General features: G+C 40.9%; 1 protein-coding gene across 1 annotated transcript; it reads right to left on the bottom strand.

Annotated features, from left to right (window-relative positions):
• Window positions 1-4,794: 4,794 nt before the first annotated feature.
• RHOJ (ras homolog family member J) lies at window positions 4,795-98,262 on the bottom strand. Its single transcript, NM_001083498.1, has 5 exons — window positions 98,067-98,262; window positions 30,013-30,071; window positions 18,198-18,362; window positions 15,909-16,004; window positions 4,795-7,081 (listed from the first exon to the last, which is right to left on the bottom strand). The coding sequence occupies exons 1-5, from the start codon at window positions 98,242-98,244 to the stop codon at window positions 6,935-6,937; spliced, it is 645 nt and encodes a 214-aa protein (NP_001076967.1). The 5' UTR covers window positions 98,245-98,262; the 3' UTR covers window positions 4,795-6,934.
• Between the last annotated feature and the right edge of the window lie 7,988 nt (window positions 98,263-106,250).

The raw sequence follows: 106,250 nt of genomic DNA, 5'->3' as shown, positions 1-106,250 counted from the left end.
ACTGCGCTTCTATAGTCCTAACTAGCTCACAGGTTGTGCCCATTCTGTTAGTCCCTGGACCACACTTTGAGTACCAAATTTCCCATTCTAACAGAGGCTAGAGAAGGCAGTTTTCTTGAGTGGCTGACGAGGTCACCCTCAGATAACCCAGAAATGAGAGTAGGAAAAAAGACTGAATAATGAATTAAAGTCAAAATACAGCACAAGATAAACTTCAAGGTTATAGTACAGGAAATGGCATTTTGTTAATTACCAAAAGTGTACACAGGATAGCCATTACAAAGAAGCAGATGGTAAGAAAGCCAGTCTGCAAGCAGCTCAGCCATGCTTCCCGTGTCTATCATTTTCTCTGTTGAGATTACCTGAGGAGGAATGTGGACTGTTTCCATCGGGATAAAATGCTCCTGAGATGTACTTACACAGCAATTACTGTGTACTCAGAGCAAACAAAACAATTTAAGCCAGGTAATGAGAAGAATGCAGAATTCATTAACCGTCTGCCCACAGCCCCTCTGTGAGAAAAAAATCCGATTGCTTACAAAAATTGATTTAAAAAAATAGCAGGTGGTGGCACTTTCGGGTGTGTCCCAAACATACCACCTGCTATGAAAGAGTTTCTGTTTTTTCTTTAAAGAATTAACATGTTGATGTAGGGCAAAACCAATACAATATTGTAAAGTAATTAACCTCCAATTAAAATAAATAAATTTATATTAAAAAAATAAAGAAGGCTTCTGGAAAAAAAACATAAAATATTGAGCAGGATATTACTTTTAAATAAACAAATCTTTTAAAAGTTTTTTTAAAAAAAGAATTAACATAAAATAAAAAAGACTGATTTGTTCAGGGTCTCTGGGAGGCGAAACATGCTTCCAGGCGAGACTTCGCTCTGGGTCTTAGGGACCCTCTCCTCAAATTACTCTGGACATCACATCCCTAAAACACTGATCAGCCCCTGTTCATCCATGATAACTGCATATACCGAGAGTCTTGGAGGACATGGCTGAAAATACAGCAAAATTATACCAGCTACATATCATAAAGTTTTTGAGTCACTGCAGAACTCAGAACAAAATGAAATTTCCATGGTAGAACATGTTTAAAACACGCACAAAATGACTCTAGATTTTAACAGAATATTCCCTAAGGAGGGAAAAAAACAACATAGATTGTGACTGAGATTAATCATGCAGCTTTTCCTCTAATTTCTTGTAGTGGAAGTTAAAAGCCAAGAACTTTTACTGAACTTGCATCCCACAAATTCACAGATGAACCAATCCCAAGGAGGAAAAAAAAAAAGCATAGATTGTGACCAAGATTAATCATGCAGCTTTTCCTCTAATTTCTTGTAGTGGAAGTTAAAAGCCAAGAACTGTTACTGAACTTGCATCCCACAGATTCACAGATGAACACATCCCTCCTTGACTCATTCCTGTCCTAACCCCAAGAGATCTCCCAAGAGCAGCGCTGAGCCTCTAATGCTCAATGAGCTTGTGTGTAGAGCTTGATGCTTTAATTTCCTTTTTGCTCTTTGTTGACCATGGAAGCACCATGAATTGTTGCCTTGCCTCATATTTTTGTACTCTGTCATTGCTGTTGTGCATTTTATTTTTTAATTTTGGAGTTTAGAAATGTTTTATTTTAGAAAGGTAACACCATTGTCCATTTTAAATGCATTCTTTCTATTTAGAGTTATTCCCGCCAAGATAAATAAATATTCTTCATACAAGTAACTGTCTTTCCAGATATCCCACAGTCATCCTTTTCAGGTTTTAAGTCGTGTTCATTTTCAACGAAACTTTCAAACTGATTTATTCACTCATATTTCTTGGTAAGTTTCCTTTGCCTGCCCGCTCCATGTTAGAAGGTTTGAGGAGGATGAATAAGAAGGTTTGAAGGGAAATGACCTCAGAGGAGGTTTGAGAGAGATGACCTGCTTGGCTAGTAAAGACCCAGAGAGCGCTGTCCAGCACTTCATCCATTTTTAATGAATCACGAGGTGGTATTATCTAGGATTATTACACAATTAATTCTGTTGGCTGATTCTGCTTTGAGACCCAGAAACATAGAATGCTCTTGATGAGAATGGCCCTGCTTTCTTCCCCATGGCTCTGGAGACCAGGCAGAAGTTGGTGATTCTCCAGGAGGATTGTCAGATATGTGTTTTTGCCTCGTGTTTGGTTTTAGGTTTTCCTCCCTTCTCTAAATGTTTCCTTTTTAAGAGTACCTAACTTTCTTCGCAAGAAGTTTGGTTTCCCTGACCTCTCTCACTCTCTCTTTTTCTGTTTCTAATGGTCCTTGAAATGAAATGTTTTCTTGAGTTTTCCTTTGTACTTGGGCAGCCTACGCAATGACTCTTAAGAGAATAGCTAGTGACCTGTGGTTTTCTCTGCAGAAGAGAATGCACATTTTGTATTCTGGCCTCTAAACATAGGGGTAGATTTAAAAATGAAGACATAAGATCATCTCCAGCACGGTGTCAAACATTCCTTTAAAGCTAAACCTTGATTTTTAATCTTCCATCACTTTGGTCTTATGGATGAATCTGCGTTTATGAAAGCAATCAGTTCAGTCAGTTCAGTTGCTCGGTCGTGTCCGACTCTTTGCGACCCCATGAATCACAGCATGCCAGGCCTCCCTGTCCATCACCAACTCCCGGAACACTGCCTCTTTAAAGGCTGACCTCAAGTTATATTGGAGAAGGAAATGGCAATCCACTCCAGTATTCTTGCCTGGAAAACCCCATGGATGGAAGAGCCTGGCAGGCTACAGTCCATAGGGTCACAAAGAGTTGGACACAACTGAGCGACTTCACTCAGGTTATATATTTCTTCTTGAAGACCCTCTACTTCGTGAGGTTATAGGAACCAGCACTCTTAATGATGATATTTATGTTATTTTCACATTCTGGGTTTTATGAAAGCTGTGTGTATGGCTACATGCACTTCATCTGGTACTTCTCTTCTCTTACAGACCAGAAATCTTCCAAAAGGTTCTTTGTATGTCATGATCAGACATATTGAAATCTCAGTACCAAATCTCTCTTCCTGTCATATGTGTGTGACAATTTTTGATTTCCCAGTTTAGTGCTTTCTTGTTGAAAGTGCTGCAGTTACTGCATTCAGCAATTGCTCTTTGGGTATAAATTTTCTTGGCAGAAAGCAGCCCAGAGTTCTACTGTTAACATGGTTCTGACTTGGGTCTTCCAAATAAGTCCATTAATTCTACCAAACAACCAACCATCTGATTGAAAAAAAAAATCTGTCAAACTAGCTACCTGATCAAGCCATGAAATTGAGATTATATTACACTGTACATATATATCTTATTATAGTGGCCCACGTCATATATTTGAAATATGGTTAGGATCTATAGGATAAACAGATGCAACTCAGGTAATATACCTACAAAACTCCAACTTAATATGTTGATAATGAGTAGATTCTAGTATGAAAGTGAAGTGTTAGTCACTTAGTGGTATCCAACTCTGCAACCCCAGGGACTGTAGCCCGCCAGACTCATCTGTCCATGGAATTCTCCAGGCAAGAATACTGAAATGGGGGACTTCCCTGCTGGTCCAGTGGTTAAGACTCTCAGCTCCCAATGCAGGGGGCCCAGGTTTGTTTCCTGGTCCAGGAACTAGATCCCACATCTGCAACTAAGGCTTGGTGCAGCCAAATAAGTGAATAAATATTAAAAAAAAAAAAAAAGAATACTGAAATGGGTTGCCATTCCTTTTTCTAGGGGATCTTCCTGACCCAGGGATTGAACCCAGATCTCCCGCATTGCAGGCAGATTCTTTACCATCTGAGCCACCAGTATAGATTACAGTATGGAGATGAAAGGCACTGGATGGGAAGCAGAACAGCTGAGATCTGTCCAGCTTTGTCACAACATATCTCTTTTAACTCATCTGGGCTTGTATTTTCTCATCTGTACAATGAGGAAATTGGATTATAGCTTCTTCTATCTCAGAAAAGTCAAGACTACACCTTCAATAGCGATCTGTTGCCCCTTCTTGACTTTGAAGATGGTGTAGACCTTTAAAGGGTCCTTGTTGAGATTTCTATGTCTTTCAATCTTTGGTTTCAGAATATAGTTTTATTCAATTTTATGGCAGAAAACTTTTTTTTTTTTTAGAGACATAAACTACCTATTGCCATGAAACAGGGAATACGTGATTAATTTGGTGGAATGACATGAACTCTTTTAGATTGCTTTGTTCTTCATTATTTTATTCAACAAGTAGCTCCTAAAATCTCTAAGCGCCTGGGCTCCACACAGACACTGTCTCTCCAGGTTCTGGTTCTAGGCAAGAGAGAGATCTCCCACTATGAACAAGTTAATCTCTGTGGCCCATTAGGGAGGTGATGACCTGGGGAACCATTTGCCTGTTGAGTGCACACATCTGGAAAATTCTCCTTGGCAGAGCAAACACACTGTTCTCAATTTTTCATCCACATCAGTGAGGAGTGGCTCTTTAGCAAGATATAAGGAGAAGGCAATGGCACCCCACTCCAGTACTCTTGCCTGGAAAATCCCATGGACGGAGGAGCCTGGTAGGCTGCAGTCCATGGGGTCACTAAGAGTCAGACACGACTGAGCGACTTCACTTTCACTTTTCACTTTCATACATTGGAGAAGGAAATGGCAACTGGCTCCAGTGTTCTTGCCTGGAGAATCCCAGGGACAGGGGAGCCTGATGGGCTGCTGTCTATGGGGTCGCACAGAGTTGGACATGACTGAAGCGACTTAGCAGCAGCAGCAACCACACAATAATGTAACAAAACCAGGTAACGGCACTTCATTTATTATAGGGCTAAATGCTCATTATTGTTTGTAAAGGATGAACTCAAAGTCTGCAGAGTTACAGTTTATACATGGTTGATTTCCATTTACAAAGAGAGAATGTCCTTGTTTTCTCTAAACGTCAAGCTTTGACTTACAAAACTCCCGTTTTCTTTTAGGTGGGGTGTGTGTGTATTCAAGAAAATGTTCAGCAACTAGACGGGGGAGAAGAGAAATAAAACTTGAAATATAGAAGAGAGGAAAGCACATTTCAAAAATTTCAAACAAACAAAACCCAAAAAACTAGGGGGGGTGTCACGGAAGGTCTTCACAGAAAAGACCAATACTGTATGCTCCTTTTTAAATGTGCTTCCTCCAGGAGCATAAAGAACTAGAAAGACAGGATTTTTCCAACAGGAGTGTGAATCTAGAAATTCTTAAACTAAAATTCGTGTAATTTCATGCTGCAAAGAGGCACTTTGCTTATGCAGTTGAAATAAAAATAAAGTGCCTACCTGGGTGTTTCCAGGATAACTGTAAGCAAATAAGACTAATTAGAAGCCTTCACAGTCTCTAATTAAAAGCTAGGAAATAAATCACTCTGAGATACAAGAATCCCTGGATGTTTGGAAGAGTCTCTTCCCCAGGGCCAAAGTCCCTGTTCCATAGAGCACATCATTTTGGAAGCAGGGCATAGATGGATCCAGAGCTTGGTATTCATGGATATAGACCAAAATACACATTTGGGACAATGAATACAGGAAATAGGGAGGGGCAATATTTTAGTACCAGTTATACTTGGAAAATATCCTTTAAAGAGAATGAATGAGAACTCCCATGGGACAAGCTGAGAAGCACTTTCAGTTGAAGTGAGAGGGAAAATTGAGGCACTTTGGCTTAACCTTTGCAACTTTTTTACATCCTATGATCAGATCCTTCTTTGGAATCAAGTTATTATTGGGCATGGGAAAGAGTGTGAAATCAAGAGAGCAAAGAGGCATACAGTGGGGAAGGGAGGGAGCAGGAAATTTCACTTTAACGAATAATAATTTTTTAAAAAGATAGGTCTGCCATATTCTCTTCCTAATCAGTTTGATTGAAAAGCAGAAATTCTACTTTCTTAAAAGCACAGTTCATTTGTAATTTTAAAGAGCCAACTCATTGGAAAAGACCCTGATGCTGGGAAAGATTGAAGGCAAGAGGAGAAGGGGGAGACAGAGGATGCAACGGTTGAATGACATCACTGACTCAATGGACGTGAGTTTGAGGAAACTCTGGGAGATAATGAAGGACAGGGAAGTCTGGTGTGCTGCAGTCCAAAGAATTGCAAAGAGTCAGACCTGACTTATCAACTAAACGACAACAATGACAATATAACGTGGAAAAAATAAAGTGACCAGTCAACGTAAGCATTTCTGGGGGTGAATTTTAGGCAACAAACGCAGACCTGCAACAGTTCAGGTGGTGTCTCTTTCAATCAGGTTCAGAAATTATGGCTTCACGTATTTCCAAAAGTTTCAACATTTCCTTGTATCTTCTTACAGTCAGGCATTCAGAGGTACATGTTGGTTTTAATAGCTTTGGTAGAAACATGCTGAAAATAGGAATGAACATCAAAACCTTTTTCTTTAAGATAGTTTGGCATGGTTTTATAAGGCCTGAGTAAACTGGTAAATTAGTAATTTCTTAAAATAATACAAATTAAGGTAAGACACATAGGAGAACAGCAGATTCAAGAAAAAAAGGTTAGTATCATATTCCCATGTTTTGTAAAAGACAAGAACCAAGTTCTTTTTTTTTTTGGTTTTCCTATGATGATTTCCTATCAGCTTCATGCCCTTGGAGGGGATGATGGAAAACTCAAGATGGCCTTGACTTTGTTTCCCACGTGGTCAGCGGTGGCACTGGCTGGGATCTGGGCTCAGCATTCTCGTGGAGTGTGCAACGTGGATGCTTCTGGCTGGTATGGAGGATGTGGCAGTTGGCTGATAGTGTGCTGTGCTTGGGAGGGCTCACAGGGCGGAGGGGCCAGCCTCTGGGTCAGGGACTTCCTCTCTGGTCATGCCCTTCTTTTGGCTTGAGCTGGGTCACAGAGATTGGCTGCCATTCTTACCCTTTGTGGGGTGGAGGTGGGTCTCAAGCCACCTCAGATAATTGAACAGCAGCTGTGACACTGGGAGCAGTGTTTCTTCTTTTTCTTGGGATGGAAAATGGTGAGGATTGCTTCATCAAAAACTGCTTTGAGACCTTTCTGGGTCAGGGCCGAGCATTCCAGGTAGCACTGTGCTCCGATCTAAAACACAAAGAGAGGCGTGAGAGGAGGAGAGAGAGAAAAGCACAGTGGTGTCTGCCCTCTGCCCAGCCAAGAGCTACTGCTGCTTATCTCACAAACAGCCCAGGGATAGTTTGGATCACGTCTTTTCCTTCTGTGTTTCAACTCGCATCTGCTTTTCTTTTTGGTATTTTTACATATTTTGCTTTCTGACATTAACATTAAATGACTGTGGATTGCTTCTGATGAACAACAAATTTATTATAAGTATAAGAATATAAAACATAAAAATTAAGAGAGGATTCAAAACCAGTGATATGGTTTAAGTATTTTTTGTGAACACCAGGGTATGTGATGTTGTTTTTAGTGCCTTCTCATTTGTATGCAGAACATGTGAATGTGGTACAAGTGAAATGAATTCCCTTCTGTGCATAGTAGGGCAGGGTGTCAACTTTCTTAATAAAGCTCATAGAAAGAGAGTGGTTTTATAGAGAGTGATATGGTTTTATAGGTCATTTTTGATTAAAATGCACTTCCGACAAGGTATCTCTCGGCAAAGTAATATCTGATTGGTTATATTATTCAGTTTTAAGATACATTAAAAGGCATATTTTAAGCAGTTAAAAAACTCCCAAAACACAGAAAAATAAAGGTCATAAACCCTCTTTGTCAATATACAGTCTACGTGTATTTAAATGACAAAATATCTTGTGCTTGCCTAGGGCTTTATTTCAAAGCTTTTGATGATTTCATATTATGACATATTTGATAATCACAGATCCCTATGAGAAATATAAAAATTCAGGCCAGAGCTACAGATTCTCATTTTTAAAAAATTGCAGGTAGAGCAGACCATGTTTGGCAGTCAAGTTCATGAGAGAATTCATGTGAGCAAGACCTGGGGTTTTAATTGCTCCCAAGCTCAGTTCAGTTCAGTTCAGTTCAGTCGATCAGTCGTGTCTGACTCTTTGAGACCCCATGAATCGCAGCATGCCAGGCCTCCCTTTCCATCACCAACTCCCGGAGGTCACTCAGACTCATGTCCAGTATGAGCTAACAATTTAATGTGGACGTTTTAATATTAAGGACATCTGGAGAAATGCTTCTATTATATGCTTCACATTATAAGAATAACTGAAAAATTAAAGTGTATCCAGGAGAGGGTGGATGGATGGAGGGCTCCCAGAAACCAACAGATAAATGACTAAAACAGGGTAGCAAAATCACATGCTGATTAGAGCCAGTAGCTTAGGTAATTAAGTAAAGCAGAGCTGGTGCCAGACAACAGGGAGAGGTGGAGACTGCGGCGTCCTGGGGGTGCACACCTCTCTAAGGCTGTCGGTCTACTTGGCTTTGGACAACCGTTGTCATGCAGGAATGTTGGTTCGTTGTTGCCATCTTTGTGTTTTTGAAGAGGACGTGGGCATTTTGATTTTAATTAATATTTACCAATTAAAAAACATTCTATTGGCCAAGCAAGACATGAATGTGGGGTGTCTTGGGCAGCAACCAGCCAATTTGTATTGCTTAAGGACATCCAGCTAGAAAGTGAACGAGCTAGACCTAGAATCTGGGTCACTTGATGACTGTTCTTTCCCTGGTTTCATGATGGAAATTCTGACCCTCATCACTCAACTCTGGTCAAGTTGACAATGAAATGAAGCTGCCCACTTGTTTGAAAGTCCACAGATAAGAAAACTAAGCATGAGGTAAAATTGTTCTGGTGGGGTCCAGATATGCACTTTTTTCCTATATGGTTATTGGTTACTGTATGAGCCAAAAAAATTCTCAAAGGAAGGATGTTACATATTGAAAATTTATTTTATGGTTTCACTTTGACCATGGTCTGGATTAGAAAATAGCTTTTTGTATAATTAAAAACAATTGAATTTAAGAGAGGGATAGTGAAGTGAAGAAAGCTGAGCGTGGAAGAATTGATGCTTTTGAACTGTGGTGTTGCAGAAGACTCTTGAGAGTCCCTTGGACTGCAAGGAGATCCAATCAGTCCATTCTAAAGGAGATCTGCCCTGGGTGTTCTTTGGAAGGAATGATGCTAAAGCTGAAACTCCAGTACTTTGGCTACCTCATGCGAAGAGTTGACTCCTTGGAAAAGACTCTGATGCTGGGAGGAATTAGGGGCAGGAGGAGAAGAGGACGACAGAGGATGAGATGGCTGGATGGCATTACCGACTCGATGGACGTGAGTTTGAGTGAACTCTGGGAGTTGATGATGGACAGGGAGGCCTGGCGTGCTGCGATTCATGGGGTTGCAAAGAGTCAGACACGACTGAGCGACTGAACTGAACTGAATGAAGTGAAAGTCACTCAGTTGTGTCCGACTCGTTGCGAACCCATGGACTATACAGTCCATGGAATTCTCCAGGCCAGAATACTGGAGTGGGTAGCCTTTCCCTTCTCCAGGGGATCTTTCCAACCCAGGGATTGAACCCAGGTCTCCCACATTGCAGGTGGATTCTTTACCAGCTGAGCCACAAGGGAAGTGAGGGATAAGGATTATAAGGATAAGGATCAGAAAAATTTTTCCTAATAATATCCTGAAATGTCATCTCTTACAGTTTGGGATTGTATTCAGGACTCAATATTAACACATGTGAAAGGCACACTGATTTTTAATGAATGTGTCTACTGAATGGTTCTTGTCAGTCATCCTGAAAAAAAGACCCAGAACATGCCATGGGCTGTTGTATCTAGAATACCTCCCCACTAAGATCACAAGCCTCGACTGACTCTGGAAATTACAGGACAGCTGGACGGATCTGGGTTCACACGTGGAATTCTGGACCATCTGGTCCTGCAAGATGGGAGACTGCACATTTCCTCCTTCTCTTGTCTCTACCCACCCCCGCCACAGTGCTGCTGACAACTTATTAGAGTTTGCCTTTTGATGGTGCAAGAGGAGTCCAAACTTGTCGTTCCCAATTCAGACATTTCTGAAGATAATCAAACAGTAGATCAAGGCATTATTGTGTAACTGGGTTAATATAGCATTATTTTGTACTGATAGTTACAGGAAAAGTAGCAAACAGATTTTGGGTGTGATCTGGGAGATATGTGTGAGAACCAGAACCTAGTTGTGAGGTCAGTATTACTAACCAAGGATCAGGTGCTCTAATGATCAGAGGAAAGAATTCATCCTGATGCAGCCAAGACTTATTCCCTAAAACACAGCCATGTTATAGGGACTGCTGGAAAAAAAAAGTGTGCCCTCCAAGATGCAAAATGCAAAACCATCCCAGGGAAATATAGCCTCTTTTACAGCAGCAACTTCATCTGCCTCTTGGAGCAAAGGGACCTACACTGTCAAATATTTAGAATCCATCTGCAAGTGCTCAGGATTCACAGATCTTTATTTAGATACACATGTTAGCAATCTGGGACATGCTTTACCAAAATGATGTGTTTTCAGGAACAAAATAGAGACTGAGGAATGTAAACTGAGAGAACATTTTCCTGATAACTTGATAATGGCTGTAACATTGTTTCAGAAGCTGGGAAATTTATCAGAGGTATACAGAACATAAAAGAGTCTGACAAGAAGGAAAAACCAGGCAAACAAACTCAGTGACCGATCAAGTGAAAGAAAACCTAGTGTTTCTTCCAGGTGGTCCTTGTGGAGGTGGGACATGTTCTAGAATAAGATAAGGCATAACTGGAAGGAATGAAACGGAAGGTCTGCCCAGCTGCAGACGTATCTGAGAGGACACAGTGTCTACAACAATGCTAGCTAGGTGAGCTAGACCCTGCGGTAGGTACACTGGCTCACTTAGTTGAGAGGTATGTATCTCACCATTCTCCATCAGCTTAGAAAACTGATGTCCAGAGAGGTAAGGTAACCTCCCCAAAGCCATACAACTAAGAAAATGGCAGAGATTTGAATGTGTCTGTCTCCTGAGCCTGAGTCTTAATCATTCTGTTGAGGTCTCTCTAGCAAATGTAAAGAAATGTGATGAAAGAGCAAAACAAAGAGATGGAGATTTTGTTATGACTGAGTGACGATGAGAGAAGAAGGGAAGGAAAAGGAAGCTTGGTACTGTATGTAAATAGGAAGAAGAGATTTAGTGCAATAAACAGAATAAGCTGGTAGCTAAAGAAATGGCTAGTAGCGGAAAAGCTCCTTATTCCTTATTTAAAATTTAGGAAAGTTATGCAGAGAGAAAGTTCAACTTGAGAGCCATATGACAGAAAGAGAACCAAAGGACTTATGAGAGAGATTCCATCTCAGTAAATTAGCATGATGACCAAACTGCTGAAAGAGGAAGTGTTTCTAGGCTGGATGCATTGGCTGCTGATTTTTTTTTCAAGAATTGGTAGAAACTGCCAACTCAAGGATGGATAATGTGAGTGCACTGCTTGAGTGTAGGTTATTATGAGGTGGTGGGGATTGTGGCTTACTGAACAGTATATATTGGTTCAGGTTTTTCTGTACCATCTTATGGGAAAACCTGAATGAACTTTCAGGCCAACCCAATACCTTATTTAAAAAACTGTTTAAAAGTTTCAACTGATGAGGAAATGCTGGATTGTGCTGCCAGATGTACTGATTTTTTTTTTAAAGAAATTAGAAATGTGTATATTTACATGAAGTTTCCAAATTGATCAATGTTGGCCACTAAATCACATCAAAAATACCCATGTTGGTTGATCAAAACATTTGTGGGTGAAATTTGGGCCATTACTTGCACGTATTAGTCTCCCTATTTGGAATTTGATCTCCCCAGTCTTCTAATTTTGTCCACCTGACAAACTTATTATCCTGGCTCAGTTGTTGGCTGCTCCAAGAACTGGCTCTGAGCCCTTCTCCCCACACGTGTCCATCACTGTCTCCTCTCTGCTACTCCAGTCTGTGCACGTATCTGTTCTATTTGTTCAGTTGGTATGCTTTAGCTTGCCTGTCTCTCTCGTCTTCTGGGCTGTGGGTCTCCTGAGGGCAGGGCTGTCTCACTCTGATCTCTGTAGCCCAGCTCCCAGCAGTGAAGTGACTGATTTCCCATGACCACAGGACTAAGTGGAAATGGCCGGCACACAAAACAAGGAGGGTAACCGTGACCCTCACAGTCAGCGGGAGGGTATTAAGGACTCCATGAACATTGATGACAGGGTTTTTGCTGCAGTCTTGCTGCTTTAAACCCCACTGGTGCAAGTTAAAAACCCAAGAAACGGGTGCTAAGATAAAGAGTGAGAGTAGCAATAAAAAATGCACAGGGTGAAGAAGATGACAGGCGAGGCCAAAGATTGAAAAAAGGAAAATGGTCCAGTGTTTTATTCAGAAATACCTTAGGAAGACTGAGCTTAGAAAACCATGTTTAGATTGTATTCAGTGGACTTGGGAAAGAGAATGCACAAAGCATCATCATCTTAGAGCTAACGTGGCACAGATTAGGTATTCGTTATTGCCAAATAAGTCCAGTTGCAGTACAGACATACACAAATGAGGAAGGGTAAAGCAAGGGATAACAATAACTATTTATTATAAATTGATATAAAACATTTACACAAATGTAGTTGACTCTAGAGTGTAAATAATAGGAAATACGTACGACATGAAAATGTCTCATAAATAAAATGTCCTCTCAGATGAAAAACATTTTGGAAATTGACAAGTACTGAACAAAAGAATATAAAAAATCTGAACTTGCAAAGCATCTAAGTCATGGGGACAGTATACACATTACAATAGGGGCCTTCAGGGGCTTCCCTGGTGGTCCAGCGGCTGAGACTTCACCCTGCAGGGGGTGCAGGTTCGATCCCTCGCTGGGGAGCTGACATCCAACATGTCTCACGGCCAAAAAACCAAAACATTAAACAGAAACAATATTGTAACATATTCAATCAAGACTTTAAAAATGATCCACATCAAAAAAAGTCTTTAAAAAAGATACGGGGCTTCAGTCTATAAACAAAGAAGCCCCAAACCTAAGGGTTTCTTTTCAGATTAGAGGGGGGAAGTAGAAGAGCATGGTGGTTAAGCGCAGTTTTCATATCCTGGCCCTGCCACTTTCTAGGGGGGGTGATCTTAGCTTCTCTGAGCCTCAGTTTCCACTAGGAGAGTGGAGGTAATGATATGTACACCTTGGGGGGTAGCTGGGAGGATTAATTAAGACAAGGTGTGTAAAGCGCTTGGCATGAAGCCCAGTGCATTGCAAACACTCCATAAATGTTAGCTGTTATTATAAACTACTTGACAGGAAAGTCAGGGTGCAGAGAAACCTAAAGCATCTCTATAATTACATGAATTGTGATGAAACAAGTTAAACTCTTGCTTGGTTTTCTTCTAAATTGGATTTTGTAAGCTAAACATGATTTTCGCTGTATCTGAGAGCAGTTGCTAGGAGAAACTGGCAAAAGGCAATGAAGTGGTGAACTCAGCCATTGTTCCTAAAATAAGTATGAAATGAGATGGGAGGCTTTGGAACGACTTCGTCTCAGAGGGAAAAAACAACTTCCCAAATGAGAAGTCAGCCTAGGACGTTGACAGGATGGTGGTGGGAGAGACTCCAGAAGCAAGAGACACAGGAAACAAGTTTCTGTGCAGAGCTGGTGCTGAGCCTTTGGAGCCTCCTCACTGTGAAAGGTATCTAGCTGGGAATTGCATACAATCATTTGTGGAACTGTACGTTTAAGTACCGGAGAAGGCAATGGCACCCCACTCCAGTACTCTTGCCTGGAAAATCCCATGGATGGAGGAGCCTGGTAGGCTGCAGTCCATGGGGTCACGAAGAGTCGGACACGACTGAGCAACTTCACTTTCACTTTTCACTTTCATGCATTGGAGAAGGAAATGGCAACCCACTCCAGTGTTCTTGCCTGGAGAATCCCAGGGACGGGGGAGCCTGGTGGGCTGCCTTCTATGGGGTCGCACAGAGTCAGACATGACTGAAGTGACTTCGCATAGCATAGCATGTTTAAGTACTTTAGGGAGAGAATGGAAACTGGATGTTTGAGGAAAAGGAAGAAGAACCTGTAGAAATGTGCCCATTTCTTAAAAAAAATTTTGGCTGTGTCACATGGCATATGAAATCGTAGTTCCCAAACGAGAAATTGAACCTGTGTCCTCTGTGTGGAAGTGCAGAGTCTTAATCGTTGGACCACCAGGGAAGTCTGACATGTGCCCATTTTATAGGTGGGAAAAGAAATGGTTTGAGGAGATGGTTTACAAAAGGTCAGGTGCATGGGGGTGGGGAGGTCAGAAAGATCCTCTGGAGTAGGAAATGGCAGCCCACTCCAGTATTCTTGCCTGGAAAATTTCATGGACAGAGGAGCCTGGCAGGTTACAGTCCAAAGGGTTGCAAAGAGTCAGACATAACTGAGCAATTGAACACACACACACCCCTATTATCAGCTGTGTGAATCAAACCTGTTCATCTCCCTAAGACTCTGGGTCCTCAACTGTAAGAGAAGACCACTGCTCTCTACCTAAGAGGGGAGCAAGAGGCTGAAATGAGATGGAGCTTATAAAGTGCTTAGTGAGAACAGGATGGGTGGCTCCCACCGTTGGTTCTAACATTACCATCCCTAGAAGCATAGTGCTAAGTTGCTTCAGTCGTGTCCGACTCTTTGTGACCCCCCTGGACTGTAGCCCGCCAGGCTCCTCGTCCATGGGATTTTCAGGGCAAGAATACTGGAGTGTGTTGCCATTTCCTTCTCCAGAGTATGTTCCCAACCTAGGGATTGAACCTGCGTCTTCTACATTGGCGGGCAGGTTCTTTACCACTAACGCCACCTGGGAAGCTCCCTAGAAGCATTCAGTTTCTCAATATTTGTGAGATGTTCTCATGTATTAATCCACAGAAACAGAATTTTATTTAATTCATTTCTATTCAAATGCATCACTTAATTTTGTTGCCTATAAGAAAGGTTTAATAAGAGAAATGCATGCATTTTTATTTACCAAAAATTGGTAATTAATGTGACTCTTGACCTATTTAAAAGCAGGGGACCCCTAACTCTGCCCTAGGGCATGCGTTTGCACAGTTAGTTAAATAAAGTAAAAGAGAAATTTCTGAGACCTTTGGCTTGGCTTGATGGGTTTGGGACTAAACCAACGAGGAGGTTATGGAATATGATTTATAAACCTCCTTTTGTATCTGGTACCTCATTCTCTCATGGACATGTTAGTGTCTGCTTTTGTGCACATCTTGGCAGTAAATGGGAGACAGATTTGGTCTAAATTGTTTCCCCAACAAAATCATTCTTTAGCTCTTAAGAATGAAGAAAGGACCATGGAAAGGATCATGGAAACTGTTCCAGCTGTGAGCAAGTAGTTATTATCTGTGAATAGCCCCTTGGATTCTTCAGCTAGTTACCTTTCAGTCCATGTTACTCTTTTAAGATGCTGTTGGTGACATAATCCAGCTCCTCTAAGTGGCTACTCATTATAGGGTGAGAAAGACTAAACAAATACAACCCTGCCAGATGCAAATCTAAGTTTCTCTCAGGAAAATCACAAAATGCCTTTTATGGAGTCATTTAAACGAGTTACATGGATAATAAGCAGTGAGGTTTACAAATATCTATCTAATGATTCCCTTTATTCATACTCAATATGGCAAATGGATAGTCTAAAGGTTGCTAAATCAAATGATAAGTGCTTCAGCTGTTTAAATTCATCAAGTTTCTTTCTTAATGAAAACCAGACAGTGCTGGCTGACAAGAATGCCAACCACATGGTCCCTTCCAGCCTGACTTGAACAGAGGAAATGAATAAAGCAGAGAGATGATTTTGAACACTTTGCATTTTAAAGCAAAAGCCTATGTAGCTCTTCCATTCTAAAGCATACAGCAAACTTGTCTCTCAGAAACCATTGAAAATGAAATTCAAAATCGGTACCGCTTTTGCAAGCTTCACACCATGCTCATAAGTGAGAGGTTTCTCCTTCATATACAGCAAACGGGCCAAGGTTTTGGGGTCATCTCGGAGATCAATCTGGCAAAAAACACACATGTGATACATTTATTCATTTTTTCAGGCCTTACCAGATATTTCAAACTGTGACATAATAGAGTTGTTTTCCCACTTGACACCCGTGAAATTGCTGAATTTTCTTTAAGGAAGTACATACACATGGCCATATTATGTATAGAATTAAAGTGAGTTCTTTGTATATGTATACCCCAGGCTTTCCTTATAGTTTAGCCTTCAAAACTTATCCTGGGAAAGTGAAAGTGAAAGTTGTTCAGTCTTGTCCAACTCTTTGCAACCCCATGGACTATCAGTCCATGGAATTCTCTAGGCCAGAATACTGGAGTGGGTAGCCTTTCCTTCTCCAGTGGATCTTCCCAACCCAGAGATGGAACCCAGGTCCTCCACATTGCAGGTGGATTCTTTACCAGCTGAGCCACAAAGGAAGCCCAAGAATACTGGAGTGGGTAGCCTATCCCTTCTCCAGCAGATCTTCCTGACCCAGGAATCGAACTGGGGTCTCCTGCATTGCAGGAGGATTTTTTACCAACTGAGCTATCAGGGAAATTTCACTACTACCCTGGGAGCTGAGGACTTATTCAAATGATTCTGTGGCTGTTTCAAATGCTTTTGAAGTTTCCTACACTACTTATAGGATATGCAAAATAATCAGTCTTATTACTGTGCAGTGACACCTCATTTGGTCTCTAGTTATATTACCAATTCTCTAATAGTTTATTTCCTGGCTCTGATTATATGTATATTATATACATAGACTTTTCCAAACCAAATCTTCATACTCAAAGGGATGAAGATTTGTCACTTGTGAGGATATTCTAAAGAATGTGCTGTAGGCTCTGAAGGCAAGTTCTAAAGAGGAATTTCCAAGGGGCTTGCTCAAGGAATAAACATTAATCTTTTCAAACATAGAACTACTTCAAAAATAGCGTCCATGTGTAGATGAGGGTTGAAAATTTAAATATTTAAGTTGCTTTAATCTCTCTGTGTGTGAACCCATGCATACATGCATGCGTGTCAATATGGGCACATCAAAGCTTGTGTTTTAAAGAAAAAATGACTTTAGGGCTCCCTTCGAAAGCCCATTTCTCAGCTTTACTACTTTGTGGGTGGGTTTTATTTTTTTGCCTTAATTGTTTAACTTAGTGCCCACGGGTTATAAAAAGGATTTGGATCATACAAAGATGTTGGCATGTCCCATCATATATTTCCTTACCAAATCATCAAACGTTATCATCTAGAGTTGAGGCAGAAGATTTTATTTAAACAAACAAATAATTATCTTTCAGAGCAGAAGTGTTAATTATATTTATGGATCTGTTAGTCCACATATTCTCTTGGAAATATTTTCCTTTCTCTTACTTGAAAATTTCTCTTGGTCAAGCAGAATGTAAAATGAGAAGTAGAAAGCAGCTGCATATGAAACAGACAACAATAAAGCTCTTCAGTATCATTATATTTCTGTGTCTTTGGGATAGTAATTTGGGTTTTAACATAGCAAAGAACAATCTATTTAAAACTATAAAGAGCTAGAACAATCTCTAATGTGTTTGGGAACTGGCTTACTGTTGGAAATTCAAACTATGGAAATTTATTAGCTTTCAAAACACTTTAAAGTCTTTTACAATTGCAGCTTTGTCTTATATATATCTGTTTTAATATCATTTCTAAGATCTGAAAGACCGGGGGCCTTCAAGGGAATAGGGAACAGTGACTTTCTGTCTTCCTTTTCAAGGACTGTTATTGAGGAGTTTCTGTCATAATGAGCCTATTCTGATTGCTGCGGTCATTTTGACATTCACACCTATTTTGTGACTTTCAAACAATCGTGGATTTTAGATATTAAAAAAATTAGGTAATAAGTGTAATTGACATCTACACCTCATTCCTCTGACTCAGAACTGGAGAAGGGTGTCTGTTTAAAAAATGACTTTGTTTTTTAAAGACAAAAAGTGGAGAGAAGAATTTTTAAAGGCCCTACGGAAACTTCCTGTTACATATGCAACAGTTCTATTGTCTTTTCAACCCTGGGCTGAATAACCACGTGGTTCATGATAAAGGCTGTTCATAGGACTGTTGTACCTGAGACCCTCTATTCACCAGTGTTTGGTAGAACAGGATGTCCAGGAGACGCCCACAGGGTCTTTCCATTTTGATAAGCCCCCACTGCCGCCCTCCCCGGCCACGCCGCCTTCTAACCTGGGTCCCTATGAGGACGTAAGGCACGTGAGGCATGCAGCCCTTCAGCTCCGGGACCCACTCCTCCTGGACGTTGTGATACGAGGCAGGGTTTACGACAGAGAAGCAGATCAAAAACACATCCGTGTTGGGGTAGGAGAGCGGCCTCAGCTGGTTGTAATCCTCCTGTGGGAAGAGCAAAGAGTCTGTGTGTTTGTATTGATGCAACAGGGTGAGGTGTGGCCCGGGTGGTTCCAGGAGTGACGCAGACTTCAGGTTCCCCCGCAGCGCCCTCTGACGCCGTTCCTTCCCCGACCCTGGAATCTGGTGATTCCCTGTATGACCAGAAGGAAAGGAGCCATTGGCCAGGAAAACACTTTGTTGTGTACAGAGCAATTATGAATTGCCCTCTTTTAAGATGAACTAAAAAAACAAGACAAAATGAAACAAAACCCTTAAAAACATTTAAAAATAGCTTTAGTGGGATAATTTACATACTATAAGGTTCATCCTTTTAATGACTATAACTCAAGAAGAATTAATGCGATTCTTGTGTCTATGGGAATTGTGTTGTATTGAATATGGATTTAAAGTAGTAGGCCAATGGCCAAAGCACAGAAATTCTCTCCTTATGTAATTTTAAAAAAATTTGCATTGAAATTCAATTTAGAATAAGCTAACTAAAATGCAAAGCAACGAGTTGTTGCCAAAGCATACACCACAATATGTGAAGAAATATATTGTGTGAGGGGTTAGAGCTAAGAATTTGGGATTTATTTCTAAATCTACCTAAAAGCCATATTGTGACCTAATAAATAAGATACCAGATTAATGATTTTTCCCCAAAGACTTTTCAGACCAGAATATGCTTTGGTTGAAGAGCTTGTGGTTGCATAAGATGTTTATGTATATGCTATTTTAGTGGGAGATGATAGAGACAAAGAAAAACGTTGAATCATCTCAACTGAATCATCTCAAAAGTCAGCAAGTACCTTTTAGTGTATATAAAATATTTTGGGAGGTTCCAAGGTAAAATCTGCTATTTTATTAGGTTTTATCTTTTTTCATAGAATTTGGTAACAAGTGCACAGTAACTTTATGTGTGTGTGTATATTTTATTTGTATATACTATATACACATATTAATAATACATGTTCTCACATACCACAGTATGACACCAGTGTTCATACACACTACAGTATACTTCATATACATATACATACTACATACAAGCACACATTATATATACATAGGTGCAACCAAATCTGTATGTTCACACTTACACATATATACATAGAAATGGACAATGTATCAGTTCATTTATTAGGGTCTGTCCTTACCACTCTTTCTAACATTAAAAAAATTATAAAACATATATGCTCACTGTAAATATTCAAACATTATGTAAGGACATAGAATTAGAAGTAAAAGTTCGTTTCTATCCAGCGCTTTATCTCTAATAGTTTTTCCTTTCTTCCCAGATGGAGCCATTTTGTAACAGTATCCTTCTAAACTTTTAACATTTATTTACATGTATAACATATACATGTTTATTTAAAAATTATTTGATTATATAGCTTAAATTGTATGATTCTTGCTTTTTTAAAAAAAATTATTTATTTGGCTGTATCAGGTCTTAGGGAGGCATGCAGGATCTTTATTGCATCATGTGAAAACTTTCATTGCAGTGTGTGGACTCTCTAGTTGTGGCCTAGTTACTTGCTCCACAGCATGTGGGATCTTAGTTCCCCGACCAGGGACTGAACCCACATCCCCTGCATTGCAGAATAGATTCTTAACCACTGGATTACCAGGAAAGTCCTGATACTTGCTATTTTAAACTTAATATGTACGGATATTTAAAAATATCGACCTCACTTTCTATTGACTCTAATTACATCTTTATTAAAAGGGGGCGCACATGGCCATGTACACATATGCCTGGGAGGAAACCCTTTGGAATGTCAGGCATGGTCATCTCTGGTTGGTCAGTATGCGTGTATCTCATTTAGTGCCCAGCACGTGGGCTCAGTACACTATTACTGCTTCTAATTCTATCACAGCCTAAGCAAAATGCAATGCAGGCTGGCAAGGATGCTGAATAATCCTAAAATCCTAAAAAAAGTGAACTAGAAACACAAGAAGTCAGTTATTGTGGCTCATTTACCACATTTCTATTAAAGCAGTTAATTGGGAGTTGAATATGTTGCTTAAAAACTGATTGGGGCCAGGCCTACGACTGCATCTCAGTCAAGTTGTGCCCATGTCTGTGTGTGTATCTGCATGCTGAGGCTGGTAGTGGTGGGAGGGCACAACATCTTTTATAAGTACCGCCTCCTCTGTACACAACTAGCCCTAAAAGCCAAACCTCTCCCAGGGTCTCTCTTCCCTCTCCCTTGTCTCTCACAGTAGCTGTGAAGTCCACAAGCTAAGAACTCTCCTTCCCAGCCCATAATCTATAGCTGTTCCTGACACCACCTGCTTCTTGTCACTTCATCCTCTCATCTGCATTGTCATAAATGGAGTAGGGGCTGTGTTGTTTTTTTCTCGTGCCCCACTTATATTCCGTCCATAGCAAATATTCCATAAGTGCTATTGACTGACTGGATGACACGGGGTCTGCTGTGACCTGCAAATGAATACGTGGCTTTTCTATGGATCATTTATTGTAGTTTTCATAAGAATCACCTGGGGAGATTTAAAAACCTCCCGATGCCCTGCTAGCCAACTACCTACCTCTTCCTTCTCTACCCTGGGATCAGTGAAATCAGAATCTCTTGAGAGTGGGTTTGGGTATCTGGGTATTCTAATTTCACTGGCCTGAGGTTGGCATGGAGTTGAGAACAACTGAGTTACATCTCCTTGACTACCAACTGAAGACATATCAAGGGCTTATTACTAAGGGCCAGGCACTGTTTCAAGCTTTCATGCATGATCTAGTTGAATCCTCTCACTAGCCCTGAAAACATGGTACATCAACGTCTGAATTTCATAGAAGAGGAAATTAAGGGGTAGAGAAATTCAGCACTGGACCAAAATTGCAGAGCTTAAACACCAGGATAGTGTATTTGGCCTGAATCCAGCTCTAGCTCTTAATTGTGAACATGTAATTTGTTTCAGCCCAGAATTTTAAGTGACAGATTAAGCATTTTCTTTAAAATTCACTTCTCTAGGAATCTTAATATGGATTGATGCTTTACCCAAGGATCTAGGAAAAGAAATGTTAGACTATGATGTGGGTGTAGTATCTATAGATCTAAAGAAAGGCCTGTCTCTAGGTCTGCATCTACCAGAAAGTACCACCAGATGGCAGCAGATACTGTATATTTAAAACCTCAAAGCCTAAAAAAACAACAGAATTGGGAGAAATGTCACAACTGGACAAATCGGGTCACAACTAGATAAGCAAATAACTGGTAGTCTGAAAGGATCATGTTTACTTGATTCTTTACCCAGAAACTCTCAAAGGAATTCTATTTACATTATGGGAAAGTTAGGAAGACCCTGGGTTGCTGATAGGTGGGAAGGTGACAGGAGTTTGGTTTTTTGATAATTTTCTCTCCTAGTAGGTCCAACTGGGTGACTTCTGACTGTGTCCTTCATTGGGCTTTATCCTGCTCTGTATTCTGGATCTCTCTTCTGTGGAAATTTTAGTGCTGCTGTATGTCCTGTGCTGTGCTTAGTTGCTTGGTGGTGCCCGACTCTTTGCGACCCCATGTACTATAGCCCACCAGGCTCCTCTGTCCATGAGGATTCTCAGGCAAGGATACCGGCGTAGGTTGCCGTGCCCTCCTCCAGGGGATCTTCCCCACCCAGGCATTGAACACAGGTGTCCTGCATTGCAGGCGAACTCTTTACCACCTGAGCCACCAGGGAAGCTCAGTCCTGCTGTATAATTCCAATTAAAAAGATTAATTAATTTCCTACTGAATGCCTAGCATATAGCATTAAGGATGCTATAAAAACTATATAAGGTAAATGAGAACTGGAAATCTGGTGGGGGAAAAAATGAAAATATGGGAAACAATTCGATTTATGTGAAAGTGAGAGGTGAAATTTTTCTTGTCTTGTGTTAATTTCTCAGTCATGTCCAACTCTTGTGACCCCATGGACTGTAGCCTACCAGGCTCCTCTGTCCATGGGATCCTCCAGGCAAGAATGCTGGAGTGGGGAGCTATTCCCTTCTCCAGGGGATCTTCCCAACCCAGGGATCAAACCCAGGTCTCCTGCATGGCAGGCAGATTCTTTACCACTGAGCCACCAGGGAAGCCTTGCTTTTAGTTAACTCTCTGATAATAGAATACTATAGAATAGTTTTTGACGGAATTGGGAAAATACAATTCCAAGGCTGGAAGAGGGCTTAGAGATCATTAGTGCAGTGGCTCCCAAAGGAGCATGGGCATCACCTGGGAGCTCGTGAGGGATGCACATTTCCAGGTGCTGGCCAGCCTTCTGACGCTGAGGTTCTGGGAGCAGGGCTGCCTGCTCTGTGACCTAACGGGTCCTCTAGGTGACTCCATTGTAGACACTGAATGATTGAATCGGGGCCACAGAACAAGCGTACCATTACAGAAGGCTCACACCTGGGCTGGCCTGACCCATTTCAGCTCCTCTTCCCCACGGACTGCAGCTATAAAACACAGCAGGGGATTCAGGCTTAATATAAGTAAGTGTTCCCTCAGACTGAGGGCTGGGGACTGGGAGGTTGGGGGACTTAAATTTGTACAGCTGATAATTTGATTCCTTTTTTTTTTTTTTGCAATGGAGCACGTTTTGAGTGGGAATCCTTGGTGGCTCAGCAGTAAAGAATCTGCCTACTGGTGCAGGAGATGCAGGTTCAATCCCTGAGTCAGGAAGATTCCCTGGAGAAGAAAATGGCAGCCCACTCCAGTATTCTTGCCTGGAGAATCCCATGGACATAGGAACCTGGTGGGCTATAGTCCCTGGGGTCACAGAGTCAGACACGATTGAGCGACTAAACCACCACGACCACGTTTTGAGTCTTGGTTGGATGCACACATGTTGAGATGATATAAAGGGTCAGTGGTCTATCTGGTATTTGAGTCCCCTTCCAATGTTGAAACTGAGAATGGAAGACTGCAACAGTGACTTGAATGGGGCTTCAAGGGCTAAAGTAGACAAAGAGGCTGGGGTTGGGGTAGAGAGAAGGGTGGGATGTTGTAAAGGTAGGCTTTTGAGTGCTTTTTACCCAACTTCATTCTGAGGGCAGGAGAGTGTTTGCTTTGAAGGCAAATCTCGTGTTCTGGGGGTAACTATGGGTGATTATCAAACAAGAAAAGCTCAGGAACAGCCTCAGCCTCAGCCTTTAGACAGCCTTTAGACAGCCTTTAGACAGACGGACTAAACACTTGTGTTTGAAATGTGTCTGCATCAGCCACACTGTGATGGCACAGATGGTGAGTAAGTGAAACCATTAGGCCAGCTCTCTTCAGACTTCGCATGTGTTTAAATTACCTGGGGATCTTGTCAGGATGCAGATTCTTATTCAGCAGCAGGTCTGGGATGAAGTCTGAAAAGTTGCATTTCTAATGGGTTTCCTGGTGGTGCTGGTCCTGGGACCACACTTTGGGGAGGAGAGGAGAGTTGCACTGAGCAGTCCCTTCACCCCTCCTCACCCCCATACCCACGTCAAATTGGAAATAGAAATTTGCTTCCAAGTCCTCTTGGTTTAATGACATTTACCCCAGATTTTCAGCATGGTCTCTCTTTTATATTCTCCCATAAGTACATTTGGATCTGTCAGGCTTGGTTTGGAAAATGTGGGCGGCACACATTGGGCAGGAGTGCAGTTCAGTGCTTAAGAACGCGGGCTAGACAGACCTATTCACAGGGTTCAAATTCCAGCCCTGCCTGTGGCTACTGTGGGACCTTGGGTAAGTTCTCTCTGCCTCAGTTTTCGTATCTGTAAAATAGGTTGATAATAGTATTGGCCTTAGAGGGTTGCTCTGAGAATAGAATGTGTCAGTGTTTGTAGACTGCAGACCTGTGTCTTAAACACAGCAGATTCTTTAGTGGTTGGGAGGTCATCCTCCCTGCTGCTGCTGCTGCTAAGTCGCTTCAGTCGTGTCCGACTCTGTGCGACCCCAGAGACGGCAGCCCACCAGGCTTCCCCGTCCCGGGGATTCTCCAGGCAAGAACACTGGAGTGGGTTGCCATTTCCTTCTCCAATGCATGAAAGTGAAAAGTGAAAGTGAAGTCGCTCAGTCGTGTCCGACTCTAGCGACCCCATGGACTGCAGCCTACCAGGCTCCTCTGTCCATGGGATTTTCTAGGCAAAAGTACTGGAGTGGGGTGCCATTGCCTTCTCCATCATCCTCCCTACAGCTCCATTTTTCATGATGAGAAAAATATGATTGTGTCCTAGGATTATTCTTAAGCAATAACTTGTCACATGGGTCAACTTCCTCACCCCCTGCCCCCGAGTTTGAACACTTCTAAAACCATATTAAGAGGCACATGAGCAAGAAAGTTTGAGTCGCTCATTGAGGAAGAACATTTGTTCTGAGGTTTTAGGCAGACAACATAGAGAGTTGAAGTTGGATTCTGGGCTCCAGAGGGCCCTTGGGTCAGCTAATAACAAACGGGAAGGCTCCTGTCCTTTCAAGTGGGCCCTGGGTTGCTGCCATTAATGAACCCCTGGTGTACTTGCCTCCCTACCTGGTCATATGTCTCCCTTTCCAGCCCCTGTGGAGGTATGGGCGGTATGGGGATTCAGGGAGAGGGTAGGAGAAGGGTTTCAGGATTTAGGGCATTGAAGATGTGCCCTGACTGAGTGAGTGGTGTGACTGATGGCTTTCCTACTCTCATATAGTAATGGTCACTGGGGACAGCTGAGCTGCTGTGGTTTCTCCGTGACAGACACCAATCTGTACTTGCCCACAAGAGGACAGCCCTAATCCAGTGGTACTCATGTGCTGAGAACTCAGGGGTTTATCCTGCTGAGAAGCCAGGCTCCTGACACCAGGAGAGTCTCATTTCTCCCTGCAGCACAGCTAACTGCCACTTTTGCAAATGCTGTCTTTGAGATACGTCTGTCCTGGAGTTTGCCCTAAGAGGCTGCAATTGCAGCAGGGTTTTACTCACGTTGTTCCTGCAGGCCAGGGCCCATGAGAGGCAGAGATGAGGTGACTTAGTACCAGGACTGGTCCCACTCTAGGGGGCCGGGTTGGGGTGGGGCGGGGGTTGCCTGGTTCTGGGCCGTGACCTGGGAGAGACCCCTCTCCCATTTCGGCCTTTCTCAGCTAGCAAATGTCCAGGCTTGCGGCAGCATCCCCCACCCTGCTTCCTCTCTCCCCTAGTCTCTCATGCAGTTGTTTAGTCACCAAATTGTGTTGGACTTTTTTGCGACCCTCTGGACTGTAGCCTGCCAGGCTCATCCATCCATGGGATTTCCCAGGCAAGAATACTGGAGAGGGTTGCCATTCCCTTCTCCAGGGGATCTCCCTGATCCAGGGGTTGAACCCTCATCTCCTGCATTGCAGGTGGATTCTTTACCACTGAGCCACTGGGGAAGCCCAAGTCTCTCATGAACATGCTTTAAAATTGGCCTGTAAGCATGTTGTGAAAAAGTCAGCTCCAGACTCTGTAGTCAAGCGAAAGACCTGGGCTCTAGAAATCCCTCTCAGAAAGCCTCTCAGCCACACGCTACTGGGACATGTGTTGTGCAGGCTGGGTGAAAGTGAAAGTGAAGTTGCTCAGTCGTGTCCGACTCTTTGCGACCCTGTAGACTGTAGCCTACCAGGCTTCTCTGTCCATGGGATTCTCCAGGCAAGAATACTGTAGTGGGTTACGATTTCCTTCTCCAGGGGACTTTCCCGACCCAGGGATGGAACCCAGGTCTCCCTCATTGGAGGCAGACGCTTTAACCTCTGGGCTACCAGGGAAGCCCTGGTGGGTAGGCAGGACCTAAATAGATTCGGCTTATATACCTGGGCCTTATCAGCCTCCCTGGTGTGAGCTGGGGCGTAACATGTAGAGTGACCCTGTGAAAAAGCCCCTCACTTCATTTCCTAACTGAATGTTTGGAATTCTGTGGAACAGATGAACCAGAGTTCTGAAGACTCTTTGTCTACAAAGAGCTCCACTCACAGCTCAAGTATCCATTTGTTTCAGGGGTTTGGGAAGAGAGCTAATGTTTGCCAGTAGCTGCCTCATGCTGGCAGTGTATGCATGCAGTTTGTTACAAACTGTCTTGAGCAGATGCTGGGCTGGCTGTGCAGTGCCGGAAGGTGTCTCAGGCAAGTCTAGTGGGACTGCGGTGGTGCCCGAGGTGACGAGGTGTGGCAAAGTGGAGGGAACCAGGTCAGATGGTTTTGTCCAGGGCTGACTTTGAGGGTAGAGGTAATATTTTCTTGCACTTTATCTTTCTGAACACGTGTGCTTCCTGAGGTTGTTTTTAACTGTTAGCCCTGGTTAACTCAAGACAAAGATGAGGGGGCCCTGTTCCTAAGTTTGTTCGTGTATGAAAATCTAATTATTCACAGCCAGATGGAACCCTATAGCCAGGTTCGGAGGCTTGTTTCTTTTTTTGCAGCTCAGGGAACAATCAATTGGTTCTGAGATTACCTTTCTTTCTTGTTAGTAACTCTGATCAAATGAGTAATTTTGAATTAGTTCTAGATCTTCCTTAGTCATGTGACCTCAGCAACATTTGTGAGAATATAACTGAGGAGGTTATCTTCCCTGAAGCTGGGAATGGAAATTTTGGGACAATGCTTCTAAATTAAATTTGTCACAAAGCCTTACTGGCAGAGTTGTGAAGCCATGGGAATCAACTTGGGTAATGGTTATTTTCCACTGCATCCTCCTAACATTAGGAACAATGTTTCAACCAACAAAGACTCTAGTTTTAATGTGTGTATGAATCACCAGGAGATCTTCTTAAAATGCATTTTCAGATTCAGTAGGTGGGGGATGGGGCCTGAGATTCTGCCTTTCTAATAAGGTCCCTGGTGATGCTGCTGGTTGGCTGTCCAGACTCTGAGTCCCAAGGTTCTAGAACAGTGGTTCTCAAAGTTATCTGTCAGAAATTTATTCACAATCTTTTCTTTTTACTAAATGCCACTGAATTGTATACTTTTAACATGGTTAATTGTATGTTATGTGAATTTCACCTCAATTTTTAAAGTATCAGTAAAAAAAAAAAAAAAAAAAAGAAATTTAAGTGTGTGGGCACCATCCCAGAACCGTAGAGTCAGCAGCTCTGAGAGGGGGCGCCCAGGGACTGGGTTTTAACCAGCCCTATATGTGATTCTCATTTCTCTGCTCAAGTTGGAGAACCACTGTTCCACGTAATGAATTAAGTGAATCCTTCAGTGGAATGCATTCCGACACTTCACAGCCCTTTACTGCTCAAAGGTCTCCCTTAGGTCTAGCCTGCAATTGTTTTGCTTAATTACTCTGGTTCTTTACGGCACTATTTAAATCATTTTCAAAGGTCCTAATCTTGGAATTTCAGTTCTATAACCGACTTTAAGATATGTTCTGATTTCTTTTCCCCACATTTTATGTTCCCCCACCTTGTCTACCTCTAGGCTTTCAAAGCAGCTGGTGGAAAGCATTAAAGTGAAAGTTAAGTTGAAGAATTATCTGTAACCCATTTGTTGTTATATTCTATCAGCAATTATCACTTTCTCCTGTGTCAGAATTTTGGGTCAGTTTGGAGTCTAAACATGTCTTTTCCACTGCTTTAGAGTCTCTACTCCGATATTAGTATTATTTTAAAATTTTTCTAAAAAGATGGAGCAGTGGGAAAGAATACCTAAACTGCTTTTATGCAGTTTTGTTGGATTTGAAATTAAATAGAAGCCAGGGAGAGGCTGTTCTGAGGACAGTTAATGCACAGAAGCTGACAATTGTAGTGGATTGCTATAGAATTAGGGAGAACTGGCTGGGCACAGGGCAGGGGGCATAGGGAGCTTTTTTAGAAGGCAAGGGAAACAGGTTTCAGAGTCAGGCAATAATCCTTGCTGTGTTGAACTCTTCAAACTGGATTATATTCATAAGATATGATTATGTATGAGAAGGGTGTACACTTTCTTTTTCAGGCTGTGAGTCCTGATGAATGGGGGTACCCCAGTGACTGTGTGATTGAATGAGAATAGGCAACTCCAGCCCAAAGAGCAGCCTCCTTCCATTGCTGGAATGCTTTCTGGTGGAGGGGAGTCAAGCAGGAGCTGCACTGAAGTCTGGTACCTTAGCACAGAGGAGCCACTCACTATTCCAATCTGCGTGTCTGTGGGCATCCTTTCCTAGTTGTGTGTCTTGGTATTGATGTGAGAGGTCTCTTCCACTTTCTGGTTCCTGAGGGTGGCTAAAGCACCCATCTGCCAGTGAGGGGAAACTAGATGCTTTTAGAAGCTTTGAGTCTGCTGCTAGATTTTTCAAGTTCTCCACTGCCTGGTTCTGCCTGTCTGTGGAACACCTGCTTTTGATGTTCCATAGACATTTATATTGTCTGAGCCACCATCATCTGATGTGAACAGCCAACTCATTGGAAAAGTCCCTGATGCTGGGAAAGATTGAGGGCAGAAGGAGAAGAGGGCATCAGAGGATGAGATGGCTAGATGGCATCACTGATGCAATGGACATGAACTTGGGCAAACTTTGGGAGATGGTGAGGGACAGAGAGGCCTGGCGTGCTGCAGTCCATGGGGTCACAAAGAGTCAGACATGACTGGGCGACTGAACAACAACAGCAAGACATTTATACAGTGGTTCTTGCCAATGCATACAGAAATCCCAAGGAGAATTTTATTTATTATGACTTTTTTTTGTTTTTGTTTCCAAGTTGAGCAAAAAGACGTATCTCTGGATAATTGTGAAAAAAATCTAGATAAATGCATAACTACATATAACAATTACCAGGAGACTCACAGTGGGAATAAGCAGGGTCAAATGTTTACTCCAAAGGACTTAAGATGTATGAATTTGGACAGACTGAACAACCCACTGTTTTTGACTTAAATAAATGAAACAGGATGTATGGTAACAAAAGCTCTGTCAAAGAAATTGGGTCATAGCCATCAATTACTTAACCACTGCCCCTCTGGCCCATGAACTTATAACTAGAAACTTTTTGTAATGACATGTGAGATACAAGGGAAAAAAAGATAAGGTGACATTTTCACCCTAGCAGAGAATGTGTTAACTGGTTTAAGAATTGAGGGTTCTATTGCTTTACATATTGGTTGGCCAAGATCTCTGACTTGAAGAAATATTTCTGACAGAATGAGCATATTTCAAGAATAGAGAATTTAGATTCAACTCCAGTTGTTCAGGGGTTGACCCTCACTTTGGGAAACCATCCAGGATCCTGATTTTTTCTCCTTCTGATACTAAATCCATCTTTTTTCTATTCCCTGACCCCCATTCCCTATCTCTTTTTGTACCTTTCCACAGCTCATTAGGCTTTTTAAATAAAGAGTGGGTAAAGAATACAACATGGAAAAAAGATAGTGGATGAAACTAAAATTTATGAAATTGACTCAGTAACCCTGAATCTGGAATTGGCATGGGTTAGAAGAAATTGGAACTCTTCACGAAATATGTGATTTTGATTAGGGATAGTCATCAATCAATAAATGAATGGGTATTTGCTTATTAATACCTTGAATCTCATAATGATTTAGTTTCCTGTTATTACAGATATTTTTAAGATATTAAAAATATTTTGGTTGTCATTTGGGTATATGATAAATTCGCCCCAGGTCATCAGAGGAGGTAATGTCTACACCATCAGTCCCCATAAACTTAGTCAAATGGATCATTCTCTGCCCTCCCAAACCCTTCATGAATCAAGATAAGAAAAACGTACCTGTCCTGCGGTGTCATACAGTCCGAGCAAGTGTTGCTTGCCTCCCACTGTCACAGTAACTAGGGGAGAAGAGAAAAGGAGAGTCTGTAAATGTGAGCTTCAATCAGGATCCTTCACATTTCTCTATGCCAGCATCTCCCTGGGCAGCAAGGCCAAGCATATGCCTCACCCATGTATATTCTAAACCAAGTTGACAGCATGATCAGCAAATGAAAGCCAACCTTGGGCTGCAGTGAGAGCAGATGGGCTGAGTCAAGTCCAAATTTCTCAACCAAGGCAAATACTGTTGGTGCCACTAGGGCACTTTGCAGGCTGTTCATTAATCCTGATTAGGCCCTATAATATCAAGCCCCTAAAGGAAAAGGATGCTGGACTCGTTCTCAGGTTATTTTCTTCTTTCGTTTGGTTTGAGCCACCTTTCAGGATATAGACTCATGTAACCAAAAATCTCGGCTTTTATTTGTTGTCAAAATGCTAAGAAGCCCTGAAAACAAAGGATGTTAACCCACCTGCCTATTTCATAATTTATAGCAAAGCTGGGGCTTCCCAGGTGGCGCAGTGGTAAAGAATCCACCTGCCAGTGCAGGAGATATAAGAGTCACAGTTTCGATCCAGGGGTTGGGAAGAGCCCCTGCAATAGGAAATGGCAACCCACTTCAGTGTTCTTGCCTGAAAAATTCCATGGAAAGAGGAGCCTGGTGGGCTACCATCCATGGGAATCGCAGAGTCGGACATGACTAATCACAGCAGGATCAGCAGGAAACCAAAGCTAATAGTGAAATGAGAAGGGCTTAACATTAATTGCAAAAAGTGTTTTCGTTCAATATCTCTCTGCTTTCGCTCAACTGATTCGTGACAGTTTGAAACTTAGTTGCAGAAGGAAGTGTTGTATATGGGTTTCTTCTAACATAACTGAAGCATATGTATAGAGTGAAAAGTAGAGAGTTTGATTTACCCAGTAGGCTTATTGCCTCACCAAGCAATTATGTCCAAAAGTAAGAGGTAATAGAGGAATACCAGCCACTCTTTACATGGCTGGAAATGAAATAAAGTCTCAACTTGAAACTAAACTGAGATAGAACAGATTGAAAACAAGAGTAATACCATTTTCTTGGTAAATGGAAGGAACAAATTTAAATTTCCACAAAAACTTAATTCCTTTTTGGAAAAGGAAAGTAAAATATGAAGGAGAATGTGATTTTTTCCCTAGTTGATTAGGAAGAATGTACAAATGCTACAAATGCAGGATTTATATTCAATATACTGTAATAATCTATAGTGGAATATAATCAGAAAAAAATAAATGAATTGCTATATGGTACACCTAAAACTAACACAATACTGTAAATCAACTATATTTTAATAAAAAATGTGCAGGTCCAACATAAAAATGATTTTTGATTCCCCCGTCATTAAGTGTTCAGGAAATGAAAAATAAATGGAATAGCAACCTTTTATAATGGCATCTCTAAAATAAGCCAGCCAGATTCTCTAGTCTACTGCTCAGAGTTACTGATTGGGTACTGATGTGAGTTTTATTTGTTTTCAGGTTCAGGGGCTACATGTGTGCCAAGTGCTTCTTAATGGCTTATTCTTTGAAAAGCACTTGTTTAAAAGCACTGCCTCCCCAGACACTGGGAACAATTTTTCTAATCTTCTCAGATCAACATGTGTTCAGCTTGATAACATGGTGGCAGCCACTCAGATGAGCTTTTAAATGTGTGTTTTTAAGTGGTGAACTCAGCTCCATCCAGTGCTAGTGACAACACAGAAGACAGGCGTTTAAACATTTTCCCTTCAAAAGCCAGGCTAGCGATGGAAATGAAGGCGAGATGGCGCAGCCCCCAGCTCTTTGTCCTGTTATATTTTCCTCTTCCTGCAGACTTGGAGCCTAGTCAGATGTTCCTAAAATCTGGCTAAATGATTTCTTTAATGGCTCATCCGCCACCTAGTCATGGATCAGGAATGAAAGGAAGAAAGCCAGCCATTACAACATGGAATTTCCTGCCTCTAGTGAGCCCGGTACACACAGGTTAGGGCAGCTGCTCGGAGACCCCCTGGGATAGCCCCCCAACCTACAGACCCAGGGCCATCTGTGGAGTGAGCACTGGAAGTTGCCTCATCCTCCTGGCCCCCCTGGGCACTGCAGATGTTCCAAAGTGATGGCTCCGACCTTCCTCACTGGAGCCCTGAGGATCATGCTTGAGTTTTCTCAGGGAACAAACGTTCCTTCCAGCCTGCTTTTCCTCAGACCTCACCCTCTTCTCCCTTGGCAGCTCTGACCGCAGGGAACTGTACCAGGCCCGAGGCAAGGGCCAGCCTGGGAAGGAAGCCTTTGGGCTGAGAGTCTGAGCCCAGTCTTTCCTTTCCTCTGTCCTTCCCTTCCTCTAGGGTTTATTGGGCTCCAGGACTGTGCTCAAGAGTTGGGAGTGTTTATGCTCCTGGGAGATACATCGTCTGCTGTCACAGAGCGTGGAGAGGAGGGTCCAAGGCAGTGTGGTGGACACTCTGCGGGGGCAGTAGAGATGAGTGTGGGAGCAGGCAGAAGGAGCACTACCACATGTGCACACACACACAGCTGAAGTGTGGTTCAAGAAAGCTTTCTGGTCTGAGCTGGGTCCCAAGATTGTCGAGAGTTACCCATGGTGCCCTGGGAGTGCTTCAGGAGCTACCCAGCATGCACTGGAGGAGATGGGGCTGAGGAGGTGAGCATGTGGGCTCAGGCCCTCCTAAGTCACTAATACAGGTTTTATGCTGAAGGCATTGTTAAGCTGTGAAAGTCCTGACTTCTTCTCTTCCCCAAAGGCAGTGAAAGAGAAGGAATTAAAATAGTTTTCTTGGGTTTAGGCAAAACGGCAAGAGGAGGGAAGATGAAGTTTTTGGGATGGAAGCCAGGTTGGTTCTGAGCTTGCTGTGCAGTGGCTGGCTGCTCTGTTGGGTCAGCTCTGCTGGAGGAATCCTGAGGGGACAGGGCGGTGCTTGTGCCCCCATCTCTGGAAACCACATTTATCTCTCTTCTCTGCCCTTTGATTCTTCCATTTTATCAGAAGGGAGATGAGGGGATCACAGGGTTGATGATGGCAGACATCACGGGACAGACAGCCAGAGACAGAGCCAAGCAGTACTCAGACATTGTGGGATATGCAGATGGCTTTGTGAGTCCTTATCTTGGATTAGCAATGGATGCCTTATCGCTTGTCAACCTGGCTCTGTGATGCTCCTCAACTTGGAAATGAATTAGATCAGCACAGAAGGAAGGTGTGCTCTAAAATGATCAGAGGAAATGCAGAGAGGTTGAGACAGCAGGATCTTGTAAGTCAGATGGTTCTGCTTTTGAATCCTATCTTTCTATTCACCATCTACGTGACTCTGGGAAAGTGACCTAACATCTCTGAGCCCCTCTTTCCCTATTTGTTAAGAGAGAGCATCACCCATCGAAGAGAATACTTGTGAGGAGGAAGTTAAAGGAGAAGATGCCTGGCACATAGCCTGGCCCATAGTACGTGCTGAACAACTGTTGCTTTCTCTCCTTGAACAATGGAGAAGGGAGTGACAACCCACTCCAGTATTCTTGCCTGGGAAATCCCATGGACAGAGGACACTGGTGAGTTATAGTTCATGGGTTACAAAGAGTCAGACATGACTGAATGACTAACATTCCTTCAAAAATGCTTATTGAATCTCTTCTAAGTCCAGGGCCAGTCTGACTTTCCCCTCCCTGTGTATGTGTACTCAATGCACATATATACGCAATGTACATGACATGGCACAACAACTTTATAATATGTATGAACTGCCAGTCACTTTCTACCCTAAATGGTTGCTATTTAGATCAGTGTCTTGTGTTTCTGATCGGACAGGAAGACCCTTGAGGAGACAGTCTCCATAACCCATGCCCTACACAGTACAGAGCACAGTTTCTGACATTTGTAGTAGATGCTGAGTCCACAGAATGGAAGTGAAGCCTCAGGGGCAACACAGGCAGGAGGAGGCCCTTCAAAACCAGCAGAGCTGCAGCTTTGCAGCCTCAAGCTCCCTGGCAAGACACTAACTGCTGGGAATTGCCTGTAGCCGGTAAACCTGCCTGGCAGACAGTGGTCAGGCTAAAATCCCAGACCACCTTCTATTCTCAGAGCTTTTAGAATTGCCTTTTTTTTTTTTTTTTTAGAGCTTAGAGAGGTTTTAAAGAGAGTGGGTCATGTGACCTGCTAATGGCTCAGATGATTGTCTCAATGAAGTGTGAAAAACTGTCAGTGACCTGTTAAGTATGTAAAATGAAGGCCTTCCTCTCCAAATCCATTAAGTTCTTTGATTCCTTGTGTTTGCTCTTGGTGCAGCTTGGATGGTTAAATTTCTGAGTTGGAGTGAGTGAGGTGCTGATGAAGTTGAAGTCACGTTTGCTCTCCTGAGGGTTAGTTGGTTTCCCCCAGAGAGTAAATGTCCTGGCAGGATGTAAGCCCACCCCTGCCCCTCAGCCATTTCTGTCTCCTCATGAAACCGCATGTCATTTGCAAACCTAGATGAGGAAGGGTTGGTCATTCCCTGCAAGCCAGCTCTGACCATCAGTCCAGCTCATCAGCAGTGCTAGGAACCTGGTTCATAGCCCCTGCCCTGTTGGGTGGTGGACTAGTCATCTCATCTGCCAGAGAAATCTTTCGGGGTCAATGTGATGAATATATGATGAATCTGAGAACTGGCACAATGGAAATGCCAGATCAGTCATGAGAAAATCTCCCAGTGCCCTTCCATTCCTATCACAAGGCCAGCTGTCTGCATCAATCAGGTCGAATGTACTCTATTTGGTGGGTAAGATAAGGCAGACCTGACTAGGTGTGTGGACATAATTCCATAGAGGTCCTAGGACTTCCTTGGTAGTTCAGATGGTAAATAATCCACTTGCAATTCAGGAGATCCAGGTTTGATCTCTGGGTCAGGAAGATCCCCTGGAGGAGGGCATGGCAACCCACCCCATTATTCCTACCTGGAGAATCCTATGGACAGAGGAGCCTGGGGGGCTACAGTTCACAGGGTCACAAAGTGTTGAACACGACTGAAGTGACTAACATTTTCCCTTTCATTTTCACTATTTTGGAGGAAGAAACCCTCAATTTATAAACATAGCAGTAAACAGAATTTTAAGAAAGCTTGAAATATGCCCTCATGCAAATATAGACTGATACTATATCAAAGATTTATTAACTCTTTATGAGAGAATTAGATAAGAAATCTTGCTTGAAGAGCATTTTGAAGAACTGGGCATTTATAGGTACTAAAAAGCAAAACGTAATAATAAAATGGCTAGGTTCAATGGAAAACTGGTTGTTATCCTATGGAAAGATAACCTTTGTGTTCTGTTCTCTTACTAAATGAATTATTTGCATCTTGACCCAACAAGATTTACAAGGTAACATGCAACTTTAGAAAATCTAAACTTTTAGTTAGTAGCAGCATCAGACAAAGGTGAATTCCCCTAGATTGCCAAGCCTTGAGGGAAGGGTGTTGAACAGTGCCCCAGCATGATGTTGAGAGGAGAGGTGCAGGCTCTTGGCTTTATGTCCAAGTTTCTGATAATTTTTCTTTATGTCTGAATTCAAGTCCATACTTAGCCTTCCACTCATTTGGTGAGATGTCAGGCAGGTCAGTAGGTTTCTCCCTCACCTGGAAAATAAACACATTGCCTTTACCCTAAAAGGGTCTGTGTGTGCTAAGTCACTTAGGTCATGTCTGACTCTATTGTCTGCAGCCTGCCAGGCTCCTCTGTCCATGGAATTCTCCAGGCAAGAATACTGGAGTGGGTTGCTGCGCTCCCCTCCAGGGGATCTTCCCGACTCAGGGATCGAACCTGCATCTCTTACGTCTACCTACACTGGCAGGCAGGTTCTTTACCTCTAGTGTCACCTGGGAAGCTAACGGGGTGTAGAAATCTTTATAAGCTGTTCCAAAGTCAGGGGTAATCATCACTATAATTTCTCTACCTCTGGCGGCTGCAAAAAACAGAGTTTAAATGAAAAATCTCAATTCTGACCCTTGTCATGCTTGCTGACAGGATATTTTCACTGAGGTTTTCCCTCTCTGACCTGACTGTTGCCTCTTGTGCTTCCTCCTTTCTAGAAGATCCCATCTGGGACTGTGACTCACCTAACCCCAGGGTCTGCTCTGAGGAGTTGCTTGTCTGTATGTGTTACGTGGTGTCCGCCTCACAAATGAACATGTTCATTCTTTAAGGAAGAAACTCAGAGGCATCTGGGATGAAATTCCCCTCAAATTAAAATAAGTTAGAAAATAGAATGAAACTAGAAACAGACGCTATGTTTTTATGAATATGAATGGTGGTGAATTTCTCCCTGGTGGGGTTTTATCCTTCCAACTTATGTGTTCCTCTTAAGGTGGCTTGAAAACCTTCTCATCTGCCTGCCAGCAGAGAATGCCTCTTGTTTCCTGAGGAGCAGCCTGTGTGTGAGTGCGCATGCATGTGTGTGTATGTGTATATGTGAGAAATGAAAGTTGTTCAGGCAAGTCTCTTATTTGCTGTGTTGGCGTGAGTTCCTGTTTCTGAAGAAGACTGAGGAGAAAACCAAACAGGTTCCCTGAGAATCCAGTAGGATTCTGAGCTGAGGATTTTCTTTGGTTAGGTCCTTATATTTGTCCTACAGTAATGAAAGTTCCATTTGTAAAGGGTAAAATACATCTGCTGTGCATCTTCCATCACTAGTCATGTTTCCTTTTTCCCTTAGACACACCTATGTGACAGGGGATTTGGTTTGTAGTCATTTGGGATGGTAATCACCCCAGAGTTTAAGGGAGAAGAACAGGTTGGAGGCCTGAACTCACTGTGAACAAACTGGGACCCTGAGCAAGTTTCCACTTCCATAAGTCTCAATTTTCTTGCTGGAAGTTTGAGGAGAAAAGGAGATCGTGAGCATAAACACGGTGTACAAGAAAGCTACTACAGATATAAAGTGGCGTCACTAAGCAGATGGCTTCTTAACAATACTTTGGGAAACAGAACTTGCTGGAATGAAGCTGGGTGTGGGCTGGGTGTTCAGGAAAGGTCTGCCCTTCTCAGTCCTTATTTGATGATGGATGAGGAGGCAGATGAAAGGCAAGAGGAAGGGGAGGAGCTTGTGCAGTTCCAGGGCTCTTGGAACTGACTGGGGATGAGGCCAAACCAAAGACAGAGCTATGATTCCATGACATCCACATCCTGGGATTTTAGAGTCTTAGTACTTGGCCTCGCCCTTCCTCAGTATTCATTTGGTGTCTCCATCCTGCCGGTTCTCCCTGCTAAGTATCTCGAGACTCAACTCTTCTTTACCATCCATGTAGCTATCTCCACGCAGCCCCTTACCCGCAACCTTGTCAGTTGCAAAAGGCTCCTAATCTACATTCATTTCTTCAGGCTCCATCTCCTGTTCTCCTTTTCCTCACTGCCACCAGAGTAAATGCAACTATGGCTCCCAGTCATTTCAGATAAAATTCAAATACTTTTCTTGAGTGTGCAACCTCCTTGTAATCTGGCTTGTGGTTTACCTTTCCAGATCTTTTATTTTTTATCCTCCTGCAACCCAAACATTCTGCAATCGGTTATACTCACAATGCCTTTGCTTAAGTTGTTCCCCCTGGAGATCTGGAAAAGAAATTTTGGAATGCTTTCTCCACACCCATCAACCTGGAAAGCTTCCATAAGCTGGAAAACTCACTTCCATAACTCCTCCTTGATGCCCCTCCTCCCCCCAAGTACCTTAAGCATCTTTCCATGTTTACTTGCCCATTGGCCTTAAAGTGCTCTGTGCTATTTATCCTCATGCACCAACATCTAGCATGGGCCTGGCATGTGATGCCGTAAATATTGGTTGAGTAACCGTGAGTTAAACTCCAACCAAAATGGGCATTATCTCTGAGGCATTTATTTTCTCTAGATGAGTCCTTGGCCTTTCCCCAAGCGTCATCATAAGCTTTCCTAGACATGAAGTGGCAGGATGGGGTCAACAGCAGTGGTGGTCTGTCCTAGAGTTGGCCTACCTGTTAGGAGGGGATGCCATGGAAATGTGGTTCCGCTGGGTGGGATCAGTGCTGGGGGCCCTCTGTCACTTTTCCAGGCAACTTTCACCATCTACAGGGCTGCTGGACTCCACCTGTGGGGCAGGACCACTGCCAACATAACACTGTGGCCATGTAAACCACTGTAGCCAGTCTCCCTGGCATCAGCAACAGAGTACAGGGGCGCTGTCTTTTGAGTAAGGCTTTGGTGAGAAGTGACTGAATGATAAATGAAGCCTGCATATGGAGATGTGTGGTCTGCAAATCAGGCTGTGCTTTGTGCAGGACCCCTGTTCAAAGAGATACTTAAAAAAAGAAAGCCAGCTCTTTCAGTCACATTCATACATCACTGCTGCTGCTGCTACTGCTAAGTTGCTTCAGTCATGTCCGACCCTGTGCGACCCCATAGACGGCAGCCCACCAGTCTCCCCTGTCCCTGGGATTCTCTAGGTGAGAATACTGGAGTGGGTTGCCATTTCCTTTTCCAATGCATGAAAGTGAAAAGTCAAAGTGAAGTCGCTCAGTCATGTCCAACTCTTAGCGACCCCATGGACTGCAGCCTACCAGGCTCCTCGTCCATGGGATTTTCCAGGCAACAGTACTGGAGTGGGGTTCCATTGCCCTCTCTAGACTACATCACTAGAAATTTATAATAATTAAGCTGACATCGAGGTATGGTAGAATAAATACCTAACTTAGAGGCAGAACCTTTCAGCCTTCATCTTGACTTGGTTGAAATCAATGTTTCATGGCAGCCACCAAGGGAAGCTGGTTTAAAAACACACATTCTCTGGTTTCACACCCCATACCTAAGATTCCAGGAAGTAGGGCTGGGATGGGGCCCAGAAGTCTGCATTTTTATCAAACTCTCTGAGTGACTAAAGTCTGAACCTCAGTTTTCTCATCTTTAAGATGAGAATAATAATAAGTGTTACCCTAGAGCATCCGGTCCACTTTAGACAGTTTTGTGAATATCAGATGTATGGAAAGGAAACAAGTTACAGTTTATAAAATGCTACATGGATATTCTCTTTTTTGATCCTATCTGACACACAATACAGGCGCAAGGTGGTATGTTTGTAGCAGTCCTCTCCCCTCCTTGTCTAGAAGTAGTCACTAAGGAAATTCAAACACCTAGGTGAGGATAAAATAGAATAATGTGTTCCTGTGAGGAGTGTTCAAAGAATTATTAGGTTCATAAAAATTCTATCAGGTGCCAGCTATAACTACTTAGAAAATATGATGGAAAATATCCTTCTCACAATAACAACAAAAACTATAAAATGTCTCATAATGGGAAGACCTTTATGAAAAAAAGCATAAAAAACACTTTGCTGAGATACGTAAAAGAATAAAAATGGGGGAAGAGCTCATGGTCTCGGGTGGAAAGCACTGTATTGTAAAGATGTTAGATCTCCTCAGTTTAATATGTTTATAGTAATTCCAATAGAATTTTTGAATTGGGCACATGGCAGGGTAATTATAGCAGTTATATTCAAAATTTAGTTGGGGAGAATACCTAATAACTTAAAAAGAATGACAGGTTAATTGTGCTAATATGTTAACATGTAATATGAAGTTATTAAAGCAGAATAGTATCAGCATAAGAATCAATGAACCAGAACAAGAATCTCAGCCACTGAACCTATGCTACATGGTGTGTGAGGATTTCGTATGTGATAAGTGGCAATGGGGAAAGATGAAGTAGTCAATATATGGCATTTAGAAAATTGGTTACTATTTGGAAATAAAAAAAGGACTCTGAAAATATAAAAACAAATGAAGAAAACCATAAAGAAAATGATTGATATGTTGACCTAAAAAAAGTCACGTATGATATAGCACCGGGAACTCTACTTAATGCTCTGTGGGGGCCTGGTGGGAAGGAAGTCCAAAAGGGAGGGGATCTGTGTGTATGTGTGGCTGATTCATTGTTGCACAGTAGAAACGAACACAACATTGTAAAGCAACTAAATTAAATATTAATTTAAAAAGTCACATATGTTCACAGGTATTGTGAAAAATGGTCACAGTGTACGAGGGTCAAGAAGTTTATTATCTTTGGTGCATAAGGGTGCTCTCTGATTAATAAGAATAATAATCCAAAAGAAAATATATAAAGAATATGGAAAATTTACAAATAAATAAAGGGCCAATGAATATTGGAGTAAAAAAAAAAAAATCAAACCAGGTGCAACTTTTGGCTTGTCAAATTGGCAAAGATGAGGAGAATGACACCAGGACTGGTGAGGATGTGGCACCTACATGCCACTGGGGTGTGAAATGCAAATTGGTTCATGTTTTCTGTTTTCTGGTTCATGTTCATGTTTTCTGGCAACATGGATCTAAAAAAAGTCTAACCAGGGGTCTACCTTTGACTCCTATTTCTGCAGTGTACCCCCAGGAATAATCATTCAAGTGCACAAGAATATATATGTATAAGACTATCAACAAAAGGTTTATAATAGTAAAAGTTGGACACAACATACACTTTCAATAATTGGGGGTTGGCCCTCAACAGTTAATGAGCAACCATACAATGGAAACTTTAAAGAACAGGTAAAATAACTAGGATATAAAGTCTAGGGTGGAGAGGGCAATGGCACCCCACTCCAGTACTCTTGCCTGGAAAATCCCAGGGATGGGGGAGCCTGGTGGGCTGCCGTCTATGGGGTCACACAGGGCTGGACACGACTGAAGCGACTTAGCAGCAACAGCAAAGTCTAGGGAGTAAGAGATAAAATTCTATATTGAACACGCAAAAATACTTATGGAAAACACTTTTTATTTTTCCATACTTGGTTACCATGAACATGTAACTCAGAAAAAAAGGTATTTGGGTGCTCAACAGTTGTAGTTACTTTGTCATTGTTATTGCTGTTATATGTAGATTGGATTCAATGTTAACTAAGTTGTCTCCCATCATGTAAGTTCTACCACTTCTTCTTGGTTCCCTCTGTAATTCTGTTTCAGGCTTACCCAGATTTATTTTAGGCTGTAGGACCAAGTTTATGTTTTTACAAGGAGGACCACGTGATGAATCGGTCTACCGCAGTGAAGGTTTATGAACTGTGTATTGCAGAGCAACTCATCTTTTTCAGAGAATTATGAGGAACCACTAATGCTCTACCTGTATTTGCATTTCCAAGGTACCAAGAAAATATTGTGCATTTGAGGATGGTGGAATCTGCTAAATGTATTAGTTGTAAACCAAAAGGAGTATATGAACGGTAAAGACAACAGCAGTAAATTGGTTTTAAATATAGAACAATGTCTAGGCAGAGTGAAATAAATTAGCCATGTAAATATTTACAGTGTGCATTTCTGCTCTCAATAATTTCTTTTCCTAAGTGTTACAAGATAATTTGGAGAAAATTAAGTGATTTTTCTGTTGTCTGCTTTTGTGCATGGTTGTTGTTCTGCATTATATTTACTCATCTGCCTCTTTGTTATTCAGGGTCTTTGTTATGTATTTGTAGTTTTCTCCCTTTATTTATTTCATTTACTTTAGTCTAATATAGGGTTCTTTTCAGGTAGCAACTTTATTTTCTAGTTCTTAAGAACTGTCAAGAAATATTAATAGTTGCTGGTTAATTTATGATCAAAGGAGGATGTGTGACAATTTGAGATAAAACAGTCCTTGGATCTTTTCTGCAATGAATATCTAAGAGACTGTCTTGTATAACTTTATTATTTTCTCAGAATTTCTGTAAGGTAACATCTACCATTTCTATATCCTTATTCACCTATTTTTTCCCCAGTTGTTTTTCTTCAAACCATCCGAAAAGAAAAGTATAATTTTGGGGATGCTTATCATCAATGTGAAGTTCATTGCTAGCCAGTCCTATTAAGGAGAGGCTCATAGCCAGTAAAGGAATGCTCTGAATGACAGCTACTCTCACAGCCTGTGGTATGCATTCATTGTCACCCAAAGCTGGAGGAAGGTTTCATGAAATGCTTGGTATCTGAGTTCAACTGGGTCAGAGGATTAACAATATGAGGCTTTGAATTCTTGTTCATGGTTTTGCTGATACTCTTTTGTCAGGTTTTAGATGAGAGACCATTAATTTAGTAGAGTTTCTGTACATTTTCAAGTATTTAAAAAATGTAGCAAAAGTGGAGAACCATGTGGTATGGTGTCAGTGTGGTTTCACGTTCAAGGACACATGACACTAACCCCCCAAAGTCCTCATAAACCATTCTGACCTTAAGTAAAAGATAAAGGGACCAAAGGGGGATTCAAACCGTCAACCACAGCATGCATGCATACTCAGTCATGTCCAACTCTTTTGCAACCCCATGGACTGTAGCACGCCAGGCTCCTCTGTCCGTGGAGTTTTCCAGGCAAGGATACTGGAGTAGGTTGCCATTTCCTCCTCCAGGGGATCTTTGCCACCCAGGGATCCAACTTGTGTTTCCTGTATTGGCAGGCTGATCCTTTACCACTGAGCCATCTGAGAAGCCCATAAACCACAGCACTGCCTCTTAAAAATTATTGTTTTGTCAGTATTTTTCCTAGTCTACCACAGCCGTGAAGTTTTGCCCCTCCCCTTCATTCATCACCAGCACACCTTCCTAAATAGATGGCTCCTTTGGCCAACGCAGGAAAGCCAAGGCTTGATTGGTGCTCTCCTTTGGGCTTTGGAGGAGAGGAAATCAGTACCCAAAGGCACTTTCCCTCCTCAGGAGAAGGGGGCAGGGAGTGAGGACTAGGGGAAAGGGAAGGATAATAAACATTTATAATTTAACTTTTGCATCCTGATGCATTTATAATGCAGGTATTTGTTTTATAAGTTAAGGGGTTGTTTGCCAAACTCTTAGGATAATAACACCATGTCTTTCTGCTGGAACCCACAATCAGCAGTTTAAACAACCACATGGTCATAAACACCATAGGAAGATGGAACTGCAGACTCTGCTAGACAAGAAGGTGAAAGGCTGAAGGGTAAAAAGGGGATACAGATTAGACGATGGTCCTCTTGAATCATCACTAATTTGTTGGAAGCAAGGCGGTTGTGCCAGGGGCAGCCACGTGGACATGGGGTCAGGGCTGTATGTGTGAAGGGGTGTGAATACTGTAGTACTGTGTCCTAGAGAATGTGAAGTTAGGCATTAAGGACCTGGTAAAACAGTGGAGCTGGGGAGGCTTTGCCATTAAACACAAAGAAATAATATCAAAGAAGGAAAAAGGAAGTCATATTTGCTGGGGACAAAAATTGGAGGTGGGAGTGAGAGATAAGATGGAAAGGGTAGAAAGAAGACTTGGGAAAGGGGTGAAAGTGGAACTATTAGTTGCTCAGTCATGTCTGACTCTTTACAACCCCATGGATGATAGCCCACCAGACTTCTGTGTCCATGGGATTTTTTTCCAGGCAAGAATACTGGAGTGGTTAGCCCTTCCCTTCTCTAGAGGATTGTCCCGACCCAGGGATCAAACCCAGGTCTCCTGAATTGCAGGCAGATTCTTTACTGTCTGAGCCAGCAGGGAAGCCCAATATATGGAGTATTTGAAGACCGGACATTTAGTTTGGCATTAGTGTCTCATAGTTCATGTTACAAAAGGATGAGAAATAGTGGCTGAAACCCGGGATTGAACCAGGGCCCTTTAGCTCTTCAGTCTACATTCTCTGAACTATTTCAGCCACCTGTAGGGAAGGGGGTGGATTATTCTAGTTGGCATCAATCTTCAGAAGTCCAGTGTGGGCACCATCCCAGCCACCCCAGGGCAATTCAGTATCTCGACTGAGCTGGTTCAGTCGAGATACTTAGGCAGAAGTTCAGATTCTCCAGAGTTGCTCTAAACTGATCTGGTCACCCAGGGAGCTCTCTGACTTGTGGCTTCTCTGTCCTGCCGATGGTCTTGACCTGTGACTCTCCCACTGGGAAAACCCAAGCCTATTCTGAAGGATTAGCAAACTCCTGATTTGAGCTGGCTGTGTCAGGAGTGGCATATGGACTTGGGCTCGGTTCTTGAGTGGCTAGCTGTCAGCATGCCTGTGACTGGGGGGAGAGAGGGCAGGTAAAGAAACCCCTGTGACTTCTGTCTGGCCTGTTCTCTTCTGGATGGAATCACATGCTACTGAGTCCTGACTTCACGAGGGCACTGATAAATGGACAAAGGCAGATGAAGGATGTTGTAGAAGACTAGAGTGTTGGTGTGGTCAGGAAAGCCATACCCACTCATGTCATGACCCTTGCTGCAGTTTTGCTGTCCCAACTTGTGATGCTTGAGCTTCTCCCTCTCCTCTTATTATGAATTCCTAATAAGGGCTTCAATGATTAATTTTATGTGTCAAATTGGCTGGGGCTTTCCCAGATGGCTCAGTGGTAAAGAATCTGCCTGCTGATGCAGGAGACACAGGAAACACAGATTCAATCCCTGGGTTGGGAAGATCCCTTGGAGAAGGAAGTGGCAACCCACTCTAGTATTCTTGCCTGGAAAACCCCATGGACAGGGGAGCTTGGTGGGTTGTGGCCCATGGGGTTGCAGAGTTCAAAGAGTTGGACATGATTGAACGACTGAGCATGCACACAACTTGGCTGGGCCGTATTTTGTGTGTTTCTGTGGGGATATTTTTGAATAAGTTTAATGTTTTAATCAGTAAAACAAGTTGTCCTCCACAATGTGGGTGGGCCTCATCTAATCACTTGAAAGCCTGAATAGAAAAGACCAACCCTCCTTGAGTCATAATGACTTCTCCTAGACTGCCTTTGGACTCCATCTGTACCACTGGCTCTCCTGGGTCTTAAACCTACTTGTCCACACTGTAGATCTTCTCCCAGCTTCTATAATCACCTGAGCCAATCCCTAATAATACATCTCTTTGTCTATATATCCACATCTTATTGTTTCTGTTTCTCTGGAGAACTCTGACTAATACAAGGGCTCTTGTAGGACTGCACAGTCTGATCTACAAGCTCTCAGCTAGAGGACGAGTATATAGTATAATGTTTGGACTAACACAGAGATTCAACAAGTGGATATAAATAAAAGGATATTTTTCATGACAGAGTTGGTTAGGTGAGGACTGATACCAGTGCCAGTTGGCGTATAGTAGAGCAAGTAAGGGACCCAGGGCATGAGGTTGGTAAATAAAGGTGCCGACTTGCAGATGGCTTGGTCACCAGTGACCCAGAGCATCCTTGTCTGAATGGTGCAGGAGGCATCCTCAGTAAAGTCAAGGCGAGAGCTCCTTCTTTAGGCTCCAAGAAATGTGGCTCCAAAATGGAGATAGAAAAGGCAGTGCATGTAGGAGGTGGCCCTCATCGGAATGTGAGATGGGGAGAGACCAAAGTGGGAGCTGTCTTTATCCCCTGCTATTATCAAGAGGCACACCTGAATGATGAGGATGTTGAGGGAAGGATGGGGAGGCAGGGTTGCGTGGTAATGGTTGTTATTAATGTGCAGATTCTGAATCAGTTGGTCTGGGTGAGGCTTGAGAATTTACATTTCTAATAAGCTTCTGGCTGGTACCATTGCTACTGCTCTGCAGGCCACACTTCAAGTGACAAGGTTCTTATTCTCCCCTTAAATATGGCATATATGCATTGTAGGCGGATTCTTTACCTACTGAGCCACCAGGGAAGCCTATATATATATAAAAATATATATGTAGACACACCACAAAGGCATGTAGAAAGGAAACTGGATCTGGTCTGCAACTGGCGTACACATTCTTACCTACTCCCTCACTGGGCTTCAGAAATTAAAAAGGTGTTGCATGGTCACCTTGGTGGTTTAGTTGCTAAGTCGTGTCTGATTCTTGTGACCCATGGACTGTAGCCTGCCAGGGTCCTCTGTCCATGGGATTCTCCAGGCAAGACTACTTCTCCAGGGGATCTTCCTGACCCAGGAATTAAACCCAGGTCTCCTGCATTACGGGCAGATTCTTTACAAACTGAGCTACCAGGAAAGCCCCAAAGTGAAGGTCTTTCAGTTGTATCGGACTCTATGCGACCCATGGACTGTCACCTTATCAGTCCTACAAAAAGCCAAAGCACCTGCCATGAGGGAAGCCTCCTGATGGGGCTGCCAGTTTCTGTGGTGGGGATCTGAGGCATGGAAGGGACTGCAGCCAAAAAAGAGGACTGTGAAAAATGGAATTATAAACAAGTAATCTTGAGGCTTGGAAAATTTTGTCTCACTCCCCTGGGTCATTACTGAGGGGAAATTGACCTCAAAATGTGAGAGGCAAGCGATTTGGGCAAATTGAGACCATGAAAAGGCCCGATTTTCTCAGTCATTTATTTCAATATTTCAGTAGATTATACCCAGCAGCTTGGAGTATAATAAAAACCAAATGTGCTTGCTTCTATGTGGGGGATTTCTGAATGTCTTTTTGAAGTTCTGTGACCTAATTTACAAAAGTGTGTTTCTGGACCTGTTTGTGGAAGTACCTACTATTGCTATCTGTCTACTCTAAGGGTCTTTGTGGACAAGGCTAAAGCCCCATTTGGGGGCAGTTGGTGAAGTCAGACAACTTATCTTCTCTGGTGAGCTCCCTTCACCCCACTTCCTCTTCCCTGGCCTAGTAATTGGTATCTTTCTTTCCTCTTCTTATCAAAATCTATCCTATTTTCTCTCCTCCCCCCAACACACTGAGGTTCTACAAATGATTAATAACTGAATAGACTGTGAACTCCTTACATAGTGTCTTGAAAGTAATGGGTGTTAAATAAATGCATTTGTTGAATAAATGGATAACTTCGCATCTGCCCCCTCCCCAACAAGAGCATATACGTTTTAGAGGGGATCCCGTCAAACTGATACCTCTCTAATAGGGATGTCAGGAGCATCTGGTGTAGAGGGCAGGGGAGTTTGTATGAGACTTGTAGCTTTTCTAGCACTCGGGAAATCACAACAGGAGGTCCTGGGAATACTTTCTGGTGTGGGTGACAGAGACACAGTTGTTGAATTGAAACTGATCAATTCTAGGAAACAAGGAACCTATTGAACCCATGGCTTGGGCACACTCCAAGATAGACAGTGATCAAGTGTTTGGCTAGCTCCCAGCACTGACAGTTGAAACAACCCCGATCCAGGCTTGTGTGACATAAGGCAGCCTTTGAGGTTGTCAATTTCATAGTCTTGGGGGAGCAGCCCAAACCTTTGACCCTGATCTCTGCTGGGACTGGTTCTACGATCACTCTAAGCACCATGCTTCCCAGGGGCACTGTGGGGGGTGGTGCTAGAGTGGCAAATTCTGCTCCCAAATCTGACTTCCAGTTAGGAGGTGGAGAGAAAAATGGCCAAGCACACTTGCTAAATACGTTACAGATTTTTTAAAAATATAGAATTAATGACAGTAAATGAACATTAGCTTTCATTAATTATACCTCCTGGGATAAATTCAAACGGTTGAAAAAAATCATCACAATGGCTGATCCTTCAACTGTCTGCAAAATGTTTTCTCTTATAGACATTGTCTAAGGATCAGTTCTTCTGGCTGTCTGTGAGGTATAGCATTTGTAACTAATTGTTTTTATATACAATCTCAAGAAGGTTGAGAAGGGAACAGCCTTACCAATCAATAAATGCTGACTTGCCTAAAACTAGAAATGCCTGGAGGAAAACAAAGATAGGCAAGAGGGCAGCAGTAGCTTAGACCTGTGAAAGAAAATGATTAAAAGTATTATTGGAAACCTACATACTTTTGAAGGAATTAGGAACTGGCACTCATAGGCATCTATTAACAAATATGTATCTGTTGAATGTCCCTTAGCGTGGTACTACCTTGGCTTCTAAAGGGATTTCACCTTGAGAATTACAGATCTATTGATCTTTTGGGGCTTATAAGTAAGTATAAGTGTAAGAGAGTAAGGAAAGGCAAGAAAAATAAAAATATGTATGTATGTATGTATATAACCTAGACTTAGCAGTCGGGCTAGAAAAATTGTATAAACATATAGGCAAATTCTTCTTGAACAATTATGGAGAATTTCCTTATTTCTCTGTTAAATATCATTTCATCTTCACATTACGGTTCTTAAGAGATGCTTCTCTTCCCATCTTTATGACACTGTTGCATTTCTGGGAGTGAAAGGAGGTTGGGTGATTCTAGGGGGTGGAGGGGACAGGGAGGGTTTGGGAATGGTGAATTCCAGGAAGGAGGACTAACAGAATAGCTTCTTTCATCACAGTTGCATACTAGAGAGCTATTAATTGGGAAGGAGTGATGCTTTTCTTAGAGTTTAGGAATATCCTTGAACTACTTTTCCATAGTGAAAAAACATTTTATGAACTGTTGGACTACATGAACTGATTTGAATGGATGGTACCAGATATTGGAGACAGTCCATTGATATGGTTTTAAGCAAACTCTGGATTCATACCTTGGGGCACCCATAGGTATCTAACTATTTAGTATAGCAATTGTAGGCAGAATAATGGTCCCCCAAAGGTGCCTACCTCCACATTCCCAAAATCTGTGAATATGTTACCTTATGATGAATGCAAAAGGGACTTTGCTGATGTGATTAAGTTCAGGATTTTGAGTTGCGGAGACTATCCTGGATTACCTGGTGGATTCCATGTAATCACAAGGATCCTTAGGAGGGAGGGAAGGAGAGAGGGAGGGAGAGAGAGAGACAAAGAGAGCGAGCGAGCAGGAGAGTCAGTCTGAGATGAGAGGATGGAAGCAGTAGTTGGAACCCTGAGTCAAGAAATGAGGGCGACCTCTAGAGGCCGGAAGAGGTAAGGAACGGATTGTTCATGTAGCCTGCAGAAATGCAGTTCTGCTGAGACCTTGATTGTAGCTTGTTGTGTGCGTGCTATGTTGCTTCAGTAGTGTTTGACTCTTTGCAACCCTGTGGACTGTAGCCCTCCAGGCTCCTCTGTCCATGGGATTCTCCAGGCAAGAATACTGGAATGGGTTGTCCATGTCCTCCTCCAGGGGATGGAACCCACGTCTGTTATGTCTCCCGCATTGGCAGGTGGGTTCTTTACCACTAGCGCCCCCTGGGAAGCCCCGATTGCAACGTTATTTCCGGAGATCAGAAAGAAGATAATAAGATGATGAGCATTTGATAATTTATTACAGCAGCAATAGGAATCTAATACAGTAACTTTATGTTATAAAATATCTACTAGCCGAAATAAATGTTATAAAGTCAATAATGTTTGTGGAGAGGGAGCACCCTTTCCATTGGCTTAATGCTTTCACGTGAAGGCATCACTCAGTATTAACATTTTTGGCTTGACTGCGCCCATGACAGTGGAGACAATGGTTTGGCTGGCAAATCTGAGAACAGTATCTGGGCATGCACCACTCAGCCATTCTTTCTCTCTGAGATCTGTCTGCCACAGGCGTAAAAGCTCTGTTTCTTTTCTCTCTCTCTTCCTCCCCCCACCCTTCCCTTCATAAGCCTTTATTTTCCAATACCGTTTGTGATGGTTATGTGCTTAAAGCCATTCTGTTCTTTTTCTGTTTGACTCTTTTTCTCTTTCTCTAAAGCAGGGGAAAGAGGTGTTATTTATCTGAATCCCTGAAACACAATTCATCACATAACTATTTTTCTCTTTTAATTGAATAAGTTATTCTTTGTTATTTAATTTATTTACTATTTCTTGCTTAGTTCCAGTGGAGAAGGCAATGGCACCCCACTCCAGTACTCTTGCCTGGAAAATCCCATGGACGGAGGAGCCTGGTGGGCTGCAGTCCACGGGGTCGCTAAGAGTCGGACACGACTGAGCGACTTCATTTTCACTTTCATGCATTGGAGAAGGAAATGGCAACCCACTCTAGTGTTCTTGCCTGGAGAATCCCAGGGACGGGGGAGCCTGGTGGGCTGCCGTCTATGGGGTCGCACAGAGTCGGACACGACTGAAGCGACTTAGCAGTAGCAGCCTGACTAATCACCTTTAGAGAAAAATAAGTTTTCTGAAAAAAGGGTCTTAAAATGTTAACAGGCCTCCAGGCCAGAAGATGATGCAAATCACCTAAACTTTTGCATATGATAAGTTTGCAGGAAGAAAGCCTGGCTTACTGCATGACTCTACCCCTTCCCCCATTATCCTCTATGCATAACTTAAGGTATAAAAACTACTTTGGAAAATAAAGTGTGGGCCTTGTTCACCAAAACTTGGTCTCCCCATGTCGTTCTTTCTCTCACCTTCTGGCTGAATATTCAGCCTCTTTTCTCCACTGGATTTCCTCACTGAGCTATCCTTATTTAACCACTCTTTGTATCCTTAATTAACGTTTAATTAAGCAATTGTTTCCTGATCCTCGCTGTCGCTGTCCCCGCTTTGAATTCCCTTGATCCACTGGGGCTGGACCCCGGCATAAAACATTTCTTTCTTTTACACTGAATATTTATTGGGTATCTACTCAATGAGTTGGGGTGATGCTTAGTACTGGGACATGCATGGGAGAGCAAAACAGAACCACCCTTGTTCAGGCAGCTTACAGAACAGAACAGGCTCTAGAAGAAGAGCCAGATATTATACAAGTAACCCCATTCTAGGAAGATAGAAAATCGGGAACTCAGAGAATATAAAACAGAGGAGTCACTTTATATTAGGGATCAGGGACAACCTCTTTGAGGAAGTGACACATAAGCTGAGACTTTAACTATAAGTAAAACAAAGAATGTGGGTGTAGTGGGAAGAGATCAGGTATGTGTGTGTGTGTGTGTGTGTGTGTGTGTGTGTAGAGCATTCTAGGCAGAACAATAACACAGAAGCCCCAAGATGGAAAAGATAAGGAAGAAATGGAAGGTTAATGTGGCCATTGTATAATGAATGAGGGGGGTTAGCAGACAATGGTCTGGAGAACTTGTGTATTTTTTAGCTTAAGCAATGGGAATCCTTTGAAGGTTTTTGAGGAAGGAAGTGACATGTTCTAGTTTATATTTTAAGAAGCTCACTCTGGCTGCCATGTGACAGCAGGCAAGAAAGAATGGGGAGCCTCCTGCAGTGGCCCCGGAAGATGCTGGTGGCTGAGACCAGGGGTGGCAGTATAGAGGTGGAGATGTGTCTATGGTGATGGGGGCAAAAGCAGGCGCAGATAGGAGCTTTGCTGTTGATCAAGGGAACGCTTCTCCCTATTTCTGATTTGATTTAATCCAAAATCAACTTCAACTCTTTCTTAACTGATTGGCTCTAGCATCTAAATTAGTTGCATATGCAAATTGGGCAGATTTCCTAGGAGACATATTATCATCCCTAACAAGATTCTACTTAGAGCCATGGTTCTTAACCTTGGCCACACCCTGGACCAATGATCAAAGAATTTCTGGGGCTGAGACTTAGGCACAGACATATTCTAAAGTCCTCCAACTGCTTCCATTGTGTGGCTAAGATTAAGAACCTCTATTATAGAACGTAAGATTAATGATGAGATGTAACATGAAATTAGAATTAAGTCCAATACTTAAGGTTGTAAACAAGGTAGAGAAGGAATTTTTTTTGCTAATATGAGATTTGAATGGAGCCAGCTATGTGGTTTTCTTTAACCAGCACTACATGTAGAAAATTAAATCATGATGAACTGAGGAAAAAAAATCCTCATAAATAGTTTAAATTATAGCATCTCTTGTCAAATTCATCTGAAACCTTGAACTTTATAAATAAAGATAAATTCTTAGGCATTGCAGGAACCAAAGTATAGGCTAATTGGACGTGAAACTTTTCACCTCTAAATCAGTGTCAGAGGCCAGCAGTTCTGAGCATATGGTGGCTGCTTTGTGGGGGTTTTTAACAGAACAACGGCCTGCATCCTGTTGCTATGGGAAAATTCCCAGGCTACATACTTGTTAGTCCTCAGGTATGAGAAATGATTCATGAACACACTGAGTTGGTGAGTTCATCCTGCTGCTTCTGCAGAGGCCATCAGCTCTGTAAGGACCAAGAATGCAGTGAATGTATCTAGTTCCTTCCAGCATCCATTTCATACCTTCCTCTGTCTTCTGAAAGTGCTCTGAGCTTCTCAGCATCACACAAGGAACTCTGACTGGTTCTAAGAGTGAGCTGTGATTACCATAAGCATGTCATAGATCCCATATAACAGATCACTTTGTTTGGTTGGGAGTTGGCACATGACCCAGGTCAGACCAACTGGGACCAATGAGATTCACTTCCAGGTTCTTTATTTGAGGTATAAGGGAATGGACCCTCTTTCTGATTGAAAGTGAAAGGATAAGGAGGTAGCTGCTGTAGCTCATTTTGGAACTGTGGAAAGAAATCTCTTTGAGAATCAAGCCAATCCTAAGAAAGCAGGGCTGACAGATGTTGTGTAAGTCATGGATAAAGCTTCATCCGAAGCCAGGATGACCCCCTGTAACTTGCAATGATATAAGGACTGTGCCTGCCTTGTTCATTGTGGCTCTAGCATAACAGTAAACATTTGTCAAATGAATGAATGGTAAAAAGAGGAAAGACAGCAGTGTTAGGAAATAGAAATCAATATTGAGTTTATGTAATTACAGAAGAAAAGACCATTATCCGGGAGGCCAAACTTCCATCATTTTTCTGATTCTGACATCAACTTGAAATAGCAAAATAGGGAATTTCCTTTCTGATCACCTTACAATGACAGAGGAAGCTTAAATGGAAAAAAGTAGTAATAAAAAATAAATTGAGCTGGATGGGAGGGAGAAAATTCTTTTTCCATAACACTGGTATCAGGGGAAATCTGACTCAGATTTAAGGCATGTATGTCAATGATTTCCCAAACTCAAGTATTTTATTTATTATTTCTTTAGCTTTACAAATGGTTCACTTAATTTAATCACACTTACCTTGACATAGATTATTAAAATTTTGCCCATATTTGAATTTGTAGAATTACTGTATCATGAAAGAAAACACATTCACGTGTTTCAATATATCAAGCAAAAGAGAAACATATCTAGTCAATGATCTAAATCATAATTTTTATGTGATACTTTCCTGGGGCTACATGCATATTTTATATAGTCACGGTCCCCAACCTTTTTTGCACCAAGAACCAGTTTCAGGGATACAGGGGGAATGGTTTTGGGGTGAATCAAGAACAATACATTTACTGTGTACTATATTTCTATTATTATTTATTATTATTACATCAGTTCCACTTTAGATCATCAGGCATTAGATCCTGGAGTTTGCAGACCCTTGTTATATAGGAAATCTATCTTATTTCAGATATAACACATAGGTGAGAAGAGGCAAAAGAAAGATTTAGCAGTGAATCTGTGATGATTTTACTCAAGGGCATATTCAAATATGAAGAGACAATTCACTTTTGTAAATGGAAAAAATATAGTTTGCATTTATTATAGAAGTTTATATAGTTTCCTCCCAGACAAAAAGCAATGAAATTTTCAATCATTTCTTTCCTTCTTGATTTTTTCTCCATTTCTTTCTTTCTTTCTTTTTTTTTTTTTTTTTTTACCAACTTATTAGAATATACTAGATTCTAGCCCTACAGGCAAGAGGGAGGTAGAGGAGTGATGAAAAGAGGGTAGAGTCAGCGTAGAGGAAAGATTTTCATATCAAATTTCATGTTTTGGAAAATTCAGATACATTTGGTGAGCAAGTAACAGCCATTGGAGATGCTGCTCTAGAGCTGTGTACTAGCTATAGGATGTACCCTTTCAAGTCCACTGCTCGAGACCTGTTAAGGGTCTGCAGAGCCAATACATGCCAAGTGTGTCCACTGAGAAAGCCTCAGTGTATTATTTCAATACAATACAGACTAAGTTTGCTTAGTCTCGTTGCTTAGTCTTTGATTTGGTTACTCCATTCTTCACTACATCTTACAATAACAAGATCCTTAGGCCTCTGAGGAGCCTCCCTGATGAGTACTTCTGATTCCAGCCTTGTTCTGCATCCCTTTCCAATTTTATCTCCAGACTTGTGACATGGAGCTGGGTAGGAACCCAGGGAATAGTTAAAAGGAATTAATGAGTTCATTTTCACCAAGGGCTGACTGTAAGGTCTTCTCTTATAACCTGCAAACAGATTGTGATCTGAAGTTTGTCAAGTTAAATTCACAATCTACTCTCTCTCCCTCAGTTCAGTTCAGTTGCTCAGTTGAGTCTGACTCTTTGCAACCCCATGGACTGCAGCATACCACGCTTTCCTGTCCATCACCTACTCCCAGAGCTTACTCAAACTCAATTCCATTGAGTTGGTGATGCCATCTGACCATCTCGTCCTCTGTCATCCCCTTCTCCTCCTGCCTTCAATCTTTCCCAGCATCAGGGTCTTTTCCAATGAGTCAGTTCTTCACAGCAGGTGGCCAAAGTATTGGAGTTTCAGCTTCAACATCAGCCCTTCCAATGAATATTCAGGACTGATTTCCTTCAGGATGGATTGGTTGGATCTCCTTGCAGTCCAAGGGCCTCTCAAGACTCTTCTCCAACACCACAGTTCAAAAGCATCAATTCTTCAGCGCTCAGCTTTCTTTATAGTCCAACTCGTACATCCATACATGACTACTGGAAAATCCATAGCTTTGACTAGACAAACCTTTGTTGGCAAAGTAATGCCTTTGCTTTTCAATATGCTATCTAGGTTGGTCATAACTTTTCTTCCAAGGAGCAAGCATCTTTTAATTTCATGGCTGCAGTGATTTTGGAGCCCCCCAAAATAAAGTCTGTCACTGTTTCCACTGTTTTCCCATCTATTTGCCATGAAGTGATGGGACTGGATGCCATGATCCTAGTTTCCTGACTGTTGAGTTTTAAGCCAACTTTTCATTTTCCTCTTTCATCAAGAGGATTTTTAGTTCTCTCTTTCCCTAACTCCCCTGAATGTTTAGGTTTCTAGGCTAGCCCATGATAGCATATAATAAAGCTGAATTCTTATAAATATATATGTATATATATAACAGTAGAAAATTTTATTATTCTATACACCATTACAGAAAAAAATTGTTAAAATTTTATCTTTAATCCTAGTCATCAAAGAAAAGCTTAGTTCAAGAAATAGCTGGAGGGTGATAACAGGATTAATAATAGTTAAGATTCCCTGCATACTTGCCATGTAGACACTGTGCTAAGTGCTTTATGTGAATTATCTTATTTAACTTTTTCTTAGTAGTTAAGGCATAAGGAGTCTCAGGTTATACTATTTTTCCAAGAGCAGCTGAGTAGTAAGACTTAGAGTTGGGAGTAGAATATAAATTTGTCTGATTTCAAAGCCCAGGCTTTATCCACTATGTGGTTTCTGTAGAGATCCTGAAGACAACTTCTGGAAACTTACAAGGCTCTTGATGTCACTGGCTTATCCTTAAGCCCAATTGTCTTAAGCACTCAAGACTTCCTTTAATTTTTCATTTCATGTTGTGCTTTTAGCTTACACATGAAATGGGAAAGGAGACACTGAAAGAGAAATATTTTGAAGACAGAGACAAAAGGCAGGGACTAGAGATGAGTGGTAAGCAGTAAGAACAAGAGGAGAAGGGAGGAGGGGCAAGTGAGTACTTGAGAAGGTGATGGGAAACAGACTTGGGGTTGGGCCTTGCCTGGATTCTGGCCCAGTCCCCTGGGTGGTTGCCAGGAGAGAGCTAGGGGTGGGGGAAGGAAGCGTGAGACACTCCTAAACTGGCTCTTCGAAACGGCAGGAATCCCTGCACTATGCAATCTCCTTTGGATTTGTAAAAAGGTCATACACCATCTCACAGTAGCATTAGCTACACAGGTAACAGGTGGCAAAACCAGGATTAGAATCCTGTCTCTTGGAATGCAAAGCCAGGGCTCTAGCCGCCCTGTTCTTTTGTTTCTGATGATTTGAATTGCTGTGTGTGATTGTGAATGTCTCCTATGAGGTCCTTGCCGTTGGTAGGTATGGATTTTAGAAGTTTTCTAGACCCTTCAGTTTGTAAGCGTTTGCCTACAAAGAGATCATAGTCCTAGATTTTGGTTTACACTTAGGTCAGGTTCGTATAGTTTAAAAAATACATAGTTTTCTAAATAATATACACTGTGTACTAGTGTAGCCAGTCGTGTCTTTTGCCTTTGTTCTCAATGAGCAAGATAACCTTGAACAAGTTTGCACTGTTGGGTTTGCACTGTGATGACTTGGAGGTAAGGCAAAGTCACGGTCAGAAGCACCAGCACTGTAAGAGTTTCGTTTCGTTTAGTTTCCTGACGCACAGAGCGTTCTATGGAACTGGATGGGAACACTTCAGGTTTACTATTTCCATACACGTGATTGGGGTGATAAGGAAATGTTTGATTGTTTAGTTATTCAGTAACTTGATGTTACATTGTACTGGATCCATTATTTATCAATAATTGGTAAAGTATTTGATTTTGTTCTTTATGTGTCAGTTTTATGCTTTTACCGAAAAGGTTTAAAGGTTTGCAAAAAAAATATAAGATTTTTGTAAGGTGAAGCAACCATGGTGAAAAGAAAATTAATGAAGGAAAAATTAAGTGAAGGCAAAGATGTTATTATACAAAACGCACAGGGTAGGCTCCTGTATACTGACCCGTGAGAAAGAAAACCCAAATTTGGTCCTGCGGTTTCTGCAGCCACTGTGAAGAGGGCTGAAGGATGAGTCACAGTGTCCATGAAGCAGAAACCTCCATTTTACCGTTAAGAATACTGACGGACAGAAAAGGTCACACAACTAGTAAACCCTGGACACTGTATTTAAATTCACAACTATCTGACTCTAAGGCTCACACCATTCTCAATAAACTCTGTTGCTTTTAAATGCCCGGGTGTGAGTGAAGTCAATCAGAGACAAGAGTAAGGACATCAAAGTGAAGGCTTTGCTTACCTGAAAACTTCTTTATTTGTTGAAAATTAATTTTTGCACAGTTTTGTGACCTTGGGCAAATTTTCTTATTGTTGTGGAGGATGCAGAACAGCTAGTAGTCTAGGCTGATAATTGGCAGAGTCACTACGGCCACATTTTATCTGCTGAAGCAAGTCACAAGGCTGGACCAGATTCATGGGTGAGGATTCTACCTCTTGAGAGCAGTTACTGCAAAATCACATTGTGCAGGGTGTGGACATGGGGGCACATGAGCAATTGTTGTGATTTTTATACCTCATCTACTACAACTTCAGTCTCTGAAATAGAGATAGTAATAATACTTTCTACTCTATAGGTAGATTGTGAAAATTATATGAGATAATATGGATGTTACCTGGCACTTAAGGAATGTTAGAAGTGATAATTATTATATCACTTATCCTCACCACCAGCCAAATGGAGATTTTGTAATCCTCTTTTTACAAATGAAGAAACTCAGAGTTGAAGTAAACTTGTTGCTGATCATATTGTCAGTCAATTGTGGAGCCAGGATTCAAACCAAGGTTTGTTTGATTTCAAAGCTTGTAGTGGAGACTTCCTAACTGTCCACCAAATCTGTTTTTATTTTTTTCTGGACACGTAAGTAGACTACATTTACCAGCTTCCTTTGCTGTAGGACTGACTGAGTGATCTAGTCCATAAAAGATGATCAGTGCTGCTCAGAAGGGAAAGAATCTGGATCTCTGAATCTCCACATGAAAGAGAAATGCCTGCAGATTAGAAACACTGATTTTGGATTTTAGTGAGCTAGAAATAAGCTTTTGTGAATAGCCAATAAAGTGTTGCAGTTTCTTACAGTAATTACAAGCAACTACTGAAGTTTTTCTTTTTTTGGCTGCTCCACACAGCCAGTGGGATATTAGTTCCTCAACCAGAGATCAAACCTGTGCCACCGGCAGAGGAAGCTTGGAGTCTTAACCAATGGACCACCAGTGAAGTCCCTGAGAACTATTGCAGTTAATTGTCAAATAGTTAGCTCTACAAATTGACTTATACTAGCTGTAACAAACTAACACTAACAATAACATATTAGCTAATGATATTATTACTATACTAGCTGTAAAATCGAATGTATTTGAGTTTTAATTTCCTTGCTTTTGAAATTGGAATCTTTGTGGTATTGTTGTAAGGATTAAAGATAATGTGTATCTACCTATCTCACTAATACATTACTTGAGATTTGACAACTCTTCCAAAAAAGAAGCCATTATCAATTTTCAAAGCTGCACATTTTCATTCAGGCATACCTTGGTTTGATAACATCCCTAATGGTTTCAGAAGCAACAATAATAACAGCAATCATAGCTTAGATTTATTGCCTTCTCGCCATGTATGAACTGCTGAGTACTTTTTATGAGCCTGTCTATCTCACATATTCTTCCCTCAGAGCCTGTGAAGTCAGAGTTCTACCATCTCTATCTTAGGGATGATGACACTGAGGATGAGAAATTCACAGATGCATCTGTTTTGGAAAAGGATGTTGTACATGTTCTGAGTAGGAATAGGTGCTGTTACTCAATTGATATTAGTCAGTTGTAGGAGTTTGTCTGTAAAATGTGCTGGTTGTGATGCTACTCTTTCAGCATCACATCAGAAATGGTGCCCTTTGCACAGCTGTGGAAATGACTGCAATTTGTCTTGGGGAAGAATTTCTGGCTCTCATAGCCCAATGTAAAAGAAGATCAGCTTTCCAGAGTGCTTACTGTTGTGTTCCCCACGTCATGTTTAAAGGAGCCATGAGTTAAGCCTTCCTTAAATTGCTGGAGGCGCTGTTTCATGGCAATACTCTTCAGGCTATCCTTACATTTTAGGCAAAATATAATGTGGGTCATTGGGTCAAATCCTTTGCTGGTGCTTCAGAAATGCCAAGTTTCATGCTAGTGTGTCACTGAACAGGGCAGGGGGATAGGAGGAGCTAGCCTTTGTGCTTATGGGTGGATCAGTCCCATTGAGAGACCAGTTAGTTAAACCATGTGGGTAACCTTGAGACATACAGGGTACAAATACTTTTCTTTCTTTGCTTTTAGGGAGGCTTGTTCAGATTGGAAATTGAGAGAGCCTGAAGGTGTATTTTATCACTTTTTTCCCTTAAGAGTTTTTCTTTGTTTACATATACAATGAAAAAAAGAAGGAGGTACAAGTGCTATAGTTATCCATTTGGCCACCCTACAATTTTGAATATATCGATGTCCACAATATACATCACCTGGAGTCTGGTGGGTTCCTTGTATTTGGTGACGAGGTCAATACAGCTTATACCCACTATGATTTGAACTGCAATACTCAATAGAGAAATGAGCATTTTATTTATTTAGTTTTGAATTGTCTGTTAGAGTATTATATAAAAATACTGCATGTGGTAAATAATTGTGGTCATTTCATTTTGTATCTCTGAGTTATCTCCTTTGTATAACTGTATGACATAACCGCTTATGTAGGTCTGTTGATAGCTGTGTTTAGTTTGGATAAGAGCTTATGGATTTTCCCCAGAAAATAGGAGTGAGGACTGGCTTATTTAAAGAGAATGATGTCTTCTGCATTGGTAGGCGGGTTCTTTACCACTAATGCCACCTGGGATGCCCTGAATTATGGCAAAAAACTCATGGTGATTGCTAATATGTGCCTTTCCATCAGAACCAGGCTTCTCAAACTGGATTTGAGTAACAAAACACAGAGGGAAAAAGGAAGCTTTTTCCTGCAACATCAACTGCCCACAATCAAATAATAACACTTCATTTTCATATTAAAACAAAGAAGGATATATTATAAATGCCAAATTCATAATGAGATTAAAGATAAAACATAGAACTTTAAAGAAAATTTCCACTTGCCTTTTTTGAGTATATTCCCCTACTTCCCCCTCCCCCAATGTTTCCAGCCTGTGCTTTGCTTCTTCTGCTCTCAACAGCATAACTAACTGCTCTGCAAAGTTAACTGGATATTGATGTTCCTGTCATCTACAAAGCTGCAGAAAGCACATAAAGGTAGTTAATGTGAGTGTCTTTGGCTTGTACTTGCTTTCCGTCATGTCAATAAATCCTAAATCCTCCCTTGAAGTCACCAAAGTCTACTGGCAAGTCATTCTGAATGTGTGCCCAGAGACAGGAGGGACAAGCATTTGTTTAAAATATAAAACTAACCAGGCATGTGCAGCCAAGCTGGCAGGGCTCTCTTTTCATCTTGTTCCCCATCTAGGGATGTGGTTTCACTCTAGGAAGGGCAGGCCACCAGCGCTTCTCATCACCAGCCCCCAGTTCCGTATTGCACAAGCACTGTTCCAGACAGACATGGCCAAGAGAACCTGTCTCCTCTTCTGACACATCTCCCAGTCAGAAAAGCAGCTCTCATCCAGGCACAATAGGATGAGCATACTGAGTCTTAAATATTTCTGCCCAAGCTCACCTATAGAGCAAAGGTTCCATGCCAGGAGGAGCAAATCAAGAAGACGAGGGCCCACTGTTCCCACTCAGAGACCAGGGTTATCTGGGAGAAGTGGGCCATCGTCTTGGCTGCAATTTCAGTGCAGAAGCACAGAAGCTTTGCTTGGAAGGAGGGAAATATTGAACAGCACTGCTCTGTGTAAGGTGATTGACTTGATTTGGGAATAGAGTATGGGGATATTCATGCCTAAGGGTGTGGTGGAAAACAGGATCTTGGCAGTGAGTAATTCAGAGAAGGCAGTAGCTCCATGAGGGAAACAAGCTATATAGTAGATGACTGAGAAGTTTAACAGGGAGACCAGAAAAAGAGACAGTTGAGGACTAGAGGGTTGAATCAAACCTCAGAGTCTCCCCAAAGACAGCCCCTGAAAAGAGGATCATGACATTTATTGGATCAGGCTGTTGAGAAATTTGGTTACCAAGGCGTCGTCAAAAACGATCTAGAAAAAATGGTACTGATGAACCTATTTGCAGGGCAGGAATAGAGACACAGACAGAGAGAGTGGACCTGGACTAGGGAGGGTGGCCGGGACAAACTGTGAGACTAGGATTGACATATATACATTACCATACCACATGTGAAATAGATGGCTAGTGGGAACATGCTGTACAGCAAAAGAGGCTCGTCTGCACTCTGTGATGGCCTAGAGGAGTGGGATGGGGGTGGGTGCTGGAGGGTGGTTCAAGAGGGAGGGGAGATATGTGTATTTATAGCTGATTCATTTTGTTGTACAGTAGAAATTAATACAACACTGTAAAGTAATTATACTCCAGTAAAACAACAACAACAAAAAACCCCAATAATACAACCAGTCATCGGTGAGTGGAGGCTAGCAGCAACTTGTGGTATCAACAGGAGCAGTCAGGTAACAGAAATCAGGATAAGAAAGCCCTTCAAAATCCAGTCTCATCCAAGGATGATCATACCAGGCCAATGCCTTGCCCTCAGCAGAGTGACAGCAGAGGCCTCTCACAGAAGGGGAAATAAACTTCACTAAAATAATCCACCAAGTTACAAAATAGACAACAAAAATATCAAGCCCTGAAGTGGGGGAGGGGAATCAGTACTTACAGTTGCTGTATCATCTAAAATGTTCATTTTTTTTTTTTCAAGGGGGAAGGAGGGGAAGGCATGGACTTGGAGTTTGGGCTTGGTAGATGCAAACTATTAGATTTAGAATGAATAAACAACAAAGTCCACATGCATAGCACAGGAAACTATATTCAGTATCCTGTGATTAACCATATGGAAAAGAATATAAAATGTCCATTTTTCTTTTCTTTCTTTTTACTGATTTGAGCTTTTTTATTGAAGTATAGTTAGTGTACAATCATATATATATAAGGTGTACAATATAGTGATTTGCAATTTTTAAAGGCTATACTCCATTTATAGTTATTATTAAATATTGGGTATATTCCCTGACTTGAGTTTTGATTTTTGTTAAACTAGTAATATATTTTATTTTTTTAAATTTAAATTTATTTATTTTAGTTAGAAGCTAATTACTTTACAATATTGTATTGGTTTTGCCATATATCAACATGAATCTGCCATTTTCAACCAGATATTATGAGACATGCAAAGAAACAGACAAATGTGACACATGCACAGAGTAAGGGGAGGCAAGAAAAAAAGGAAAAAGAAAAGAAAGCTGGTAAGTCATTGATGGGATTAGAAATCTCTTCTTTCCCCTTTTGTATTTATAGCCGTATCAAAGACCAGGGAGGATGCAAAATTTTTGGTCCTTGCTTTCCCAGAAAGCTCAGAAGATAGATGATTAGTACTATGAGGATGCATTTTTGACTCAGTGCTTCCAATTCATATTTAAAAAATGTAGATCTCCAATGACCATGGAACAAACACATTTATGGTGTTCCACCCCCAACCCCCGACTCGCAGCACCTGTGCTCAACCTGTCCCTGAGTAGACTTCTGTGAGACACTCTAGACCTGATAATAGTTTCAAAGGAACTTTCTTGGGCAATGTCTTTGGTATCTGGAATTTACATTAGTCATGATTTCTCCTGAGGGCTCTGGGAAGAAAGCAAGTGAAATACTGGGAAAGGACTGGCTGTGGATTTGACCTTGAAATCACTGAATCTGAAATCAAAAGTTTGAGATGCTTAGTCTGCTGTTGAACACATTCTTAACAAAATATACTTTTCATCTCATGGAACCAGTATCACAGATGAGAAAATGAAAAAGTGGATTCTGGTTATAAATGTCTTAGTTACATTAAATGAGTTGAATAATTTTCCTTGACAAATTTATTACAAGGTGGAAAATCCTGACATAACTTGATTTCATTATGTTTTTACTTGTTCTGCAAAGCCAGGAGGTATTTGTGGAGTATCCACTGTGAAACGTTATAAGAAGATGATTATAAGGTGGTCCTGTAGTTTGTGGGCTTGATTGCTTTTCTTGACAGCTTGTGCTGAGCATGCATCATCTCTTTTCTCTCTCATTGCTTCTGCTACATACTCAGTGTAAATATTCCAGTATCTTTCTATTTACTCACTATTTCTCTTCTGCTGCCTGGAGCCCTCTGCATCTTCATGCCTATCATTTTTTTTTCTCTCTGAGATCAATCAACCAGCAAGGATTTTTTTCTATATTGTTGTTGTAACAGGCTTTGCAGGAATTCAGCTATAATTCCTAAAGGCTAGGGGAAGATTTCTGTCCAAATTGCTCCACATAACCACCAATGTAGTAATGCTGCTAAGTTGCTTCAGTCGTGTCCGACTCTGTGTGATCCCATAGACGGCAGCCCACCAGGCTCCCCCATCCCTGGGATTCTCTAGGCAAGAACACTGGAGTGGGTTGCCATTTCCTTCTCCAATGCATGAAAGTGAAAAGTGAAAGTGAAGTTGCTCAGTGGTGTCCGACTCTTAGCAACCTCATGGACTGCAGCCTACCGGGCTCCTCCGTCCATGGGATTTTCCAGGCAAGAGTACTGGAGTGGGGTGCCATTGCCTTCTCCGTAATATTTCATGCCAAAAAAGTACTTAATGGTTTGGATGATGATAATACATATATACCTTGGAAAATAATGGGATCTTTAGTTTCTTTCTTCTAAACACAACTCTGCTTAGACTTTTCCAGAAAGAGTGTTCATATACTCTTTTCCTGTTTTGAAAAAAGGGACTCTATTGATTTTTATTTTTTTAAATATTTATGCATAATTGACATTCAACATTAGATTGGTTTCAAGTCTGCAACATGATTAGATATTTATATATATGCTGAAGTGATCATCACAATAAATCTAGATAACATCTCTCACCATACATAGTTACAAAAAACTTTTTTTCTTATGATGAGGTCTTTTAAGATCTAGTCTCATAGGAACTTTAAAATATGCAAAACATTATTATTAACTATACTCACCATGCTGTACACAGCATCCCCAGGACTTTTTGTACCTTTTGACCCCCTCTCTTCTCCCTCCCCTCCAGCAACCACCAATCTGTTTTCTGTGTCCATGATTTTGGTTATTTTTAGATTCCACATATAAGTGATATCATATGATATTTGTCTTTCTCTGTATGACTTCTTTCACTTAGCATAATGCCTTCAAGGTCTAACCACGTTGTCACAAATGACAAGATTTCATTCACATGCTTTTATTATTAAAACTTTCATTTTTGTCTAACCATGAATTCCCTCCCAGCCTTTCTTTGCTTCTTTCTATTAAGCAAACCCAACTCCTTTAGGGTTTCCTCAAAGGCTCTATTTTCAACATCATAAATTATTCATTTTTGTCATTCTGCCATATTTACAGAGTATTTACCATACATAAAATTCTGTGACACTTTATAAAGGAAATACAAGTCAGAACCATTGCCCCCAAAGATTAGAAATAGGGAGATTAAGATAGCCACAAAAATATCTATCTTAGTTCTTTAGAATTTCATCTCTGGTCTTTTAGCATAGAGTTGACTCAACTTGATAACCTCCTCTTTTGACTGGCCTTAATTCCAGAAAGTATCACACACACATTGTTAAAGAATCTTCTCTTTCTCTTCCTCTACTCATCTTGAGAGAGGTCTGTATTGCTACCTTGCAAGTAGACAGCAGTGACCATCACAAAATTACAGCCAAGGCACTCTAACGTATATCTCTTCACCCTGAAATAGAGGAGGAGCACTGTCTGACAACCGCAGTAGGTTAGTCAGGTCAGATTCTGACAACTAAATTTGTAGTTCTGTTCAAAGCAACTTTCAGAAACAACTTGAAGCCATTTAAATTTCCCCAAAGAGTCAGTGAAAGTACTTGGACTTGCTGACTTCTAATGTTCTTGGGATGACACGGGAACCCTGGAAAGTCTACGAGGCTTGCCCCTAATTTTTCTGGTAACAGAGTCAACTTTGTTGAAGAAGTTGTCATTTTTATTTCTACTTTAAAATGATTTGTTATTCATTTGAAAAAATTATGCTCAGCAGTAGGTAAAGACCCAGAAAGATCATGAACTGAATTTAGGTCCCTGATTTCCGCAGTACCCAACATAGGGTGTGACCAGGTGGTGTAGATTTATGGTTATGAGTATGGGAAACAATATCAAGTCTGTTGCTTATGTGTGATATGACTATGGGCACATTTTTTAATTGTGTTACACTGTCCTCATCTCCAGAAATGGAGAAATCACAGTTACCTCACAGGATCACCATGAAAATGTACTGATATATATATCAGTTCATATACAACTGATATATATATATATATACATACACATAGAGACATTTATACACACTGAAAATGTAGTGATATATGCTGCTGTGCTATGCTTAGTTACTCAGTAATGTATGATTCTTTATGACCCCATGAACTGTAGCCTGTTAGGCTCCTCTGTCCATGGGGATTCTACTGGAGTGGGTGGCCATGCCCTTCTCCAGGAGATCTTCCCAACCCAGAGATCAAACCCAGGTCTCCTGCATTGCAGGCGGATTCTTAACCATCTGAGCCACCAGGCTCAGGTGATAGCTAGCATCTATCACCAGTAGTGATAGATATATCAGTACACACACACACACACACACATATATATCACATGTAGGAAAGTCCTCATCACATTTCCTGAAGCATGAGCAGTATTCCATATACTCTGTGCTGACTGTAATATTATGCTAAGCATAACAAAAAGTACACAGCTTAAGACTTTCCCTGACTCTGATTTTTGAAAAGTTAGTTTTATACTATGCTGTGGATGACTTTTGCTTTAACAATTTCCACAGCTTTCTAAAAGTGTTCTCGTCTGAACTATATTATTTTTGCTATGCCTGAGGGAAACAATGAAATAAGCAAGCAAGCAACAAATTGGAGTTACCTTTAACTCCAATAACACTTCTAAGATGGATTTGACTTAGCTTTCTAAATATACTAGAAATCTACAATTCCTCCCTCCATCGTTCACTTGTGAGTTATCAAGGAAAATTTTTTCTCTACAAGAAAAATTTGCCATGTTAGGCCATGATCCACTAGTGGTAGGAACCAAGGCCAAGAGGTGAACGCATTAGAGTAAATCTTAAGTGTGTTGAATGTGGTCTGAAGCTTGCTGATTCTTGACAGCTGCAGGACCAGCAGGACAGAGCAGGGTGGGAGAATAGCCAGGCTGAAGTGGCAAGGAAAATTCCTTTCACACCTAAGTTGCACTTGCTAAAGAATGAGAAGCATGTGAAAAATCCCTTGATTTCACTGAGCTGTGATAACAAGGACAGGTGTGATGGAGATGGTCTGATGATACACATTAATTCAGTCTAACTTTCAAATATGGTAGAAGTTTGCAATAAAACTGAACATACAAAATGTATACATGTTCATCAGCATTTCTCAGTTATATTTCTTGGTTCTACCATATTTACATACTCTTTGGAAAATGGAACAAGGAATTACCCCTTGAAGCCATAATTAAACTGCAACTTAACAAGTGTGTAATTGGAGTTTTTGATGACTAGCTAACAGAATACCACGTTACATACCACTCTCCTGCTATTGGCTTAAGAGAGAAATGAGGAGGATTTAAGAAACAACAATGACTCTCAAGAGAAGATGTGTTTTAAAGCTTAAAATTAAAATTTTCCAGAGACTGATACTGATCTGACATTCAAACTGTTTCAATGGGAAACAAAAGAAAATGATTCTTTTGAAGTTTTAAAATTTTTTTCTCATGAGATTAAAAGGAGCCGGTCAATGTTTTGACAGATCATGCTTTCTAGGTTATGTCATCTTGTTTCCTGCTAGGGCCAAGCTATTTAATAATAGAGAAGCTGATTTTTTTTTTCTCCTGCTCATATTTTCTCTTATTGTTATCGGCAAAGTATATCTCACAAAACATCTTCTCTTGTCTCCTCAAAGTCTGTTGAAACACTTTCCCACTGTGTGAGTGTGTGCATGTGTGTGTTTGTGTGTGTGTGAGTGAGTGCACATGTATGGCTTTCTGGAATCAGAGTAAGAAGAAAGGATGCAGAAAGGGAGATTTGATCCATAGATCTGTAGAAAAATGCAAAGGCAATTTAAACTCCTTGTGACTGCTGTGTTCAGCTTTTAGAACACCGAAAAAATGAAGAAATGAATTTATGAAGAAGAGTTTCTTCCATGTGTCCCATATACACATTTTTCTCTTGGGGAAATATTTCTCCAAGTGAAAAAGTAAATTATTAAAGAAAGTCATCTATTTGCATCTTGATATTTCCTCTCTGGGAGAAAATAATTCTAACCTCAAGTTTTTTGGTAGGTTCTAAAGCAGGATTAGAGAATTTAACCTTCTTGTTTAAACACAATTCAGAAGTTAAAAATCAGAAAAAGCACTGCCATCTCTGTAGCATCAAGTCCAATAAAAGACTTGCTACTGCTGCTAAGTTGCTTCAGTCGTGTCCGCCTCTGTGCAACCTCATAGACGGCAGCCCACCAGGCTCCCCCGTCCCTGGAATTCTCCAGGCAAGAATACTGGAGTGGGTTGCCATTTCCTTCTCCAGTGCATGAAAGTGAAAAGTCAAAGTGAAGTTGTTCAGTCGTGTCCAACTCTTAGCGACCTCATGGACTGCAGCCTACCAGGGTCCTCTGTCCATGGGATTTTCCAGACAAGAGTACTGGAGTGGGGTGCCATTGCCTCTCTGAACAAAAGACTTACTTATCTCTAAAACCAAATGACCATCTCAGTTTGAAAAAGTGTATGTTATAGCATGGGGCACAATTATCATTAAAAAATTTTTTTTCTATAGAGAATTTTATTTCAATTTTTATTTCAAAAGAATTTAAAACATACTAAAAAGTCGAAAGAACAATGTGAATACCTTCTATCCTCTACCTAGATTTAACAGTGTTAACATTTTGCTACTGTGCTTTCTCTCTCTCTCTACACATATATTTTTTTCCCCCTGAACCATTTGAAAATGAATTACAGACATATTTTATCTGTAATTGCTTTAGCAGCATTTCTTAAGGACATTTTGTTACAGAGCCACAATACTGTTATTATACCCAAGAATATTGACATTAATTTCCTAATGTAATCTAAATTTCATATTAAAATTTCCTTAACTGTCCACAAATGTCTTCAATAGCTTTTCTTTTTCTGAAGTTATGATCCAGTTTGCATTTAGTCTAGAGTGGTCTGTTCATCCTTCCCCAACCCCCAGCCCCTTGCTATGTTATTGATGCTTTAAAAGTCCCGGCCAGTTTTCTTATGGAATAGATTACATTCTGAAATAGTTTTGATATGCTTTTTGATAATTTATAATCACAAAAGAAGCAGCCTAAGAACTTAGTTTAGTATATTAGTAAAGAGATAGTTACCAAAGTGGCGAATACTTTCATATTAATATAGGAACCCCAAGAGATTTAGATCAGACAGAATGAATTTGGCAGGAAACATAATAGTATTTTGGGAGCAGAGTGTGTCTGAGTTTACTGGTTTTTATATTTTCTAAAATTAAAAGAAAGGGAATGGATTTCTTTAACATGTCATCATTCTACCATGGATATGTTTAGCAAATGGCTGGGGATACTGGTTTGGGGCTTATAAGAGAAACTATGGTTAAAGAAAGACAAACTATCTTTTCCAAAAAATATAAGAGGAGAGAACTCTTCCAAACTCATTTGATTTTAGTACCATTATCCTGATACCAAAACCAGACAAGGACAACATAAGAAAAGAAAATCACAGGCCAATATCCCTGAAGAACATAGATGAAAAAAAATCCTCACCAAAATATTAACAAACTGAATTGAACAATACATATAAAGGATTATACACCATGATCAGGTGGAATTTATCCCAGGGATGCAAGGATGGTTCAATATCTACAGATCAATCAACTTGATATACCACATTAACAAAATAAAGTATAAAAATCATAAGATTATCTCAATAGATGCAGAAAAAGCATTTGACAAAATTCAACATTCATTTATGATAAAAGCTCTCAACAAAGTGGGTATAGAGGGAGTGTTGTTGCTTAGTCGCCAAGTTGTGTCTGACTCTTTTGTGACCCCATGTAGGGGTAGCCCACCAGGTTCCTCTGTCCATGGGATTTCCCAGGTAAGAGTACTCGAGTGGGTTGCTATTTCCTTCTCCAGGGGAACTTCCCGACCCAGGGATGGAATCTGCATCTCTTGCATTGGCAGGTGGATTCTTTACCACTGAGCCACCAGGGAAACCCATAGAGGGAATGTAACTCAATATGATAAAGGTCATAAATGACAAACCCATGTCCAACATAATGCTCAGTGGTGAAGAGCTGGAAGCTTTTCCTCTAAGATAAGGAATAAGACACTTTCAGAACTTTTATTCAACATAGTATTGGTAGTCCTAGCCAGAACAATGAAGCAAGAAAAAGAAATCCTTTGAGAATGTCTTCCTCTCCAGTCTATAGAGTTCTAAAGAAGGAAAAATTGCTTAAATCTGTATAAGAGGTCAGATAGATAAATACTTTTTCAGTAATCATGCTACTTTTAAATTATCACAGCAATATGTAATAATATTTTCATGCATTGAACACTTGGTAGATGCTTTAAGTACTTCAGTTTATTTATTCCTTACAATATATCCATGAGGTAGGTACTTAACTCCTTTACAAGTGAGAAAATTAAAGATTAGGCAAGAAGTTACTTATTTAGTATTTCACTTTGTACAAGCTCAAAAGTCATGCTCTTGACTACTGTTTGAGAATACAAAGCACTGTAGTCTTTAAAAATTCTGGGTAACTTTCCCGTTTCTCTTTTACATACCACTTTTCATGACCTTCACATTTTCCTCAACTTTTAATAGCTTACCTAGTCTTTGGTTACTGGCTTCATCTTTTGAAATATTAAGAAAATTCATGAAAATATGTATTTATTAGAGATGGCAGGTCCAAGAATTTCATTGGTTCCCCATTCTTCAGCTGAGGTGGGGAGTAAACTTTGTTGAGAAAATGGGTCAAGATGGTAACTGTTTTATTACTTAAGCAAACGGTAAAGACTCACTCATGGAAACATATAGGTATTTATATAATTGCTGTATTTATAGGAGTCATGTTTGTTTATTATTTCTTCTCTGTGTTGTATGAGAACCATGATGATCTGACTTAATGTTAATCCAACTATGGTTTAGTGTGTTTGAATACAGACTGCACGGTGAAGAGCTTCCCGCAGGGGGCCAGCTCTGCACTAGCTATATTCCCGTATTCCGGCAAGCCTCCTTAAGTGAAGTGCCCCTCAGAAATAGGCTGTGTTTGTTTTCTTACTGCCTACTTCCCAGGCACCCTAATGTATCTTTCTCCTTAGTGCTGTTGTCCAAACCCTATTTGAGATTATTGTATCAGCAAAGTATAGTTTTGGGGAAGGAAGATGGCTTTTCTGGCCCTCAATTTAAATTCAATAGGACCTGTGAAAATTAATCTCTTCAAGTGTCAGAAAGGAAGAAAGTATGCCTGACTACCTAAGAATTAAGTTATGATTCTCTAGTTGAAAATTATCTGATGAAACCCACAGTGGAGGGAGGCTTTACTAAAAAAAATAAACCTAGAAGTAAACCTAGAAGGGACCCCAGAAAGTCATTTCACAACTGTCTCTGATATATTTGTGTCTTAACCACATCAGTACCATGACTGTCTGCTCTCTTTATGAAGAGATCTTCATATATGTACACTCCATAACTCACTTGATCATTTCAATATCTTAGGAACCAAACCAACTAACATTATGCCTTGTTGGATTAGTCTATGGGCTTTTGTGTTAACTCATTCGTGGATGTTGGAAACTGACAGTGGACATGGAAAACACAGTCTCTGAGGTCAGACGTGATGTAAGGACGAAGAAGTTGGATTAGATAGCTCTCTCACATGAACAGAAACAATAGAAAAGTCACTAACATTTTCTCAATACTGATACATATATTGATGCATTGGCTCACTTAATCCTCAAATGTCCTAGATGAAATGTCTTATTATATTCTCATTTTACAAATGAAGAAACTGGCTTAGGGAGTTTAAGTGACTTGATCAAGATCAAACTACTACTGAGTTACACAGTTGAGAGTCTAATGTTAGGGCTATTTGATCCAAAGTACATCCTCTTGACTACTCTACATGTGTATGTCTATTCCTAACATGACTGTGTGACATAATTATAGGATGGAATTTTGCAAAAGCATCACTAGTTCTTTGCCCACATAACCAGGAAAAATAATAGTTCAAGCACAGCTGCTACAAATTTTGATTTACTTGACTAGCTGTTATATTACCCAGCAAGATAGTTAAGTTCCCTAAATTATGTTGTTGTTGTTCTTTATTCGCTAAGTCATGTCTGACTCTTTTGTGACCCTATGGACTGTAGCCCACTATGTCCATGGGGTTTTCCAGGCAAGAATACTGGAGTGGGTTGTCATTTGCCTCTTCAGGGGATCTTCTCAACCCCAGGATTGAACCTGTATCTCTGCATTGGCAGGTGGATTCTTTGTTGCTGAGCCATCAGGGAAAATCTAGAACTGGTTAATTTTTCTCTGCTTATGCATAAATATGATCTAATATCTTCTATAATGGACTCATAAGATCAGAGGGAAAAAGTAAAGATGGATACAAATACTTTTTGGAATTAGGGAAGAATCAACATATAAAACAAACTAGAGAGACTTCCCTAGTGGTCCAGTGGTTAAGATTCTTTGCTTCTGCTGCAGGAGGCGCAGGTTTCCCTAGCTGGGGAACGAAGATCCTATCTGCCTCACAGCGAAGCCAAAAACAAACAAAAATCCCCCAAACAACAAAAAAGCCCTACAAAGTGAAGACATTGTATTCATGTAAACTTACATTTGTTCACTCAAAAGATATTTATTGAGTGCTATGCATACTTCTAAATATCAGAGGTATGGCCTATCACCTTAATAGCAAGATGATAAAGAATTGTAGTGTATGGGTACGTGTATATATGCATGAAATATATTAGGTGGTAATAAGTTCCACAGAAGAATAAAGCAGGATAAGTGGTGAGTAGTTCATTACTATCTAGTGTGACTGGGAAAGACCTTGCTGATAAAGAACACTTGAGTGGATCCCTGAGGAAAGTGAGCAAGCCAGTAGTGACTTCTGGGAGCATAAGTGCTAGTAGTGGGAACAGCAAAAGCAAAATCTCTAAAGGGGAGGCTTGCTTTCAAGGAAGAGCATAGAGAGTAGAACGAATGGAGGGGAGAGAGTAAATTATGAAAAAATACCCCCAACAATGTTCTCTTATCCAAGTGCATCATCTTGTACTTTCTATGAAATGTTAGATGATAATGTTAGTAAGGGAACCTTTGCCTTAGTCCTGACTTTGCTGGAACTATTTCTTGTCTTTCCTCACCATTCATTATCCTGGCTTTTGGATTCAGATAGATGTATAAACAAAATACCCATGTGTTAAATTGTCTATGGCTATATAAGCAGCTATAAAAAATTCAGTGACTTAAAACATTAATTATTTTATTATCTCATGTTTCTGTTGACTGGACTTGATTCAGCATTTTTCTGCTTAATAATATGTCATTTGGGGCTACAGCTGTCTTGGGGCTTGACTAGGTTGGAGCTTCTAAGATGGCTCACCCATACGTGTGCCATTTGGTGTCGATTTGTCTGGGAGCTCAGTTGGGGTTGTAGACCAGAATATCTTAGCCCTCATTTTGGTCTTTCTGTATAGCTTGAGCTTCATAGCATCGACAGAGAGGTTCTAAGAGGAAGAAAATCCGGGGCTCTGATGTACCAGAAAACCATCACTTTACTCTCTTGGTCAAGACAGTCATAGGACCAGTTCAGATTCAAGGGTTGAGAAATAACTCTACCTCTGGATGGTGGAGTGACGTATTTATACAGGAAGGGAGGGATTGACCATGGCCATTTTTGGAAGCTATTGTATCATCAATTCCCTATTTTATTGTTTTTATTATTTAAATAAAATTTTAATTATGAAATTTTATAATGTTTTTCAATCTCCATGAAGGTGATCATATTGTTTTCCTCCTTAGACATATTAATGTGATAAATTTTATTAATGTATTTTCTAATCTTGAACTATTCTTAAATACTTGGAATAAACCTCTCTGTACATGGCTTTATCTGTATGACTCTTTGTGAGGTCCTTAGCTTCTGTGATCTGAATCAGATGTATGGAGTCTTCTAAAGCCTTCAGATTATTCTTTTCTGCACTGTTGTGTATTTATGGGATAAAGTTCTTTTCCTTTTTAGATGTATCCCTCATCTTCAAAAATTATGTTTTTGTTGGCAGTTTTTGAGACCCGTCATAACTGGGCTCTGTCTTCTCAGCTTCTAAATATTTCCTTCCTTTGTTTCTTCTGTGAATTCTGCTCTTTTTTGGCATCCTTTTCAAAATATTTTGAAATCTATGCTCTTGTTTTACTGAAAATACAGTTTGTATTTTTGTTTTCCATTTTTTTCTTTTGGATGGTTTTCAGAAAGAGAATAAAATTGAATTTATGCAATAACAATCATATCAGAAGTCCCAATGAAATACTTTTATTTTTACAGAGCTAAATATCAAGATATTAAATTGATTTTCACAGACTCAATAGGCATTTTAGAGTTGAAATTGCTTGAGAAGTAAAAGATTTGAATATTTTCGGGGACAGGGATAAGATTATTACAAGTTAATTATTTATCTTTTTTTCTATTCTGGAAAGCTAGAGGTAATTTATATTGTTCCAAGGGGAAACTTTCCTCCAACTATAGTTTAAAAAATCAACCTCCAACTATAGTTTAAAAAATATCAATGATAGTTTTACAAGTGAAAGAGGTTAAGTGATAACTGGATGCAATTGGGAAAAAATGCTTTTCCTTGGAGATTGATCCCAATTACTTTCAAAATTGTGATGGGGTTGAGGGGCTGAGGAACAAGCCTGGGAGTTAGTGAGAGGTCCCAGGGTGGGGGTATGGGATAAGGGTGAGCTAACTTCAGAAGTCAGAGAATGCTAGGGAAATCAGGAAGAATACAAACAAAATCTTCTAAACAGCAAACTTGTGGGTCTATCTCAGTAGGGACTAACTGCGCTTATGAACTGTTCTGTGAATTTGGTATGGAGCAGGTCCTGAATTTTCACTAGGCAGCAAATTGTTTGAGGTATATTATCAACAGTAAACAGTACAATTACAATTATGTCTTTAGAATAGAGTGTTTTAATATCCAAATGTTTTTGTGGTGAGTCTTTTTAAGGTCATAAAAATGGATTTACATGCTTGGTTAGAAACAATTCTTCTGGTGCTGCAGCTGGGTGATCTGGACTCTGGAGACCACCCCCCTGCTCCCCACACCTGCTGCTGAAATAGCGCCAACAGTTCTGAGGCATTTCCACCCGTAAAAGGAATGAGCAGGCCAGTGCACAGGCTGCAGGACACAGAGCAGAGACCTCTGCTCATGCATGTGTGAAGGAACAAATTAGGATTAACCGCCTTCTTAGGGGTGCGGTCCGGGGGAAGGGGATGTGTCAGTTTTGTGTGCTGTCGTTGTGCTGTGTGTCTCGTTACATTTTACGTCATTCTGCACTTGAGGAGCATTTAATGAATCAAGTGATTTATACTAATAAGAAACAATAACTTTTGATAGTGCTTTCCAACACAAAATGCTTTCATGTACATTATATAATTTATAATTTCTTAAGGATGTTTGGCTAATACAGATTAGTTGCCTGGGGATCTCTATAATATTAATGCTATCAAGAAGACAAATTACTTCCTAGATACCTGGTTTCAAGGTAAAATTACATGTTGGAGAGGGTTGTGGTGGTCATAATTTGCTTAACAAGTATTTTTAGAGACTCTCAGGGTAGAGTAAAATTGGACTTTGAAATGAGACTGTATACCTGTGGTGGATTCATTTTGATATTTGGCAAAACTAATACAATTATGTAAAGTTAAAAAAAAAAAAGAAACAAAAGGCTTTGTGGATAAGACTATCTTTTCTTAAAAACAAATAAAACATGTTGAAGTCATTTTGTAGGAATGAGACTGAGTATTAATCTGGAAAAGCAGAGTTGTGTAAGAGCAATACCTGAGGAGTATGTCAATACAGATCCTTCCTTTTTTTTTCTCCTATAGTAGAGTTGGGGTTTTTCTGTTTCTGTGTCTCTGTAACTCTTTTTACACACACACACAGAAACACACACACCCCAGTCAAGATTAGTAATGAACTGGATTGCACTTATTTTAGTCTTTCAGAGGTGTCCGTGAAATTAAAGATTGGAATGTTCATATTGTAAACACTGCTTCCAGCACTGAGCTGATAAAATAGGTACAGAAGTTAGCTTCTGTGAATATTTCACAACTTTGCTACAAAACTCAGCAGACAGTAACCTCCTTGTGAGGAAAACACTGATCTGGGGGTGATAGTCTGGGGCTTTTGGGCAATAAGCAACTCACTGAATGTGCCCCACCCTCCGCTCCCTTTTCTATGCACTTCTGTGGATCACCTAGGATGATGGCAGAATAGGGCAAGTGTTAAAACTTATGCGCAAATGCAGAACTTGGATGGAGATGATCTGTAACACTGAGGAAGAACATCTATCAATGCTGGGAGTTCTATGCAGGCAAGATGCAGTGGGACCTTAGAGACAGCAGGACCATAGGGTCTCTTTCTTAAACTAATAGGTCCTGCCTCTAGCAATAGTCTAGATGGCTGACCAAAATTTCCTATTTTTCACTATACCCAACAGCACTGACAAGACTTGGAGGAAGTACCTCCAAGATGGAATATCTTCACAAATGCCCTTTTAGCTGTGAAGAGCTTTCCTGGTGGCTCAGATGGTAAAGAATCCACCTGCAGTATAGGAGACCCAGCTTTGATCCCTAGGTTGGGAAGATCCCCTGGAGAAGGGAATGGCAAGCCACTCCAGCATTCTGTCCTAGAGAATCCCATGGACAGAGGAGCTGGGCAGGCTACAGTCCATGGGGTTGCAAAGAGTCGGACACAACTGAGTGACTAACACACTTTCTCCTTGAGAATCAGAACTAACCTCTACTCATCTACCCACAAGCCTTAAATTCTTTTCTTCAATCTTTTCACTTGTCATGCAACAATGATAGATGAGCTCAAAGCAGGAGGAGCTAGTCTATGCCCTTTCTTCTCCTTTTCTTACCTCCTTTGTGTTCTCCAGATACACAGAGGTGAAGTGAGCAAGAAATAACAGGACACCTTGTGAAGAAGTTGCATTCCTTTGTCTTTGTTCTCTTGACCTTCAGACCTAACACAACTGCAGGCTGCTCCCCGTATGAAGTGGGTTCATTCATAATGAAATAATCTCAGATTCTTTGAAGGGGAAGATGCCAAAATTGCTTTGGAAGTTGTACAGCAATGTCATATTTGAACCAGTCTAGTCTAAACCCCTTATTTTGTAGTTTAAGATGATCTATTTAGGCATGTCCACTAGGCATGTATAATGCAGTTTTTATCCCTGAGACATCCATTTGTGTTCTTGACACTGGAAAAGGTGCTACATCCTTTATCACCATTCTCTGGTGTTGGAAATATAATCAGCACTTATAATCTAGTGCTTACTATAAGCCCAGTTGTGATGGGGGATAGAGCGTTGCCTCACTAGGAGGAGTAGCCTGGCAGAAGGGGATAAAAGCAGTTATTTTAAAAATTAAACTTAATTGAAGTACAGTTGATTTACAATGTTGTGTTAATTTCCTGTAGAGCAAAATGATTCAGTTCCTTTCAGATTCCTTTCCCTTATAGATTATTGCAAGATATGGAGTACAGTTCCCTGTGCTGTGCAGTAGATTCTTATTTATTTTATATATAGTAATGTGTGTATGTTAATTCCAATTTCCTAATTTATCCCTGCTTCACCTCTTTCTTTTTTGGTAACTATACATTTGTTTTCTATATCTGTGAGTCTAATTCTGCTTTGTAAGTAAATTCATTTGTATCATTTTTTTTTTCAGATTCCACATATAAGTGATATTATACGGTATTTTTCTTTCTCTTTCTGTCTTAGTATGATGATCTCTAGTTTCATCCATGTTTCATCACATGGCATTATTTCATTCTTTTTTATGGCTGAATAACATTCCACTGTATATATATACCACATCTTCTTTATCCATTCATCAATCAGTGGACATTTAGGTTGCTTCCACATCTTGGCTATCAGAAACTGAGAAGTAGCTGTTTTATAGGAGGCATTCACACAGTTAAGAGACAACAGATGAGGAGGAACAGGAAAGCTTTAGGGATCTTATTGCCTCAAGAAAACAAGTGTAACAGTATAGTCATTTAGAGATAGGACATAGTGCCAGACTCTTTAGTAAAAATATTTAGTTCTGTTTGAATTTCTATAGTTTCAGCCATTGAGTATGTGTATAAAGAAGGAAGGCATTTGGGAAGTCAAGTTAAAACCACAGTCTTTTATAATTCAGGAACATTTGGATTTTTGCTAAGATCTTCTCTCTCTCGTGCTACGTGCCTGCTCTGATCTAATGGACCAGGCCAGACTCCAGGCAGGTTCTGTTTTCAAACAGGACCTCTCTTGAGGAGTGAGAACGAGTTACCTAGTCAGAGGTTGGAGAGAAGAGGAATTTCCTGTGCTAATCTTCATCCCTAGAACTAAAGAATCTTCTTGTCTCTGTTGCTGCTGCTGCTACTGCTGCTAAGTTGCTTCAGTCGTGTCCGACTATGTGCAACCCATAGACGGCAGCCCACGAGGCTCCTCCGTCCCTGGGATTCTCCAGGCAAGAACACTGGAGTGGGTTGCCATTTCCTTCTCCATCTTGTCTCTGTTACTTGATGTTACAATGAGAAAAAAAGGAGAAATTTAGAAATTAATAGAAGAGGATCACTCTGCTGCTGCTGCTGCTGAGTCACTTCAGTCGTGTCTGACTCTGTGTGACCCCATAGACAGTAGCCCACCAGGCTCCCCCGTCCCTGGGATTCTCCAGGCAAGAACACTGGAGTGGGTTGCCATTTCCTTCTCCAATGCACGAAAGTGAAAAGTGAAAGGGAAGTTGCTCAGTCGTGTCTGACTCTTTGCGTCCCCATGGACTGCAGCCCACCAGGCTCTTCCGTCCATGGGATTTTCCAGGCAAGAGTACTGGAGTGGGGTGCCCTTGCCTTCTCTGAGGATCACTCTATGTACCCAAGAAAGGATCCTAATGGATCCTAGTGGAAAAATTACCAAGGATTTGGGACTAGAAGAACTTTGTCCTTGAAGAATCACAGAGAAAAATCTCACTTAATTTTCCTTTCCCATAGATTTGAAAGACATTGCTCAGGGGTAGACATGCATTATTCCTCCTGAATCACTGATTAATTCACCAAGGGGGAAATATGCAGCTCTTCCTTGTTCCTTTTGCATTATGGTGTAATTTTCATAACTGAATTTCTATGATTCTCACATATACCATTTAAATATCGCTAAAGTCTTTTTTCCTTAATAAAAGATGAAATTTAAATAATATTAACAACAAGTTTTGCCTATCAAATTAAAGCTGCTTGTCAAATTAATATGTCACTGCCAGTCTCTTAGAAGATATGCATTCCCTTTCCTGCAGAATTCACCAGATAGAGGTACTTTGGGGGTTGGGGGAAACTCTTGGCACATGTCAAAGAAAGTGTAGAGTCCTTTAAAAAAAAAAGTAGGATATGGAAAGACTAAACAAAAACAAAACAATCTCTATGAGGCTCTTTCTTGAGTATGTCATGTATTTTTTCAATAGCTGATTATCGAGTTTAAGAATCATGAAAATAAAAATGTGCATTAAATCCTCTGAAGTCACCATTTTCAGTTAGTTTATTTAGAGGTGGTTGGTGCCCATGTACACAGTGCTAACAATTTTTAATGGACAAATGGATTATTCCGTGGGTTGATTCTTCTCTTTTGCAAAATGCTTTACCTGGTGCTCTTTCTCTTTGGGCTTTGAATGATTTTCAGGGTCTGTGGGAGTAACCAGATGTTGGCTGTAAAAGTAGAGCTAAGTGTCTCTGTCAGTGGAATAGAAATTCTCTTCCTCATTTCATGGGAACAGGCCTCGAAAATGTTGGTGACATGGCAAAAGATAGGGAAGCTGAAGTAGTGATTTTAGATATCAAAACAATGTAGGTTTACTGGCTCCCTGTGACACCGAACGCAAATAAAATGTATTTTTCCAAAGGTGTGCAAAAGTTAGTTTTTTGGGTTAGTTGCTCTGTTGTGTCCAACTCTTTGTGACCCCATGGATTGTAGCCCACCAGGCTCCTCTGTCTATGGAATTCTCCAAGAATGAATACTGGAGTGGGTTGCCATTCCCTTGTCCAGGGAATCTTCCCAACTCAGGGATCAAACCTGGGTCTCCCACATTTCAGGCAGGTTCTTTACCATCTAAGCCACCAGGGAAGCCCCCAAATGTTGTGTGTTTTGAAAGCTATGCATCTATTAATCTATATTCCTAACCCCCTTTCACTCCTTCCCTACCACCACAACCTCCCACATTTGCACATCAATTGAAATTTTGGAACTCTCTTGAGGACCCACATATATAAATAAACACAAAGTGAAGTAATTTCTTTTACTGTGTAAATTATGAGACTTAAGGTTAATTGATGATGTGGGAGGGTCCACAATAACCCATGATCTCTTGAAGGTACACTTCAGGCTTTGTTCAAAGCTTGGAGCTTAAAATTTCTTCCTGTGTCCAGAAAAATCTAGATTACTCTGGAAAAGAATGTCTTTTGTGAAACTGGGGTTCAATCTGTGGTAATTGGTGAGGTCATTAAATAGGATGTTGGTCTGATGTACACTCTTCTAGAGAAGCTTTTAATGTACTCACTGGTAGGAAGCGAGTGCAGCCTAAAAAATGCTTCAGGATGATTTGTAATCTACTACATTCTAAATCCTAGTAAGACTAGCATATCTGTTACAATGATAGAGTGTTCAGTGCTATAAAATACAGTGATCTATGGTAACCACTGGGACCAATATATCTCCTATAATACCAAAGAATGTGTCAATCTAAGGACACATTAATTTCCCTAGTAACAAAGGAAAAAACCTCAAAGACAGAGGTGATCAAAAACAGTATTTAGTCTAGATTTCTACATGCTGTTACGGTTGACTGCACCTAACCATGTTGATGAGATACCCTTTACTGCTAAAAAAATGACAAAAGCTACTTACTGGGTGCTGGCTAAAGATTTGAAATGAAAGTTGTTTGTGATTTCCTTGAAGTGAACTCATGAGAAGTGGCCTATTAAAAATGGGGAAAGAATAGTCAAATGTCTGTGAAAGGAGTTGAAAAGATATGGGAATATTGTCTGAGGACAAAAGGGATGAAAATTTCCTTGGTTTTCAAATATGTTAAAAGCCATTATTCTGAGGATGAAAATGAAGGTTGATCCATCTTTTATAACTTGAGAGGAAATGGCTTTCATCTACAGCCTAAAAGATTCCGTTTATCTAAGGGGAGGACTTGGTAGGGAGAGTTATTAGGAGGGTAAGTGAACGAAATGAAGGGAACAACTTCTACGGCAAAGTTTATGCCTGATATTGACACTTAAGATTTAACATTCACTCTGTCTCTTGTGGGCTTCCCTAGTGGCTGAGTTTAAAGATTCTGCCTGCCAATGCAGGAGATGTGGGTTTGATCCCTGGGTCAGGAAGATCCCCTGGAAAAGGAAATGAAAACGTACGCTAGTATGCTTGCCTGGAAAATCCATGGACAGAGGAGCCTGGTGGGCTACAGTCCATGGGGTCTCAAAAGAGGTGGATGTGGTTCAGCAACTAGACAACAACATCAACTCTGTTTCTTGTGAAAAGTTTGGTTAAAAACATGCTTACTATTGAAAATTCTTAATGCTAGTATTTACTAGCTTGAACTACTATAAATTTCATATGAAATTCATTTTAATTGAAGAAAGAAGCACTTAAGCCTCAGAGTGCAAGTTTATCCAATAAGAGCAGAGAGGAGACTTGAGAAAGAGCATAACTATTTTTTTCCAAATAACTTTTCTTACAGCCGAATTATCAGCCGAAAATTAGTATACTTTCTACTGAATGGTGACATTTTATAAACATCATTCACAATTTTTAGGAAGTTTACACCTGGTATGCATTAAGGAGATTATTGACTTATTGCTTTTCTCTTTATTAATCTAATTACTTGAAAAAAGTTTTACAGTACATATTTTAGGGAATTAAATTTTTCTTTTTGCCTCTAGGATATAGCATCCAAAAAAACAAGAGACAGAACAGAAATCCTTAATATAATTAGGAAAAACAATTTTTGCCTAGTGAAATCACTCAACTCACAAGTTTGAAATTTGGCTTAAAGCAAAAGCTTTTGGATTTTTTCCCCTAGAAGAATAAAATTGTTTTAGAAAGTTTTAAGCAAACCCAATCCATTACCTTTTTTTTTGGCCATGCCATGCAGCATGTGGGATCTTAAGATATCGAACCCGTGCCACCAGCATTTGAAGCAGAATCTCGACCAGTGGACCACAGGAGGAGTCCCCCAAGACACTATTTTTGAATGAATGATCATGATGTTTAGGATATATAGGATGAAGGAGGACCAAATTTTAACATAGAAAATTATCCTGACAGTTCACATGGGGTGCTGACTTCAGTATAATGCAGTGGTTAAAACTGTGGGATTTTTGGATGTCATTCATTCATTCAATCAGTCATTCAGTAGGCATTTCTGGTGTCCATTGTATTGTAGACTAATTCCAGGCACTGGGGACATAAGAAGAAATGAGGCAGAAAGAACCTTGCCTTCATGAAATATACATTCTACAGTGAGACAATGGATAAATGAATGATAAGCAATGGATAAATGAATAAACAAGTAAGATCATTACTATAGAGAAAATAAATAGGTGTCAAAATGGTGTCAATTAAATCAGGGTGCTCTGGTTTGGCCTCCTGAGGAGTTAATATTTGAGGTGACAGATTTTAACCCCAATTCTGCCACTTCCTGGTCCTGTGACATTGGACTGATTACTTCTCTGACTTCCAATTTTCTTCTCTATGAAATGAAGATATTACTACCAGAGAAAATATGAGGCTTAAAGAAGACAGCAAAGTACAGGGCTTGGTGCATATTAAATAATAGCTAACTAACATTAATTAATTACTGTTTTGGGCTTCCCAGGTGGCACAGTGGTAAAAAGCTGCCTGCTGATGCAAGAGACACAAGAGAGGTGGGTTCAATCCCTGGGTTGGGAAGATCTCCTGGAGGAGGAAATGGCAACCCACTCCAGTATCCTTGCCTGGAAAACTCCATGAACAGAGAAGCCTGGTGGGCTACAGTCCATGGGGTCTCAAAGAGTCAGACAAAACTGAGCAACTGAACACACACAGACACAATTACTATTTTATTAATAAACCATAAATATTCCAAGAGGATTATGAAGCAATTTTTTTTTTCATTATGCTACATTCTGCTCAGGCTACACAGAGAATTGTTTCTCTCTTGTTGGCAAGTTGAATTGCATTCTGAAGCCTGGCTGGCTGATTTATATATATTAAAACAGTGAGAGAGAGACTTGAAAGAGGTCCCTGCTGGCAGGACCGCTGGTCATTGTCCAGATAAGGGTGCCTAAGTCCCAGTTACCAAATTTCTGTCTCTCCCTGACTTTACATCCTATCTTTTGCAGAAACCAGATTCTAGCCCAAGTAAAAGCTTTTTTAGACTCCAAGAAATTGAATTTTAGGCAACTTTCCATTTTTGTTTTTTTTCCCCCTCGTTTTCTCCAAATATTAGGTCAAAGCACGAAGAAGAACAGAAAGATCTGCAGAGGGGAAACAGATGTTTATGTTCATTTCACAATCCCAGGGCTGGATTGATATGGAAGAGCAAGAACTGCATCCAGGACAGAGCTGTACCCAAACCTCCCCAAGGATCCCAGGCTCTTTCCTGTGTTTTAAAACTCCTTTGCTTCTTCCCATGACAGTAGGTGTTCTCTAAGCTTTCCTCAGTGCCCACTCTGAAGGTCTCACGGTCCTGCTGACTGTTGTTTTGCATACAGCAGGCTCAGTGAACGGCGATTCATGCTTCGCAGCTTTGCCAATCACGCCTGAGGCTTTGCTCTCAGCAGCTGGCGCTTGGTGCACCCAAATTTCCCTAATGAGTCTTCTTTCCGCTCCGTTTTACAACTCCCACTCTTCTCTGTTGTGAGTCTCTGAGGCTTTTCCCTTTCCTCACAGGCACCTCCCTCCTATCCTCCCTCGCTTTCTGATTTTCGTCCTTGTGAATTCTTTCTTCCAAGGTCTCTCTATGTCCCAGCCATGGGCACAGATCTTTTTTATAAAGGACTCTGTTTCCTCATTTAGGAATTTGCTAGCTGTTTCTGAAAGGCTCTAAAGACCTCTTCTGTCTTATATAATTTCTCCTGTTAGAAACTAAGTCAAGAAATGATATATACATGTACTTATTCTCAACTAGCTTTTTACTGATTGAAAGTGTGAAAGTGAAAGTGTTAGTCTCTCAGTCTTGTCTGACTCTTTGCAACCCCATGGACTGTAAGCCCACCAGGCTTCTCTGTCCATGGAATTCTCCAGGCAGGAATACTGGAGTGGGTTGCCATGCCCTTCTCCAGGAGATCTTCCTGACCCAGGGATCAAAACCTGGTCTCCTGCATTGCAGGCAAATTACTGTCTGAGCCACCAGGGAAGCCCTTTTAATGATTGATGGTTGGTTATAGAATTTTTCTCATAACTTGATTTTTAGGCATCTTTATAGCATAAAGAAGGATTTTCTGAATGTTCTAAATTATATTAGATTGAATTATATGAACTTAAGATACCCAAATGGTTTTGAACTATAAAATGATCATTTCATATGTTCACCTAATAAGAAATTCTTAGGATGCTTGTTGAAATTTATATTTACAGCTCTTTCTCAGGTATAGAAGTTCTGGCATGGACCAAAGAAATCTGCATTTTTTTCCTTTTTAAATTGAAGTATAGTTTTCCTTTTTAAAAATGGAAATATAATAGAAAATAATCTGTATATATATATCACAAGATCTTGAATATTATTCCCTGTGTTATACAGGTAATTCTTGTTGCTTTTCTATTTTATATATAGTAGTATATATCCATTAATCCTATACTTCTAATTTATCCCTCCCCCCCACTGCCTTTCCCCTTTGGTAACCATAAGTTTGTTTTTTATGTCTGTGAGTATGCTTCTGTTTTGTATACAGATTCATTTGTATTATTATTATTATTCATTTGTATTATTTCCCTGTATAAGTGATGTCATATAATGTTTGTCTTTGTCTGTCTGACTTACTTCACTTAGTATGTTATTCTCCAGATCCACCCACATTTGCTGCAAATGGCAATATTTCATTCTTTTTTAATGACTGAGTAATATTCCACTGTGTGTGTATGTATGTGTGTGTGTGTGTGTGTGCACTCACGTATACATACATACTATCATTACATAGTACATCTTCTTAAACCGATCATCTGTAGATGGGCATTTGGGTTGTTTCCATGTTTTGGCTCTTGTAAATAGTGTTGCTATAGTCAAGGCTATGGTTTTTCCTGTGGTCATGTACGGATGTGAGAGTTGGACTGTGAAGAAAGCTGAACACTGAAGAATTGATGCTTTTGAACTGTGGTGTTGGAGAAGACTCTTGAGAGTCCCTTAGACTGCAGGGAGATCCAACCAGTCCATTCTGAAGGAGATCAGCCCTGGGATTTCTTTGGAAGGAATGATGCTAAAGCTGAAACTCCAGTACTTTGGCCACCTCATGTGAAGCATTGACTCATTGGAAAAGACTCTGATGCTGGGAGGGATTGGGGGCAGGAGGAGAAGGGGACGACAGAGGATGAGATGGCTGGATGGCATCACTGACTTGATGGACATGAGTCTGGGTGAACTCCGGGAGTTGGTGATAGACAGGGAGGCCTGGCGTGCTGCAATTCGTGGGGTCGCAAAGAGTCAGACATGACTGAGTGACTGAACTGAACTGAACTTAAACATTGAGGAACATGTATCTTTTTGAATTGGACTTCATCTTTTCTGGATATATGCCAATGAGTGGGATTGCTGGATCACATGGTAGCTCTTTTTGTCCTTTTATTAAAAAAAAAAAACAAAAAGAGCTACCATATGATCCAGCTACCATATGAAGACCACTGATCTTCCCAGTGGTCACGTACGGTTGTGAGAGCTGGACCGTAAAGAAGGTGGAGCACGAAAGAGTTGATGCCTTTGAACTGTGGTGCTGGAGAAGACCCCTGAGCGTCCCTTGAACAGCAAGGGGATCAAACCAGTCAATCTTAAGGGAAGTTAACCCTGAATACTCATTGGAAGGACTGATGCTGAAGCTGAAACTCCAGTATTTCGGTCATCTGGTGCAAACAGCTGACTCATTGGAAAAGTCGCTGATGCTGGGGAAGATTGAGGGCAGAAGAAGAAGAGGGTGTCAGAGGATGAGATGGCTGGATGGCCATGCAATGGACATGAACTTGGGCAAACTTCAGGAAATGGTGAGGGATAGAGAGGCCTGGTGTGCTGCAGTCCTTGGGGTCGCAAAGAGATGGACAAGCTGGGCAACTGAACAATAGCAACATGATAGCTCTTTATTTAGTTTTTTAAGGAACCTCCATATTGTTTTCCATAGTGGCTGCACCAATTGGCAGAACCTGCATTTTTGACAAGCAGGCACTGGGAAAATTTGGGAAATACAGGTATTTCATTTGTAGTTGAATGAACATCTAAATATGATCCTTAGGGAAATTTATATTGTTCATGAGTTTATTGTATTTGATGTAAGAAATTTCAGCTTAGCAAGTGTGATGATGATTACTAAGTGTTCATTGAAATCTGTTCACTCTTTCTTTGGGCATATAGCGAACTTCTCTAAGTGTGGCCTAGGGTTTACCTTCTCTCCAAAGAAATATAAAGAGATGTCATGCCTGCCACTTGCAGACCTGGCCCAGATCATCACTCCTTGCCCTCCATATCCTCGCATATTTTGTCTAAATATAGAGCAACACAAAGTCCTACCCAACAGCAGAATCACATGAAGTCATACGAAGTCACATGAAGTCGTATGAAGTCACATAAAGTCTTTTGCTTCATATGTGCTCTACGTAGCTATTGTTAATTTGAGAGCAACAGGCATTGGCTAGATGAAGCAGACAAAGTATTTTTAAGAAGTATGTCTAGGAAAGACTCATTTCGGTCTTGGATGTGGTTACTGGGTACTGAGAAGTAACCAGAAACCTAATAAGTTCTTGCTGCTGCTGCTAAGTCGCTTCAGTCGTGTCTGACTCTGTGGGACCCCATAGACAGCAGCCCACCAGGCTCCCCCGTCCCTGGGATTCTCCAGGCAAGAACACTGAAGTGGGTTGCCATTTTCTTCTCCAATGCATGACAGTGAAAAGTGAAAGTGAAGTCGCTCAGTCGTGTCTGACTCTTAGCGACCCCATGGACTGCAGCCTACCAGGCTCCTCCACTCATGAGATTTTCCAGGCAAGAGTACTGGAGTGGGTTGCCATTGCCTTCTCCGAATAAGTTCTTGAGAGAACTGCATTTCCAAAGAAACTCCAAACTTGGACTAAATGCTCTTATGACTATAAAAATAATACGTGAGCCATGAAATTGTACAAGCAAGAGGCAGGCTGTGAAAGTTGTGTGACTCTTAAGAAAGACAGAGTCCCTGAGGTCCAATTCAGATGTGTGTCATGAAGGATAATGAAAGAGGAAGAACTCCCCAGAGACCCAAGCTAGGGGAAGTTCAGAATAATGGACAAAGAAATTCCTCCTGGAGAACAACATAAGGGTCAGTTCAAGAAATGTCTCCCACTGCTAGGTCAGGGAGTCTTCCCAACATTTGCTATCTGGATTCTTTTATTGCTATGTCTCTCCTATTCTTTTCTTTTCTGAAAGGGGGTTTGAGTATTTTTGTTATCTCATCTCTTCTATCATTGGCTGAGAGGTGACCGTATATATGGGGGAGATAATGAGTCTTCTACTGACCACAGGAACCGTGTCTCCATCAAATGGAAAGGACCAGGCATCACTTGCAGATGCTAGATTTCAACCTTCTTCACTGAAATATTGGACTCTGTGATCCCTCTTGAGAAAAATTTTGTTTTACATGTAGGAAAAAATGTGCAGGAATATTTGATGGCTAGAGAGTTTGATGCAAACAGAGATGGCTAGATTCCATTAAAATTCATTCTTCCCCCTTCTGGGCACATAGGTGGATTTGTTTTTATTTCCCAGCTTCCCTTAGACATAGGTGTGGCCTCATGACTAAGTTATCTGCTTTGGAGTTTGACTGGAAATGATGTCTGTCACTTCCAGGCCTGGTACATAAAACTTTCCATGCAAGCCTCTCCACCTTGCTCTTTCTCAGTAGTCTGGTTGGATGGGAGATCTTAAGGGATGGTGGGATCACAAGATGCAAAGAACCTGGGTCCCTAAATGACTGAATGAAGGAAAGTAGCCCAACTGACATGAATACCTATTCAGGACCATAAATTAGCAAGGTGTTAATCCCTTACATGTTTGGATCTATTTGTTAGAAAAGGTTAGCGTATCCTAACTAACAGTGAGTTTTTGATTAACGTGATTAGCTCTAAACCTACACATTGCTTACATTGTTTATTTACTGTTTCATGGCCTCCACTTACTTCATTACAAGTTATTTAACCTTAGCAAATTGGTTAATAACTTTGAAACTTGGTTTCCTCATCAGTCAAATTTAGGAACATTAATATCTCATAGGATCATTATAAGGATACAATGAATTGATGTATGAAAACATCTCAAAATATGCTCATAGCAAGGACTTTGTAAGTGTGTAGCTATTGTTGTTGTTGTTAGTACATATTCTAGTAGCATTTGGGTTTTGTAATTAAATAGTACCACACTGCTTGTAGGATTACAGGTGGCCATAATGAAATTCAAACTGAGACTGTGAATGAGGAACATCATAAATAAAAGCTGTATTGTGAACCAATACAAAATGCTGAATGAATACACATGAATAGGTCCTTTTGTCTGGTGAGAATTAGGCACATCCAGAAAGTTGGTGGACTTCAGAGTATTCAGGAATGATGCCAGGCCACTCAGTGATTCACAGTGGGTCCCTATTGAGTTCTCGGTGGAATTTATCTTGACTGAGTTACACCCGGAAAATTAACTGTTTGGATTCTGCTAACTAACCAAGGGATGGCATTGATTTCTGTTTGTGGGAAAGTAAATTTTCAGCCTTATTAGAACCTGTGTCTAAACACAGAGGGTAGGACCTCTGTAGATCCTTGTGATCTTGTGCTCAGAATTGGTGAGTGAGATGATTTCTGTTGAGCTTTCATACCTGTCCTTTCCTCAGAGGCCTCACGTGAGTTGCCCACCTTTCTGTTGCCTTTGTGGAATAGGCCAACTACATTACAAAACAAAGGTATTCAGTGTACTGGGCCATTCTGAGCCAAGTTTTCTCTTTGCCCCACAACAAGAGGGAGTGATGGCAGACTCTGAAAATGCCATCCTGGAAATGAAGTACTGATTACCTGAAGCCCAACTTTGTTGGGCAATCAGTAGTAAACTTTATGAAGGGTTTCCTAGCTTGGGCAGTGAAAGGAGCCAGGCTGTGTGGAACTAAAGTCTTGGTCTCAGGGAGTCTGTGCACTGAAGCCTGAATTGGTCACAGGCCTTGGTTTGTTGCCAGCTAAATCTGGAATGCAGGAGGGTTATGAACTGCAGATGGAGTTTCTAATCCCAGGAGCATGACTTTTCTTGGGTCGCTATGGTCACAGATACTTAATTCTCTATTCCCCTCTTCTCTTCTTTCTTAGTCCTAAGAGATGAAGCTCACAGTTTACTCCTCTGCAGTATGCTTTGGCTTTCCGAGTATAATTTCCACCCCTGAGCCTCTGAATGTGCTTGTGCTCATAGGCATCACAGTGTAGACTGTGGAAGGAACTATCTGTACAATTCCTATTACAGTACCTTTGACGTGGCCTCCAAGAGTCCAGAAAAACATCGGACACTCATCGCACTATCACACTGCCTCACGAAGAGATATTGGAGAGTGGAATACCTATAAGATATTGGGCTTTTGAGCATCATGTTGGATTTTTGAACAGAGGTTTGACTGGCCCATTCTTATCTCCTCTTTCACATACTTCTTTTATATTTTTGCCTAAGGTTAAAAGCCTGGTGATTTATTTCATAGTCCCAGGAGAGGTGTTTTAGGTTTTCTTTTGGCTTACAAAAAATGAATCTCATCCATTCTCCAGAGACTCGCAGGTATCTTTGGAAAGAACAAAAGAGAAACTCCTGAGTAAATATTCCCAAAGGGGCAGAACTGTGTCATAACACTGTGTAGGTCTGGGGCTTTGTTTTATTTACTCTTTATTATTTTTTTCCTTCTGGATTGGACATAGTTTCCTCCCAATGCTCTGGCCATTAGGGTTATGATGGAGTCTACCTTGGACCAAAATCATCATTTAATTAGGAGGAAAAAAGTTTAGAATTGACTTTCAGCTCTCTGTGAAAACAACATCCTTTCACATCTCACTCAGCTGATAGAGCAACGAACTGCTTTTCCCTTTTCCACAAATTGTGTTAATTTCCTGCATAGGCAGCCTGGGTTTGCAAATAGTGATGACATAAATTTTTTAAACACAGGTGGTTTTCCTAGAGAGATGGGTGATAGGTGAAAGAGCCACAGACATGACTGATTCTCATACAGAGGATAAATGAAATGGTGAATGAGGTACGTCAGGCAGAGGCTTTAACTTGAATGGGATTCTTTTATGCAGCCACACAGATCAACAGACAAACCACAAGCATGATCCAACTCAACATACAATCTAACTAAACTAGAAACGGAAGTGTTATCCTTATGACATATGTGGTGTGAAACATTAATTGATACTACTTTATCAGTGAGATATCTACCACAAAACTCAAAGCTGTAAATAAGATGAAGCCAGGATGGGGGAAGAAATATGGTTATTCTGTGGTAAGCTGTGAAATTTCTAAAGGTTGTTAGGACATCTCGAGTCATCATCAGGAGTAGGAAACAGTGCCCAGAGATGTTTCTTAGGCACATCTGTGGACTTTTTAACCTTCCTTTAACTGCCCCCATTTTTTAGACCTAGTTCTTAGTTGAACTTGGAGTTATTCTGGAACATGCTCTTTTATAAAGAACTATAAATGAGTGGGCCACTTAAAATTTATGTAAACTTTTAAATATAATATAAGTGGAGGAATCTGAGTATATCCTGTCTGTTTCCAAATGAAATTTATACATTGAATACATTGGGCTTCCCTGGTGGCTCAGTTGGTAAAGAATCTGCCTGCAATGTAGTAGACCCAGTTTTGATCTTTAGGTTGGGGAGACCCCCTGGAGAAGGAAATGAAAACCCACTCCAATATTCTTTCCTGGAGAATTCCATGGATAGGGAAGCCTGGCAGGCTACAGTTCATGCAGTTGCAAAGAGTCCGACACGACTGAGCAAGTAGACATGACATTGGCCCATTAGATCAAGAAAATTCAATGCTGTATTATAATTCCAGTAGAGATAAAATGATTATTTAAAATGTGAAAAAATAGTTCAAAAATATAATATATTTAATAAATATTTTATATGTTTCCTTTCTAAAGAGACATCTATTGGACTGACAATTTGTTCATTTATTCATCAAAGTTTTAATGGACCAGGAATTTATCTAAGCACAGAAGGAATGAGATAATTAAGACATTCTAATTCATTGATTCAGTAACTGTCTATTGCGAGCACACTGGATTTTGAGTTCTATTTTATTTATTTATTTTTTTCCTAATTTTATTTTATTTTTAAACTTTACATAATTGTATTAGTTTTGCCAAATATCAAAATGAATCCACCACAGGTATACATGAGTTCTATTTTAGAAGATGGAGATAGAGCAGAGAATAAGACAAAGCCCTTGCCCTCATGGAGTTTACATTCCAATGTAGGATAAAAATAGTAAGCAAACAAATATAAGAATAATGTCAAGTAGTGTTAAATCTTATGAAGAAAGACGAAGCAGGATAAAAAGTTAAAGAGTGACTCTGTGGCATGCGTGTTTGTGTTTGTGTGTGTGAACGCATTAAACAATGTGATCAGTTGAGACTGAGGGGTTCTGGAGGAAATAAGGTCAGGTTGGGGGAAGAGCAAGAGCATAACCTTCAAGGAAAGATGGAGTTTGGTGTGGCTGAAGAACATCAAGAAGGCTGGTGTGGCTCAAGCAAAAATACTGCAGAGCAGAGTGTTAGAACTGGACGTTGGAGAGATAACAGGGGCCGAGTCTCGGAGTGCCTTGGAGACTGTGATAAATGATGGAGTCTTAGGGTGAAGGGAGGTGATTGGTGGATTTGGGGCTATGGGTAGTCCCTCTGTGAAAAACTGGCTGGAGGGGGCCAGACTGGAAGCAGGGAACTGGGAAGTGATGATAGCAGTTTGGATGAGAAATGATGGCGGCGTGGACAAGAATGAAAGCAGAGGAGTGGTGAGAAGTGATCAGGCTTGAGATGTATTTTGAATATTGACCTGATTTGTAGTAGGAAGGGGTAATAACTAGTGGTTTGGATAGAGCGATGTGGAGGGTACTGTCAAAGGGAGAAAGGAGTTAAGGATAATACCAAAGTTTTTGTTCTGAGCAACTGGTTGGGAAACAGTAGTCATATACTTCTATTGGGAAACTAGGGGAGGAGTAGATTGGGAGAATTAAAAAAATTCTGCTTTGGACAGGTTAAGTTTGAGATGTCTATTAGATATCCAAATTAACAGTTGGATATATGAATCTGAGTCAGGTTTTTTTTTTTTTTTTTATGGTAGAGATATACATTTTGGAGTTATCAGTGTATAAACGGCATTTAAGTCCATGAGACTAGATACAATCAACTTGGGCACAGATAGAGAAGACAAGGGAGAGACTGAATATTAAAGTATGCTGATGGATAGTGGTAGGGAAGAGATGGAGAAGGCAGCAGAGGAGATAGAGAATTGCCATTGAGGGGAATAAAAACTAGGAGAATGTTATATCTTAGGAACCAAGGAAGTGTTTCAAGAAGGAGAGTATAAGCCATAAGAAAAGCCCCCAAGAGACCAAGTAAGATGAAGACGGAGAGTTTTTTTTTTTTTTCCTTTTTGGCCACACTACAGCTTTTGGGATCTTAGTTCCCTGACCAGGGTTTGAACCTGGGTCCTTTGCAGTGAGCACTTGGAGTCATAATTCCTGGACCATCAAGAAAGTCCCAATAACATAGACTAGAACACTGGTTTTGATAAGACACGACCCTTTCTTTCAGGAGTTTATAGTATAGTGGCAGTGGGGAAGTGAGGAAACAAGCAAATCGCTCTCAACTGTGGGAGTTGTGTTCGAGCAATGTTGACACATTTCTGGACATGAGTTGAGGAAGGAGCAAGGAATTTTCCTGGGGGAGTCAAGGGAAGCTACGTTGAGCAGATGTACATTTTTTTTTTGGCAGATGTACTTTTGGATTCTGGTAGGTAGGATGGAGGGAAAAAAACCAAGATTCATAAAACTTAAAAATATTTCTTTTCTAGTTGGTTGTTGATTTTTTTACAATCACTCGGGCAAAACTAATATTTCCTCTCAAGTGAATACCCAACTACAATTACTCCATGTAGACATATTTATCAATTATCAGTAAACATGATGACTATATTATAAGGACAATATACACATTCAATCATACCCTGTTCCATTTGGAGGACACTCTTGTAATAATATTCTTCCTAGTTGTAGCCTTTATCTTTTAATTATACTTTAATTCCTTTTCATAGCTGTGTTTAAGTGTAGAGACCCTATTCTTTTTTCTTATTGAAGTATAGTTGATTTAAAGCATTGTGTTAATTTCTGCTATACAGCAAAGTGATTTAGTTATACATGTATATATAATTTTTATATTCTTTTCCATTATGGTTTTTCACAGGATATTGAATGTAATTCCCTGTGCCATGCAGTAAGACCTAGTTTATTTATTGTATATATAAGATTTTGTTGTTTAGTTGCTAAGTTGTGTCCGACTCTTTGTGACCCCTTGGACTGACCCCATGCACGCCAGGCTTCTCCATCCTTCACTATCTCCCAGAGTTTGCTCAAATTCATGTCCATTGAATTGGTGATGCTATCTAACCATCTCATCCCTATGCTTAATCATAGTAGCTGCTATGTACCTAATACTTACCAATGTAAGACACTGTTCTAAGAGCTACATGTATTTATTTTGTTCTCATGACCTTAATATCTCTACTGTCCCTTTAAAAGATTCATGACAACTGAGGCACAGAGAAGTTGAACGACGTACTTAAGGCCACACAGTAATTGCAGAGTCAATATTAGAATTGGGCTGTTTGGCTTCAGAGCACACTACTTTGAGAAGTATGCTGATGTGACCATACTATTATATCTTTACCTTTCTAAGATAGGTAGTTATTAGGGAAAAATCTGTGTAGCTCATGAAATTCTCCAGGCCAGAATACTGGAGTGGGTAGCCTTTCCCTTCTCCAGGGGATCTTCCCAACCCAGGGATTGAACACAGTCTCGCACATTGCAGGTGGATTCTTTACCAGCACAACCAGAAGGGAAGCCCTTTCACTTATTTAAGGGATAGGCTCTCTTTGACTTGAATGTTTCTGAATTCCTTGACTTCAGTTTTCCAAAGATTCAGTAAACTAGTTGCAGGTTGTCACTGCAGAATGAGCCAGTAGGACCCAGGGACTAGATATTGAATACTTCTCCACATGGAGAAGAGATCATGAGCTCTTCTACAGTTGACTGTGGATTTTCATGTGACTGTGTCCAGGTTTACATTCAATCAGTTTGTACATGAAGAGGATGGTGGTAAAGAGAGTTAGGTAGGGTCTTTGTGGTGGCGAAGATCCTTCTACTGATGAAAATGTTCACTTCACTTGGCTTCTAGATGTATATGGCTCACATCTTTATTTCTCTTAAAGATGTGAGATACTGTGGATTTTAAAAAGGTACAAATTGTAAGCTTGTGAGATACTGTGGACTTAAAAAATGTACAAAGTGTAAAAGCAACGATGTTTGGGAATGCCTATTATGAGCAAAAGAACTGTACAGAACTGTACAAAAAAGATCTCCATGACCCAGATAATCACGATGGTGTGATCACTGACCTAGAGCCAGACATCCTGGAATGTGAAGTCAAGTGGGCCTTAGGAAGCATCACTATGAACAAAGCTAGTGGAGGTGATGGAATTCCAGTTGAATTCCAAATCCTAAAAGATAATGCTGTGAAAGTGCTGCAGCAATATGCCAGTAAATTTGGAAAACTCAGCAGTGGCCACAGGACTGGAAAAGGTCAGTTTGCATTCCAATCCCAAAGAAAGGCAATGCCAAAGAATGCTCAAACTACCACACAATTGCACTCATCTCACACGCTAGTAAAGTAATGCTCAATATTCTCCAAACCAGCCTTCAGCAATACGTGAACCATGAACTTCCAGATGTTCAAGCTGGTTTTAGGAAAGGCAGAGGAACCAGAGATCAAATTGCCAACATCAGCTGGATCATCAAAAAAGCAAGAGTTCCAGAAAAACACCTATTTCTGCTTTATTGACTATGCCAAAGCCTTTGATTGTGTGAATCACAATAAACTGTGGAAAATTCTGAAAGAGATGGGAATACCAGACCACCTGACCTGCCTCTTGAGAAATCTGTATGCAGGTCAGGAAGCAACAGTTAGAACTGGACATGGAGCAACAGACTGGTTCCAAACAGGAAAAGGAGTACGTCAAGGCTGTATATTGTCACCCTGTTTATTTAACTTATATGCAGAGTCCATCATGAGAAACACTGGGCTAGAAGAAGCACAAGCTGGAATCAAGATTGCTGGGAGAAATATCAATAACCTCAGATATGCAGAGGACACTACCCTTATGGCAGAAAGTGAAGAGGAACTAAAAAGCCTCTTGATGAAATAGAAAGAGGAGAGTGAAAAAGTTGGCTTAAAGCTCAACATTCAGAAATCTAAGATCATGGCATCTGGTCCCATCACTTCATGGCAGATAGATGGGGAAACAGTGGAAACAGTGTCAGACTTTATTTTTTTGGGCTCCAAAATCACTGCAGATGGTGACTGCAGCCATGAAATTAAAAGACACTTACTCCTTGGAAGGAAAGTTATGACCAACCTAGACAGCATATTAAAAAGCAGAGATATTACTTTGTCAAGAAAGGTCCCTCTAGTCAAGGCTATGATTTTTCCAATAGTCATGTATGGATATGAGAGTTGGGCTATAAAGAAAGCTGAGCACTGAAGAATTGATGCTTTTGAACTGTGGTGTTGGAGAAGACTCTTGAGAGAGTCCCTTGGACTGCAAGGAGATCCAACCAGTCCATCCTAAAGGAGATCTGTCCTGGGTGTTCATTGGAAGGACTGATGTTGAAGCTGAAACTCCAATACTTTGGCCACCTGATATGAAGAGCTCACTCATTTGAAAAGACCCTGATGCTGGGAAAGATTGAGGGCAGGAGGAGAAGGGGACGACAGAGGATGAGATGGTTGGATGGCGTCACCGATTCAATGGACATGAGTTTGGATAAACTCCGGGAGTTGGTGATGGACAGGGAGGCCTGGAGTGCTGCGGTTCATGGGGTCACAAAGAGTCAGACATGACTGAGCGACTCAACTGAACTGAACTATGAGCAAAGTATTGCTTTGGTAATAGTGGCTGTGATATCTTGAGAGCTAAAGCAAGGAATAGCCAAAATCTAGGATCTTTAATGCTCAAATAACAGCAAGTATGTATACAACTGAAACAAAATAATTTGTTCCTGGTGAAATCTAGAGGTGGTCCAGCCTTTGTTTCCTCTCTGATGTTTTTTACAGGCTGATTTTACCTCTAAAGACAGTTTTATCCTTTTTATTTCTGACACTGTGCTGTAATTGGTTCACCCAAAAGTTGGAGATGGGATATGTAATTTAAAATTATTTATTTACTTATTTTAAATTTGGCTGCATTGGTTCTTAGTTGCAGCAAGTTGGATCTTTCAGTGAAGCTTGAGGGCCCTCTGGTTGTGGCATATGGGCTTAGTTGGCCACGGCATGTGGGATCTTAGCTCCCCAACCTATGAGTCCCCTTCATTGCAAGGCAGATTCTTAACCACTGGACCACTAGGGAAGTCCCATGAACATGCAATTTTTAAAAGCACTCGAAACCTTGTGGGTTCTATTTTTTTTTGTTAGCAGTTTTTGAAACTAGGTAGTCTTTTGGACTGTAACGAGATCAAATCAGTCAATCCTAAAGGAAAGAACCGTGACTATTCATTGGAAGAACTGATGCTGAAGGTGAAACTTTGATACTCTGGCCACCTGATGCCAAGAACCAACTTATTGTAAAAGACCCTGGTGTTGGGAAAGATTGAGGGCAGGAGGAGAAGGGGATGACAGAGGATGAGATGGTTGGATGGCATCACTGACTCATTGGACATGAATCTGAGCAAACTCCGGTAAATAGTGAAGGACAGGGAAGCCTGGCATGCTGCAGTCCAAGAGGTCACAAAGAGCTGGACAGGACTTAGTGACTGAATGATAACAACAATCTGCCAGTTCCCTAGCCTGGGAGAAAGCAAATGTAGAATAAATAACCTTTGCTAAGATGTTTAAGGTCAAGATCCTAATAATTTTCTTAAGTTGCAGACCTAATCTTACAATTAGATTTTTTTTTCTCCTCCGAGTGAAAGTCTATCTGCACTTCTCTTTTTTCTGTTCTCATTCAAAGGTTCTCCTCTGGGCATGTATGTGTATGTGCTTAGTTGCTCAGTCATGTCTGACTCTTTGTGACCCTATGGACTGTAGCCCACCAGGCTTGTCTGTCCATGGGATTTCCCAAGCAAGAATACTGGAGTGGGTTGCCATTCCCTTCTCCAGGGGATCTTCCCAATCCAGGGATCAAATTCAGGTCTCCCACATGCAAGCAGATTCTTTACCGTCTGAGCCACCAGGGAAACCCTTCTTTGGGCACAGCCACTATAATTTCAGAAAAGCTTAAGGGAATTAGCATTCAAATTTGCTCCTAATTTCTACAAATATAGAAAAACCTGCTAGGGAGTGGATACTATTTTCACTGTGGTTTTCTCCCTGTCTGCTATGTAATAGTGTCATAAATCAGGTACATCTAGCAGGAGGAGGAGACGTAGGTGATTGTTTAGTTCTGGAAAAGAAGCTACTTTCTACAGAAAGGATTTCAAATAGCCCCACAGCAAAGCCAGCACTCAAACAGGTTTCCTGTGGGCTATTTCCCCTCCGCTGCTCTGGACCCAAAGCCAAAGTGAAGAAGAGAAACTTCCCTATCACAAAATCTCAAATCTCTGGTACCTCAAGCTGATCTTATAGTGATCAAGCAGTTTATCATGTTCCAAAAAGTTGTAAAATCTAGGCTATTGTAAATTAAAGCATTTTATGAATTTGCTTTTAAAAAGTTTAATCGGATTTACTTTAGAGATTAAGAGAAAAATAAGAGTCAAAGTGGAAAAAATTAGATAAGCGATCACATGAGAAACTTTGGAACACTCAATATAACCAAAAGAATTAAGTTGTAACTACACTATCTTAACTGTCAGACCTTAAAATATTTTATGCCATATTTTGTGCTTTCGGGACATACGTTGAAATAATTAAGAAATTTTATATAAATCTTTATTTTTTACTTTTAAAACATATTGATTAAAAACCTCTTTTAATTCAAAATACAGATTGCCTAACATATTTAAAATCTTTGAATACTTTTTCTTCAATCTACTTCCATAGGAAAATGAAAGTACATCAGGATAGCACCAATTGTTATGGAAAAATGAATGTTCTAATGCTACTAATTTCAGCATTTCATTTATAAATGGCATGGGGTGAATATATGAGAAGTGGCAAGAACACTTCTTTCACCGGTTGTGCAACTAGTGGGTTTCTTTTTTTTTGTAAAAGAGAATTGTGACGCACCACATTGTTAATCAGCTATACCCCAGTACAAAAAAAAAAGGTAAAAAGAACTGAGATGCAATTGCACTACATTTTATAATGTTCACAGTAAAGAAAGTTGATGAATCTTCAGGCAAATATTAAGTAACATCTGTAGCCCCAAAGTCTAGACGGCAATTCAGCGTATTTCCCCAGCATTATTCATTTGGTTAAAGCAGAGAAAAGGGTTACAATAGAAGTGATATACAGGTTGTTCTAACAACAGCAAAGACCTTGGTTGCTGTGACGCCCAGCTACCTGGCTTCCGCCAGGCCTGCACCCAGTACTGACAATGGAGATAAGCCAGGCCCCTCTGAAGCAGGGATGTTACCTCCCACACCTTGTGACCCATTCGCAGGGGTGGGTTTCCCACTTTTCTTACCTGCGTAGTGATCGAACACAGTGGGCACGTATTCCTCGGGGAAGGCGTCGTTGGCGTAGCTCATCAGCAGGCAGGTCTTGCCCACGGCGCCGTCCCCCACCACCACACACTTGAGCATCTTTTTCTCCTCGTGGCCACCGCAGCCGCAGCTGCTGTCATTTCCCTCCTGGCAGTTCATGCTCGCGGCTCCAGCTGCTGTGACTGTGCTGTGGTTGTTGCTTCTCCCACTTCTTCCAAAGCCCATGAAGCCTGCGGCAGGCTTGAGATCACTCTGCCTTACTCGGAGTAACTGGGATCCTGCAGACTTGTCCAAGGTGGCTGGCACATGCCCTCTCACTTACCATACTGATCAGGACAGGTAACGCACTGGGGAGAGTGATTAAAAGCATCTGTCCCTTTCCCCCATCAGTTCAAGTTAAGAAATCCTCATCTTCACCGAATTCAAGGGCATTCCTGGGAGTCTAGAAATTTCAACAGCTCGAGGGTTTCTCTCTGGTCCCCTGTTCTCCAAGCCTGAGGGAACTCACTGGAATTTTGCTAAATCTTCCCCATTTTCCACTTCACATCTAACATGGAGGAAAGCTGGGCTTTTTTAATGGAGTTTTTCCTTGCTTCCTCCAGCTTGCCGAGTGTCAGGAAATCATGGGTTTCCTGCTGCATTCCATATTAGGATCAGTGGGCTGGAGAAGGCTGCAACAATGGGAGCTCTGTGTGTGTGTGTTTGTACTTCTGGGGAACGGTGCCAGGACATGGAGTGGGAAAACTCTAGGGGTCCCACTGCAGACTCAAGCTGTCAGACTTCCTGTTTCATCCAGGGCTGGAGAGCCTGTTTGCCTGTGGCTGGCTGGGAAGAGGCTGACGAAAGGATGAAAACCCCGGAGTACTGTCTGCCACAGAAACACAGGGAGCCACACCAGCCGTTCTAGGATAATATATGACATCATTCCTCACTGAGTCACCAGTTAAAAGCTCTGCAAATTAAAACTGGACAGTTCTTCACATACTTAAATGAGAAACTGTAAGAAATTTGTTCTGGCAATAAAGAAGAAAACCTTCCAGAGTTTCACTGTTTCAAAGGGAAATGTTCTTGTAGATTGTAGGTTTAAGATGTGTGATCAGGTTTATAAGCTGCCACATTTGAGCTCAACACTCATACGTGTATTCCAGACACAAACATTTTTATGGTTGTAGCACATAAGAAATCAATCAGATGTGGGATGTTTGCATCTTCTTATTAGCGAATAAACACACATGTCTTGGCTCACCCTCACTTGTGGAAATGAGAGCATGTGGGACAGCTTTATTGGTTTGTTTCAGGTCTCCAAACGCTGCTTTTTCCTGAACAGTTCCATTTTTGATTTAGTCTTCTCCCCTTGGTCAGCCTGGTCCTCTTCAATTACAAAGGAGCCATTGGCACCTAATTTATTTGTTATTGGGTCACTCAAAGCGAAGTCCCTTTGAAGCACTGAGTGTGATTAATGTACTCAATCTTAGAAAAGCAGTGGAAGTCTGCAAGTGTTTCTGACAAATGGGTCAGGTATGTTTTTGATGCGGGACCTGTGTGTTTCTTTGAGATTTTTGAGAATAGATTTTAAGAATTCAGATTATCCAATTATTATCCAATTGATTTGAGCAGGTTGTTTTTTTTTTTTTTTTTTTTTCAGGAGACGGGTGAGAAGTCTGTTTTAATGAGTGGCTGTAAAGAATTCTCCTGCCAGTGCAGGAGATGCAAGAGATGTGGTTTGATTCTTGGGTCAGGAAGATCCCCTGGAGTAGGAAATGGCAAACCACTCCAGTATTCTTGCCTGGAAAATTCCTTGGACAGGGGAGCCTGGAGTACTATAGCCCATGGGGTTGCAAAGGGTTGAACACAACTGAGCACATGTGCGCTCACTCATGCATCAATAATGTATATATCCACATACATATGCTTCTGTAGAATCAATATATTCTCATATTTCTGTGTTGGATTGTAGTAACATTTCCCATAGTGTTTCGTGTCCCAATATTTCTTTTCTATAAGGAGATGATGTTTTGGTTAGGTTGTTGTGTTTCTACCAAATTATGGTGCTATAGCAACTCCCAATGCTCAGTAATTTAAAATAACATGCATTTCAATGAGGTATCACTTCACACCTGTTAGAATGGCTATCATAAAAAGTTTACAAGCAACAAGTGTTGGTAAGGCAGTGGAGAAAAAGGAAACTTTGTACAATGTTGGTGATGCCACTATGAAAAACAGTATAGAGTTTCCTCAAAAATGTGAAAGTAGAGCTACCATTGGAGAAGGTGATGGCACCCCACTCCAGTACTCTTGCCTGGAAAATCCCATGGGTGGAGGAGCCTGGTAGGCTGCAGTCCATGGGGTTGTGACGAGTTGGACACGACTGAGCGACTTCACTTTCACTTCTCACTTTCATGCATTGGAGAAGGAAATGGCAACCCACTCCAGTGTTCTTGCCTGGAGAATCCCAGGGCCTGGGGAACCTGGTGGGCTGCCATCTATGGGGTCACACAGAGTCGGACACGACTGAAGTGACTTAGCAGCAGCAGCAGCAGAGTTACCATGGCTGTGGTGGTTTAGTTGCTAAGTCATGTCCGACTCTTGCGACCCCATAGATTGTAGCCCACCAGGCTCCTGTGTCTATAGGATTTTCCAGGCAACCATACTGGAGTGGGTTGCCATTTCCTTTTCCAAGGGATCTTCCTGACCCGGAGATTGAACCTGGGTCTCCTGTACTGCAGCAGTTTCTTTACTGACTGAGCTACCAGGGAAGCCCAAAAAAGGCCAAAGAAATATGTACATACCTTATTTAAAAAGTAATGCTGTTGTAAAAATGGCATCAATAGACTTGTTTGACACAGAGTTACCATGTGATCTATCAATTCCATTCTTTGGTATATATCTGGAAAAAAATTAAAACACTAATTGGAAAAGATACAAGTACCTCATTGTTCATAATAGCATTGTTTATAATAGTCAACATGTGGAAGCAAACCAAGTGTCCATGACCAGGTGATTGGATTAAGAAGATGTGTTTATATATATGTATATACATATATATATGTAATGGAATATTGTTCAACCACAAAAAATGAAACTCAGCCATTTGCAGCAATGTGGATGGACCTAGAGAATATTATGCTTAGTGAAATAAGTCAAAGAAAGACAAATATTGTGTGTTCACAAATAGGGGAATCTTCAAAAAATCAAATGAATGCATGTGTAGAACAGAAACCTTGTTTGTTTTCTGTTTTGTATCTTTGTTTCCAATTCCACATATAAGCAATATCAAATGATATTTGTGTGGCTTACTTCACCTAGTATGATAATCTCTAGGTCTACCCACATTGCTACAAATAGTATTGTCTCGTTCTTTTTATGGCTGAATAATAGTCTATTATACATTGACTCTTAAAGCTTCACTCTGGAAGTGACACTTCTGTTCATTCATTGGTCAAAGCAAGTCACATTCCCATGCTACCCAACATGAGGGTTAGAAGTATGATCCTACTGTGTGCCAAGAAGGCGAGAACTAAATATTGATGAACAGCCTTAAGAGTTGAGATAGTTTAAACAACCAGAGATAGGTTAGTTGAGGTTAAGTAAGAAGTGTGAAAGTTGAATTGTTTCATGTTTAGTGCCAATCTGAAACATTTGAAGGCACCTACAACTGCATGTGATTTATAATTTTATTTTCATGAGTTTATGTGAAACATCTGGAATATGTAATAACATAAATTACAATTGTAATAATACATTTACAAAATAATACATTACAAAATACAATTGTAATAACATTACAAGTGGCCAAACAAAATCTGTGCAGGTAAAGGAGTGATTGATAGTGTCAACAACTCCATCCTGAAGATGAGTAAGGTCACTTTGAGCACCATGTGATGATATGTCTGGCAGAACTTTGAGGAGGTTCTGCCTTTGACCTTGAACCTGAGATCAGCAGTAAATGTGGCATGGAGTAAATACTCAATTCAGATATGGAGTTCTCAAACGTGGCTGCCCAGTCTGTGTTCCTCCATTACAAATAACCCCTGGGAAAAGAATGGGAAATTAAATTGGATGAAATTTTGCTATATCTGTGTATAAACCTAAACAGTGTTCCAGCAGACACAGATATTTAAGTCCAAGCTGACTTCCACGTGGACTGCAGTTTAACAGACATTTAAGAGAGGTGAAGCAACCAGTTATGGGTCTTTTACCTTGAACTCAAAATCCAACCTGACGGATTGGATTACATGCAAAGATGGATCATGCCAATGCTGTATTTCTCAAGTTAAACTTGTTTCATTGCTATTTACTGTTCCTCGACCACATCCCCTCCCTGGCCAAAGTGAATATTTATAGGGGAGAATGTTTATGACATCCTAGTAAAAATGGTCAAAAAAGTTAGAATTTTATTAACCTGCTGATTATATGTTGTCCACATGAGAATAAATCTTTTCAAACATTAAAAACTTATCTGAATCAGAATATGCAGTTCAGTTCAGTTCAGTTGCTCAGTCGTGTCCGACTCTTTGCAACCCCATGAATCGCAGCACACCAGGCCTCCTTGTCCATCACCAACTCCTGGAGTTCACTCAAACTCACGTCCATCGAGTCGGTGATGCCATCCAGCCATCTCATCCTCTGTCATCCCCTTCTCCTCCTGCCCCCAATCCCTCCCAGCATCAGAATCAGAATATTAGAATCTTAAAAAAATAATTTTTAAGTAAATAAAAAAGTAATAAAAGTAAATAAAAAAAGTAAATTCAGTATTGTTCTTATAGGTCCAGTAGTCAATACAATTGTGACTACTTGTCTTGATAGAGTGGTTAAGAATATACTTTAATTTCAAAAGTTTATAGGTATGAGTTTAGAAGAAGTTTGAAGACCATTTGCTAAAATATTCTTTACCAGATGCCTGTGCTTTAGGATCTTGGGCCATGTCAACAGCTGAGTGGTGGTTTTATAGCCATTAATTATCTGGTTTACCTCAAGCACCAAATTACACAAACTTAACAGTACATGGTGAAATCTTGCTGGGCGATATTTCCTGCTTTTTCCAAGAGACCTTAATTCCCTGACTTCCTCTTGTCCTGTGAGCTTTGGCTTCAGATTAGTTTTCCCAAATGCCGACAGAGTATTTTTGCATAAAATTCTGATTTCTCTGATTGATTCCAGTTTTAGTCTGACTTTAATAAAAGAGCCCAGACTTTCTCCCTTGCCTTTTTTTTTTTTTCCTTTTTGTGCTTGAAACTAGAAATTATACAGGGAAATAATGCAATTGGGTCAGATACTCTGGTTCTGGACTAGCCTCTACATATGAGACTGTTAAGACTCCAGGCCTAGGAAAGTGGGATATGTGTGGTTCCCATGATTCTGGCAAGCCCAGCCCAGCCACGAGTCACTCCCATTCCAGAGAAAGCCTGTATGTGCCTGCGTGCTATGTCGCTTCAGTCACATCCAACTCTTTGTGACCCCATGGATTGTAGTGACCCTGTGAACTGTAGTTTGTCAGGCTCCTCTGTCCATGGGGATTCTCCAGGCAAGAAAACTATAGTGGGTTGCCATATCCTTCTTCAGGGGATCTTCCCCATCAAGGAATCAAACCCACATCTCTTATGTCTCTTGTGTTGGCAGGAGGATTCCTTACCACTAGCATCACCTGGGAAGCCCCAGAGAGAGCCCTCTGAGGGGCTAATATGGAAGTCAGGCCTCCAGAGGTGGAGGGTATGGTGTGAGGTAGGAAGGCTGCATAGTTTTAGGGGATCTGACCCAAATCCCCAACTGGGACCAAACCTCAAGATGAACTAGAGAACTACGAAAAGTTAACAGGCTGTCCTGGGATAAGTATGGACTGGAACTGCTCCTCCCCAAGTCCAGTGCCACCAGGGACACTTCTGGACTTGTGTTTTTCAATCTTTCAGGCTACCTGTACTTGGCCTCTGGCCAGTGTCTGTGTCATATCATATCATATATCATATCATAATCATATATCAGCCACATCTTCTTGGATATGATCTTTTTATAGTTCCAGAAGTGGCTTTCATTTTTCTTGCTTGAAGGAATTTTCTTTCTTTCCCAAATCTCCTAATTCTGATAGAAATAGATTACTTGCAGATCTAAGACAGATGGAAACTTTTTTCTGTCTTAGGAAAGAAGAGGCCAATTGAGGTGTGTGCATATGTGTGTGTATGTATCTTCTGTGTTTCACTATTCAGTTCAGTTCAGTCACTCAGTCGTGTCCAACTCTTTGCAACTGCATGAATCACAGCACGCCAGGCCTCCCTGTCCATCACCAACTCCCAGAGTTCCCTCAGACTCACGTCCATTGAGTCAGTGATGCAATCCAGCCATCTCATCCTCTGTCGTCCCCTTCTCCTCCTGCCCCCAATCCCTCCCAGCATCAGAGTCTTTTCCAATGAGTCAACTCCTCGCATGAGGTGGCCAAAGTACTGGAGTTTCAGCTTCAGCATCATTCCTTCCAAAGAAATCCCAGGGCTGATCTCCTTCAGAATGGACTGTGGATCTTCTTGCAGTCCAAGGGACTCTCAAGAGTCTTCTCCAACACCACAGTTCAAAAGCATCAATTCTTCGGCACTCAGCCTTCTTCACAGTCCGACTCTCCCATCCATACATGACCACAGGAAAAGCCATAGCCTTGACTAGATGAACCTTTGTTGGCAAAGTAATGTCTTTGCTTTTGAATATGCTATCTAGGTTGGTCATAACTTTCCTTCCAAGGAGCAAGCGTCTTTTAATTTCATGGCTGCAGTCACCATCTGCAGTGATTTTGGAGCCCAAAAAAATAAAGTCTGACACTGTTTCCACTGTTTCCCTATCTATTTCCCATGAAGTGATGGGACCAGATGCCATGATCTTCGTTTTCTGAATGTTGAGCTTTAAGCCAACTTTTTCACTCTCCACTTTCACTTTCATCAAGAGGCTTTTTAGTTCCTCTTCACTTTCTGCCATAAGGGTGGTGTCATCTGCATATCTGAGGTTATTGGTATTTCTCCTGGCAATCTTGATTCCAGCTTGTGTTTCTTCCAGTCCAGCGTTTCTCATGATGTACTCTGCATATAAGTTAAATAAGCAGGGTAATAACATACAGCCTTGATGGACTCCTTTTCCTATTTGGAACCAGTCTGTTGTTCCATGTCCAGTTCTAACTGTTGCTTCCTGACCTGCATACAGATTTCTCAAGAGGCAGGTCAGGTGGTCTGGTATTCCCATCTCTTTCAGAATTTTCCACAGTTTATTGTGATCCACACAGTCAAAGGCTTTGGCATAGTCAATAAAGCAGAAATAGATGTTTTTCTGGAACTCTCTTGCTTTTTCCATGATCCAGCAGATGTTGGCAATTTGATCTCTGGTTCCTCTGCCTTTTCTAAAACCAGCATGAACATCAGGAAGTTCATGGTTCACGTATTGCTGAAGCCTGGCTTGGAGAATTTTGAGCATTACTTTACTAGCGTGTGAGATGAGTGCAATTGTGCGGTAGTTTGAGCATTCTTTGGCATTGCCTTTCTTTGGGATTGGAATGAAAACTGACCTTTTCCAGTCCTGTGGCCACTGCTGAGTTTTCCAAATTTGCTGGCATATTGAGTGCAGCACTTTCACAGCATCATCTTTCAGGATTTGAAATAGCTCAACTGGAATTCCATCACCTCCACTAGCTTTGTTCGTAGAGATGCTTTCTAAGGCCCACTTGACTTCACATTCCAGGATGTCTGGCTCTAAGTCAGTGATCACACCTTCGTGATTATCTGGGTCATGAAGATCTTTTTTGTACAATTCTTCTGTGTATTCTTGCCACCTCTTCTTAATATCTTCTGCTTCTGTTAGGTCCATCCCATTTCTGTCCTTTATCGAGCACATCTTTGCATGAAATGTCCCCTCGGTATCTCTAATTTTCTTGAAGAGATCTCTAGTCTTTCCCATTCTGTTGTTTTCCTCTATTTCTTTGCATTGATCACTGAGGAAAACTGTCTTATCTCTTCTTGCTATTCTTTGGAACTCTGCATTTAGATGCTTATATCTTTCCTTTCTCCTTTGCTTTTTGTTTCTCTTATCTTCACAGCTATTTGTAAGGCCTCCCCAGACAGCCATTTTGCTTTTTTGCATTTCTTTTCCATGGGGATGGTCTTGATCTCTGTCTTCTGTACAATGCCACGAACCTCATT

This window comes from Bos taurus, chromosome 10, assembly GCF_002263795.3.
Source record: "Bos taurus isolate L1 Dominette 01449 registration number 42190680 breed Hereford chromosome 10, ARS-UCD2.0, whole genome shotgun sequence".
Taxonomy (NCBI): domain Eukaryota; kingdom Metazoa; phylum Chordata; class Mammalia; order Artiodactyla; family Bovidae; genus Bos; species Bos taurus.
The sequence above is the reverse complement of the archived record's forward strand: the minus strand, read 5'-3'. Positions and strand labels throughout refer to the sequence as shown.

Coding starts and splice junctions, on each gene's coding strand:
- RHOJ (NM_001083498.1), bottom strand. CDS start 98,244: ATGAACTGCCAGGAGGGAAATGACAGCAGCTGCGGCTGCGGTGGCCAC. Junction 30,072..98,066: donor TGTGTTCGATCACTACGCAG/GTAAGAAAAGTG, acceptor CTTCTCCCCTAG/TTACTGTGACAGTGGGAGGC. Junction 7,082..15,908: donor GTGTGAAGCTTGCAAAAGCG/GTACCGATTTTG, acceptor TTTGTGTTTTAG/ATCGGAGCACAGTGCTACCT.